This window comes from Diabrotica virgifera, chromosome 9 (genome assembly GCF_917563875.1).
Source record: "Diabrotica virgifera virgifera chromosome 9, PGI_DIABVI_V3a".
NCBI lineage: Eukaryota > Metazoa > Arthropoda > Insecta > Coleoptera > Chrysomelidae > Diabrotica > Diabrotica virgifera.
Window position 1 is genome coordinate 64159679 of NC_065451.1, and position 105269 is coordinate 64264947.

General features: G+C 34.9%; 3 protein-coding genes across 5 annotated transcripts; 1 reads left to right on the forward strand and 2 right to left on the reverse strand.

The window, feature by feature from the left end:
* Nucleotides 1–22458: 22458 nt before the first annotated feature.
* On the reverse strand, nucleotides 22459–29828 carry LOC114336194 (nucleoporin Ndc1). Its single transcript, XM_028286526.2, has one exon. It carries the CDS (start codon nucleotides 29625–29627, stop codon nucleotides 27891–27893), a length of 1737 nt encoding a protein of 578 aa, XP_028142327.1. The 5' UTR covers nucleotides 29628–29828; the 3' UTR covers nucleotides 22459–27890.
* Nucleotides 29829–30429: 601 nt separating this feature from the next.
* LOC114336193 (mitochondrial pyruvate carrier 1) lies at nucleotides 30430–49460 on the forward strand. The gene is made up of 3 exons (XM_028286525.2): nucleotides 30430–30601; nucleotides 30655–30755; nucleotides 42014–49460. Exons 1-3 carry the CDS (start codon nucleotides 30534–30536, stop codon nucleotides 42205–42207), a joined length of 363 nt encoding a protein of 120 aa, XP_028142326.1. The 5' UTR covers nucleotides 30430–30533; the 3' UTR covers nucleotides 42208–49460.
* Nucleotides 49461–74835: 25375 nt separating this feature from the next.
* Nucleotides 74836–90462, reverse strand: LOC126891913 (uncharacterized). Of its 3 annotated transcripts, none has more exons than XR_007700615.1 (3): nucleotides 86474–90462; nucleotides 86305–86421; nucleotides 74836–75294 (listed from the first exon to the last, which is right to left on the reverse strand). XR_007700615.1 is itself a non-coding variant. In XM_050661257.1 (3 exons), exons 1-3 carry the CDS (start codon nucleotides 86537–86539, stop codon nucleotides 75085–75087), a joined length of 393 nt encoding a protein of 130 aa, XP_050517214.1. In that variant the 5' UTR covers nucleotides 86540–88011; the 3' UTR covers nucleotides 74836–75084. The 3 variants fall into 3 exon arrangements, 1 of the variants encoding a protein (XP_050517214.1); XM_050661257.1 differs by having other exon boundaries at nucleotides 86474–88011; XR_007700614.1 differs by having other exon boundaries at nucleotides 86305–90462.
* Nucleotides 90463–105269: the final 14807 nt, after the last annotated feature.

A 105269-nucleotide genomic window follows, 5' to 3' on the forward strand; every position in this document is an offset into this window, starting at 1 on the left:
TGCTTGGCTTTATAAAAAGAACCACCAGAGACTTTACAAACATCTCAGCTATTAAATCCCTTTATTTCTTCCTGGTTAGATCTCATTTCGATTACTGTTCCACAATTTGGTCCCCCTATTACTTTACTCATAAACTGAAACTTGATGCTGTCCAACACAATTTTCTGAGATATACTGGCCACTAAGATGCATGTATACTACGACTATTCTGCATTAAAGCGCATACTGAACTTACCTCCTCTTGAGGTACGCAGTAAACAAAGAGACTTAATAATTTTATTTAAAATTATCAACGGGCTGTGTAATTGCCCCGAGCTTCTCTCCAAAATATCTCTATTTGTCCCCAGTCGTTCGACTAGGCAGGTGCAAACCTTTTATGTGTCTCTTTTCATAGATTCAATTATCCTTACAACACATTTATTCCTAGAACTCTTCGATTAGCTAACTCATTAAATAACCTCGAAATTTTTAATATATCAGTTTCCCGCTTTAAAAATCATATTTCTTCCCTAACTTTTTAATACTTTCGGCCAGAGCTTTTGTATTGTTAGTGTTACATGACCTGTATGTATCAGATAACTCAAAACCGTTACACCTTGGAACATTTCTGAATTGATTTAGGTGATATCTTTTGTTTGTAATTGTACTGACCTATATGTTATCTTAGACCCGTTTGCCATTATACTAATTTCAGTACTGATTTCAGTACTAAAAATATTGGTTAGTTGGTGTCGCGAAAAAAGGTCGCCAACAATTGGTCGAGCGAAAAAATGTCGCGCACATTTGAGCGCGTATCAAAAGGTCGCCGGCGAAAAAACAGCGCCGACGAAATAAGGTCGCGTGCAATTGATCGCGCGAAAAAAGATCGCGTCATGTTTTACATTATTAAAACCATTCAATTGGTTTTCAAAAAGGTTCTAAAGAAATTCTATTTGTATACTTTAACTTTATGCATTATGAGCCGATTAGTCTTGGAATTCCATCTAATTACTTTTTAATGTATTTTGGATGTATAAGAAGATGGGAAAAATAACGTATATCTAAATACTTTTTAATGTATTTTGGATGTGTAGGAAGATGGGAAATATAGGAGAATGGGAAATTATTTCATATGGTATTTTCAGGTTATTCAAGTGAATATACTTGAAAATTGAACAATTTTTAACATGAAGAAAGTATTTTTTTTGTTCTACGTGAATAATTTTAATATATGGATCTAAATTCAGAAAGGTACTTTCTAAAAGGGTACTTTTTAAAACTAAAGTCATTTAGAAGTCAATATTGGGTTGACGAAATATTTTTTACCAATAGGTTAAAATGACTAATAAGAAAATATTTAACTGTTTGGGTCATTATTTAACAGCAATCCTTTAGTTCTATTGCATCATCTAAATCTGACCTAAGCCTGGATTAAGTGTGAAGGAAAGTTAAAGTATGCAAATGAAAACATATTTTCTGACGCGATCTTTTTTCGCGCGATCAATTGCACGCGACCTTATTTCGTCGGCGCTGTTTTTTCGCCGGCGACCTTTTGATACGCGCTCAAATGTGCGCGACATTTTTTCGCTCGACCAATTGTTGGCGACCTTTTTTCGTAGATCCTGGTTAGTTGCGCGAGTCGATTTAGTATGAAAAAGTCAGTTTGTGCCAAGTTTGTGTTTGCAACTATCCGAATTGTAATCAGCATATAGGCATGCGCTCTACCTACTAAATTTACATGAGCTTTACTCAAGGTTCATAGATAGGAGCTTTACTAATTGAGATTGCAAGTTGCAAGCCATTAACTTATTAACAATAAAAGATGGGAAGAAGTATTTTTGCAAAACTGGCAAACTTGGCTTTTATTTCTGCTATTAGAGATATATCCACACCTAGTTTGGCTAATTCTGCCTTTATTTCTTCCAAAACTTTAATTCGTGCGTTCCTATTCTATAGAGAGGGTGCTTTGGCACATACAAACATTGATCATTGATTCGATTTGTAAAACTCTATTAATGTTTCAATCTGCCTTTTTCTCCACATGTTGAAAGTTGAAATCACTATTATTATGTACCTATAAAAAAAAACAAAAGTACCTAATATACAATACAACCTCACTTTTTAATATTGTGTCAATTTCAGTACAAGAAATTAGAACATGTTTTAATTTTTAGTACTAAATCGGCGCGCGCATCTAATTTGTAGATACAATATTTTTAGTACTAATTTCAGTACTAAATTTAGCATAGTGGCAAGCGGACCTTATTCTTTTTTTGTAACTGTACTACTCATAGAATTATTTTTTCTCAAACCACTTTGTTATGTTATATTATGATAATTTATGTTATATAATTGGTTAACATTAATGTTATATAATTTAGAACACTGTAACATTTATATCTGAATAGGGCTTGCCCGTGAATAAATAAATAAATAAAAATATATGTATATACAACTTGTTAACAGAATGTTTAAGCGACAGCAACGCAGACTATGGCAAAAATATTATTGTTCCTAAAAGAGCAAATACTACTTGATGGTCATGGAGGTGATACCGCAAAAGAACTAGTTAAAGGTTATAATCAGATTAAAGGAGCATTATCCAAAACTTCGCAAGACTTTGAGCAACAATTTAAAACTTGTAGCATTGCAAATGGTTTGTACCTATAATCGAATGTGTTTACTGGAAACAGAGAGGATAGTAGGGAAGACAAACAGCACAAGTCGTATTCTTCAAGATACAAATATTGACCTTAATTCAGGAGTGGCAGCACTTACATCATTTAAATAAATTATACAGTCAAGACGTGACAATTTCGAAAGATATGAGAACATCAGAGAAGTTTAAAACTCGAAAATTTTATCGCTATAATAGATCACTTCATTACCTCTTTAAGAGGGGGGTATGGTTTGAAATATTTAATTTTTTTTATTATCTCAAATAAAAGTGCATTTTTTCAAAAATACTCTTTGAAAATTTCATATTGATCGGAGTAAAATTACCCGACATACAGAGTGTTGAATATCCCTACCTTCGACCCGCTTTGCCGCGGCTTCGCGCCAGCACGCTTGAGCGTAGTGAGAAACTTTAAACAACTGTTCGCCTTCTCTTTTGTAGATTACTCCGCAATTCAAAAAACATATTCCAATGTTCATCACTTTACGATTTGGCAGACAAATAAGAAGATAAATATGCAGTTGTCAAAACTTTAAAACGCATTTTTCTCAAAACTGCTTTTTCAAATGCGGTGGACATTGTAACTGAAAAACTACTTGACGATCTACCTGAAATTTTGCATAGATTTTCTCTAGACATTTCGTGAGGTAACAACGTCGAGATATTTTTCGTTTTGTGCTTAGTTTTTGTTCAACAATGTTAAATATGTATGTTGGTTTTCACAAAATTTTTATCAAAAATTTCGTATTTTTGATTTCTGAGTGATACCAAAAATTCAAAAATCATTAAAAATAAAAAAACTCGACGTTGTTACCTCGCGAAACTCATAAGCTAATTAAATCTTTTTGAATTTTTTGTTTCGTATGATTCAGTGATGAGTTCTGATGTCCACCGCAAAATCCATTTTTTTTAGCTGCCTGCCAAAATTTGTCACCAATGGCTTATTTTTCAATATTTTGGATTGAATTTTTTCTTAAATATTCTCTGAATTGTACTTAATATGTTTATTTAATTTAAAAATAAAATAATTCTACCATAGCTTTGAAAAAAATTCACAAAAATGTGCTTGATATGTTGATTGTTGTTGATTTCAAACCATACCCCCCCCCTAGTCAGAGGCTGTCTACATATGAATCCATTCATTCCAATTTTGGATTTTTACATCATTTTGGAAAATTGGAAAATTTAACTCTCAATAAACAAGTTATACAGCTCTTGTACTTTTTATCATTTAAAAATATATTTATAAAAGTAGATCAACATTTTTTTAATGATAGGAGGTAGGGCCCCCACACCAATTCTGCCCAGGGTCCCCCACTGCCTTAAATCCGGCTCTGCTTTCATGCATCCTCCTTTTCTTTCCATGAGTGATCGCAAATAAGTGATTGATCCCAAATAAATCTCTACTTCTTCAATTTCTTTGTCTTTCATTTTTATTTTATTAATTTGCGAGTTATCATTTTTTAAGATTTTTGTCTTCTCTGTATTTATCCGGAGACCAATCATATGTCAGAGTACTGTGTTAGCTTATCGACTTTTATTTGCATGTGAGTTCTGTTAACAGGCAGACGTCAGCAAATTCAAGATCTTCAAGCTGATTAAAGAGGTTCCATCTCCCTAATAGCACACGACGTCCAATGGACGTCCAAAATAGGTCCATTTTTGGTCCTAACGTCCATGGACTATAAATGGACGTCCTTTGGACGTCCCATGTTGGACGTCCGCCTTCGGAAGGAATAAATATGGACGTCCGACGTTGGACGTCCTTCGGACGGAATAAAAATGGACGTCCTTTGGACGTCCGACGTTGGACGTCCTTCGGAAGGAATAAATATGGACGTCCGACGTTGGACGTCCTTCGGACGGAATAAAAATGGACGTCCTTTGGACGTCCGACGTTGGACGTCCTTCGGAAGGAATAAATATGGACGTCCGACGTTGGACGTCCTTCGGAAGGAATAAATATGGACGTCCGACGTTGGACATTCTTCGGACGGAATAAAAATGGACGTCCGACGTTGGACGTCCTTCGGATGGAACAAATATGGACGTATATATACTGGACGAAATACGGACAATTCCCTAATAGCACACGACGTCATTTGGACGTCCAAAATAGGTCCATTTTTGGTCCTAACGTCCATGGACTATAAACGGACGTCCTTCGGAAGGAATAAATATGGACGTCCTTCGGACGGAATAAATATGGACGTCCTTTGGACGTCCGACTTTGGACGTCCATACTGGACGAAATACGGACGTTTTATGAACGCTTATATTGGACACATTATACCAATTACGAGATCAAATAGCAAAATAATTCAATAAAATATTAACTTGCGTTAACTTTACGTTAATGAAATACAGTCAAACCTGTCACTAACGGCCACTAAAATGAAAGAACTATTGGCCGATATAGAAAAGTGGTCGTTATTGCCAGTTTTTGTAGCCTAGATATACAGTACAACCTGTGTTACTGGCCACCTGTACTAACGGCCAGTTTAAAAATTCCCCAAACCAATTATATCTAGACTACAAAAACTGGCAATACCGGTCACCTTTCTATATCGGCCAATAGCTTTTTCATTTTTAGCGGCCGTTACTGACAGGTTTTACTGTAATTAGTGTGGGGAATTTTTAAACTGGCCGTTAGTACAGGTGGCCGGTGTTGGCAGGGGGCCGGTAACACAAGTTTTACTGTAGTTTAAATCGATTAGATCGAAAGATTAAATCTTAATTCAAAATTGTATATTAAATTATTACAATTATAAAACTATATAGTTTAATATCCAAAACATGTTTTGATTTCATGTAATGTAATGAAAATCTTATTTGTAAATTATTGGTTACAATGTTTAACAACAGGAAATATTCAAGAATAAATAAAATAAAAGTTTCCCCTAACAACAAAACATTCCAGGAATTCTACTATCAAAGTTCTATTCCGTGAACATCTGATTAAATTATGGCTGGAAAGTTACCACAAGATATTCTATGAAAAGAGTACAATGTCCTCCTGGAGGGGTAAAATTTTCCATACTCTAAAGAGAGGCCATTTACTATTCAATTTGCGTTCATTTTCAAATTTGCCGCGCGAGTATCTATGTAGCGTCGCGTGGTCATTGGTCATCAAGTCATCAATTATTTCATTTTCATCATAAGATAACCTAAAAATTTAGTAAAAATTTTGATTGGAAAAAAATGCATCGATAAGGGGGTGAAAAATGGAAATTAGTGGCTTTTTTTGCTGTACTCAACTGTACTGTTTAGTATGCTAGTTTTGGCTATGGCTGGATCTCTTAAACAATTAGTAAGTATTATAAAATCCGTTTTCAATTTTCTTTATGAAACGAATCATTTATGCATGTATTACCTGTAAATATTTTGATTTTTAATTGTAAAGAATAGAAAAATTACCGTTCATTTTAATTTTTTTTAGAATCAGCTGAAAGTGGTCTACAAAAAACCAGATATAACCAAAATAAAGATATAAAAAGTGTATTGGCTAATTGGAAGAAACAACATTGTCCATGCATAATAAGTTATTACTTTATAAACAAATATTAATACCTAGGAATGGAACCTGGATATAATCATCAAGAAGATAGCAGGAATCCCGACAAACAACTTAAATAAGTACAAGAATATTGAGGAAATCCTCCTCGATACTACTGGGCAAACTAGAAGATTGAAGAGGACAAAGCCTTTTGAACTAGTTTGAGTGATAGGTGATAGTGAAAAGCAGAGCATAGTGCGTGATGTGGCTGTGTATGTTAGAATAGTGCACGATCTTGTTAGATTAGATAAGAGACGCTATCGGGTAAGCTCTTCATTTTAAGAAACATTAGTAATTTAGGTTAAATTAAAATTGCTCATTGGTCAGTTATGACCAGATTGCTTTTTTTATGTTTGGCAAAAAGGGCGTAAGTCAGAATTGCACATTGCTAATGTTTTGATGATTTCTGGACCAGCAAAAAACTGTTGTAGACGTAAACTGTATGTACCAATAAAAAGAGCCGATTTTTCTGGTCCAGAAATCATCAAAACATTATCGATGTGCATTTCTGACTTAAGCCCTTTTTCCCAAACATCAGAGAATTGTAATGTACAAATTCTCCTATCTGATTTTTCATGAATTTTGTAGGAGACGAAAAACTATTTTTAGGATCATCTCCTGCTTTCACATGTAAATTTTGACATGTCTTGTAGTAAATAGATAGTTGAATTTACTACAAAACATGTCAAAAAATATATGAAAACAGGAGGTAACCATAAAAAAGTTTTTAGTCTCTCTTACAAAACTCATGAAAAAACAAATCGGAGGTATGTCACATCAGTGACTATATCCAGGGAATGTCTAAAAAATATACTTTGATGTCCCAAGAACCAAATATAACCTTTATATATATACAGGGTGTAACAAAAATACAGGTCATAAATTTAATCACATATCCTGGGACCAAAAATAGTTTGATTGGACCTAACTTACCTTAGTACAAATGTGCACAAAAGAAAAGTTACAGCCCTTTGAAGTTATATATTAATAGCACCAAGGGCCTTAGAGGCCCATGGCTTGAAAAGTTTGTTTTTTCTTCATTTTCACGTTTCTTTATGTACTGAGATCTTCTCTGGCTTGATATGTGATTTTTCTCCATTCCTTCCTCTTATTCATTTTTCTTTTCTGACCCTGTAACACCATTATTTCCAAATCTTTTTCGACCTCTTGCTTCCATCTATTTTCCGGTCTTCCTCTTCTCTTTCTTGAAGCTATAGTGTAGTTTAGTACCCTTTTCGGAGTCCTCTTTTTGGCATCCTTTCAATGTGACCTCGTGATCTAAGTCTCTGTGCCTTTATCACTCATTTGAAGTTACAAAATGAAAAGTGATTTTTTCCAATGTATCGAAAACAATGTGCTTTTGTGCACGTTTCAATTTAATTATTATTGTAGTACCTACCATTTAAACAACGTTTTAAAAACTTTTTTGCCTCTTATTGCTTTTTCGAAAAGTCAATTTTTATCGAAATATTGTGAATATTTGTCAAATCCACCACATATTTGTATATGGTTAAGTACGATTATGGAGACTTGGTAATAATATGCAAACTTATTTATGCTTTACATTTTTAGGTATATTTTGAACCATATTAAAAAAGAAGCCAGACTCGATAAAACGTGCCTTATCGAAAAAATACAAAGAGGCAAAAAAGTTTTGAAAACACTCTGTTTAACTAATGGTACCTCAGTAATAGTTTAATTGGAACATACAACATTTGGGGGGTTTAAAGGAACAAAACCCCCATAAAATTTTTACGTGGACATATTAAAAAAGAAGTCGCAACTCGATAAAAACTGCCTTATTTGAAAAATACTAAGAAACAAAAATATTGAATTTAACTAATGGTACCACAATAATAAAATTGAATTGGAACATACACAAAAGTTTGGGAGGATTTAAGGGATCAAAACCCCCATAAAATTTTTATGGGGTGCACAAATTTCACCATAATTTTTCTTTAAGATATTCCTGCCATAATAATGTCACATGTCCATTTTCAATAAAAAATCGCTAATAGTTTTCAATATAATCGAAAAAATCCATTTTCATTTTGTAATTTCAAAGGGCTGTAACTTTTTATGTGCATATTTGTACAAGGTAAGTTAGGTTCATTTGAACTATTTTTGGTCCCAGAATAATGTGATTTAATTTATGACCTGTATTTTTGTTACACCCTGTATATACAGCCCATTACGCACCACCTTAAAAATTGGGCATTTTTGATGTCTCGAATTTCCTAAACCTGTTGTTGCATCTAGGTGATTTTTTTTATAATATTCTAGCCTAGGCCCTAGAATATGTTACCTCCTTATGCTTGTCATGCACAGGGAGCTATACTGTAATATATATTATATCACATTACTATAGAGAGCGATATGATATAATATACATATATTACAGCATGACAAGCTTAAGGAGGTAACCTATAGCCTAGGCTATAATATTATAAAAACATCACTTAGATGGGACAACAGGTTTAGGAAATACGAGACATCAAATATACCCCATATTTAAGGTGGTGCGTTAATTTCTTGGAGAAGTGTATTGTAATTTAATGTAAATACTGTAATATCCAATAATTGTAATTTGATATAAGATGAAATATAAGTTCCTTAAAAAATATATTTTTTATTTCCCACAATACATTCTCCACAGGTCTAAATATCGTCGCTAGACGTCCACCGAATGACCTTCCAGGACGTTAGATGGATGTTCAGCAGCAAGACATTGGACCAAACTGGGACATCCTATGAATGCCCAAATGACGTCCACCGAACGTCCCCTCCGACGTTAGGTGGACCTCCATTGGACGTTTAACAACTTGGCCTTTGGACCAAAATTGGACGTCCTGTTAAGGTCCAATTCACGTCCCCTAGGACGTCCGATTAAGGTCCAATTCACGTCCCCTAGGACGTCCGATTAAGGTCCAATTTACGTCCGATTAAGGTACAATTTACGTCCGCTTAAGGTCCCATTTACGTCCGATTAAAGTCCAATTTACGTCCGATTAAGGTCCAATTTACGTCCGATTAAGGTCCAATTTACGTCCGATTAAGGTCTAATTTACGTCCGATTAAGGTCAAATTTACGTCCTATTAAGGTCCAATTTATGTCCGATTAAGGTCCAATTTACGTCCGATTAAGGTCCAATTTACGTCCGATTAAGGTCCAATTTACGTCCCCTAGGACGTCCGATTAAGGTCCAATTTATGTCCGATTAAGGTCCAATTTACGTCCGATTAAGGTCCAATTTACGTCCCCTAGGACGTCCGATTAAGGTCCAATTTGCGTCCGATTAAGTTCCAATATACGTCCCCTCGGACCTTAGATGGACGTCCAATGGACGTTCGGTAGCGCGACATTTGGACCAAAATAGGACGTATAAAGGACGTTCCTCGGACGAAAACGGACGTCCAAAGGACGTCCCTAAAGTCCGTGAAGGACGTCCAATGGACGTCCATTGGACGTCCTTGTGCTATTAGGGCTAATGCCTGTCCGATCATCTGTTACTTTCCTCATAATCCAGTCTACCAAGATAAGGAACAAAGTAGGAGATAAGATAAAACCATTGATTAATAAATATAGGGGAGAAGATACGAAACTAAACGTGCGTTTATGTACGACACCAGTGGTTTTAGAAATAGATGGCGTTAGCAGCTTTCTAGGTACGAGATTGAATTTACCTGAGACGTAATCAGGTAGATTTGGTTGTCGGAATTTGCGGTCGGCCGACTGGATTATAATAGAACGTATTTATTTCTTTTCATTCATTTATATTTGAGTTATCATTCAACTGTTCAACGATAATAGTGGCATGATTATGACAATCTTTAAAATAATTATTGAAGTTAGCACCTATTTCTAAACTCGTTTTTAAATTAACAAGAATTGTAGTTGTAATTTGTCTTTTAATTTAAATTCTTGAAAGAAATCAAGTATTCCAAATAAAAAAATTATTTAACGAGATACATACTCACTGGGTGATTTTAGATATTGTACATTTATCTTTGCCTCATAATCTCGATAAAAAATTAGGTAGGTAATTTCGTTAATTACAGTCACTTGTCACTTCTGATGATTGTATATTTTGTTTGGAGATATTGCAACGGTATTTACTTAATATAAAATTGACTAAGTAACCGCTCGGCCACTTTAAACTCTTATTCTGGGCTAATTAGCAAAATTCATGGAAAAGTTATTTATAGTATTTTTACTACAAAAACGTTATTACGTAGGTCAAAATTTTTGACGTAAGAGAACTGTCAAAACATTAGAATGTGACTTTTCATTATTGCTATATTTATTATAAACACGGCAATAATGAAAAGTCACATTCTAATGTTTTGACAGTTCTCTTACGTCAAAAATTTTGACCTACGTAATAACGTTTTTGTCATGTTTTTGTAGTAAAAATAAGATCCTATATATTAATAATATAGGTATGCAAAGTCCGCAGATAGTGTGCTACTTTTTTTATAAATAAAATGGCGTCGACAAATCGTATTTTTTTCAATTATTTCTCTATAACTCCGAAGATTTTAACTTTACAACAAAAACACCCAAATAAAAATTCACCGCAATTAAATTCTGCATAGAGATATGTTCTTCACGATTTGCTCCGACGAAAATTTTCCTCGGAAAATGCGGGTTTTCCTAACAAAAACTCTAATTTTCAAATAAAGTTTTAGGTAAGTAATTATTAATCAATAATTAAATAACTTGTGACATCAAAGCTTTCTTGGTATAGATTGTAATTCCAGAAGCCGGTGAAAATTAAACGAATATTTTAGCAACAACTCAATTGTTAATTAACAATTTACGATCGCAATAATAACCAAAATAATCATGATACATTGATCAAACTTATAAAGATTATAAAGATGAGATGCTTATTTAATATTTTATCGACAAAATATAAATTTTTCTTTTTTTTGCATAATCTTTCAATTTTGAAAAAAAAATAGTTATAATACGCTGCTGGTCTAATTAGTAAAGTACAAAGAAAGGTTATTTACCAGCAATTTTATTGCTGGAATCGAATTATAAGATCCTATATATTATTAATAGTGTGTATTTGGATTCCGAGCAGTAAAGACGTACCATATCGCTCTCGAGATCCAAAAGTTTTTGTGCCGGTCTCGGCTATCGGCCGGGACTAGTTTATGGTAATTATAGTGAAATAAAAAGTAAAAAACGATTTGAGTGATTAATTCTAAATGACTATGTGATTAATTTTAAACTCAGTGGCGTACTATATTAAGGAAATGTACCACCAAAATCAAGTGCCAAATGGGGGGTTGTATAATGTGCCCCAAATATATACACAGCCTCAACAACCTCCAGTAATATCGCCCCCATTTTATGGATTCCCGAGCAGCCAACAGACAACAAACCAATATATCCCGCCTACTCCATTCCCAAACAATAATCACCAACATAACCAAAACCTCCCTGCACCTCAAATAGATCAACCAAATACATCAAATGCTTCCCAATACATCCTAAGTGGAGAGGAACTTGTCATGGAAAACTCAAGCGACGAAGACGACGAAACCATAGAAAATGTCCATGATTGGCAAACAGTCAAAAAAATTACAAAAAAAAGAAAAGCAAACCCCAAAGATGATAACACAACAACAATGCAAGTGAGTACAAACAACAGATTTGAACCATTAGAGAACCTAACTGATAATAATAACACACCAGTAACACCTAAACCTCCACCTATATTTATCTATGGGGTAAATGATATCAAAAAGATGACTGAAAACCTATCGACTGTCATTAAAGCAGAAGGCTACCAGTCAAAAGCTCTCCCAAATGACACAATAAAAATAAACACAAAAACTATTGAGTCATACAGAAAACTTATACAGCATTTAAATAGTAGCAAAATAGTTCACCACACATACCAAGCAAAACAAGATAGAGCTTATAGGGTAGTTATAAGAAATTTACACCACTCGATGCCAGTTGAAGAAATAAAAAGTGAACTAGCTAAATCAGGGCATACTATCCGTAATATCATTAACGTATTACACAGAGTCAATAAATCACCACTGTCAATGTTCTATGTGGACCTAGAACCGAAAGAAAACAACAAACACATTTATACACTGGATTCTATCGGCAATATGAAAGTCAGCTTTGAACCTTCTCACAGAAAGAAAAATATAACACAGTGTCAGCGCTGTCAACGTTATGGACACACAAAAGCGTATTGTATACAAGACCTTACGCATGCGTGAAATGTGGAGGAAGTCATCCAACGCCAGAATGTACAAAACCCAGAAATACACCAGCAAAATGTGCCCCGTGTAACGGAGAACACACTGCAAACTATAAAGACTGCGTAATTTACAAGGACTTGCAAAATGTAAGAAATAATAGACAACGCGGAAATCCGTCAACCCATAATAATCAGAACCCACATCAAAATGTTAACCCAGCACCAACTTCACAGTATCAGAGTCAACAATCACAGTACCAACAACAGAATGGAACCCAATCCTATGCCCAAGCAGTAAGAGCAGGAAATCAAGTAGCTGACATAGAGTCTCAGATGAACTTATTCTTAAACGAATTTAAAGCAATGTTCACCCAACTAATGAATCAAAACAGATGATCCTTACCACGCTAACAACATTAATTAATAAAATTCATTAGATCTGTTCGAATAGCCGAATGGAACGCAAATGGTTTAGCAAACCATAAAGCAGAAGTAATCCAATTCCTAGAGGACAACATAATAGACATCCTCTTTGTATCCGAAACGCATTTCACAGAAAGAAGCGTAATTAAAATACCTCAATACTCAGTCTACCACACGAGTCACCCAGATGGAACAGCCCATGGAGGATCTGCAATAATTATAAGGAACAATATACAACATCATCAAATACCGGAACATAAAACAGATAAGCTACAAGCAACAATACTTAATATAAATGCCAGGCCTTGGAACTTCGAAATTGCTGCAATATATAGCCCTCCTAGACATAGAATCACAACTGAAGAATACGAAGAACTATTCAACAAGCTAGGTAACAAATTCATTGCTGGAGGTGATTGGAATGCTAAGCATACGAATTTAGGTTCACGACTCATTACAACAAAAGGCAGAAGCCTAATAGATGCCATCAACAACACAAACTGCACCTACTTATCGACGGGACAACCAACGTACTGGCCGTCCGATACAAATAGACAACCAGATCTACTCGTCTTCTTCATCCTAAAAGGAATTGCAGCAAACTACACAAACGTAGAAGCAAATTGGGATCTCTCGTCTGACCACACACCAATCATAGCAACAATCAGCACCCACATAATCAAACGACCTGAAATACCCAAGTTGACTTCCTCTAAAACTAATTGGTGTAAATTCAAGTACCAGCTTGACACGAATATAAATCTTGGAATCAGACTCAAAGAAAAAGATGACATAGATAAGGCTATAAACCACTTCACCTGTCAAATTCAGCAAGCTTCATATCGAGCTACACCATCAACTCCAAAGCAAGAAAACAAAAATACCACTTCGAATTATATTAGACAACTATAATAGTCGAAAAACGAAGAGCAAGAGGTAGATGGCAAAGAAGCCGCAACATTAATAACAAACACGAATATAATCGATTAACCAGACAATTAAAAACAGCGCTAAATGAAGCACGCAATGCCACATTTGAACACTACATTAGTACCTTGTCTAAAGAAGATCACTCAATATAGAAGGCAACAAAACACTTAAAGAGACCTACAGAACACAACTCGTCAATTAAGAAAGATGATGGGTACTTGGGAAAGATCAGACGAGGAAAAAGCTTCAGCATTTGCAGAATACTTAGCTCGTATTTTTAAAGAACACCAAGTAGAGAATAATGATGATGGAAACTTAATAAGAGACTTCCTGGATAGTGCTTGCCCTATGACGCTCCCAATAACACCATTCAATACATCAGAAGTTAAACTAGAAATAGAAAAATGCAATAACCACAAAGCACCTGGATTTGACCTAATAACAGAATTAATACTGAAACATCTTCCGAGAAGAGCATTGGTCATGCTAACTACAATATACAATAGTGCACTCAGACTGACATATTTCCCAATCACATGGAAATTTGCGCAAATAATAATGATTCACAAACCGGGTAAACCTCCAAATAAAACATCATCCTATCGACCAATCAGTTTCTTGCCGATAATGTCTAAGATCTTCGAAAGACTACTACTTGGTAGACTGAAGAATGACATTAACCTAGATGTAGAAATACCCACACACCAGTTTGGTTTTAGAGAGAGACACTCCACAACACAACAGACTCACAGAATTATAACAAAAATCCTTACTGCTATTGAGGAAAAAAAATATTGCACAGCGGCATTCTTAGATGTAGAAAAGGCATTTGATAGAGATGGCATACTGGACTTTTATACAAACTCAAATGTATTCTTCCAACCCCCTACTACCTAATCATGAAATCCTACATTGAAGATCGTTACTTCCAAGTAAAATATAACACAGCAACTTCCACATATTTTCCCATTAAATCAGGTGTACCACAGGGTAGTGTCCTGGGCCCTCTCCTTTACCTATTATTTACCGCAGATATCCCAACCACTGAAACAACCCAAATCTCAACATTCGCTGATGACACCACCATAATCGCTGTCAATGAGGACCCTATTATCGCGTCTGCACAACTGCAAAACCACCTTGACCAATTGGGAACATGGCTCAACAAATGGAAGGTGAAAGTAAATGAAATGAAGTCAACCCAAGTTACATTTCCAAACCGATATGTATGTCCAATGTCTGTTGGACCATATGTCCAATAATAACACTAAATGATACACAATTACCAGTCAGCACGCAAGTCAAATATTTGGGACTAACCCTTGACAAAAGATTAACATGGAAGCCGCACATTCAAGCCAAGAAAACCCAGATCAACATCAAAATACGACAAATGAGTTGGCTTATTGGTCGAAAATCAAAACTCAATATTGAAAATAAACTGCTCCTGTATAAAACTATGATAAAACCAATTTGGACCTATGGTGTTCAACTCTGGGGTTGCTCAAAGCCATCAAATATCAAGATAATACAAAGAGTCCAATCAAAAATATTGAGGATGATATTCAACGCACCCTGGTATGTAAGCAATAAAACCCTACACGAGGACTCAGCTACACCCTTGGTAGAGGAAGAAATTCCAAGGATCACAAAGAGCTACCTTGATGGACTGAGAAGTCATCCAAATGATGAAGCAAGACTGCTGAACACTCCTCCCGAATTCGCAAGACGACTGAAGAAACTATGGCCAACAGATTTAATAAATTAAAATAAATAAAATAAATACATATTGTGATCAAATGTAAAAAATTATAATAGGAGGGTTGCCACAGGGCAGCTTCTCCCTCATGTATTTAACATTCAAACTATTTGCTTATAGCTTCGATGAAGCAGATTGTAAATTAAAATATGTAATAAAAAAAATATTATTAATATAGGTATGCAAAGTCCGCAGATAGTGTGCTACTTTTTTTATAAACAAAATGGCGCCGACAAATCGTATTTTTTTCAATTATTGCTCTATAACTCCGAAGATTTTTTCCGATTTGCTCCGACGAAAATTTTCCTCGGTAAATGTGGGTTTTCCCAACAAAATCTCGAATTTTCAAATAAATTTTTTGAGCCAATAATTATTTATCAATAATTATATAGCTTGGTGAAATAAAAGCTTTCTTGGTTTAGATTATAAATTCAGAAGCCGGTGAAAAAGAAACGAATATTTTAGCAACAATTCAATTGTTAATTAACAATTTACAGTCGCAATAACAACCAAAATAATCATGAGACATTGATCAAACTTAGAAAAATTATAAAGGTGTGATGCCTATTTAATATTTTGTCGACAAAATATAAATTTTTTATTTTTTTGCATAATCTTTAAATGTTTAAAAAAATTTGTTATAAAAAAATTAACATTTCTCAGAAATTGTTTATTATATTCTAATTTTATAAAATACTTAAAATGCGTATTTCATAGGTCTTGAAAATGAATGCTTTAAAAAAAATTTCCAACGATTTGCAAAAAAGTTATGAAACAGCAAAGTAAATATACGAATTCTCCGTTGTTTATAATTTGTTTTAATTGTTTCAAAGCTTAAAAGTGAGTCTATGGTACAATCTAATTACTCACAAAGAATGCCAAAAATTAGTGCAATGGTTATATTTTAATCGTTATATTAAAAATGGTTATATTAGATTAAAAATACTTTTTTTTGTAATTTTTAGCGCAAAAGTAGGCCTGATACAGAGTCGGAGCTAAAATGCTCACTCGAAGCGACTGACACGCAACATACATTATTTATAAAAGTGCACGTCTCGCGCGGCCGGTCGTCGCCCCGAGTGAAAATTTTAGCTACAGTGCTGTATTATTCTACTTTCGCGCGTGTAAATTACAAAAAAATATATTTATAATCTTTAATTAAAATATAACCATTAAACTGATAATCGATATTTTTTGTAAATAATTATCTTGTACTTTAAACTCACTTCTACGCTTTGAAAGAATTAAAAAAAATTATAAACACCGTAGTAATCGTATGTTTACTTTGCTGTTTCATAACTTTTTTGCAAATGGTTGCAAAAAAGTTTTAAAGCATTCATTTTCAAGATATTTGAAATGCGCATTTTAGCTATTTTTTAAAATTACAATATAATAAAAACTTTCTGAGAAACGTTAATTTGTTTATAACTATTTTTTTAAACATTTAAAGATTATGCAAAAAAATAAAAAATTTATATTTTGTCGACAAAATGTTAAATAGGCATCTCATCTTTATAAGATTTCAAAGTTTGATCAGTGTATCATAATTATTTTGGTTATTATTGCAACCGTAAATTATTAATTAACAATTGAATTGTTGCTAAAATATTCGTTTAATTTTCATCAGCTTCTGGAACTATAATCTAAACCAAGAAGGATTTTAAGTCACCAAATTATTTAAATATTGGTAGATAATTACTTATCTAAAACTTTATTTGAAAATTAAAGATTTTGTTGGGAAAACCCGCATTTTCCGAGGAAAATTTTCCCCTCTATAATTTATCAATCAACGATAAAACCTTGTAGTTGTTTAACACCGCTTTCAATATCTATTTCTTGTGATCACTCCCTCGTGTTCTAGTCTAGCTTTATACCCATCATAAAACAGTTTGATCAGGTTAATAATTTTTGTTGGTAGACCATATACTGTCTCAAAAATTTTCCACATTTGTTCCCTATTGACCGACTCGATCGAAAGCCTTTTCAAAGTCGATAAAACTTACATTTATGTCTTTCTGCCATTCATTAGCTTGTTCTAGGATAATTCTTAAGGTGCATATGTGATCTAAAGTGGAGCGTTTAGCACGAAAGCCTGCTTGGTTACTTCTCAGTTTCTTGTCCAATTGTTCTTTCATTACTTCGATCAGAATTTTTGTTAGCACCTTGGATGAGGCGCTTAATAGAGTTATTGCACGCCAATTTTTACAGTTACTCATGCAGATCTCACACACACACATTGTTTGATCTGCTTGTCTAGATAATGTTTAGAAGAAATGCGTTCAATGTGCTTCCCCGTTTAGGATTTTGTCCTCTTCAGGGTTTGAGGTGAATGTATTGTGTTGGCAGCAAAAGCAAACAGTCCGAAAAATACACTGGGGCAAGCGCCGTGTCCTGGTGTTCTTGGATCCTGGGTTATGCCGGACGGTGGTGTCCAGAAGGCTAAGAAGTCAACAGAGAAGAAAGTTTGATGGATTGTTGTTGGTTCCATAGACATTTACGTGTACTGTCCGTGCTTTGCTCTCGACCAGTCTCCCTAGAAACCATTGTACAACGACAGGCGAACCTGCGTCCCTCGTCGGCGGTCAGGAGGTGGCTTTGAGCGCAGCGTGGACAGTGTGCGTTCGAGTGGAGAAAATAGTTGCGGCTATTTTCTTGGGACGAACAGGTATAATTGTGCAATGAAGTTGGGAAACCGCAAAAAACCAACTTCTCCCTGTTCGGGGTAGGGAAGAGGAAATGTTAGAGGTGGGTACGGTAGGCTAACGGGGTAGCCTCAAGGATGTTTTCGTACTCCACCGGGAGTTCGTCAATGCATGTTTGCATTAGAGCGGACGGTACATGAATCTTTTTGCGTTTGGGCTTTCGGTGGAGTACGTGGCCGGAAGATGAACAGGAACATTTGAGAGATTCTTGTGTGTCGGAAGGGGGGCCGTTGATTACTTTGATTGTGAAGTTCCTGTTCAGAGAGTTTATTCTCTCGGTGATTTTGGGGGTGTTCGAGATGTTATGGATTTCGTTTGAGGGATATCGCCAGTGCTCATAGTTGCATCTACGCAAGATTCTACGTTCTGTTCTCAACAACCTCTCTTGTTTTTGTCTTGAACAAAGAGAGTAGATACATGATTTGTACTCCATGACGGGTCGAATAAAGGTCTTGTAAGTGTGAATGAGAGTCTTCTTGTGTGTCTTGCCAATTTTTCCCGAGAGAGCGTTGAGAAGTCTGGCCCTGTTCCTTACGCTATCTAAAGTTGCCTTTAGATCTGCGTCCCAGTTGAGAGTCCTGGTGAACAGTACTCCCAAATAGTTCGCAGTCGGGCTAACAACAAGCCTTTCTCCCAACAGTCTCACCCAGGCAACCAAACGACGTTTTTATAACGTAGATAACACGTCATAAAAATGACCAATTGACGTGTTTCTATGACGTAGTACTGACGTTGAAAATCACGTGTATTTGTCTCATCGATTTGACGTCATAATTGTGACGATTTTAAAACGTAATCGTATCTACGTTTTTTTCACATCGGTAAAACCACGTCTTTAATACTTTCAAAAAGTGACCTCTTTCAGATGTTTCAAAATAGTATAAAAAAAATAGGTACATAACATAAAACCTATAGGCCTACGTCCCATGTGTCGAAGATATAAGTACTACCACTTGTTTAAGATCGCTTGTGCGCTAGGCTTGAAGCATCATTGATTCTGCCTGATTGTACCAGCCCTCACATGGCTCACATTATAGAATTTTCACTAGTTATATACCTACTTACTGTGTCAAAACTGAAACAACATATATATGAAACTAATAAATAATTTATTAACAAATTATCCAGCATACTAATATCTTAATTTAACGCTGTCTTAATATCTTCATTTAACGCTTAATTAAAAACAAATAAACGTAACCTCAAATAGTTGTCAAGAAGAATTACTGCATTAAACTAACTCACTGAGCAAAAACATATAAAAATCTCTTAATTTACACGTTTCTTCAACTAAATATCTAAATGAAAAGTCTTATTTTATCACACAAGACACAAACCACGTAAACAATAAATGAGAAATTTCTTATGAACATTTAGCGTTATCTATACCTAAACGAAATTGTTTAGAGTCAATACAAACGAGCAAGCTCCTCCCAATTTTGTGACGTAAGACTTAGGCTGTCTGAAATTAAAACGTTTTTTAAACGTAATTTTAACGTCATTAATCTTACGTATTTAAAATCACCTACAAAAGACGTCTATATGACGTAATGTTCAAACACGTGTTATATTCAACCAAAAACTGACGTTTCCTCAACGTTATATGACGTCACTTGGTTGCCTGGGCAGTGGATATTGGTCGTCTTCATTGCGTATGATTCTATTTGACACAGAAGGGGCGCGAAACACAATTGTTGTTGTTTTGTTCGCGTTCAGCGTGACTCTCCACTTACAACACCATTCGCCGACGCCGTCCAACAGAGCCTGGGCTCTTCTGAAGAGGAGTCTAGGGTTGTATCGAGAGGTTGTTGAGAGCAGAGTCGTGTCGTCTGCATAGAGAAACAGCCGAGTACCTGGGATATTTTGGTTAGTGATGTCGCTGTTGTAGATGATGTACAACAGCGGTGCTAGGACTGAACCCTGGGGAACTCCAGCTTGTGGAGTGAAGGGGGTGGACTTTTGATCGCCTATTTTAACTCTGACAGTACGGTTGTGGAGGTAGGAGTGTACAATTTTGGTAAATTGCAATGGTAGCCCGATGTCCAGAAGTTTCCGAACAAGCCCGTCGTGCCAGACCTGGTCGAAAGCCTTCTGCACATCCAGAAATGTGGCTATGGCGAATGAACCATCGTTGATGATTTGAGTAACTTTGGTAGTGAAATCTATTAATGCATGTTTAGTAGATTTACCTGACTGGAATCCGTATTGGAATTTTGGTATGATATTGTGGTTTTCGAGAAAGTCATTGAACCTCTCTTTTAGGATTAGCTCAAGAACTTTACCCAGAGTATTGATTAATGAAATTGGTCTATAGGATTCCACGTCGGTTGGGGGTTTGCCTTTTTTCAAAAGCATGATGGTGTTGGCCACCTTCCAAGGAGTAGGAAAGTGGCTGTTTTTGAGACATGCATTGAATATTTTAGTTAGAAGAGGAATGATACTCTCTGGAAGTTTTTTGAGGCACCTTCGGTTGATGCCATCAGGTCCGGGAGCGCTGTTTTTGCCGATTTGGCAAAAGCTCTCCGTTTCCCTGTCTGTGAGGGGGTCCATGATAGGATCATAGACTGGAATGTAGTGGTTGAGAGTAACATTTACAATGTATTCTGTGTTGAATTTAAATATGCGATCAAAGTTCGGGTTATCTGGAGTTTGAAAATTGTTTTGAAGCGAATTTCTGAATGCTTCGGCTTTCCCTTCTGGGGAATTGACTATGTGATTGTTGACCAACAGATGGGATGGTTGAGATAGTTTTTGTTTTGTTAGGACTTTGAATTTTTGCCAGAATTTACCTCCGTCTCTGTAGTCCAGTTTTGAGGCAGCATCTTCCCACCGGCGAGCCGTTAGGACAGATATTTCCCTCTTTATCCTGGCACAGATCCGGTTGTACTCTGTTTTGATTAGTGGCATGCAGATCTCCCTTCTTCGGTATTTTTATTATCAGTCCCTCTTTCCATTTTTGTGGCAGTTCTTCGTTGGTTCATATTTTATTTAGAAGTTTATGTAGCATATCTATGGCTGGTTCGGTGTCTGCTTTTATCAGGTCGATAGGTACATTAACTGTTCCTGTGGATATGCCATTCTTTAATAATTTAAGCGCGTTGGCAATTTCTTCTCTTGTAATTGCCCCAGTGTTAACCTCTAATTCTTGTATTTCAATTTGGATCATCCAATTCTTGGGTTCGGTCATGTTTGGCGTATATTTCTTCAAAGTATTCTCTCCATCTTTGAATTATTTCTTTCTCAGATTTAATTAATTTTCCTTGTTTATCTTTTATTTCTCTTAAATTTTTACTCGATTGCCTGTTAGGTTTCGTATAATCGTGTATTGTGTTCGTAGATCATTATTTTGTGCTGCTTTCTCTGCCGATTTTAGCATTTCGTTTATGTAATTGCTTTTATCTTTTCTAGATGCCTTTTTCACTTCTGTGTTTTTTGCTTTGTATTTTCTTTCTAGGATCTCCTCTTCCTTCTTTTTGCAATATGCCTTTCTTGATTTTCTTTCTTTCTTCTATAACCTGTAACGTGTCTTTAGTTATCCATTTTTTATTTTCACTTTTTTTCAGCCCGATTGTTTCGTCTGCTGTCTTCATCATGACCTCTTTGAAGTTTTTTCATATTTCTTCCATATAATCTCCATTGCAGTGGTGTATATTTCGGTTTACTGTAAGTCTGTCATGTCAGTGAATATTTTACTTGTTTCTTCTTGCTTTAGGGTTTCTACATTGTATCTTTTTCTTCTTAGAATTTTTTTCCTTTCTTTCCTTAGCAATTAGAAGTGAATTAATTGTTTGTGTTTTCTCCTTGGAGAGCACCTTTTGAAATTTAGCAGAAGTATGAGTACCTACTTTCAATTGTCTCGGTGATTCATTCATGTCTCCCTTGTCCCTTATATTGCCTTCTCTTAAAGTTGTATTTCCTAGCCGTGTGTTTTTTTATTCTCCCCGCTTACTTTGGCTCTGTTGAATAGCTTTCTCGTTCTTTTCCTCAACACAAACACAGATAACAGGCTGCGGTCTACAATTGTTGTTCCTGTTTCATTTATAGCTGAGTCAATAGATCAGAACGATAGTCCTCTGCAGCATCTTATTTGATTTTATGTCTACCGTGACTTCAGACGAAATGTCCGAAACAAGTTACTGTTATGATATTATTAGGTATAGGAGCTGCGAATTAATAATTTTTTTGGCGTGAAATTAACTAAAGAAAATTAGAAAAATATTTTATTATACAAAAAACATTATTTACATTCATTACAAAAAAAAATGTAGAAACAGTCACAAATGATTTATAGGGTAACAAATATCTTAAGGTACGTATCCATACAAGGGTGATCCACGCTCGGTGTAGCTACTCAAATATATATGGCATGCGCTCTCCTACATATAAACTGCAAACCGGTTGAATCGAAGAGGGTGAACGCCGAGCGGCGATCACCAATGTATCCACTATGTGGAGCTGCTACACTAAGCGCGGATCACCCTTGTATGGATACGTACCTTTAGAGATGCATTATTATTCATCGCTGATAGTAGGATTACCATGTAATTACCCTTACAGGAATTTTATCCGGGTATCTTCTACAAAGTTTGCCCAAATGTGCATATTAGTCCAGTTCAAAACAATTCAAGATAAAAATTATGCAAAGAAAAGTGTACTTCAGTCTTCAGTTCTATTTTGCTTTTGTATACAAAAGGAAAAAATATCACGTTCATTATTAGAAGAATCGAATTCTAATTTATTTGGCTAAAATAATAACATGTAGGTACTACACTCACCGGCACAAAATTCCGCCACCCAAAATTTTTGATTACGTTTGATAATTTATAACTTTATTATTTGTATTCCGATTTTCAAGATTCTTGCACCAGTTTGTAGGTACATTGTATTGATATCGTTTGGCATTATTCCGGTAACACAAAAATTTTGCTTGCATGGCATTATACGGGGGTGAATGGAAGTGTTGTATTTCCTCCTAACTTTAAAACATTCTGTGAAAAAATGGCAACGCTGATTTTGTTTCATGGTCCTGTCATATTATCCCGGAGGCATCACTAAAATTTTGTTTTTTGAATTATCCCAATATCTCTTTTCTTGTAAGAGCTGTACCATTTTCTGTCAATAAAAACACTGATCGAGTCAAAATAGAGGTTGGATTGATAAGATTAGAATGGCCCGTATGCAGCCCAGATCTAAATCCTATTGAGTATTTATGGGATGAATTAAAAAAAGCTATTGGCCGTCTTCCTAGGCCTCCAGAAAATTTGGTATAGTTATGGCCGTGGTAGAGGAATATCGGGCTATTCCCGAGGCAAGGATAAAACATCTTTATTCGATGCCAAACAGATTACGAGCAGTCGTTGCTGCAAGAGGTGGACATACCCGCAATTGAATTGTTTTGTTGTTAATTTTGTTTTGTTAATTTTAGTGCGTTTGATATTTTTAATTAAAAATACCTTCAAAGCAGTGTCTTTATTTACAGCTCTTACAAGAGAAGAGATATTCGGATAATTCAAAAACAAAACCTTAATGATACTTCCAGAATAATACAAAAGGAGTATGAAACAGAATCAGCCCTCAAAATTTTTCCACAGAATTTTTTAAAGTTAAGAGAAAATACAACGCTTCCATTCATCCCTGTATAATGCCATTTAAACAAAAATTTTTTGTTACCAGAATAATAAAAAACGATATTAATACATGTACCTACAAACTGATGCAAGAATCTTGAAAATCGGAGTACAAATAATAAAGTTATAGTTTGTAAAACTTAATCAAAAATTTTGGCGGAATTTTGTGGCGGTGAGTGTAGATTAAAATATTTATGTTTGATACATTTATTTAATGTAAATAAACGAATCCTTCTGTAAGTTAGTCTATTGATAACCCTGCTTGGTTGATGTGCATTCTATGTTTTTAAATAAAAAAACTATTATTTTATCGGGAATTAATAATGAGTCTTAGTTTCTTGGCCTTAGTTTATGTCCTATTTACTTTATAGCTAGTACAAATTGTAAACATACTAGTTTAAAAATAGTCTTAAATAAATAAAAATGAGATAAAACAGAATTTGTTTTAAATTTGGAACTTAAAAAAATTTACCGGATATAGTTGGTTTGCTAATCTCAGACACAACTGTCTGGTGATTTTAGTACATAATTATTGTTTTGCGAAATTAGTTACATTTTGACAAACTAGAGGTGGCTGGAAATTACTGCACATCCAAACACACGTGCTCATAGCTAATAATAAGAGTTAACAAACATTAATAACAAATCTTACGCAAATCAATAATTATTATTTATTTGACCATAATAATATAATGTATTAATAAAAAATAAGAAAATTATTTATTGTACAAATTAAAAATATTTTGAGAAAATAAATTCAAAATGAATCTCAATTGAGCGAATTTACTTTAGGTATATTAAATCTTAAAACTATGACATAAACATTACTTCTTTACAAAGGTAATAGGTTTTACAAAATTTCATGAACCTTACTAACTTATTTGTTGATGTCAATATACGAATGAAACTATGAAATCCCACATTCCTGAAAACATTTAATTGTGAGTTCTGACATAGCAAGACAGAGCCAAATCAGTTTTTGTTGCAGAAACATTGTTGGGAGTATTTATTGTTTTTTGTCTAACAGTGGTTTTTAATACTTATTGAATTCCGTCTGAAGTTAAAATATGTAGTTAATGTTTTTAGGATTCATTTTTTTTTTGGTTTGCGTATTTCCAAGGTTCATGAAGTTTTGAAACATTCTTACATAATATTTGTTTCTGCAACTAGTTGATGACAGTTTACAAATTGTACTTTTTGATTTTACATGTGGATTTACTAATCTTAATAAAATAATAACTTAGATGGTTAACTGGTTTTGAACAATAGATATTTATATTAGTACCTACACACCAATTGATAAATTGAAGTGTGCAAGAGAGTAGCCCAGAAAGGTACAGCTGTAGCTGTTGAATAGTTTACACCCTTACATATCTAGTAGCAGATTTTTGAACTTTTACCTCATTTAAATGCACTTTTTGCATCAAAGCGACGTCAATTCCCTATGGCTGGGCCAGAATAGGTTGATTAAAATTTAAAAATCTAATTAAAAGGTAGATAAATATATATATAAAAAAAATCAAAATAAATGTAAAAATGAAAATGTAAACTATTCAGTGACCGCAGAATTTTTTCTGTTATAAAAAAAACCAATGAAACTAAAAATAATGTACTTGCATAAATGCTATTGAAAAAAAAGAACAATCAAGTAGTGTGTACTATTAAAACTATATTGCTTGGATGAATACATGAAATTACTGAAAATGTATACATGAAAGAGCCAAAATAAATATTCACCTAACAAAAAGACACGAAAAAGTAGTTTTCTGTTAAATAATTTTGGAGGAAAATACCCTACCAATCGTAAAATAAAACTGTTTTCTTAATATGTTACCTTCCAAATCAGAAGCCATTGTCAAAAGAAATATCAAACTTTGTTTATAATTGGAGGACAATATTGAAACCATAGAAAGTTAAGCATTAGTTAACCAATTAAGCATGGATGGAACGGAAGGACCAGAAATTCATAGAAGAATAGCAAAGGGAAAGAAAGCTATTCTCCTTTTCATGAACATTTTTCAGTGCGTCACAAATTATAGAAAAAAAGGTAAGTCCCTGATAATACACATTTATGACATTTATTCTAACGTGACATTTTAGTTAAATCTGACAGTTGTCAAATTTTATTTTCAATTTGGAATAAAACCAAATCAATTGTGTCTATTGCATTTATAAAATGGTATTTTCTTTCATTTGTATAGTCTTATAAATTGTACAGATTATATTGATAATATTATTATTTTATTTAATAAATAATTCTTTTTTGATTATGGCGCCATCTATCGACAACTAGAATAATCACCGAACTAGAATAATTACCGAAGTATTCCCAGACGTGCCTTTTTTTCTGTCACATACAATTTAATGCGTTAGAGAGAAATCGAAAAACTGTGACGCACTGAAAGATGATCATGAGAAAAAGAATAGCTTATTTTTTCTGGAAGGAACTGGAAATCTTTGAAATAAAAGTCCTAAGGAAGATGTTTAACAAAATTTGTGTAGTAAGAAGATCCATTTACAACCATGAACACTACCTGTTCAAGAAGACACCAATCTCAGAATTCATTTAACTGACAGACTTCAATGTATTGAAGAGGAGAAAGCTTGGAGGCTGAAAGATTGCTAAAAAGAGCCCTAGATACAGAGCACAAAACTAAAAGGAAGACTAAAGAAAATGTGAGAGGATGAAATAGCAGTGGATATGCAGAGTTTGCTAGATGTGAGAATCTAGAAAAGACTGGTGTGGAACCAGCAAGTTTAGAAGCCTAGTTTGGAGGAGTCCAAGGCTCGATTTGTGCATTGAATATGCTGTCAGATAAAATGACTCTCCATTTTTATGCATGCCCTTTAAGCCACTTAAGACTTTCAAATCCATTGACATAGATCCTGTGTTCACACTGTTATCAATCAGGTGCTACTGAAACAGCTACTGTGTTTCAACAATTTTCCAATAACTGTATAAATGAGCACATAAGACAAATATCTGTTATTGGCCCGACTTGAAAGTATAAGAGGTTAAGATTTGCTTACATAATCTGAAATATATAAATACAGTGGAACCCCGATAAGTCGGCCCCCGATAACCCGGAAGTCCGGCTAACCCGGACCGATTTTCATCAGATAAACATTTTGATTTTCAATATTTTGTATTTTTCAATTTAATATGTAATACTTTATTTGAAATAGGATAACCTAATATAAACATGCTAAAGTACATATAGTCAAAACAATACAAGTATTGATATAGTCCATAACATAATTTAAAAAAAAAAAATTATTAAAATTAATAAATTAAGTTATTAAATTTAATTGTGGCTTATTTCCAATCAAAATAGTTAATTATCAGACAAACCTTTCAACAATAAAAATGTATGTAATATAATATTTGAGAGATAATGTGTACCTATGTGTGTAATTTGAACGATACGATATTAAAAATGACTCAGCACACGCTGCAGAAACAACAGCCACCTGTCTGTAGTATCTATTCCTTTTTATTTCAAACTGTCAGCATTGTTTAGGAAAGACTATTTAAAAAATTCTTTTATAAACAATGGTCTTTAGTATTGTGTGTCTTGTATTGTTCGCTTCCATTTGCTTACGTTTGGGTTTGGTGTTTTTTTAGTAATTTTAATGAGTAGGTACTGTGCATATTTATAAATATATTTCATGTTATTTCAATTCTAACGGAGTTTATCTGTAAGTATACCGTATTTTATTAATTTTTACCATATTCTCCGGCTATCTCAGATTTTCGATAACCCGGATCGGTCGCGGTCCCGATTAATCCGAGTTATCGAGGTTCCACTGTACATACAGTATATAGAAATATTTTATGAATATTCTTGAAATAACACAATTGTGCTTATAATTTTCATCTGGAAGTATTTAACATTTGGATTTCATAACCCTCCCTCAATACCAAACAAAGTTTAATTATTCAGAAAAACAGTACTTTTTAATATTCAGTTAAATAATAAATTTATTATCATAAATAACCTAAGATTTCAACTTTTAATACCCTGAAGATAAATTTTAACTCCTTTACTTAACGGCAACTCATTAAGGTACTCCTTATAAGTTAAACAAATCTTAAACAAGCTCCTTTGAACAGCTGAAATTACTGCCACTTTCATTTTATAATTAAAATCGTCCTGGCCAGCAATTTTCTTGGTTAAAGCTGATATTTTACTTAATTTATCCAGATTCTGTTTCAAATCAACTAACGTAGACACTAACGCTGGGATATCCTTTTGAACAATACCATACCTGTCTTCTGTCATAGCAGCACAAGTCAATTCTGAAATGCCTTGACTGGTCCAGATTATTATAAGACCATTGGCTAGACATTTTTGAATGTTAGCTTGAGGTAGTTCTCCAAAAACGAAATCAATTCCTAATACGACTCTAGCTATAGTAATAAAACTATTGATTTTTTTATTAATTACTGCGACCACTGCTTCAGGTAGCTCAAACTTAGGACCACTTTGTTGGGTAACACTAAGAACATCTGCCAAGCAAGGATCTGATATTACTGACATATTCCTCAGGTTTCTAAATTTGTCAGGTGATAGCATAGGACTCCTACACATATTAGGCGACTGTACAGGAGTTATTACCATTGGTGGAGTTGGTGGTACTACTGCAGGTTTGCTGTCCATACTTTCCGTAGATTTATTGAGAAGAACAATGTACTCATTAAATAGTTTCAAAACATTTTCTACTAAAGCGTTCCAGTTGTATGGGTGGCCTCCTGGTTGTGACAAGGTATAAAACACTTGCCTTCTTTCTTTAGACCACTGTGCTAAGTTATATAAATCCAAACATGCTAAGTTCTGTATTATAGGAAGATCCGACATACTTAAACTGTCCTGCAGATTGAAGGATGTCTCGGATAGCTTACAAAGAGGAAATTCTATGTGTTCTGTTAAAAATAAATTAAAAAAGAACTTCATTAGGTGCATGTTAAAGTAGTAAATACCAGTGAAACACCATAGATTTAAATAAACAAAAATGCCACTCATTTTATCTACTTTGTCTAATCCGAACGAACTACTAAAACCATCACTAAAAGTACTTCCCCATAGCATATAAAAAATTATGAAAGTTGCTGTGGGCCAAATTGACAAACTGAAACTACTTTTTAGCAATGGGAAAACTTGTGTTTTAAACTGTAACCACTTTCTTTGGTGTATAACTGGAAAAGCTAAATGTTTTTCTGCCATATATACTTTTATAAAATAAAAAAATCCTGTCCATAATCCGCTTAATACTAAGAAAAAACTACCTTCGTTAAGGACATACACTTGGTTATCAGCCATACTTGTTGTAAGGTTCTGGAATTGTCCTCCTCCCAGTGACAAAAATAACCATATTAGCGCTGGCCCTGCTAAAATATGTAAAAATAGAAGCACTAAATTATGTAGTGAGAACGCGGAAATCAACTTTTGAAATCTTGTGGAGCAGTAGGTTGATTTAAACACATAGTCTTTGGCACATATAACGCTTTGAGCGAATATAATACCTAGGAATGGCACTGTGAACAACCAGGTTCTGAATGATGTAAAGGTTGTTGTAGACTCCAAAATCCATTGTATGGGATGAAACAGATTAAAAGTTGACACGAACACGTACAACTGCAGTAAAACCAGCTGAGAAAGTACACTGCAAATCACTGAGTAATACAGTTTTTTGAGCAATAAATCTTTGTGTGTAAAAGACTGTGGTGTTAGGTTAGGATTCATGGTTTTTGATGTATTTCTGATACTACAGAATTAATTACGCTAAGTTGTAAGTACGTATAAACTATTTTCACAATTAACTGATCTTGTATGTTGTTTTGTTACATGATATCTAATTTATTACCAGTTTAACTAACCGAATCTACTGTACATTGAACTTTCCGGTTTTCAAAAATAACTTCGTTCTTCTATGTTCTATGCCGTGCACTGTGCGACTGTGCACCTGCCACTAAAATTTTATTCCGAAGCGCATGGAACTATTTGTATTTCAACAGCCCGTCATATTAGATGTGGCAACATCGTCGATTTGTCAAATAGAGGGCCTATTTATAAATATAAAGAGTTTATATTTACAGTTATTTTATTTAATAAATAGACACAGTCATCATTAAACAAAATACACTATTATAAATGTGTAATAAAAATTTTGTAAAAGAAAAGGTAGGTGATCAAAATTAACCTCTCGAGTATATACTTTGTTTTATTGGGATAATTCTTAAAAATTAATAAAACAATAAATATAATATAATATTAAAAATTAGAATATAAATAATGTTAACGTTAAACATTTTATAGTTTTTTTATTCAAAATTATTATTAATTATTCAAAAGTATTATTTTTGTGTCTCTGTTCAAACTTCTGAATATTTTCATTTATTATCTTCTGTGTGTCAAACCAATATGTGTGTTTGTATCCTGTATATACTATGGCACCATAGACATAATAAGATGATCTTAATATGTCTATGAAAGAAACACAATGATGACATTCCATTTTTTAAATGGAATGGCGACATGATGGCGACTGTCAAAGTCGCGAACTTCAAATTTAAACGTCAAAAAAGAACCTTGCTGTACAGAAAGGTCGTTTAAATTAATTTTTCAAAAATCTATTAGACAACAGCAAAAATGGCTTCATTGACGAAAAAATTAGTTGAACAACTAAAATCTAAAGAATTCAGGACTTACTTAATGAGGTATGCATGTTTTATAAGTTGTAAACACCAGTTATACAATCTGTTTTTTTCAGTACACATTTTTGGGGGCCCGTAGCAAATTGGGGTATACCGATAGCAGCAATTTCAGATTTTAGAAAGGATCCTAAGTTTATAAGTCCCACAATGACAGTAGGTATGTTTTTCAGATCATATTCTGTTATAAATCCTTGTAATTACTAGATCAAGGTGAAAGGGTTCTATGAGAATGATTAAGTATAAATAAAAAAAGGTAATTTACATATCAGTACGATTTGTTCAGTGTATCAGTGTTAAAAGATTAAAAACAAAAATGCAGATATTTAATTATGTATAATATGATTGTTTATAATATTTGTAAGTGGAAAAATATAAATTAGTGATGGAATGTAGATGAATGAAGAGATAAATGAAAATGACAACCTGAATGAATGATTTATTATATTAGCAAAGGACAAAATAATAAGAAAACATTGAGGCAGAAGAAAATCTGAGAAAGAAGGAATGTTTGTGTTGGTTGCGGCAAAGGGGCTATCAACTAGAGTCTTTCTTCCATAATTACAATTGTCATTTATATTTATATGTATAAGTACGAGTTGTGAATTACATATACATACAACAAAAATTATTAGTAATAGTTAAAATGAAAATTGTGTGTGTGTGGAGAGAGAGAGAGAGAGAGAGAGAGAGAGAGAGAGAGAGATGGCATTAGACAAATATCCTTTTTGCCACAGAATTTTGTTACAAAGATGTTTAAATTTTTATCTTAGAATCGTTTATAAACTTGATAAGATATACAGTGGAACCTCGATAAGTCGGCCCCCGATAACCCGGAAGTCCGGCTAACCCGGACCGATTTTCACCAGACAAACATTTCAACAATAAAAATGTATGTATTATGTTAAAACATTTTATCTGTAGCCGCTTCTGGAATGTCTTAAAAATATCGAGTTTCATTGATAAAACTTGGCTTGGACGGTAATATAATATTTGAGAGATAATGGGTATTTGTGTAAATAATTTGAACTATACGGTAAAAATAACTCATGGCACACGGCGGCAGCGGCGGCAGAGCGACGATCTTTATCCATTATGGGGCTATCGCAAACAACAGGCACCTTTTATTCCTTTATTTATTTTCAACTGTCTTTTAAAAAATTATTTTTAGAACAATGGTCTTTTAAACTTTAAACAATGAAAGAGCCACTGTTCTTAAATAAACATTACATCGTTCCGATGGCAGATGAAATTGACACAACCGAAACTGAGTTTTTTTTACCTAGAAATGAACAATACTCTATCTATACTGTCTATACTATACTCTATACAATATACAACTATAATAGGTAAGTTAGATGTGTACTGTGCATATATATTTCATGTTATTTTAATTATAACGGACTTTATCTATAAGTATACCGTATTTTATTAAATTTTACAATGCTCTCCGGCTAACCCGGATTTTCGATAACCCGGATCGGCCGCGGTCCCGATTAATCCGAGTTATCGAGGTTCCACTGTATTGTAATATTTGTCAGAATAAGATAAAAGATTGCTGATATTAACTGGAAGGCTAATGTTGAGGTCAATTAACCCTTTGAAGCTCTCTGGTATCTGTATATACCATAAGCTATTACGGCTTATTTTGTCATCAGAGTTGCGGTGAAAACAATCTTTATAGGCGCAGTCGATACACTGAATGCTTGCTGGTAGGTGCGAATACCGAAAACCTGTATGTGGCATGGTAACGACATGCTTTTCACAAAACTGGTATGATAAGCTACCAGCGCGCCTTTCTGCACCAGTCTATGTAAAAAATCGTTCAATTTTATTTTTGTTTTTTGCACAAGTGTCATTTGGAATAAACTACTTGGACAAAAATTGAAGGTAAGTGTCAAGTGTACTTTTTTATTATTTTTAACTAGCAGATAATTCTTTAGAAGCACTGGAATAGTTATTGGAAGAATAAATATGTTTTATGAGAATTCTAACCACAAAATTCATTGTTTTTATTTATCTCGGCGTACAAACAATTTTTATTTCTTAGGTTTGAAACTTATGCCAGTTATTAAACAATATTGTGCCAACAAATTTCTATAAAAATCTTGTTGTTTGACATTAGCGATAGGAAAATATTTTTAATCATTTTGAGGATTGTACCAAATAAGACGTTATTTTTTCACATACTAAACCAACAAAATCTCTAGATCGTACTTTACACACAATACTAAATTTTTTACTGATACATTAAAACAAAGTTTAGTATTTATTTGCTAGACAAGGTTCTATAAGACTTCAAATTATTTATTAGGCCTATTTGTCATTACAATTTTTCTAGTACATTATTTAGGTTTGGTTAGATTTTTCCAGTACATTATTCCTATGTTTTTTTAGATGATTCACTTACATAAGCTGAAATCCAGTATATAGTAGACCATCTAAGTGATGAAGAGTATTGTCTTCCCGAATTTGATGGCGATGAGGATGGCGATGACAATTTTCCTGAAGCAAGCTCAATTTCCAGAACTCCGTCACAATTCTCGACTACAATAGTATCGACAGCCAGCCGACATGTTCCAGTACTTCAGTACAGCTCTTGAAAAGGGTGCGCCAATGTACTAAAGACAAAAATAATTCTAGCGGAAACGAAGATTTTGGTGATTCGGATCAAGATCCTGACTTTGATCCAGATGATGGATTTGGTTTCAAGCACAAGTTGGCTAGGTTATTTCCTAAAAACATTTTTTCTGATGAAGACGGCGAGGATGAACAACTGTTAACATTACTTCAAGCAACAAATTCCCTAACTCCTGCCGATAAAGATGAGAATGCGGAACAAGCTCCTGTTCCTTCAAATCAATCTTTTGTGTGGTCCAAGAAAAACGGGGTCTAGGACGTTTCATCGCCGCCGTTTCGATGCCGCCAGTTCGATGCCGATGCCGACCGATTCATCGCCAGTCAATTAATCGCTATCTGATATATTTCCGAATTTTCGTCAGTTACAATTATTAGTTATTTTTAGTATTAATTAGGAATTCTAGGAAATGCGAGATATGACTGCGATGAAATGGACTGGCGATGAACCGGCGACATCGAAACGGCCGGCGATGAACCGGCGGCATCGAAACGTCCCATTCCGAGAAAAACGACCCCAATCTTCTTTTCGAATCATTTGATTTTACCGAGTCTTCAAGCGTCAATGTTGACATTAATTCGAGTAAGCCAATCGCCAAAGAATCAAAACTCTACGGTACCCAGAAGAATTCAATACCACTGATGCAGAAACTACTGGAAAAGAAAACTTTTGCTTGTGGCACTGTAAGGCAAACAAAAAAATATTTTCCAAAACAAATATTAAGTGCTGATAAAGAGATTTCCCAAAATCAGTCAGATTCTGTTAGTTCTTGGGAAATATCTGTTTAAAAGTGGAAAGATTGAGGCGTAAAATGTGTTAGTGTTGTCAGCAATCTACATAATTTTCAACAAAAAACTCAGGTTTTGAGAACAAACAAAACCGGAAATAGAGATTATGTACCATGTCCTCAGGCAATAGCGGATTATAACAAATACATGGGTGGAGTAGATCTATTCGATCAATATCATACTAACTACTCCATCGCATGGAAATCAAGACGTTACTGGTGGGTAAAATATTTTACTACCTTTTAACCGCAACAATAGCAAACAGCTATATTTTATATAAGGAGACTCTGAAAAAAAAACTCAAGTGCTAAGCCTATGACTGCATTACAGTTCCTAGCATTACATTGAACTAGCTGATAATTTGATTAGCACTTTTACTTTCAGAAAAAAGTCTGGACCTCCATCAAACTCAACTTTGAATGCTGGTTCACACTTACCCACCAAAGTAACTTATAGGCGCTGTGCCCTTTGTGCTTCATCTAAAAAGAAACAAACTCACAGAAATTTGATTTGTCAAGTTTTTAACGTTGCTCTATGCAAAGACTGCTTTGCACCCTACCATAGTAGATAGAAAGTTCTTAGATAATAAATTTAAAATATTCCTTTATTTAGTTTTTTTATAGTTTCAAAATAAAGTATTTTTTTATAAATTTTTGTAATTGATTTTACCGGTCGCTATATATACCATTGCCCACTAAGTATTAGTTTTTTGTCAAAATGCACACTGGTAGCTATATATACCACCCTTTCCAGCCCTTCTGGCACAGAAAAATTTTTTTAAACATTTTTTGTGTTACTAATGATGCATAATAAACTACTTTTACTATTCAAAAGTATAGTTTTACAAAAACAATAGTTCTGCCCGTTAAAGGGTTAAACCCAAATACTTATAAGTTTTGAGTCTGATCCCTATGATTATAACAATGAACAAGAAAGAACAAAGAATTGTATTTATAAAATACCTTGTGAATGTGAACAATTTTATTTAGGTGAAACATCAATACCATTAAACGTTAGAATAAGTGAACATCAGTCTTATATTAAAAATAGAGAATTTGATGGATCTCAAATATGTCAACATACTTGGGATAATGAACATAGAGTTCAGTGGAGAGATTCAAGTATAGTCCTGAAAGAAACAGATACTAAAAAGAGAGAAATCAAAGAAGCAGCTCTAATTGAAGGGTCCAATGCATAAACCGGGCAAGTCCACTTTTTGAGCAAAATGAGTTAATCATTTATTCATGCACAGTATACAATTCTAGATCTTCCAGTGCATAAACCAGCTCGATAGAATTAAAAATATCAATAATAGAGCGTATAATGTGTTGCCTGCATTTTGATACTTTGCATAAACCGGTGGAGTCCTGGACTTGACTGGTTAATGCACAATGGAACTTGCAGTCCCTGACCTTACCAAACCATGACCATAAGTTGGACACTGAAAGGAGTAAGCTAAAATAGAACAAATTCGAGCATGTTATGTCTTTGGCAACAAATTATGTGCCACAGTGTGATCAATGGTTTTATGAAACAATCCGAAATTACCATCGAAACGTCTCACCAGACAATAAGGAAACTTCGGTATCAGAATGCAGTGAGAGCGAGTAAAGAAAAATATATCAACTCTGCACTAAAATTTAGTTGAAACTACGTTTTGGTTTATTTCATTTAATAAATTACTAAAACATATTTTTTTTAATATGAAATTCTATTTTGTTTTATTTTTCCCCACAAAAAAGATGAATTCTTTTAATAAACCAGTCAAGTCCAATTCTTTTTCCCCCATAACTTTTTTCTTTTTTAACTTACAATTTATTATTTAAAGCTTACAATTTATATTATTATTTATTAAATACAGTTAACAAGATGATCTTCAAATTACAGAAAATACAAAATGTATCAGGATTTCACAGTTTTACCTCAAAATGTTTTTTTACTTCTCCTGAACATTTTGCTTTGTGTGACTTGACCGGTTTATGCATTGGACCCTTCAATTATGCTAAATGAAACTAATTGTATCGCAAATTCCTTGGTAGAATGCAGTATTTGCGGAATTTGAAATGATATGTATACCTGTATACTACCGTCCTAAGCAAGAAGGCAGTATCTCCAATTTTTATAATTTTCGAGTTTGCTCTCTTATATGGGTTATTATACAATTATTAATATACCTAACAAAGTTAGAAAGCAGTAAGCCTTCATTTCTGGGTCTGGTAGACTATTAAAATTGCAGTAACTCAACTTCTTGTTAGGCATTACTTAGTTAAAAGGCAGTAAGTATCTTATACAAGCCTAAAAAGCTGTATCTCCTACAGAAAAAAATGGAGATACTGCTTTTTAATCTAGCAACTGCTTGACTACTTTTACTACTTTTAAGCAAGTGTGTAATAACATGCCTTGTTTAAAAGCAGTAACCGCCATTTTCATTAAAATTTATAAAAATATCTTATAAAAAATGAACTTATCCAATGATATCAAAAAGAACTACAACACAGTTAAACAATTCTGAAATCCATAAATATTTTCATGGTGGCTCAGCCTCGTTTATTAAAATCTGCATTATCTGGAAACTTACATTTGTGGAGATACTGCCTTCTTTCTTAGGACTGCAATATAACTATGGTATAATGGGAAGGTAATAGGGCCAGTGTTACACTTCAACCACCTATTATTACCCCTGGTTTTTCCAAGGTACTCCTCCCACTCCCTATGAAATACCACAGGAAGCAAGTTTGCAAGAAGAATTTGATGATCAACACAATCAAATGCTTTACTGAAATCAGTATCATATATAGCATCTACCTGTTTTTGACCCTTGATTTGCTACATAAGATTTTTTGCACAAAAACGTTTTGTGTAGTGGGCTTATGAAAAAATGGAACATTTTCAACAATAAAAATACTAAATTTTCATATTCATGCATATTTTCCATATCTGTTAGTTTCAGAGTAATTTTGAAAAAATGGAAAAATTTCATTACACTTCAAAAATTATTTATTTTATTAATACTAAATTTTTAAATATTAATATGTAATAAAAAATTACTATTAATACCAAATTGAAGTTTTTTTAATCTAGGCATTTTAAACCAGTTAAAATTTTAGATGTTAATATATACATAAATAAAGCTAATTGTATGTGGAATAAAATTAATTTGCATTTTTGTGGGAAAATAATTAATTTAATAACTTCTTTGGTATTTTTAATGAGATAATTGTTTTATTGTTTTAATAACTCAGGTATTTTCCATCCTAATCACTTTTATATTAGCTCATTTTAAATTTCTCATTAAATATTTAAAAAAACATTAAATACATACTTCTTATAAAATAATTTTTTGACAAACCCCTTCTTTTTGTGTCATTTAATGATAATAGTTTCGATTTCAGGTTAATTCAAATAAACACCATTATAAAGTTGTACTAGCCACGATACAAATTTTAAAAAAGAAACATTATTTGATTTTTGAACCAAAAGACATGAGTTTTTAGAGGGAAATCGACAATTTCAAGTATGAATAACTTGGAAAATATTAACTTATTTTTTGTTATACATTGAATTTTCCATCGATTTAGGGAGATATCTAAAGGTTAAATATTTTCATACCCGAGAAGGAATGGCATTCACTCCTGGGGTAAAAGCACACATCAGTACTATAATATAACCTTTTTCTTTGATATGTTTCCTATCTTCTTCTTTTGGCATCATAACTCTGGCTGGGTCTTTGGCTGTCTGGCTATGTCCTTCCTTTCGGATCTCTCTCTTGTGCCCTTCTTCTCCATTGTCTTATGTTCATGGTTTTAAGATCGTCTTCCAATCAGGGTTGTTTCGTTTTTAACATTTTGTTTTAAACAACTGTTTTAAACATGTTTTAAACAGTTGCTTCGTTTATATTAAGCCCCCTTTTTCGTGCTTCAAGATAAATTTCTTTGAACGCTTCCATTAGTCGTGGCTTGTTCCTACTAATGATAGCTACATCATCTGCATTTTTGCATATACCGGGTGTCCATCTATATTTTCCCCCATTTTAACTGCCTATAACTTCTAAACGGCTCAAGATAGAAATATGCGGTTTTCGCTGAAATGTTTTATTTTAGTAAAAGTTTTGTCTGAATGGACTGAATTTTTTATATCGCTTTCAAATACGAAAAAAAATGGCGGATTTTTGAAAAAAACTTTGTTGACTTTTTTTTAATGGAACACCCAGTATATTTTTTTGTAAATTGAAAGAAAGGTCATTCATCTATCCAGCGATATAAAGTTTTTCAAAATCGGTTGTCAAATGACTGAGTAATTAATTTTTAAAATGAGAGGTGCAACTCTCTAACTAAGCAAATTGATATTATGTTATGTGATTTCCACATTGCATCTCTCATTTTAAAAATTAATTGCTCAGTCATTTGACAACCGATTTTGAAAATTTTTATATCGCGAGATAGGTAAATGATCGTTTTTTCAATTTTTTAGCTAAATGGCCATTTTTCATATCGCTTTTAAATAAAAAATGGCGGATTTTTGAAAAAAAAAACGTTGTTGACTTTTTTTATTAAAACACCCAGTATATTTTTTTATAACTTGAAAAAATGGTCATTTACCTAAACAGCGATATAATTTTTTTTTTTAAATCGGTTGTCAAATGACTGAGAAATTAATTTTTAAAATGAGAGATGCAATGTGAAAATCACAACATAATATCATTTTGCTTAGTTACATGTTATTTAGGTACAGTAGAGCGTCGATAATCCGAACCCCGGTAATCCGAACGATCGCTAATCCGAACGTAAAAAAAATTATAAAATTAAAAAATATGATTACGGACCAAATTTTTGGATTTAATATGACAATATGGGCAAAATATGACAGCGGATTTTTGTTTTGTTAATGCAGAGATACATACAATTTATTATGCAGGTGTCTTATTCCTTGTAACTAAAACGTACACAGGGTGAGGCAGATAAAGGGCCTATTAGAAATATCTCGAGAACTAAAGGTAAGAAAGTCATGAAAATTGGAATACAGGGGGTTTGAGGTGTGAACTATTTAATGAAAATATTTTGATCTCTTTGATACTTCCGGTTATACCGGAAGTTGATTGTAACTTCGTTTTTTTAAATGGGACACCCTGTATATTTTTGCATTTTTAGATTCTCCTTGATTTCTTCTTTCTTAAAATATAAGGTTTTGCGATATTATACAGGGTGTTTTAAAAGATAATTACGTTTTCTTATTAATTTCGTAGCAACATTCACACCCTGTAGAATTGTTGTAGTTTGACATAATAAACTTTATTTATGTTCAAATGATTTTTAATATATTCTACTATTGTTAAGAATTATTGGTATAATTAAATTTTTCATTTTAGTATGCAGGGTTGGTCGAAACTCGGAATTAGTATTTTCTGAGTTTTCTTAAATAGAACACCCTGTATTTTAGTATTAAAATAAAATTATATTGTATGGTACTTTTTAATTTCTTAAGCATTCCCTATACCTAACTGCTTTAATTTGCTAGTTATTGGTGATTCAAGCCAAACATTAATTAAAACACAAAATACGTGAAATTTTATTAGGTTGGCCGTGAAAATATTCAATCACAAATAATTTTTCGGAAGTAAATTCATATTAATCTAGACGGATACTTAAAATTGTCAATAATGGTTGAGCTGTCAAAATACTTACGTAGTTAACATTGTTGGCGCGATTAACAATTAAGCACAAATTAAAGCAGTTAGGTATAGGGAATGCTTAAGGAATAAAAAGTACCATCAAATATCATTTCACTACAATACTAACATATAGGGTGTTCCATTTAAGAAAACTCATAAAATGCTCATTCCTAGTTTCGACCCACCCTGTATACTAAAATGAAAAATCTAGCTATACTAATAATTGTTAACAATAGTAGACTATATTAAAAATCATTTGAACATAAACAGAGGTTTTGATGTAAAACTACTACAATTCTACAGGGCGTGAAAGTTGCTACGAAATTAATAAAAAAACGTGATTATCTTTTAAACTACCCTGTATATTACAAAACCTCACATTTTAAGAAAGAAGAAATCAAGGAAAATTTAAAAATGTAAAAATATACAGGGTGTCCCATTTAAAAAAACGAAGTTATAAGCAACTTCCGGTATAACCGGAAGTACCAAATAGATGAAAATATTTTCATTAAATAGATCAGTCTTCAAAACCCCTTTATTCCAATTTTCATAATTCAGTTACCCTTAGTTCTCGAGATATTTCTAATAGCCCCTTTATCTGCCTCACCCTATATATTTACATATTATGTACTATGTTTATGAGCTTTGTATGTATTTTGAACATATGTTCAATAATCCGAACTTTTTGATAATCCGAACTACCCCTGTACCAATTAGTTCGGATTATCGACGCTCTACTGTATGTGATATCCACGCTGCACCTCTCATTTTAAAAATTAATTACTCAGTGATTTGACAACCGATTTTAAAAAACTTTATATCGCTGGATAGGTGAATGATCGTTCTTTCAATTTACAAAAAAATATACTGGGTGTTCCATTAAAAAAAAGTCAACAAAGTTTTTTTCAAAAATCCGCCATTTTTATTTTCGTAATTGAAAGCGATATAAAAAACTCAATCGATTCATACAAAACTTTTAGTAAAATCAAACATTTCAGCGAAAACCGCATGTTTCTATCTTGAGCCGTTTAGAAGTTATAGGCAGTTAAAATGGGGGAAAATATAGGACACCCGGTATTATGCAGTAATTTGTACTGTCTTGGTGTTTATATGGCCAGTTACATTCGTTTTTCTGATAACTGACTCAAGAACTAGGCTGAATAGCATGTAATGATTTATAGAGCGTCTCCCTGTCTCACTTATCCATGTTGTTGTCAAACAGGGGAGTGAGTTCTCCATCTGCTTAGATGGTAATTCTAGATTACGAAGGTATTCCAACATTTTGTCTCGTTTATTATATGTTTTCTATGCCTATTTCAAATTAGTAAGTTACTTCAAATGATTCAAATCGTATTAATCGAAGCAGTTTTTTAAACTTCTGATCAAAAACAGTGAAATAATGGGCTACTTTAAAGGAAATAATGTATGGTTAGATTGCTCCTGGAATTTGTATATAGTTGTTCCATTTTATCTTTGCCCATGCGTCATGATTCATTTTCAAATAAGTTAAATCAAAACATAAAGTGAAACTTACGTCGGTGTGTAGTATCATTGATACATACTGTCAGTGGTAATAATTAGGAAATGGCTAATATCCCGTGGACGTATTTTAAAAAGTTATTTTGTTGAAGTGTTTAATCTTTTTTCACTATTGAGGAGATTTATGGACTCAACATTAAATATCTTGAACATCATACCAACTATTACTAGTATAACGATAAATATAGAATGGTAATAAATAAATTAAAAAGAAAAACAAAAAGTTAAACAGTAATCTCGAAAATAAACTAATAAGTTTCCATTCGACAGAACTATAGCCACACTCAAAAAATATTACTTGTCACATAAAAAATAAATAGATACTTACTGGAAGTAATCAAATTAAGAGAGGACAGTAGTTAGTCGTTCTAACAATAATTATGTTTGAAAATAAAAATTACAATAACATATATAAAGTAGACTAAAAGTTAAATAATTTGAAAAACCAAATATGTAAACAATAAATTCAAATAATATCCAACAAATGCGCTAATGTCACTGTCACTTAAAATCATAAACGTCAAAATTCATAGTAAACAAGGTGTCAAAGACACCTTATTTATATTGTTTATCCTTGTTTAACTTATTGTGGTTTCTATAAACAAGCGGCTTAATTTTGCGGTACTAGTTTCTGTGAGTAAAAAGAGGCCTAATATGAAAAGTAATTCGTGAATAATTTCATGCATGGGAAAAGTTGGAATGGAAGAACTATACCACCCATTTGCTATAACTCTCATTATACTTATTCTATTACTCTATTATTCTAATATAAAAATACTTTTCAGCTTTATGTTTGTATTCAGCCATTTTCATGAGGTTCGCTTGGAAAGTTCAACCCCAAAACATGTTGCTCTTCGCCTGCCACTTTACAAACGAAGGAGCTCAACTAGTACAATTAACAAGAAGCATAAACTACAAATTAAGTGGTGCAGCTAGTGAAGAAAAAAATCAAGATAAACAAGGACCACCAAAAAAGTAGTAATATGAAAACTGATATTAGTAAATTTTATGAAAAATGTGATCTGAAATAGTGTACAATTCCTTTTAAAAAGGTAAAGTAGTTGCATATTTGAATCATATACAGTCCGTACAGTATAAATACTGTTGCATGTCATTACCTACGTTAGAGGTCTAAGTTGACTTTGTTGTCAAATTACAAAAAATTCCTGAATTCATTTTAAATCAGATATATGTAATTGCAGAAGTGGATTATACAACAAAACAAATTAGATAATATTCAATGTAAGTAAATAAAAACGTTAAAAATAGAAAACAAGAATTAAGTAATAATCTTAGATTAAATAAATAATAAAAACAATAAATGTAATAAAACAAATACTTATATTAAATAATAAAACAAATCTGAAGTGTCAACACTGCAACTGTTAAATAAGTGTTAAAAATTGATGCCAAAATATCACTTTTATTTGATCACGGTTACAGTGGTGTTCCGAACAAATGTGCTTCATAAAAAAGCTTTATAATCCATTTATACAAATTAAATGAAACTGTGTATTTCTTTAAGTTTACATAAATAGAAATATTCAAATATTATTTCTACACGTATTTAATAAAATATGTCTAGTGGCTGTAATTCAAGTGTACTCAGCTAAACAATTCTAAAAAGGAACAGACCTACCACTTAAATATTTCGTATTGGTATCATGTGCCGTCACTTGCTAGGACGCGGATGACGTGCAACAGTTAGTACTTATAATGTATGGACCATAAATGGGTTAAAAGTTAATTTAAACAAAAAAGACACATTGTAGCTTCAATTACATTGAATAAAATCTTCAAGGAACAAATGCAATAAATAGTACATTAGCTGTGTTATAGACTGACTAAAACATCTATTAGATTATAGCATATAAGTATCATGACATTGGTTGCGTGAGTCAACGATTGAGCAATTTGTATGTTTGGTAGAATATGAATCTTGCCATCCACCTTGTGATATGATGTTTTGGTTGCTCTAAATGGAAATAAACTTAACAAAATTCTAGATTTGCAAACTAAAGATGAACCAAGTTACTTTATTTTAATAAATATCTTATTTATAAAAACTCGTATTTAGTTTTTAAACAAATTTATTTATGTAAATATAACTTCTAACATAACAAGCTAGTCAATACACTTTACTGTTTTTTCCTCTTTCATCTCTACAACTTCATATACAGATTCCACATGTTGTTGAAGATTGACAAATTCATAGCTAAAATGGTTGTTAAACCTGATGTTCTAAATAGCAGTCTTGGTTAACCACCATCGATAAATAATTCAGCAGGTATATTTGTTTTTTTTTTTAGATATTTTTGCTTAAGAATATTATCATTATCAGCATCATAGTAATTAACATCATAGATGTGTTGTGGATTATCATTGAGCTTCAGCAACTTGGATTATTTGATTAATGATATTTTTCCACCGGTCGCTGGCACCTGTTACATGTCCTGCCTCAGTATACTGTTTGTTGAGAAGCTTTTTAGTAATGTCTGCCCATCGCTGTGTAGATCTCCCGCGTTGGAGTTAACTCTGAGGCCTTTCTTGGACCACCAATCGCCCCATTTTATGATCGCTTCGATAGTTATGAACAAAGAACTTTAAACGTCTACAGTAAACAGTACTAGAGACACGTTGATTGGGTTTAATTTAATTTAGAACCGAGACATTTGTGTGGCAAGTTGTCCATGGAATTCGAATCAGTCATCTCCATGTCCACATTTTTAAAGCACTATGCGTCGTCTATCTAATTCTTTGCTAATTGTAGGCGTCTTCGAATTTCTGATTCACAACTGCCTGTGTTGTTAACTAGATCTCTAAAATATATAGAAGAGACTACCTTGCACACCGCAATAGTTCGGGTTTCAGGAAAGTGTTGCTGGCGATTAATAATCTTGATTTTGTTTTTGTCATATTTAATCATCAGTCCAAACTTACCACTTTCTACCTCGATTTTTTTTTAATAAGGTAGTAATTTCTTCTGGAGTAGAGGCTAGAAGTGTAGTGTTGTGTGCGAAATGCACACAAGTTAGTTATCGTAACACCCCTAGGTTTACTCTTCTCTCCAGACATACAAAACTGCGCATTATAAGCTCTGTATAGATTTTAAATAATACGTGAGATAAACATCCTTTACAATTATCATTATAAGTAGCACAAAAACCCGTTGTGGGTCTTTGATTTGGTAGTATCCTTTTGAAGGTTGACACTACTGAAATGCCATATGGATAAATCATTAGAGTCGCCATTTCATGGTTAAGCCCGGGACTTATTGACCGGTGCGGCGTAATAGTCACGGAAAAAGTCTGGCGATGTCCTGAGAAAAACTTATATTTCCCTGGACTTATGATTTGAGTTAAGTAACTGAAAGATCATGTTCGTTATGTTAGCTGTTTGTTCCATAATTTAAAAATAAAATAGCCAACATAAAAACAGCCAGGTGAGAAAAGACAAGGCTACATCTTTAGTAATATTGCCGTGAAGCGGTTGATGGGAAAACTTTTTGAGAAGTCTCTGGTCGGTGTCTACACGTTCGTTAGAGCGGTATAAAAATAATCTGCGGTGTGCGGTGGTTTTTCACAGCCAGCGTGTACCGTGTACGATACTATTGTGAAGTTCTAGAACACTTCTTGCTTATGTTAGGCAAAAAAGACATGTTCCTTTCCCATATCTAAAGTTTCACATTGAAATATTATTTAGACCCTTACTAATCTTCTTCTTCTTTAAGTGCCATCTCCGCGGCGGAGGTCGGCAATCATCATAGCTATTCGTATTTTAGAGATGGCTGCTCTGAAAAGTTCATTTGATGTACATCCGTACCACTCTCTCAGGTTGCGCAGCCACGATATTCTGCTTCGCCCTATGCTTCTCTTTCCTTGAATCTTTCCCTGCATAATCAATTGGAGCAAGCTGTATCTCTCTCCACGTGAAATATGTCCGAGATATTCCAATTTTCTTGTTTTGATGGTATTTAGGATTTCCATTTCTTTATTCATCCTTCTCAGAACCTCTTTGTTTGTAACGTGTTCTGTCCACGATATTTTCAGAATTCTTCTGTACACCCACAGCTCGAATGATTCTAGTTTTTTCATTGATGCAGCATTCAAGGTCCAAGCTTCCATTCCATAAAACAGAGTCGAGAAAACGTAGCACCTAGCCAACCTAACTCTTAGCTCCAACTTCAAATCTCTTGTGCAGAGCACTTTCCTCATTTTGTTAAAATTTGCTCTAGGCTTTTCTATCCTGATTTTGATTTCCTGTAAGTAATCTCCTGTGGAGTTGATCATTGTTCCAAGGTATGCATATTGATCGACTCGTTCGATATTGGATCCGTTGATGACGAGATTTTCGTTATTTCTTTGAGTTTTCGATATTCTCATAAACTTTGTCTTCTTGACATTCATTGTTAGCCCATATTCTTCTCCAAACTCTGCTATTCTGGTCACCAGCCTCTGAAGATCCCCAATATTTTCAGCTAAGATGACAGTGTCATCCGCATATCTAATGTTGTTAATGGGAACTCCATTTACCTTTATTCCAGCTGTTTCAACATCCAGAGCTTTTTTCAAGATCTCTTCCGAGTAGGCATTAAAAAGAACCGGCGACAACACGCATCCCTGTCTCACTCCACGTCTGATTTCAATTTCCTCCGACAGCTGATCGTTAACACGTACTTTTGCTCGTTGCTTATAGTATAAATTCGATATAATCCTGAGGTCATTGTAGTCCAGCTTCCTTGATTCCAGAACATGCATTAATTGTTCATGTCGTACTTTGTCAAATGCTTTATTATAGTCAATAAAACACGCATATATATATATATATATATATATATATATATATATATATATATATATATATATATATATATATATATCTTGATTGACGTCCAGGCACCTTTGTATAAGTATGTTAAGTGAAAAAAGAGCTTCACGAGTTCCCAGGCCTTTACGAAACCCAAATTGCGTATTATTAATGTCTATGTCTAGTTTATGATATATTCGGTTATGGATGACTTTCAGTAGCAACTTTAGCACATGGGACATCAAACTAATGGTGCGGTAGTCGCCGCATTCTCGTGCGTTTTTCTTTTTAGGGAGGCAAATAAAGATCGACGTCAACCATTCTTTGGGTAATGTGCCTGAGCTATAAATTTTGTTCAAGAGTACCACTAAAATATCAATATGCTGCTCATCTATAATTTTTAAAAGGTCGATAGGAAGCATGTCAGGTCCTGGGCTTTTTCTGTTCTTCATTGTTTTTAACGCATGTATTATTTCTTCCGTTGTAATATATGGACCTATTTCTCCTGAAGTAAGTTCTATGTGTTCCAGGTACCCTCTTTCATCATCGAACAGTTCAGCGATGTATTCTGCCCAACGTTGTACTTTCTCATCGGTCTCTGTTATAGCGACCCCGTGTCTATCCAGAAGTGCACCAGTTAGATTTTGCTTTCTTAGTCCAGCCATTTCTTTGACTTTCTTATGTAGGTTAAATAGATCGTATCTTTTTTGGAGATCCTCGATCTCTTTGCATTTCTCTTCAAAGTGTTTTTCTTTTGCCTGCTTTATCATCTTCCTTATCTCGTGGTTAATCTCCCTGTATTTATTGTCATTTTTGTTCTTACATTGTCTCCGTTGTTCCATCATATTCAGTATCTCGTCATTCATCCATTCCTCTTTTCTCCTTGTGGAAGTCTTTAGTATATCTTTACAAGGTTCTAGTATGCAATGTTTTAGTTGCTCCCAGTTGCTACACCTTACTAATATTGAGCTACAAATTCAGATTAATGTTATTTATTGATGAATTTGTTAAACAAATTCAACAAATTTTCCTCATATATTAGTTTTTTCGCTACCGTTAAGTTTAACAGGAAAGCGCTGTTGCCAAATAAAAAACATATATGTATTTACCAAAGCAGCCACCGGCTAAACTTTTTCTCTTTGTCTTTAAATGTTCGAAACAAAAAAAACTATCTGTAATATAAATGTCAAAGCCATGTTCCCCTATAGAAGGTTATGTAAGATTTTTGTTTGTTTATTTTTTTTCCTTTTCTTTTATGGCCTTTGGGAGCTGTGCTCATTTAGCCAGTAATATTTCTTAAAATTAATTCCTAACTAAACCTACCATACAACAAGACTATTATTACGAACCTAATCGACCAATCAAGGATAGGGAAGAGAAACTGAAGTTCTCTCTGAACTAAATAAATAAAATATAATTTGAAAACAACAATTTGACAATATATTTAACCTCCAATATTATGACAGTCGTCAGTTACCATTTACCATCACACCAAATATATCTAATAATGTCTCCACTCCACTACTTCTAGCCAACGAAATGCTCGCTCTAATAGGTATGGCATGTCAAGAAAATCAGATTATTCCCTATATATTTTTTCAAATTTAAAATACGGCAACAAGGGGAAAATTGCGTGCGAGCCTATATATTTCTTAAAATTAATTCCTAACTAAACCTACCATACAACAAGACTATTATTACGAACCTAATCGACGAATCAAGGATAGGGAAGAGAAACTGAAGTTCTCTCTGAACTAAATAAATAAAATATAATTTGAAAACAACAATTTGACATTATATTTAACCTCCAATATTATGACAGTCGTCAGTTACCATTTACCATCTCACCAAATATATCTAATAATGGATTAGATATCCAAGAAAATCGGATTATTCCCTATATATTTTTTCCAATTTAAAATATGGCAACAAGGGGAAAATTGCGTGCGAGCCTTATTGTTTGACTTCGACCATACTTTAATTAAAACGCCTAAAACACAACTTTTGTGAGGACAAAATTAGCAATATTCTAGATATTAAAACTAGCTTATTTTATTCTTCGCACAAAGCTAAACAACGGTTTTATGAAAATTATGCTAGGGGACCATTTTATCCGATTTTCCCCTATCACGTGGCCGGTGCTTACTATACTATTGTGAAGTTCTAGAACAGTTCTTGCTTATGTTAGGCAAAAAAGACATGTTCCTTTCTCTTATCTAAAGTTTCACATTGAAATATTAACTATACCCTTATTAATATTGAGCTACAAATTCATATTAATGATATTTATTGACGAATATGCAGCTACTAACAAATCAAATAAACTCAGTGAATTGGCCACGTTAGTGGTGTATTATACCGCCATTTCTTATGGAGACCAAACAGCAAATTGTATATGCTCGTAAACTAAAAGTCAAACAATTAGGAATTCGCATCATAGATTTAATGACATCATAACCCCCCGGTACAAACTTGAAGACAGACAAATTCAACAATTTTTTCCTCATATATTAGTTTTTTCGCTACCGTCAAGTTTCGTCAAAGTATCCGAAGTAAGAAATTAATATTTCATTAATAGAACGTTAAAATGATTAGCAAAATCTTTAAAAAATTGATTACAATTTAATTACTTTTTTGCATTGTAAATATTAAGCGATAACAATTACATAATACATTTAAAAATTACCGGTGAAAGTTGCATTAGTAATCCGCTAGGAGCGACACCAGCGAAGCTCAGAGCGTATACTATAAATGTCAAACTGACATTGTCCTATAGAAGGTTATGTAAGATCTTTGTTTGTTTATTTTTTTCTTCTTTTATGGCCTTTGGGAGCAGTGTCCATTTAGCCAGCAACATTTCTTAAATTAACGCCTAAACTACCAGTGAAAGTGAAGTTGGTTAAAATATAAACTAAGTAAATAAAATATAATTTGAAAACAATAATTTGACATTATATTTAACATTCAATTCCAATATTAGGTATGACGGACGGCTGTTACCATTTACGATCTCACCAAATATGATATGAAATGCTCGCTGCAATAGGAATATGCCATGTAAAAAATATCTAATTATTCCCTATATATTTTTTCAAATTTAGAATATGGCAACAAGGGAAACATTACGTGCATTCCTTATTGTTTGACTTTTCTTTTAGTAGAGCTATCTTTACAAGAAGATGGCAACGCAATGTGGCCTATAGTAGTTTTTAAATTGTGACGTAGGTAAATTATGTAGTTTTTAGATATATCTACCTTTAAGGTAAACAATATATACGTAGTATTTATATTAAAAGGTAGTACACTGCCAGCTCAAATATCTGTATCTACGCCGTGCCTAAATTGACGGTAGATATAGTCATCTTCCATTTTTTGTAAATACTTTTACTGTTGATCTATTATGAAATATATTTTATTTTTATTTTAGTTGTTTGTTTTTTTTTAAATTTTCACTCGTTCTTACAAAACTAGTTAGACCATTTGATATCCATATACGATATAATGTTTATAATAAAAAATACTAGATATTACTGCTGTAGTTTGTTTTTATCCAAATTCTGTATGTAAAGTGAACCAAAAATGGATGGTTCGAATTTTACAAAAACCAGGATACGCCTATTCTGCAATATGGAGATTTCAAATTTGATACTTGCAATGTTGCCAAATTTACCATTTTTCATTAGCCTCTATGGTTTTTTTAATACAACAATCTGTATATTGTATTATTATTGAAACCCTCACTTCAATATGAGTTCAACCATATATAACACTTGGTATTTTATCAAGTCATGAAGGTCTTCGTTTATTAAATCTTGCCCAAGTACACTTTCGTTCCTAGAGTATCATCAGGGGCGGTTCGTCAAATCAGGAAGGTATCCTATTAGAATGTGACATTTAATTGATGGGAGTGATTTAACAAAATTTAGCAAATTTAACAAATAATATTTAACACACACTGAACAAAGGTCCAGTCCATCCAAAAACTTATTTGTCATACAGAATAAAAAAGTCAGTATTTATGATTATATATGAACGAGATTTTAAAATACACAGTTTGTCTACATGTAACAGCTGTTTTAATAATTATGATTTTTAATAAGACATTGTACACATTCAGCTCTGTGATGTATCACCAAAGTTATTGTTAACGTTCTGCGTTAAGTTAAAATAACTGGCAGATAACTGTCTCGATAACTTTTAACGTAAATTCCGTGTGATGTAATCGCTCAAGTTAAAAAGGAAGTAAGTATTGTTTTGTTAATAGTATTTAGTTTTAGTGTTAATAGTAGGTACAAGTTGGAGCGAGAAAGAGAATGATGAGAAAATATACCCCAACGTATACCATGAAAGTTTGTTAGGTAGAACAATGTTTATAAATTTAAAAACATCTTTATTCTTGTATCTCTTGATATGTCTATTGTATAATTTTTGAAGTTGTAGGTACTTCTTTAGGCGCGATTGAGAGTAAAATTTCATAATACTGCGCGCATGCGCAAACAGACAGTATGGCGTTTAGTTGCTGAATCTTTCAAGTTATGTATAAATATATCAGTGCAAGAAAAGGTGTGAAAACAATATATTATTAGTGTTTTTAGTAAATATATTTATTATAATTTTTGTGTCTTTGGATTTGTCTTCCTAAGGAGTAAGATGAGTATTATTAAAACATTGTATTGTATATTTATTATACTTTCCTTGTCTGTTTGTTACCGTGAATTGTCATTAGGTACGTCCGAACCGATACAGACACAGTCGTCGTAGCGTATTTGGTATAGCATTCAGTCAGAGATCGAGATGTCTTTGGTTCGAGTCCGGAGCAATCCTATACTTTTTTTTTATTTTTTGAAAGCGATAAGCACAAAATTAGTATGGTGTTTAAAAAAATTAAAAGAAACTGTTTAAAGTATATTTATTTCGTTGAAATCATATAATAGAAGTATAACTTCTTACGTGCGTACAAAGTACACAAACATTCTTTTTTTTTTTATTTTTAAACGTATCTTACCATTCTATTTTTAAATTCGTTCTTTTGAAGGTAATTTTTTATAAAAACGACAGTATGAAAGTACGCGCACATCGACAGTCTGAAGTTAGTTGCTAAATCTTTCAAGTTACGTATGTATCGGTGCAAATAAAGTGTGAAAAAATATATTGGTGTTTTTAGTAAATATATTTATTATAATTTTTTGTCTATGGATTTGTCTTCGTCGAGAATAGGATAATAAAGTATTAAAATCTGATGAAATCAAGATTAAAAAGGAACCTTAATCTTATTTGTACAAGCTACCAAAATAATTCATATCTATTAAGCATTATCGAGCGCGATTATTCTTTAAATGGGTGACCATTTGAGAACACATCATGTCGTTGCGTTGCCTTACTGTCTTTTTAATTTGTAAAAAGTTATTTTTAGAAAAATTTTTGGATAATATTTTTTGTATTAAAATTAGTTTAATATTTAAATAAAATACAAATAAACTGTTTAAAATATATTTATTTCGTTGAAATCATTCATACTTCTTCTTACGTGCATACAAAGTACAGCATATACAAAATATCGCAGCAATTGTCTATATTATATACCAGTCCTCTGGTGACAAAATATGAAGAGGAGGAATATATAAAATATCCATGGTACAGTGGAACCCCGATAAGTCGGCCCCCGATAACCCGGAAGTCCGGCTAACCCGGACCGATTTTCATCAGATAAACATTTTGATTTTCAATATTTTGTATTTTTCAATTTAATTGTGGCTTATTTCCCATCAAAATAGTTAATTATCAGACAAACCTTTCAACAATAAAAATGTATGTAATATAATATTTGAGAGATAATGTGTATGTGTGTAATTTGAACTATACGATATTAAAAATGACTCATAGCACACGCCGCAGAAACAACTGTCTGTAGTATCTATTCCTTTTTATTTCAAACTGTCAGCATTGTTTAGGAAAGACTATTTAAAAAATTATTTTATAAACAATGGTCTTTATTTCACTGTTCTTAAATAATAACATTACATCATTGTGACTGTATTGTGTGTCTTGTATTGTTCGCTTCCATTTGCTTACGTTTGTGTTTGGTGTTTTTTTTTAGTAATTTTAATGAGTAGGTACTGTGCATATTTATAAATATATTTCATGTTATTTCAATTCTAACGGAGTTTATCTGTAAGTATACCGTATTTTATTAATTTTTACCATATTCTCCGGCTATCTCGGATTTTCGATAACCCGGATCGGTCGCGGTCCCGATTAATCCGAGTTATCGAGGTTCCACTGTACTTTGTAAAAGTTCGTTATTTTGAAAAAAAAAACCTGCGTAACATCAAATGTTTAATTCCATCAAGTTGGCCAATCTTGTATTAGTTTGAGGACTTCAATTCCCACGGACTTTTGATTAACTTGTAACTTCTTCTTCATCGCCGAAGAACTCCTTTTCGCAAGCTGCACTGATTTTACCATATTCGCAGCGTTATGTGTTACACATGCCACTAGTTTATTGTCAACCTGTCATTATGATGTTTTCGTAATTTGTTCTCCTAAAATAATAAAAACAAAATATCTAAAGCAAATCTCGTTTTTACAATGAGTGTACAAAATAGACAGCTATGGAAGCATTCAGGGTTCAAATATCTGGGATATTGAAAAAATTACTCTTAAAATAAGCTTAGAATCAGTGGATTATATTATACGTAATTAATAGAAGTTGGAGGGAAACATTGAAATCTGCTTTAAAATACCAACCAACCAATAGAAGTTAAAACACTTTTTTTCAGAGGTGCAAGCATGGCCTTGGGTGGTGCTCATTTTGCAGCAAACATCTTAGGCCATAGGTTTCTTGGAAGACGTTTAAACAATCTAAAAATGTAAAAACCTACCAGTTTATTAGTGAGATAAATCCACTATTTTTGCAATTTGTGATTGTATTAAGAAAGCAGTCGAAACCATTTCCAAACTATGTAATGTTAATAGTGAACATTTTCGAAAAACAATACCATTGGTTTGGTGGAAATCTTTAAGTATAAATGAGAATAACTGGCCTTCAGGAAAACAAAAATGTGTCGAGTTATGTGAGCAATTGTTAACAGATATTTGTCATCTTTTGGATTAGTTCAGTCCATATTTTTTGGATTAGTTTGTAACGGTATGAAAATCATTAACATTTTCGCTTCACCCTGTATTCTAAATTCGTTAAAATCATGTTTGTGTTCCAGAGGAGAATTGTTGAATTCTCACAAATCCAACGCTTCAGAGATGTAATGTGTATTACGCAATAAATTGAGTGACGCGGTTTTACTTCAAAGAGCTACTCCTGAGAAGGTGCCTGGATGTCGCAAGCTTTGTTTATGTTATGCATTCTTTTGCAGGGATAAAGGTTCTGAGTTGAATAACAAGTCCAGATGTTGGTTGAGCGAATTAGCATTTTCATGGGAGAGTTTTATCCAAGGTGACGCAAAACCCATGATGTTGGTAAATCTTTAATTCTCTGAAAATATCGATGGCGTTGAAGGGGGTTTGACCCAGAATTAGGGATTGCAATCCGGTCCGGCGGATCCGGTATTTTTTCACCACTACCGGATCCGGCAAATTTTGCCGGATCCGGTTCGGTAACTACGGAAAGAGTTATTTTCACACGCTGGAACAGCCTTCTGGCTATGGTCGAAAGATTTTATAAGCTTAAACAGTGTATCGAAAAATCTTTAATTGACATAAAATCCAGTATCAAATTTACGGACCATGAATGGTCATCAATTAAAGGTTTAATTGACAGTCTGCAGCCATGTAAACTGGCTGTAGAAGCATTAAGCAGACGAGAGTCTACCCTTCTGACTGCAGGTACAACCTTAAAATTTATTTTAGAACAATTAAACAAACAAGGCACGACCTTCAGTGGCGAATTAGCAGACACATTACGTGAAAAAATAAAACAACGCCGGACTTTTATGACCGGTATATTAATTTATTTACAAAATCCAGCAAAGTATAATGAATATTCAAAACAATCTGATGATACATTTTTCATTCCAAAGAAAACTTTGATGCGACATAAAATGACAGAAATTTTAAAGAGACTTGCAACAAATGATGAGGAAAATGTAAAAACTTCGGAAGAAGAAGATGGCAGCTCTGATTCAGATTCCGAATTGGTGAAAACTAATTTAACATTAAAAGAAGAATTAGAAAATCAAATCAATCACGAAATGAAAGATTACAAATACGGTAAGCAAACAAATTACAAAACAGCCCTCGATTTTGAAAAAATATTACAAAGGGAAATGACATGTTACGAATTAGATGGAATAAAAGGAACGTATTTAACCCTTCTATATAACTATTTATTGACCATTAAGCCAACTAGTGTTGAGGCAGAAAGGGCCTTCTCGGCTGCAGGATATATTTGTACTTCTTTAAGAAGTAGGTTAGGAGACGACACAATTAATACAATATATGTTTCCTTCGTTCATATTTTCAAATGCAAAAATCAAATTGACTTTTTTAATTATGTGTTTGTTTTTGTTTATTAATTATAGTTAAAGTATAAAAAGTTTATGTTCTTATGCAAAAATTAATGTTTTATTTATGTTTTTATATTTTAAATCATATATAATACTTGAGCAGCACAAGGCCACGAAGCAGTGAACATTCACAATATAAAACATTATGTATCAAAAACCCCCTTGCCAATGTTTTTCATTGATATCGTATCGAAGGAAAACAACAAAGAGGTTTATAAAATAGAAAAATTAGGAAACAATATCATCAAATGCGAACCTCCTCGTACGAAAAGAACAATCCCCCAGTGTACAAGATGCCAAGACTACGGACACACCAAAACATACTGCCGCAAAGTACACAGATGCGTAAAATGTACAGGCAATCACGAAACAAAAGATTGTCCTCGGAAATCACGTGATGACAAAGTAAAATGTGTCAATTGTAACGGTGACCACCCGGCTAACTATAGAGGATGCCAAGTTCACATTCAACTACAGCAGAAGCTATATCCTACACTAAGAGAGAAAAGAATCATGCAACCGCATATCCAAACAAATAATACTCAACAAATAAAACCTGATTTAACCTATGCTCAAATAGTCAACAAAAATCAACCACAGTGTAGCTATAACAACCAAACAATACCAGGACCTAACCAACCTAATAACAACTTAGCCAAGCTGGAAGAAATGATGCAAAAACTCATGGAGCAAATGGGCACAATGCTCAATTTGCTTACTACTGTCATCAATAAGATTGCTTAATGGCTTCACAACTTAAATATAAAATAGTAGTCTGGAACGCAAATGGCCTTTATCAACGGGCTAAAGAACTCAAAACATTCATACTTAATCAAAATATTGATATATTATTAATTTCTGAGACACACTTTACAGAAAAACACTACATGCGGATTCCCAACTACAAGTTGTATTATACAAATCACCCAGACGGTAGAGCTCACGGTGGAAGCGCCATGATTATACGTGATTCTATTAAACACTCCGAAATAGAAAAATATAACAAAGACTACCTGCAAGCAACCAGCTTAACAATTGAGGAAGCACACGGCCCAATAACAATATCTGCCTTATACTGCCCACCTAAACATGTCGTTAAAAAAGAACATTTCCTAAAATATTTTAACACTCTAGGGAACAAATTCATTGCAGGTGGAGATTATAATTCAAAACATCCGATGTGGGGTTCTAGACTAACAACTCCAAGAGGCAGAGAATTAGCTAAAGCAATGGTAGAAAATAACCTGCAACAAATTTCTACTGGCGAACCAACTTATTGGCCGTCTGATTTAAACAAAATACCTGATGTCGTTGACTTCTGCATCACAAAAGGCATCGATACCAAAAAATGTAAAGCTGAATCATGCTTTGATTTATCATCAGACCACTCACCCTTTATAATAACAATCTCCGAAAAAATCTTAAACAAAGAACATCAACCAACTTTGCATAACCCCAAGACTAACTGGTCCCAATTTAGAGAAAAACTAGACAGCCTGATCTCACTAAATCTGTCCTTGAAAAATGAACTCGAACTTGAATCAGCTGTAGATAAACTAACAGAAAGCATACAAATTGCTGCATGGTACGCGACTCCCTGCTACGAACCATCTCAAAACAGAAATAATGTGTCTCCCACAATTAAACAAAAAATTTTAGAAAAACGACAATTACGTAAAAATTGGCAACAGTCAAGAACGGCAGAAAATAAGAAAAAACTTAACAAAGCAACAAAGGAATTAAAGGAATTAATCCATGAAGAAGAAAACCATGGAATACAAGAATATTTAGAAAATTTAACACCAACTGAAGCTACAGATTATTCACTCTGGAAAGCCACGAAAAAGCTCAAACGGCCCCAACAGCATAACCCACCAATCAAAGATGAGCCAAACACCTGGGCTAGGAACGACAAAGAAAAAGCTGATCTTTTTGGCAAGCACCTTCAAAAAGTATTTACGCCATACCCTTCTACAGTATCTACAGAGGAAGAAACAGAACTAACCAGATTCCTAACAGCACCGTTTCAAATGGATCTGCCCCACACGAAATTTACAGTCAACCAAGTAAAACAAACAATAATAGATGAAATCAACATCAAAAAAGCCCCTGGATTTGACCTAATCTCTGGCAAGATTCTAAAAGAAGTCTCGGATAAGTGCATAAAACTAATCACCTTTATATTTAATGCAATTCTGCGCCTAAAGTACTTCCCTAGTTCATGGAAAGTGGCACAAATCCTAATGATCCTTAAACCAGGAAAAAGACCGGAAAATGCATCTTCATACCGGCCTATAAGCCTTTTGCCTATGATTAGCAAAGTCTTTGAAAAAATGTACGTAAAAAGGTTGAAAACGATAATAGACGAAAATAAAATAATTTCAGAACACCAATTCGGTTTCCGAGACAAACACGGAACCATAGAACAAGTGCATAGGCTAGTCAACCAAATAAACAAGGATTTTAACTCCAAAAGATACTGTTCTGCTGCTTTCCTTGACATATCTCAGGCTTTTGACAAGGTATGGCACATAGGGCTACAAATAAAATTAAAGAAGCTCCTACCCTATCCTCACTTCCAGCTCTTAAAATCCTACATAGAAAATAGACACTTCCTTGTGAAGCACGGTACCGAGCACACCAAGATATATCCCATTCACTCAGGCATCCCACAAGGCAGCGTTCTCGGCCCAATTCTGTATCTTTTATACACAGCGGACATTCCAACATCTAGTACAACTACAGTTGCAACGTATGCAGACGACACTGCTATCCTGGCATCCCACACAGATCCAACAACAGCATCAAGGAATCTTCAATCAAACCTAAATAGAATTCAGCAATGGATGAAAGTATGGCGCATCAAATCTAATGGAACTAAATCATTACATGTAACATTCACGCTACGCAGAGAAACATGCCCCCCTGTATATATTGATAATTGTCTAATTCCTCAATCCGAGGACGCCAAATATCTTGGCATGCACTTGGACCGCCGCCTTACTTGGAAAAAACATATTTTTACAAAACGAAAACAGCTTGGACTTAAATTGAGAAATATGTATTGGCTCATTGGACGCAATTCCAAACTATCTCTGGATAACAAAATTTTACTCTACAAGTCCATCCTCAAGCCCATATGGACTTATGGGATTCAGCTATGGGGCACTGCTAGCGTCTCCAATACAAACATCTTACAGAGATTTCAAAACAAGGTGCTGCGTTCCATAGTCAATGCGCCATACTATGTATCCAACGAGGTGATTCAACACGACATCCCCCTAGAATCCGTGAAAGAAGCCATACAACGTTTTAGTGTTAAATACTTTGAACGAGTGTTAGTGCATCCTAATGCGTTTGCCAGACAATTAAATGTGCGGGACGTCTTTGAAGTGCGTAGACTAAAACGGCAACTGCCGTCCGACTTAACCAACTGAACGTAATCAAAAGTGTATTCAGACTGATAAAATTTTAGTTTTAAAATTGTAAAGAGGTTACTCACTGGAGTAACTCTCTACATGTCTATATTTTTTACCATAACAAATGCTTAATGCCCAATGGGCAGATTGTTGTACTCAATGGAGTTAATAAAAAAAAAAAAAATATAATACTTTCCTTAGTGTATCTTGCCAGTGCCAATGGCAATACCGCAAATTGCAAATATAATCAGGTATACTGCCAATCCGGTCGGATCCGGCCGGATTATCGTAAATCCGACCGGATTCGAAACCATACCGGATTGCAATCCCTACCCAGAATGCAGTTTGTTTTTTGATTGGTCGATGAAAAAAGGAAGGATTAAACTTTTCTGTAATTACGAAATGAGTGAAAATAATTTCGACCACGAGTTAGTAATCTGTTAACCGAGATACAGTAGTACCAGTAGTACCAAGCGGCGCCGCTAGGAGAACACTCCAATAATGCGTCGCAGATTACTTTAATGAAACGTGGTCATTTGTACTCTAAAAACCGAGTCAGGTATAACAAAAAACAAAATAATCGTTTCGTTTTGATTCAATTCGAGTCTCTTGCCATCCCCTGACACCTGGTGTTTCGGAATCTATCCCTTGTCAAAGAGGCTTTACAAGAAGACTGAATTGCACCACAACGAAACGAAAAATAACTGCAGATATTAAAATATTTGCAGCGGAGTGTGGTTAGACTGTCCTCTAACGGGGAATGACTAAATGAGTGAAAATAATTTCGACCACGAGTCAGTAATCTGTTAACCGAGATACAGTAGTACCAAGCGGCGCCGCTAGGAGAACACTCCAATAATGCGTCGCAGATTACTTTAATGAAACGTGGAGTTTCATTACGGGACAAGCCTGTGCAGGCCGGAGGACGACTGCGGACTGAGATGTCGAGCAAGCAAGCAAGCAATTTGATTCAACCCGACCTGTGGGAGATGTCCACCCTATCGAAAAAGTACATTCGGGTGTAACAATTCATTGGGGCGAGGTGTTTTGACCCGAGTACAAACAGGGATCACCCCACCTCGCTCCAATGCCCCAGGCCATCCCTTTCCCCCCCCCATAGCACGCTGATGCGCGATGGGGGCACAACTATCGTAGCCAAATGCTCTTCACAATGGAATCCTGGGTAATAAGATTCCTTGTGGTACCCTAATCGAATGCAAAAAACTAGGCCAGCGTGAAGCGCTCTATGCCTTTATCTTCTTAATTACTTATCCGCGGAACTAAAATTGCTTGCTTGGGCCCCAAGTCATTGTACCGAGCCCCATTGAGCTCTGTCCAATGACTTGTTGCTCGAGTTGTTTTGGGTGTTTTTTTGGTTTTTTTTATATTTATTTGAGGGCTTACGCCTTTTTTGTATTTTATATATTTTTTTGGGGGCTTACGCCCTTCTGTATTTTTCTATATCTGACTTACCTTAAAGGTGATCGTGGTATTGGACCTACGTGTGTTACGTTTTCTTCGGCACTTGTTTTCGAGCTACGAACCGTTCACTGTTTACACTATTTTATTTATTTATCCCACTCTACAATATTTGTTGCTTTGGACGTTTGTGCTTCCACCGGTGGAGAGCGTCGTACCTTAGCATCTCTCGCAGTATTGGGCTTGGATGGTGTTCCAGTTCTGCAAATTTTACCCTGGCCTTGTCTGTCATCATCTCCGTGACTCTTACTTGCTGTAGTTCTCTGAAGAGGAATCGCTCGGCAACGTATTTTGGGACTTTGGCTGCTTCTCTTAGGCTGTTGTTGTGGACCGCCTGTATCTTCTTTTTTGTTGTGTAACACACGTGTCCCCATGCGAGAGATGCGTACTTTAATATCGGAAGTACTATGCTATTTATAAGCCTTATTTTAGTCTTCAATCTTAGTTTACTTCTCTTTCCTGTTAGTCCTCTGAGTGTTGCTCTTATTATGTTGGTTTTTTGGACTGTGGCTTCTACGTATTTCTTGAAGGTTAATCCTTTGTCCATGATGACTCCTAGATATTTGGCTTCGTCTTTCCACTCGATGGGGGTGTTTTGCACCGTCAATTGTTCTTCTGGCTGTTGTCTTCCATAGTACCGCTTGCGTTTTCTCCGAGTTGATGGCTATCTTCCACTTTATGCTCCATTCTTCTATGTCTTCTAATGCTGTTTGCAGGTTGGTCACTGCTACATCTACATTTCTATGTTTGGCCGCTATCGCTGTGTCGTCTGCGTAGAGGCTCATAATGGTACCCGGAGTTCTAGGTACGTCTGCGGTATATATTGTGTACAGTAGGGGTGACAGGACTGCTCCCTGCGGTATTCCAGCTTCTGGGCTCCCGAGCTCGGACAGGACTTGTCCTATCCGAACCCTGAAGCTCCGGTCGCCCAAGTACGAAGAGATCAGCCTCGTCATCGCCCCACTGTACCCATAGCCTCGCATTTTATATATGAGTCCCTTATGCCACTCTGTCGAAAGCCTTGCTTACGTCCAGGAATGCTGCTCCAGTGTACTGCTTATCGTTGAAACCAGCTGCTATGTACTCAGTTAGTCTGAGTACTTGTAGCTCACTGGAGTGCTATCCAAATTGAGCTTCTGGGATTATCTCTAGTCTGTTTGTTTCCGCTTGCAGTCTTCTGAGGATGATTCTTTCCACTATTTTGCTGATCGCTGGGAGTAAGCTGATTGACCTGTAGTTCTGCGGGAACGTGTGGTTTTTGCCAGGTTTTGGGATCATGATGACATGGGCCTTCCAGACGTTTTTCATGTTTGGGTCTGATTCTTCCATCTCTTGTACGAAGTTGTCCCATTTTTCGCTGCGGTGTAGTCGAAGAGCCGTCTTCACCTCTCTGTTTAGTGTATTTGCCCAGGTTTTATCTACTCTATTTCTCGTTCTTCTGGCTATTTGCTTCGCTCTGTTCTTTTCCCTTATAAGATCTTTTACTTCTTGTGGTATGTCTTTGAACCTTTCCATATGGATCTCGACTTCTTCTACCGTTGTGCTGTTTCTAATCGCTTCTTGTATGATGTTTTCTAGCTCTAAGACTTTTTCTTCTATTTGAACTGGATCGTTTATAGTTGGCACTATGTTTATTCCTTCACTAACTAATCTTTTATAATTTGTCCACTTTATTTTCTTTTTAGTTCTCTTCGGTTGATTTGTTTCTTCCCATGTTCCTAGTTCTAGTAGAATGGGGTTGTGGTCTGTGTTCCCTTCGTCTAGTATGGTTAGTTCTGCTTGAAGTCCTAGGTTTTTTGCAACAACGATGTCTATATGTGTCGGTAGTCCATTTCCTGGGAAGTGTGTTGGATCTTCTGGGCCCATTGCCATTGTATCTTCGTTATTTTCTATGTAGCTGTTTAATAATCTTCCGTTTCGGTTCGTAGCTCTATCATTCCAGTTGGGGATCTCGCATTTAGGTCTCCTATTATTAGTGTTGATTCGGCGATGTTTAGGAACGCGTCGAGGTCTTCATCCATTAATGGGTCTTGCGGTCTTACGTAGGCTGATGTTATTCTGACTGCGCCTTGCCTCATTTTGCCTCCATGTTTACTAGTGGTGGAGTCGCGAAACTTGTGTGTTTGATTCCCTTCTTGACTAGGATGGCTGTTCCTCCTGATCTTCTTGTGTGGTCGTTCCTATATACATCGTATCCAGGAAACTTTAGATTAAAGTTGTTGGTAAGTTTGGTTTCCTGTATGGCTACGATGTCCATCTCGTATCTGTTGGCGATTTTGTCTAAGATGTTCTGGTTTGCTGTTATGCCGCCCGGATTCCAGGAGCCTATCCTCAAGTATCCCCTTTCTGTCAGCATTACTTCTGTGCCTCCCTGGTGCCCAATATCACTTCTTTGACTACCTTAGTCACTATGTTGGTGACCATTCTGACTAGGTAGTCTTCGTCTGGGATCGCTGTGTTGTTCTGCGCGTTTTGTGTGGCCTGGGCGTAGGAAACCCCGGTTGCTTGCGGTCGTCTTTGTTGTTGTGGCCTCCTTGGTGGTGGTCTACCCCATGTTGGGCACCTAGGGCATCCTCGGTAGCTGGCTGCCTTTGCAGTTAGCGCAGGTTGCTCTAACTTCTCTGTCACGTTTGCACTGTTTCGTTTGGTGGTCTTCACCGCACTTTACACACTTTGGATCTTTATGGCACGCGTTTTGGGCGTGGTGGAAGCCCTGGCAGTTAAAGCACTGCGTTGGTCCGTTAGCCTTTCGTAGGTCCTCTACCACGACCTTCATGTGGCACAGGTTTGTGATTCGCTTGGCATCCTCGACGTCCTCATGGTCCAGAGTCAGGACGAACATTGGAAGCTGTCTCTTTGGGCCGGCTCTGGTGGACATGTTTTTCGCTGAATGGCAGACAATATTATATTGTGCTGCCATTTCGTCTTTTATTACTTCTTCTGTGGTATTTGTTGGTAACCCTCTTATAACCACTCTGGGTTTTCTATCCTCGTCTAACGGGAAGGCTATCCATTGTAGCCTTTTGGTTTTGTCCTTGGCTTCATATGTTTAGCATAATCTTCCACTATCCTAACCATGTTCCTGTAATCTTCGGGGCTTTTGGTTTGTATTAGGGTTTCCCTACCGCTCTTGGAGATCTTGTTGATCGTTATGATCTTTTGCTTTTGGGCAATGCTGAGGATGGCCCCTGTCTCGTTCACGCTCTGTAATTTTATTACAGGCGGTTTTCGTTGTTTTGTTACCTGTTGTTCAGGCAACGCGGTATCTTCTTCGTCTTGGTTTGTCACCATTCGGTCTGACTCCGAAACACTGGGGCGCCGCGCGGCAAGCGTATCTCCACCTGTGCTTGTAGCTGGATGGATTGGTGGGACTGGTCCTCGGGGCAGGTTGAAGGTGTCTTGTATTGGGGGAGAAGTGGCCCTCATAGCGTTGCCTGCTTGGAGTTCCCATGCCGTCGCCTCTTCTTTTGAAATCGGTGATTTCAGTGTTGGGAAATCTTCTTTGTTTTTCGGTTCGAATCTTTTTCAGTCTCTCTTCAGCGGTTGGTTTTGGCTTTTTGGCTTCAGGGGCTGGCTGTGGCTTCTTGGCTTCAGAGGCTGGCTGTGGCTTTGGTTTAGTCTGCATTTCCTGTTGTTGATTCTTTTCAATGAGTTTTCTGGTCTCTTTCAGTTCTGTCAACAGGTCGTCCAACCGGTTTGACATCTTCTTGATTTCGGCCCTTAGTCGCTCGTTTTCCTCCTCTTTCTTTGCCATTTCATCTTCGGCAATTTGAAACCTGGCACTCATCGTTTTTATCACTTCTTTCAGGGTTGCTACTTCTTCATTCGGATCCTCTTCGCTCTCGGATTTGGCTGTCCGTGCTCTTTTGGTGGTACCTCTGCATGTCTCGTCGGGAACGTCTTCCTCCATGGCCTCTACTTTTGGGTTGTTTGTGTCTGTTTGGGTTGTTGGTGTCTTTCTTCGTTTCCTCTGTTTTATTTTTCTCGTCGCTCTCTTTTTTTTTTTCCTCTCTCTTCTTTATGGACTTTTCCTTCTTCTTCTCGCTCCTAGGGAGTTTAAAACCATCGTTTTTCGCGCTTCTGTCGTCCATGGACGAGTATCCGTCAGTTTCATCTGAGCTTAATTCCTGAAACAGGTTAGGACCCACTTTGCGTGTTTTTTCTTTTTTCTGCCGACTGGCCCGACGCCAGCTCGGTTTCAGGGTTGGCTCCCTGCACCAAGCGCGGTTGTTCACGTACCCAGACAGAGCTAGGTACGGGATCCTCTTGACTTTCTCGTTCTACTGACCTAGGGGCCAAGGCTGCCCGATGTAGATTCCAAAGAACCTTGCCTTCTGCCCTTACGGAGGCAGAGTAGACATCCCGTAGCGGGCTCACGTCGAGCCCGCTTTACTTTTTCTGCTAACCGATCTCTAGCTGTGGCGTCTCAGAGAATTCAATAAAATCAAACTCAAAGTTTCACCACATCCAGTCGATCAGCCTTTGCCTCTCCTTCTCGCCTCAGAGAGTGAGTATCGCTCAACTGTTGTTGCGCTTACATTCGCAACTGAACTAAAAAGTTCACAGTTGGGCTACCCCCACCTCGTTAGGCTGCTCTCGCTGTTGCTCCGCTCCGCTCGTACGTGTAGCTCCTCCGGTCACTCCGGTGTCTGATTTAGTCTGACACCGGACCTGAGATGTCGAGGATTGGAACCGCCAGCTTTTATAGAAACGTCGACTGTGACGTGTGCGACAGCTGGGAATTCCAAAGCCTCGACGGGCGGAGCTTCTGACTCGCGTCAGAAGAGAGAAGGCGGGGCGATGCACATCGAGAGCATAGGCCTCGATGACACTACATGGGTTTTGTGATGCCAGTACTCAGACATATGGCTGTTGCATATATTTAAGGGCAGAATACTCTGATTTATCGGTATCATCTACACTTATTGCTGCTAAATCGCGTGTAGATCCATCGAATAAACCTTTCACTACACCGAAACTAGAATTATGTGCAATGGTTCTCTTAACCAGTCTCTATGCGATACTATCGCGTTCTCTCATCATTTCTGACAGTATCTTGTGGTCAGATTCTATGGTAGCTCTCTCTTGGGCCCACTCACCTCCCAAAAAATGGGCTAACTTTGTGGCAAACAGGGTGGAAATAATCCAAAACGCTAGCCCTCGCCCAAAGTGGAAGTATATAAAGTCTGAACTCAACCCCGCAGACCTCTTATCTCGGGGCAAACTTTCAGATCAAGCCAGATCCTTCTGGGCATCTGGACCGTTATTTCTATTAGATCGATCCAGCGATTGGTCTAAACATACCTCATTTGAGCCTATTGTCAATTTGCCTGAAGAAAAGAAAATAGTTAATGTATGTACCAAAACTCAGAAAAATTGTTGGATCGAATTTATAAACCGGTTCTCATCATTCACTAAACCTATAAAATCCATGGCGTACATACATCGATTTGTGAACAATACTCGACATAAAGACCGCTTGTCTGGTCATCTGTCTCCTAAGGAATTGCAAGACTCCAGACTATTCCTAATAGGTCAAGTTCAGGCCGTTTTCTTTAAATCTGAAATATTATCTCTGACGCAAGGTCGATTGTTACTCAACATGCAAATTGCTTCACTAAATCCCTTCATTGACAGGTCCAAATTACTTAGAGTAGCTGGTCGACTCAAGTATTCGGATGTACCGTTTGATCAAAAGCACCCCTTATTGCTCCCTGCACGTAATCACTTCACCACATTATGGCTCACCTCAGAGCACCAGCGTCTGGGACATGCAGGATCAAAAACCACCTTGACTAATGTCCGTTTAAGATATTGCGGAAGTCCTTTTTGCGTAAAGTTCTCTTCATTGAGAAGAGCCCCTATATCCAAAGGTTACATAGCATTGTTTGTATGCTTAGCTACCAAAGCAGTCCATTTAGAAGCAGTGTCTGACCTCACGACAGACGCCTTCCTGGCTTGTCTTAAAAGATTCATAGCTAGACGTGGTATCCTATCCATTATCTACAGTGACAATGGAACTAATTTTGTGGGTGCTAATAATCATCTCACTCTTCTTAGAAAGCATTTTTCAACACAGCATCATGTGTTTCACGAGTTCTTTTCTTCCCAAAACATAACTTGGAAATTTATTCCTCCCAGATCCCCACACTGGGGTGGATTATGGGAAATCTCAATTAAAAGTGCTAAGTCACTTTTGATTAAAATCACCGGCAACTCGGTATATACTTTTGAACAATTCTGCACTATTCTTACTCAAGTGGAGGCCGTTCTTAACTCTCGCCCTCTATTTCCATTGTCTACTGACCCATTAGACCTACAGCCTCTTACTCCAGGACACTTCTTAATAGGTGCCCCTTTGTTATCCTATCCAGAAGTCGATATTTCTTGCACTCCGGATAATCGGCTAAAGCGCTGGCAGCAGTGCACTCGAGTTCAGCAACTCTTTTGGAAGCGCTGGACCTCGGACTACCTAAATCGGCTCCAAAACTGACCCAAATGGATCCTTTCATCTCCTAATATTAAGGTAGGCGATGTAGTATTGGTCAAAAACCTTGACTCTCCTCCTTTACACTGCCCACTTGCTCGGGTGACCGAAGTATATGAAGGAAAAGACCACAACGTCCGAGCAGTCCAAATTCGCACGAAAAGTGGAACCTTCGCCGCCAACAACATATGTTCTTGACCCTTCTTCCTCATTGTAGTAAAATTAAAACTACAAGATACTAGATATTTCTCTCGGGCGGGGGGCAGTATGGTTGAAAACTGATTTGTTTTCAACCCTGTAAATTTCAAAGTGTTCGTGCAATAAAATCTTTCTTCGCGTTTTATATATTTTATTGTGTGACGCGAATTTATTAACGTCACAGATCGAGTTCTGCGTTGCTAATGAGTTTATTTATTAACAAAAAAAAATAAGAAAAAGTCTGTCATTAGAAAAGTCACTGAAAAATCTCCTCTCCCTATGAATCTCAAATATCAACTTAGAAGAACCAGAATTTGTCACAGCGATTGCGAAAATAACTCAAAATTAGTGTATCAACATATTCGATATTGTCACCCATACCTGTTCCTGTTACCCATAGTGCGTAAAGAAATAAAAGTTTGTATTGTGTTACTCTTATCTTTACGTACTAAGAGAAACTCCCAATAATACAGTCCATTCAACAACTCCAGAAAGTCCCTTCAACAACCCCAGAGAAGACAAGGTGGTTGAAGAACGAAATAAAACAATTCAATCTCAAGCCGCCTGTCTTTTCTCCAACTCATATAGAGTAACTAGGTCCATTTTCCGTTGGAACTTTACCAAGCTGCAGACGGGAGTTGTGAATTGCATAGTGTAGAATTCCTTCCCTTTTGTCTTCACTGCAGCATCCATTTGGATTGCATATTGTAGAAGCCTTGGAGGTGTCACCAGGGCAATGGACCAATAAGTTTTCAATTTAAAAATCTTTTAGTAATATTTTTAATATTTTCAATATTATAAATGTTGCTATTAGGATTGAAAACTTTACCTTTCAATTGCCAGATGAGGCTAGTCACCTAATCCATTCACGTCAGTTGCAGTCTGGGGATAAACTTTCATGGTTGATCACTTCGAGTATGGAGCAGCAGGCCTACGTCTCTCCGATGAGACTCCAATAAGAGTCGAAAATCGTCGATTCAGACTGCTGAACTGCGCTCCGTATTCTAAATGAAAAATAAGATTGTTTTGCCTTCGCATTGCAACTGAATAAAAACGGTATACATTTTTATTTTATATTAGTATTACTCCTATAGAGTAACTAAGTCCATTTTCCGTTGGAACTTTACCAAGCTGCAGACGGGGGTTGTGAATTGCATAGTGTAGAATTCCTTCCCTTTTGTCTTCATTGCAGCGTCCATTTGGCTTGCATATTGTAGAAGCCTTGGAGGTGTCACCAGGGCAATGGACCAATAAGTTTTCAATTTAAAAATCTTTTAGTAATATTTTTAATATTATAAATGTTGCTATTAGGATTGAAAACTTTACCTTTCAATTGCCAGATGACGCTAGTCACCTAATCCATTCACGTCAGTTGCAGTGTGGGGATAAACTTTCATGGTTGATCACTTCGAGTATGGAGCAGCAGACCTACGTCTCTCCGATGAGACTCCAATAAGAGTCGAAAATCGTCGATTCAGAGTGATGGACTGCGCTCCGTATTCTAAGTGAAAAATAAGATTGTTTTGTCTTCGCATTGCAACTGAATAAAAATGGTATACATTTTTATTTTATATTAGTATTACTCCTATAGAGTAACTAGGTCCATTTTCCGTTGTAACTTTACCAAGCTGCAGACGGGGGTTGTGAATTGCATAGTGTATAATTCCTTCCCTTTTGTCTTCACTGCTGCATCCATTTGGCTTGCATATTGTAGAAGCCTTGGAGGTGTCACCAGGGCAATGGACCAATAAGTTTTCAATTTAAAAATCTTTTAGTAATATTTTGAATATTTTCCAATATTATAAATGTTGCTATTAGGGTTGAAAACTTTACCTTCCACTTTATTTCTTTTTATTTGATTATCTATTTGATTTTTCTATTTCTAAGAGAATATCAGTAACACCCCGGTAAGACGCCCCTATATCTCTTCCGTACTGAGCGACCGTGGCATTGTTCTTCAAATTTTGTAACACGTTATCACCCCCTTCCATATCCCCCAACATCTTGTCAATTCTATTTACATTATTCCTACAGGGTGAAATTCGTCGTTACAAGTTCAGTACAAACTTCGACATAGGTTGAGGTCAAAGAACAGCTAAGCTGTTTTGCTAATGGTAGGGGAGCAAAGTATGCTAAATTTGCAGTCACTCGAGCGTTATGGGGACCTATTGGGTTTGATTATTAGGTCCTAAAACCAAAAAAGTTAAGTACAGTTTTCCGATTATAGCGCCATTTATGTATAATTCGAAAAAATGTCTCGAATAAAAGTTGCTTATTTTTACGTAAATAATCCAAATCTGCAATAAAAGTTTGGGGCTTCTATTTAAGATTTTAAAGTAACTCCCCACCCCACCTCCATGGGGGGTGATGTTTGGTAACATTCGATAGATTTTTCAATAATACTCAATAAGTGTATTTTGCAGTTTTTCGATCTGATGTTCATTTCGCGAAATATCGCGGGGTTCGTATTTAAAACTTTAAATTTACCCCCCACCCCTCTCCGTGAGAGGTCGTGTTTGGTATCATTCGATAAATTTTTGAAAAATATTCAAAACGTATTTTTTAGTTTTTCGATCTGACGTTCATTTCCCGAAATATTCGCTTTTTTTTTGTGAAACTTTTTGACTCGAACATTTCCTTAGGCCCCGCTCAAATCGTCAGGTTTTTGAAATATACACTCTTTTGCATGTACTTAACTTACCTTATCTTAATCTGACAATTTCGAGTTTTTCAGGATAGATTTTTTTTCGGACCCTCCTTAACGAACTCCCTGTATGGTAGAGGTACATCTGCAGGGTACCAGGTTTCTCCCAATATGATAATCTGACGCGCTCGAGTAACTGCAAAAATCCCCACTTGAGCTGCTTTATTATAAGGTAAGCTGTTTGTTTTGATATTCAAATCCCTCAATCAAGTGACGACACCAATATCCTACGTTCGACTGGATCTGGGAGATGTCACTTTTACCAGAGACCCCAGTTGATTTACCCAGTTTTTATGATGAACAATTAATCAGTTTTAAAAGATAAGTTTGTTTTCTTGATTGTCTGGTTTTAGAATTAATTTTTGTTTTTTGGTTAATTAAAGCATATTTTTTTACTTCTTTAATAAAATTATTAATTAAAAGTTCTTTTTATTATTCATTACATAGGTATTGGAAAACTCTTTGTTTCGCAGACGACCAAATACTAATAGCACAAGACTGCGATGATATCTGTTAAGTACATGGCAAGAAAGCTAACAGGCGAATACAGGAAATTGGGACTAGAAATCAACATAGGAAAACCCAAATATATGAATATCGGTGGAACGCAGTAGGAGCTGATACTAGAAGTAGGAGAAACAATCAGTAAATGTAACGAATATAAATACCTGGGTATGAAAATCCTGGGTATCCTATAAATACCTGGTAATAGTGGCAACACGCGTGCGTGGCAATGCGTAAACCAGATGCCATTGTTTGTCACTGCTGCCCAGCCTAGCTTGTAACTCGTGTGCATATTATTTTGTATTCTTGGCTGTTTGGAGTTACCTATAATAAACTTTGAGTTTCCATTGCTCTCTAGTGATATTCTGACAGTACTATACTATTATTTGTAAATTTAGTAAACATTGCACGTTCGTTAGTCTAGTGGTACCAGAACATCATGGGAAAAGCCAAAGACATCTAACCAAGGAAAATAGCAGAAATAAAGACTCTATTATTCAACACTAACCACTCAAACAGAAACATAGCATCCATTTCTAAACTTTCAAAGGCAACTGTGTACCGTATAAAGAAAAAACTTCTTCTTCTTAAGGTGCCTATCCGTTCCGGATGTTGGCGATCAGCATGGCTATCCTAACTTTGCTTGCTGCTATTCCGAATAGTCCGGTTGTCGATGTATTAAACCACTTTCTCAGGTTTTGAAGCCAAGATATTCTTCTTCTCCCTGGTCCTCTCTTTCCAAATACCCTGCCTTGAAGAATGAGTTGCAACAAGCCATATCTCTGTTCATTCCTCATAACATAACCAAGATATTCTAGTTTGCGCTCTTGGATTTTATTAATAATCTCGCATTCCTTGCGCCTATTCTACGTAGAACCTCAACATTAGTCACACGATCCACCCACGAAATTCTCAAAATGCGCCTGTAACATCACATCTCGAATGCCTCGAGTTTTCTCAAAGAAGCCTCGGAAAGTGTCCAGGCCTCTACTCCGTATAATAACGTAGAAAATACATAGCATCTGATGATAGAGATTTTGGTAGCAAGACGTAAATCGTGGCTTCTAAAGAGAGACTTCATCATTATGAACGCTGATCTCGCTTTTCCTATGCGTTGTTTTATTTCAATTGAGTGGTCCCACTGGCTGTTTATGTTGGTACCAAGGTATGTGTAGCTGTCGACCCTGTCAATGAGTTGTTGGTTAACTAAAAGCTGTGTATTTAATATTTCGCGCTTACTGACTACCATGTACTTTGTTTTTTTTTCGTATTGAGATCAAGTCCGTATTCTCTACTTATATCTTAATGTTGTTCTGAAGCTATTTTCTTGTGGCATTTTTATAATAAATTATTTTTAATGGGAAATAATCGACAATTTTTCCAAAAAAATGATTTTATTAATGTTTCGAAGCCCAAATCGGGTTTCGTTGTCAAAATACAAAATACTACAGTAGTATTTTACTTCCCATTTTTATTTCCCATTAAAACTAATTTACTACTTATATCTGATATGCGCAACATTATTCTTTGCAAACCATTTAGACTGTCTGCAAAAACTACAGCGTCGTTGACATATCTAATGTTGTTCAAACGCACTCCGTTGACTAATACGCCTTCCTGTAGTTCTCCTAGCGCTTGGTCGAAGATACATTCAGAGTATATATTAAACAGCACCGGGGACAGGATGCATCCTTGCCTCACTCCTCTATCTATGGAGACTGCCTCTGTCAATTGGTCATCCACTTTAATATTGGCAGTTTGGTTGTAATACAAATTATATAAGATTCTCAAGTCTCTATCATCTACTCCCGCTTCTTTCAAGATGTTTAAGAGTTTATCATGTTTTACTCTATAAAACCCTTTTTGTAGTCGATAAAACAAATATACACGTCACAGTCAACATCCCTGCATATTTGTCTAAGCACTTGGACAGCGAATAGAGCCTCTCGGGTGCCTAAGGCATCGCGGAATCCAAACTGCGTCCATGATATCTGTTTTTCGCATTTTTTATATATTCTGATTCTGCCGTGTATCACTTTCAGAAACGTTTTGAGTAAGTGGCTCATTAGGCTAATTGTTCTGTAGTCTTCACATGTTTTGGCATTTACTTTTTTGGGTAAAGTTACGAAGGTCGACTTTAACCAGCTTTGGGGTATTTTTCCAGTAACGTATATTTTGTTGAATACAGTTGTTATCCATTTTATTCCTTGTTCATCCATAAGTTTTAGGAATTCTACATAAAACTGGTCAGGCCCTACAGTCTACAGCTTTACCATCTTTAGTTGTTTTAATAGCTGACGTGACTTCTTCAATGGTAATCGAGTGTCCTATTTGGCATTCAGAGTCTTCAATGGTATTCTGCCTTTCATCTGCAAAAAATACTTCCACATATTTTTTCCTCACTTAACAGTGGTTTGCCTTGGTTATCTGTCAAACACCCAACTCTTCTAGGTTTGTATAAGCCTGCAGCTTCTTCAACTTTTTTGTGCATATTGAATGAATCGTGTTTATGTTGCAATTACTGAATTTCCGCACACTGTTCTCTTAGTCGTGTATCCTTAGCTATTCTGATTGCTTTTTTGATCTCTTTATCTATTCTTTTGTATAATGGCATGTCCTGATCTTTGGACTTTCGCCTCTCTTCCATCATATCTAAAATCTCGTTTGTCATCCACGATTTCTTCTTTATTTTTGGTGTTTTGAGGAATTTCTCACGTATGTCTTGTGAAACTGTATGCAACTTTTCTATCTCCTGGTCCATTACATCCGATTGAATAACGGTATTCAAGTTGTTCTGTAAGTAGATATTCTATACCAATCCTGGAGCACAGTAGGGTGGGGGAAACCGGTTATTCGAGGTCACGTACCTGTTAGACCGGTTCCTGTCAAGGTCGGACAAGTTTAAGGTCACAGAAAGGTGACCTGTGATGCAAATAGGATCAAAAACCGGTTAGACCGGTTCCAGACAAGGTCGGACAAGTTGAAGATTACGGAAAGTTATCTGAAGGTCACAGTAAGATCACCTGAACGTCACAATAAGGTCACCTGAAGGTTGAGTTCAAGGTAACTTTAAACTTACAGATGTTTCAGTTAGAAAAGTTACACATGTTGTGAGTTTAATTTAGTAACTAGGTTTGTGACAACCTCATTTTTACCTGTATAATCTGAAAATAGACAAATTATTCCTCAAATATATTTCAATTTAACCCATCAGAAATATTTTTAAATAACGTGTTTATAACTGCAAATTTTAATAGCACCGCTGTGTGTGTGTGTGTGTGTGTGTGCATGACAAGTACATTATAATATCTGTTTGAATTCAAAATGAATCTTGTTACAAAGTGCAATCATATGTGAGAATGATCTATACCTCAAACATTTATTAATTTAATTCCAATGTTGAATGGGTTGCATGTGAGAGTTCATTTTAAATGAAGTAAAAGACAGACGTACTCTCAATCATTTAATTGTGTACTTCCGACGACCGGTTTCGCTCTCTATAGGTTGCAGAGCATCATCAGGTCAACGGTTACAAGTCACTAAATGCTACAAATAAAACCAGAGTTAGAACAATGTCTGGTTATAAAAGATGCTAAAGATCCATAAGATCAAGCCAATGTTGAACAACATACATAAAATAGTAAAAACAGCAGACAAATACATATGCATGTAAAAAGGGGGGCAGTAACAAACGTCCCCAAGCTTACAAACACATGCAGATGTATACTGTCAACAATCATGCAATTATAACGTGTCGTACTTACATTCAGATACAAGGAGCTCATTATTCCATAACATGATGTTTCTGCTTAAGTTATGCTAACGGGATATGGTGGAACAGACGGAGAATGTTACAAAGGTAAACAAGTTTATGGTATTTGGGATTTCTTGAGGGTGAAGAGATAGTTGTTGAGAGACAACCAACAAATCTGTGTCTATTCTTGTGTTTGTGAAGTAAAGTAGTGGATGTCATATATACAATTTTTTTAAAATGTTTACTGTTTACAAAAAATTTTTTGGAGGTTTTATTGGTTTTAAAGATTTATATTTTTACTTATTAAAGAATTTGTTTTTATTATTTTATTTATATTTATTAACAGAATTCTATTTATTAATGTGTGTGTTAGTGCAAGATTGACAACGTTTGGATACAGACGGGTAGAATGTGTTTCCACATCTAACATACATAATACACATTCTACCCGTCTGTATTCAAACGTTGTCAATCTTGCACTAACACACACATTAATAAATAGAATTCTGTTAATAAATATAAATAAAATAATAAAAACAAATTCTTTAATAAGTAAAAATATAAATCTTTAAAACCAATAAAACCTCCAAAAAATTTTTTGTAAACAGTAAACATTTTAAAAAAATTGTATATATGACATCCACTACTTTACTTCACAAACACAAGAATAGACACAGATTTGTTGGTTGTCTCTCAACAACTATCTCTTCACCCTCAAGAAATCCCAAATACAATAAACTTGTTTACCTTTGTAACATTCTCCGTCTGTTCCACCACATCCCGTTAGCATAACTTACGCAGAAACATCATGTTATGGAATAATGAGGTTATAGCTCCTTGTATCCGAATGTAAGTACGACACGTTATAATTGCATGATTGTTGACAGTATACATCTGCATGTGTTTGTAAGCTTGGGGACGTTTGTTACTGCCCCCCTTTTTACATGCATATGTATTTGTCTGCTGTTTTTACTATTTTATGTATGTTGTTCAACATTGGCTTGATCTTATGGATCTTTAGCATCTTTTATAACCAGACATTGTTCTAACTCTGGTTTTATTTGTAGCATTAAGTGACTTGTAACCGTTGACCTAATGATGTTCTGCAACCTATAGAGAGCGAAACCGGTCGTCGGAAGTACACTTAAATGATTGAGAGTACGTCTGTCTTTTACTTCATTTAATTTAATTCCTTTTAAAGTTTAAATAACGTAACTACAAATTTTAATTTAAATACAACTATTTCACCTTGTATTATCTGAAAAGATACAAATCTCAAACATTTCTTCAATTTAATTTCTTTTGATTTTTTTTTAGATAACGCCGCTACTGGCAACTGATTTATTTTATAATACTTGTTTCACTGAATAAATCTTTACATTCCAGATATAGTCGGTTCGCTAAACTCAGACGCAACTGGCTAGATATTTTAGTCGATAATTTTTTTGTTTTTTGCCAATTTTGCAAAAATTGGCAAAATTACTAACTATTTAGTGATTATTAACTATTTAGTAATTATTTTTTGCCAATTTTACTAAAATTGGCAAAATTACCGACTAAAATATCTAGAAAGTTGCGTCTGAGTTTAGCGAACAGACTATATTATGCGATCTTGTGTAATATTTGGAATGCAGTCAATATTATTTCTTTACAAAGTGCATTCCAGATATTATACGATGTTGAACAATATGTGGAATGCATCAAGAGAAATACTTCTTAATTAATAAAACAAAATAATATATAACATAAATTTATTTAAAATAAAAATTAATATTTAACAAATTTTTGTGAACTAAATTAAATATTTTTTCGAAATTTTGTTGTTCTTGGTTTAACGTTATTGGCTCTTGCTCCAGCTCCTTTGGAACTTTAATTATTTCCCTTATTCTGATTTCTCTCTCAATTCTTTCATCCTCCATTTTTTTCAGTTTGTCAAATTGGAGACCCCAATCCTGAAAATTGGAGTAGGTCTCTTGGTATTTCACATTAATTTGTTGGTCGGTAATTTCCATGTTTTTTATAATTGAAACAGACCGAGGTTTCTGAATTTGGAGTTGCTGAGGCTCTAGTTGCTGCGGCTGGAGTTGCTGAGGCTCTAGTTGCCGTGGCTGGAATTGGTGAAGTGGAGGAGGATGCTTCCACGTCAAACAGTCCAAAAAGGTCCAGCAGATCCTGGTTTTCCAGAGTCAGGTCAACCTAAAACAAAATTACAGTATAAGAATTTATATTTCAAAATAGTAAGATATATGAGACCATGAGAGTCCTGATATGTATATTACTTGACATAATCCAGCGGTTCTCAATCTTTTTGTGTCATGTACCACCAAATACTTTTTATTATTTTTGGTACCACCTAACTGAAATACATATGTAACTAGGTGATCTAATTAACTATAATAGTGGTGCTGATTTTGGCTGTTTTTGGGTTTTGTGTACCACCTCAAAAAATGAAATGTACCACCAGTGGTACATGTACCACAGATTGAGAACCGCTGACATAATCAAAGAGAATTATCAGAACAATATCCGATTGTTTTAGTTATTCTAATCATTTTCTTTGATTATATCAAGTAATGTAAATATCAGGTCACTCTAGCCTCATATAGAATATAAAAATGTGAAACAGGTTTAAATGAAATGGTTAGAAAACAAAGAAATTAAATACTACAAATACTGCAATAAAATAAAAACAAATTCTACAATGTTCTGGAACTGTTTTCATGTGATATGTTTAATTTTAGTACAATATTTATATGAAATTAAGTCACAATTGTTGGTGAAAAATCCAATCAGTAAGTAATTAAGAAAGGTATAAACTAAAACGGGAAGTTCCCCTTAAAAAAATGTATGTTTTTCACCAACAATTGTGACTGAAATCCATGCCAACAAAATACTAAAATAATTTAATAAAGTTCCTAAATAATTAGTAAAAACAATATAGTGTAGGAAACAGAGGTTGAACCTTGCAAAATGGACACAAGTCCGGTTTTATTTTTTTTTCTGTTATATCAAGAAGTGCTTATTATAACACTAACTTTTTCTGAAAAAACTTCGCCCCGGAACCCCCTCTTCACCCCTTTAAAGGGGGTAATTTGTGGTTTTTGCGGAACGTAGCCCTTCCTGTACCTTTTACAAAATTTTTTTTTATAGAAATATGAAGAGGACTATATTTTCTACGATTTATTTCCCGACAGCATATGTCTATCATCCACCGTTTAGCGGGGGTGGCGCCCCAAAGTTGACAAGTTTTTTAAAAAGATGTTTTTAAAAAATATACAGGGTGTCCCGAAAAGATTGGTCATAAATTATACCACAGATTCTGGGGTCAAAAATAGGTTGATTGAACATCACTTACCTATATACAATAGTGCACACAAAAAAAGTTACAGCCCTTTGAAGTTACAAACTGAAAATCGATTTTTTTTCATATATCGAAAACTGCAAAAGATTTTTTATTTAAAATTGACATGCGGCATTCTTATAATAGCAACATCTTAAAAAAAAATTAAAGTGAAATTTGTGCACTCCACAAAAATTCTATGGGGTTTTTCTTCCCTTAAACCCCCCCAAACTTTTGTGTACGTTCCAATTAAATTATTATTGTTACACTATTAGGTAAACACAATGTTTCTAAAACTTTTTTGCTTCTTAGTACTTTTTCGATAAGCCAGTGTTTATCGAGATATGTTGAATATTTATGGAATCCACCACATATTTGTATATGGTTAAGTACGATTATAGAGAGCTGTTAGTAACCTGAAAATTTATTTATAATTTACATTATTAGGTATATTTTGAAAAAGAAGCCACATCTCGATAAAAGGTGAATTATCAAAAAAAGACTAAGAGACAAAAAAGTTGTAAAAACACTGTGTTTACCTAACGGTACCACAATAATAGTTTAATTGGAACGTACATAAACATTTGGGGGGTTTTTTTTTTTTTTTTCGTGGAATTTATGGCTTTGGTGAGGACCAATTAGCCAGACTATGTTAGATTGTATAAATAGTTTGTGTAAATTGTTTCATAGTATCAAACTTGAGCATGATGTATTCATTTGTTTTGTTAGTAATATGTAGCATTAGTAAAGTGTAAGGTGTTTAATTTTTTTTCCTTCCGCGCTAGAGCATCAACCCGGTTCAACGCCGCGGAGGTTTTAGCCCTCTTTGTGTGTATGTTTTTTTTTTTTTTGTTTTCTTTTTTTTTTGTTTTTTTTTTTTTTTTTTTTTTTTTTTTGTTTTTTTTTTTTTTTTTTTTTGTTTTTTTTTTTTTTTTTTTTTTTTTTTTGGTTTTTTTTTTAATTGGTTCATTTTTTTTACTTGGTTTATTTTTTTTATTATTTTTTTTTTATTTTTTTTGTATTCACCTTTTTTTTTTCCTTTAATGCTTTACATTTAGTTTGTTTTGCAGAATTGCTTACAAAATTGGTTAGTAATTTTACAATTTTAGTTTACAGTTTATGATGTGTTGATGAAGTACATAAAGTATATTATTATTTCCTGAAAAAATAATACAATTTAGGTCTATTGGAAGGTTTATCTTGTAGTGAATTAAGTTTTTATATAGATTATTAATGTTTACAATATTTATTGGACATTCAAGTAAAACATGTACCAATGTACCCATTTTACCACAACTACACAGTGGATCGTCTGTAATTTTTATTTTGTGCTTATAATAAGGTGTTAGTGCATGGTTTGCACGTATTCGATTTATTGTGGCGACAAAGTTTCTGTTTGGTATTTTGTGAAACCATGGTTTTCTGGGGATCCTTGGCTGGTGTTTACAAAAGTTTGTTCCAGTTGTTGATGCACTGTATAGGTTTTGCCACATCTCATTTATTTTGTTCCTTTGATTTAAGAATAAATCGGACGGGGGTAGTTTAAGATTTAGTTCTTCTCCTGATGTTGGAGCTGTTTTTGCTAAGACATCCACCATTTCATTACCTGTTATGCCTGCGTGTCCCTTTACCCATAGATATATGACGACTTTATTCTTGATGTGTATCTCATTATGTAAATACAAGATTTTTGCTTCAATATGATTAACTGATCTATTTATTTTAACATTTTTAAGTTTATCTACTGCACTTTTGCTGTCCGTACATATTATAAATTTGTCGTGGTTAGAGCCGAGTACGTATTTCATAGCTTGCACTATTGCTGTTAGTTCTGCAGTGTATATGGAAGCTTCCTTTGGTAAAATAAATTTTTTGTCAGTATTTTCCTCAAAATGGTAAAAGGCACAACTGGTATATTCTTTTGACTTTGATCCATCAGTGAATATAGAATCATAGTTTGGCCAGTATTTGTTTTTTGTTTCGTTGAACTTTGTTTGATTGATACTTGCTACTTCTTCACTTTCAAAATAGTAGGTTCTAATTTCACGTGAAAAAATTTGTTCAGGTGAGTAAATTAAAACTGGAGGGAGTTGGTTGGAATAGAGTATATCTGTAATGTCAGCTATTTCTGAGAAAGATTCTACTATGAGGGGGGTTTTCTTGAAGTGCCAGTATCTATGGGTCAAAACTTGAACTGTTAGTGACTGTACACTATTGAGGTAAGAAGTTTTTTTTGAAATGGTTTTTATCATGAATTTTCTGCTCAATAGTTGTCTTCTTAGTTTAAGAGGAGGTTCCACGGCTTCAGCTTGTATAATGTTTATGGGCGTTGACTTAAGATATCCCAGGCAAACTCTTAAGCATTTATTTTGTTGTATCTCGATTTTATTTAGATGTGTATCTGCTGCTGTTCCATAGAGTTGACTTCCATAATCCATTATTGATCGTACCATTGTTTTGTAGAATAGTAAAGCCGTATTTGGGTCTGCTCCCCACTTTGCTCTACAAAACGCTCTTAGGATATTTATAGAATTACTTGTTTTTTTGATAATTTGGTGGATACAGTCCTTCCATAATAGTTTTCTATCTAGATGCAGACCAAGATATTTTACAGAGTTACTAATACAGAGTTTATATTTTCCTATTGTTAATTGTCTTTGATAGTTGTTTCTGTTTCTAGAGAAAATACATATATTGGTTTTGGACTCGGATATGGAAAGTCCCATGTTGTCTAGGTATTTTTGGATTTTTATAAATTCAGTGTTGATATTTTCTATACATTTGTCCTCTGATTTGCTACTGGTGTAAATAACAACATCATCAGCGTATTGAATAATTTTAGACTTTTGTGATATAACATTTTCTATATCCATTGTGTACAGGCTGTAGAGGATTGGGCTCAGGATACTACCTTGTGGTAATCCAGATCTACATATTCTTGATTCCGAAATTTCTTGATTTATCTTTAAGGAAACTGATCGATTAGAGTAAGCTGATTTTATGAAGTTGGCAAAGGAGGTTGGTAGACCAATATTGATGAGCTTCTCTTCTAGTATATTTATTTGAACATTATCATATGCTGAAGTTATATCCAAAAATGTGGCCAAAGTGCTGTATTTGTGTGTGAATCCTAGATAGATGTCATTTACTAGTATCGTTAGGGGTTCCAAGGAAGATCTTCCCTTTCTAAAAGCATATTGTGAGTCAGGTAATATTTTTTCATTTTCTAGCCAATATTCAAGCCTGTTCTTTATCATTCTTTCCATGGTTTTAAATATACACGATGATAAAGCTATGGGTCTATATGAATCTGCATTTCCATTCTGTTTTCCAGGTTTTTTGATAGGTACTATGATGTATTCTTTCCACATCGGTGGAAAAGGAATCCTATTTATCCAAATCGAATTGAACAATTCCAACAGGGCTTTCTTATGGTCTAAGGGCATTTTATGCAACATATTATATGAAATGTTATCCGCCCCGGGAGATTTATTATTTGTTGATTTAATGCAATGATCGAGTTCCCATAATTGAAATAACGATTGTAGGAAAGAAGTGTTCCTATTTACAGTAGCTATTTGTTGAGTAATGTTGTTTTCGACCCATGGAGGTGAGATTTTTGTGTGGAATTCGCTTATCCAGTCTTCTTTGGGGTCCATTAGGGGTTTATTCGCTTGTTTTCGGTTTTTATATCGGTTTACTTTGTTCCACACTTCTTTAATTGGTGTATTTTGATTTAGATTTTGGCAGTAATTTATCCAACTTTTTTTCTTAGTTTCTTTAAAAGTTTTTTTAGCTACTGCATCAAGTCTTTTATATTCTGTTAGATTATTAAGATTTGGAGCCTGTGTGTAGGTTAAGAAAGCTTGTTTTCTTGCTTTAGCAGCTATGTTACAGGTTTCGTTCCACCAGTCCTTTGAGCAATGATTTCTATTTTGTGCGTTTGATTTTCGTAACGGAATTGCTTTGTCGGCAGCTTTGTTAATATTGTCGATAATGCCCATTAGTGATGATTTTGGTTCTGTTGCTTCAAGGGTAGCGGTGTATACATCCCAATTAGCAGCCTTGAGTCTCCATATATTATGTTTTGTCTGTTTAATTTGCGCAGGTGGGATATTCCTTCCAAATTGTATGTGTATTGGTAAGTGATTAGAGCCATAAGGTTCTTCTAAAGTACACCACGTAATTAGTTGTGTCAGATCCTGTGTACAGAGGGTCAAGTCTACAGCTGACTTCTTATTGTTTGCTAATGTAGGTGATCCGTCGTTTATAATTACTAGGTTGCATTGTTCGATAGCTTCCAAAAGAATTTTGCCATAGATATCGTCATATCCATCGTTCCATGCCAAACTATGTGCGTTAAAGTCGCCCCCCATTATGAATGGTTTTGGAATTTGTTCCAAAAAGTTAATCCACTGTTGTAATGATATTCTAGTTCTCGGTTTAAGGTATACTGAAACAAAGTAAATTTTTTTATGTATATATGGAAAATTTACCGAGATACAAGTATGTTCAAAGTTGATTGTAGTTGGAATTGAGACTTCTTGGTATATTAAGTCTGATTTTAATAAAATGGCAGAGCCGCCGTACCCGTCGTCCCGGTCACAGCGAATATTGTTGAAGCCTTTAAAATTATAGTATTTTTCTGCTTTAAACCATGTTTCCGATAGAAGTGCAACGGAGTAGTTGCCCCTATCTAGTAGATATTCTAAGTTATTTTTATTAGAAACTGCCGAGCGGCAGTTCCATTGAAGGATATTTATTGCATGGTTGTGGTCTGAGAATGTGATGACGTGTTTCCATTTATAGTTAATTTGACTAAGTTTTCGAGTTCTTCCTTATTTATGTTTATACTTTTTGTTACTAAAACTTTTGTGACAATTTCTATAACTAATTCTAATATTGAATTTATCATGCTCAAGTCTGAAGGAGATGCAACTGGATTATTATTAATATTTCCCTTATAGTTAATGCTGTCTAATATTCCTCCCGTAGGTAATTGAGATCTAGGGGAAGATATAATTTCATTATGCAAAATTAATGTTGGATCTGGACTATTTGGTCTCTGTCTTTTGAATGTTCGAGAATTTGTACTATTTGAATTATTATTGTAGAATATATTATTAGTTGACATTTTGTTAATTGGATTTGATGGGAATTGGGTGGGTGTATAATTATTGGGATTTAATGGAGGGAAAGTTTTGAGGCAGGAGAGGTTTGTAGTTTGTTCCGTATTTATGGATGTTACTTTTGCATAGGAGTTTCTGGGGAACTGTTTGTTTGCGTCTTGATAACTAATATTATTGGAAGACATAGCGTCTTTAATAAGTTTTTGACGCTGAAATTCTTGACACGCGCTTAAATTTGTAGTAAAATGATCCCCCGAACAGTTAAAACATTTTGGAGTGAGATCGGTCTTTTTACAATCTTTTGAGTTGTGGGATTCTTGACATTTATCGCACCTAGCCTTGCTCTTACACTGCCCACCTGTATGTCCAAATCGAAGACAATTAAAGCATAATAGCACCTTTTGTTTGTATGGTTCGACTTCCTTTAGTACCTTGTTGATTGTTATATATTTTGGTAGTACTTGTGACTTAAAACTAACTACGCATGTTTTTGTTGGAATGTATTGAGTACCGTTTTCATCTACTTGTCTTCGATTTAATCTTGTGACTTGAAGGACTTCAAATTTACAGTGTAAATCGTACATTTTTATTCTGTTTTTAACATACTCTACTGAAAATTCTGTGGAAATATCTTTTATTACGCCCTGTCTAACTAAAAGAAACTTAGGAATGTATATGTCTAGATTATTTTTTATAAATATTGCTTCATTTTTTTTAGATATGATATAGTTAGCCGATTTATAATCTTTAAATTTTATACGTATTTTATTTCTTCCTACTGCATCAATGCTTACAATTTTTTCATCAATTTCTTTAAAATTTGTGATAATAATGTCACCTATCCTTAACGCGTTTAATCTGCCTTTAAAATCGGGTGAATTATTTTCTAAATACGCGTAAAAAGGTCCTAGGTCGTTTTGTCGGTAAAGAAATTCCTCCCTTTTTATTCCTACTTCTTTGTTAATGTTATTTGTTATTGAAGTGTGTACATTAGCAAAGTCATTATCGATAATGGGTTTATTATTAACAAGTTTTGTGGTACTTATCTGTGTAACTGGAACAAGATTTTGGAATCCTAATAGCTCCTCCTTTGAAGATGTTGCATGTTCTGTATCCATTTGTGTTTCTAAAACATTTTTATCGGGGGCGTCGCCCCCGCTAACTGCACTCATAACTTTTTAATGTTTTTATTCCGATTTCGCTTTTTTATTTGGTGTAATTAATTTACTTTTAAAGTTCACAAAATATTTATTTAAATATCTAATTTATAGACACCGGTTTTAAAAAACAAGCTTCTTTCCTACGCACGTCTGACTACCACGACGAATGGAAGCTAAGTGCATTTGGGGGGTTTAAAGGAACAAAACCCCCATAAAATTTTTATGTAAACATATTAAAAAAGAAGCCGCATCCCGATAAAAACTGGCTTATCTAAAAAATAACAAGAGGCAAAAAAGTTTTAAAAACGTTGTGTTTAACTAATGGTACCACAATAATGAATTAATTGGAACGTACACAAAAGTTTGGGGGGGTTTAAGGGAACAAAACCCCCATAAAATTTTTATGGGGTGGACAAATTTCACTATAATTTTGTTTTAAGATGTTCCTGCCATAAGCATGCCCCATGTCCATTTTCAATAAAAAATCTCTAATAGTTTTCGATATATTGAAAAAAATCGATTTTCATTTTGTAACTTCAAAGGGCTGTAACTTTTTTTATGAGCACATTTGTACTAAGGTAAGTTAGGTTCAATCGAACTATTTTAGACCCCAGAATGTGAGGTATAATTTATGACCAATCTTTTCGGGACACCCTGTATATTTTTCCCTAAAGCGGTGCAGACAACCTCCGATCGTAACACTGCGATGAATGACATCATAAAAAACTGTACCATGCAAAATAATAGCGTTGGTTTCCAAGGATGCGTTGGAAGCCACCGCTTGCTGAGCTTGCACATTCCATTGCCCCAGTGAAGAACCTTGAATTTTTCACCGTAATCTGACGTAATTCATCGCAGTGCTACGGTCGCTGTTTGTCAGTGCCGCTTTCGAGGAAACCCAGGCTTAACTGTAACGGAAATTAAGGAGAAATCCTGCGGCAATTATTCACAAATAAGTGACTGATTTTTTGGTATAGGTTTCACTTAAGGATAATTGCCCTATTTTTAATTACAGGGTGTTACATTTTAAAAGCCCCTTTTTATACCATCTGAACCGTTAATGCTAGAGTAAAAAGACTTTTAGCGATTACCCATGTACTGGTGCTATTTACAAATTTGTATAATTCACCCCCATTTTTCCCCGGAACCACCCCAAAAAAAGAAGAATTAATAAATAAAGTGATTTTCTTGGAATCCTTCACACACAATGCCCTTTATTAATATGCTTCATATATAATTTTGTGCACGTTATTATTACCCATGCATGGACACTAAAAGCGATTTCCTAGCGCAACCCCTATAGCCAAGAAAAAAATAAATAAAATGGGGGGTTGAAATTTTTTTTGTTTTTTGCTTTTTGATCCATATGGGCATATGCTTCATCAATAGTGCTTCTCAAAAATATATATGGTTATTGCAACATCCCTGCGGAAACCACCCCTATCCTTGAAAATATACTGCAGAAACTACCCCTATCCCTTGGCGAGGATGTTTTTACGTTTTTCTCATTACCTATGCATTATTTTTAAACAAAACTTATACAAGGTTAAAGACCACTATTTACTCTAAAAATTAGGTCTTATTCATTTTTTTCGTATAAGCAACCGTTACGGCACAGTGGAGCCGTAAACCTCATATATGCTTTGGCGGGCTCCAGTTTTTGTTTTTTTTCGTCATCTGTTCGTTTTATTGATAAAGTACTTATGTAAAATAAAAGAACACAGTGTAATCTACAAATTATGACCTATGCACATTTTACAAACTTTGCGCCTCAAAGCCACAGTGGTGGCCCAAAATAAATTTTTGCATATTTTCGCCACCTACACGCATTTTATTGCAATAATGCTACATTAATAGCACAATATTTACCTTTAAGTGGTCGCTAAGCAGTGGCGGATCCAGGGAGGGGTGATGGGGGTGATCACCTCCCCCCTCTCAAACCAAGTGATATTATATTCAAAGATTATAAAAATATTCATTTATTTTTATAGAAATTTAGCCAATTGGCACCCCCCTCTTAACTATGCTGGATCCGTCACTGTCGCTAAAGCATAAAAAGTACGCTATTCTTATAAAAATAATAATATAATATGTATAAGTATTTCTATAAAAATAAATGAATATTTTTATAATCTTTAAATATAATATCACTTGGTTTGAAAGGGGGGGTGACCGCCCCATCAGCCCTTCCTGAATCCGCCACTGCTTAGCGACCACCTAAGGGTAAATATTGTGCTATTAAGGTAGCATTAATGCAATAAAATGCGTGTAGGTTGCGAAAATATGCAAAAATTGATTTTGGGCCACCACTGTGGCTTTGGGGCGCAAAGCTTGTAAAATGTGCATAAGTCATAATTTGTAGGTTACACTGTGTTGTTTTATTTTACATAAGTACTTTATCAATAAAACGAACAGATGACGAAAAAAAAAAAACAAAATCTGGAGCCCAGCAAAGCATATATGAGGTTTACGGCGCCACTGTGCCGTAACGGTTGCTTATACGAAAAAAATGAATAAGACCTAATTTTAGAGTAAATAATGGTCTTTAACCTTGTATAAGTTTTGTTTTAAAATAATGCATAGGTAATGAGAAAATCGTAAAAACATGCTCGCCAAGGGATAGGGGTAGTTTTTGCAGTATATTTTTAAGGATAGGGGTGGTTTCCGCAGGGATGTTGCAATAACCATATATATTTTTGAAAAGCACTATTGATGAAGCATATGGCCATATGGATCAAAAAGCAAAAAAACAAAAAAAAAAAATTTCAACCCCCCATTTTATTTATTATTTTGGCTACATGGGTTGCACTAGGAAATCGCTTTTGGTGTCCATGCATGGGTAATAATAACGTGCACAAAAGGATATATGAAGCATATTAATAAAGGGCATTGTGTGTGAAGGATTCCAAGAAAATCACTTTATTTATTAATTCTTCTTTTTTTTTGGGGTGGTTCCGGGGAAAAAATGGGGGTGCATTATACAAATTTGTAAATAGCACCAGTACATGGGTAATCGCTGAAAGTATTTTTACTCTAGCATAAACGGTCCAGATGGTATAAAAAGGGGTTTTTTAAAATGTAACACCCTGTAATTAAAAAAAGGGCAATTACCCTTAAGTGAAACCTATACCAAAAAATCAATCAATTATTTGTGAATAATTGCCGCAGGATTTCTTCTTAATTTCCGTTAGTTAGGGAAAAATATATATTTTTTAAAAACATCTTTTTTAAAAACTTGTCAACTTTGGGGCGCCACCCCCGCTAAACGGTGGATGATAGACAGATGCTGTCGGGAAATGAATCGTAGAAAATATAGTCCTCTTCATATTTCTATAAAAGAAATTTTTTGTAAAAGGTAGAGGAAGGGCTACGTTCCGCAAAAACCACAAATTAACCCCTTTAAAGGCGTGAAAACGGGGGTTCCGGGGCGAAATTTTTTCAAAAAAAGTTAGTCTTATAATAAGCACCCCTTGATATACCAGAAAAAAAAATAAAACCGGACTTGTGTCCATTTTGCAAGGTTCAACCTTTGTTTCAACACTAATAAATCTTACATAATTTAAAAATTAATACTTACAGCTTGTGGTTTATTCAACAGTTGCTCCAGCACCGAAACTTTTTCTACTTTTTGTTTTTTCGCTTTTATGTTTTGTACTCCGTTACGTTTTGGCATCTTGCTAATAATGTAGAAGAACTGATGCTAAAAATTATTAAATGCTGAATTTATATAGAAGATACCTACTTACACGCTGTAAAGTCATTCCTTCGCTAAGGAACGATGAACCCTGTGTGTAAAAATGCCGGCCGACCATCGTTCCCGCATAAGCATAACCTGTGTTATAAAATCACATTATTGGCCATTCGCTTTCGCTTTCGTTCGCATGAGGTAAAAGGCAGTTAACCTTGAAACCTAAATTGTCGATACAAATGCAATTATTATACACTGCGCGTCACGAAAAAGAGGCCACCTAGAATTTTGTAAGAATTTTTCAATAACTTTAAGTTTATACAATTTATTCTATTGTAACTAAATTTCCACAATGCAGAAACACTTTTAGCGTCTTTTAGGTACCGACAAACGGTGCCGACAGGTCAATTAAGGGTAATAAGTTTGCAAAATTGATATCAGTTTTACGACTTCGGATAATGCATGTGTTGTTTGTACCTTATTTTTCTTGAAATATGGCTATTTTGTTTTTCACAAACCTTTCACTAGAGTACAGTTGTTGTAAGAGTAAACTTGTGCAATTTTTAAATTTAAAACTATGGCTGAGAAATTTGCTAGAGCTGTTCAAATTGTTACTTTAATTGGTAATGGAATAAGCCAAAGAGAAGTGGCCAGACAGCTTGGAGTTAGTTGTTGTATGGTCCAAAAAACTTACCAACGATTCGTAGAGACTGGATCTCACGAATGACGACCAGGATCAGGCCTGAGAAGAATCACGACGGCCAGAGAAGACCGTTCTTTACAACGCACTTCTTTGCAAAATCAGTTCTTTACGGCTAGAGTAATCGAAAAAAGTTTTCAAAATGCTCACGGATGGACATTACGCACTTCTACCGTGAGAAGAACGTTGAGGGAATTTGGTCTAAGGGCTCGCTGTCCAGCAACAGGACCTTTGTTAACAGCAGCACATCGACAACGCCGACTACAGTTTGCTAGAGACCACGAGCATTGGACGATAGAATATTGGAAAAATGTTTTGTTTAGTGATGAGTCTAGGATGGTTCTTTATGGCTCAGATGGTCGTATCAAAACATACAGAAGACGTGGGGAACGATATGCTGCTTGTGTTCGACGAGTACGTGTTGCTTTTGGAGGAGGTTCGGTAATGTTTTGGGCAGGCATTTCATTCGAAGGCCGTACTGATCTCGTATTTATTGATAGAGGAGCGTTGAATGCTCACCGATACATTACCGAAATTTTAGATGAGCATGTAATGCCTTTTGCTGGGTTTGTCGGCGAAAAGTTTATTTTTATGCAAGACAACGCGCGGCCACACGTAGCCAGGATGGTATCGCAATACCTGGAAACTGTGGGTGTGCCAAAAATGAACTTTCCGGCTCAAATTCCAGATTTGAACCCGATTGAACATGTTTCTGACCAACTCAAACGAAGGGTAAGAAACAGAATACCTGCTCCAATAAATCGTGAGCAGCTTCGGTTGGCGCTCATGGAAGAATGGGAAGCTTTTCCTCAAAACGACATCCAGAATTTGATTAATTCAATGCCAAATCGAATGAGGAGTGTAATTCACAATAGAGGTGGTAATACACAGTATTAATAATCACGAGTTAATTGTAATTTTTATAAATAAAACAGAAAAAATGTACAATGTTAATTTCTTTTATTTTTCAATAAAATCATTCTTTTGGAAAAAGTTACTTTTTTTGACATTTTTTATTTAAAAAATGATTGCATACTGCTTTAGAACATATTCTTAAATATTACACAAACATCTAATGACAATCACTTTCTGGTATGATTTGTAAAAATTAAAAAATGCCAAAAATTTTAGGTGGCCTCTTTTTAATGACGCGCAGTGTACTTATACCTTTATCGTCGGCCTAAGTTTCCAAAATATTTTATTTTGTTTAATGCTACAACATAGAAAATACTTGCTCTTGTCAAAAATAGGCTTTATTCTTGAAAAATTGGGAGTTAGGTAATATGCGTTCCCTGAGCATGGGTTGGCATCAGGAGATAGGCAATAATCTAATTAATTGTGCAACTTAAGTATAAAAAAAATTTAAAGACGGCAACACAAGACAAAAGACAAAAAGAAAGAGGCATTTTACAAATGTGGTAAGTTATCATAAAAAAAATGAAAGTCCTTAGGAATTGACGATTTAAGGTCCATTAAGTGTTGAAATTTTTCCGATTTAATTGGTATTGGAGTCGGATACATTAACGGCAACTCTTCTAAATTCCAGATTTTTTTATCTTTTTTCGTGATTCTGTAAGGCAAAGGCATCCATTCTTCTGTATGCCTGATTTTAAAGAGAATTCCGTGTTCATTATACTGAAGTGCTCTAATGTTTGTTACAGTAGGATCACCTGACGATCTACCAGGACGGATGGAACTAATGTATTGAACTTCTTGAAAGTTTTTGAAATATGTATGATCCAAGTACTCCACCACGTAGGGTTTCGGATTTATACGAGCAGTTTGACAAATATTGACATAGTCTGCTGGGACATTTATGACTCGGTTTTTTAGTTTTCGCTCGATTGTGGAGTGCATTGAATCGCACTCCATTTGCGTATGCCCTTTTTCTAAAAATTTTTGCTCAATTGTAATCCCATGCTTTTGTGCAAAGTTGAAAAGTGCATTGGCAAGAATTGCATTTCTGTTTTGTCCAGTGCAGCCATCACTGTACAAAATGACTTTACTAGTAGAGTTTTTTTGGGGTATAATATTAGTCTCTAAAAACTTGTAAATGATGGTAGCAAATGTGTTGGCAGTTAGTCCAGCATGACCCTCATGCCAGAGGAAACAATATCCATCCAAGGATTTAATGTCCATAATTGTAAAATTATGGACTATTAATTTTGTTTTATAATATAGAGCGCTGACATTAGATTTTGGACTCAGTAGAACTGATTGCAAATCCATTGAAAAAACTTTTACATCTTCTTTTGTTTTGTCAACCTCTTTTTCCTTTCGTGCCTCCTCCTTTTTCTTCTGATGTTCTTGATAGGTAGCTTCGTCAATATTACCAGTCTTGTAACCCACACACGTATCACATTCGTCCTTTTTAGGTGAAAAAAGTGCTAAATTAAAATCGTCGAAACTGTTATTAAATGCTGCAATAGATAGCGGTTGTGAATCGTTTTTTGTACACCAGTCATTCTTATAAAACCGGTATAATTCCATTTTTGTTTGCCAAGATCTTTCAAGGTATAATTTCTTTGTGCTCTTTCGACAATAATGTGACTCTAGTTTTGGAAGAACTGTAAAGAAATTGCAAAAATTTTCTTTTTGTTTGTCGATTTTCGCTTTTCTAGGAATAACTATTTGGGAGGAATTATTATCACGCGTATCATTAAGGTCATAATCCACCAAATCATTTGCAGTGTGTTGTGATTTATTTTTTTCAATCAACCAATGTGCAACAGTTCTTGGTGCAACTGAAAGAGTATTGCAAAACATTGTTTTGCACACTCTTATCTTGGATGTTGTTTGAAGAAAATATATATAGGAAAATTCCCTTCTTGACTCGTTCTCTATTTTTCGATCCCTAGCTCTTGAAGTACTTTTCTTTTCAACCAGCGTCCTTAGAAACAATTGTTTTTCGTTCCACAAAAAATTCCAAAATCTTGTAAAAATTTCTGTTCTTTGATCTTCTGTTATCTCATTGCACTTCATTACTGATTTCCCATTATTCATTACTGATTTACCACTGCATTTTCATCTCGGTCCTATAGCTTTTGCTTTTTTTTAAATATCATAATTCCATTTTTCTTCTTGCTTTTGTTTTCCAAAATATTCCTTTCCTTCTTGTCTCAAAATCTTATTTCTATTTTTCTTCCATTCCTTTTGATCTACATGACGTCTCTTTCTGCGTATCCGTGAAGGGGTTTGCATTGGAGTGTTATTTTGTAGCTCTTCTACTACTTCATTTTCATTTTCACTTGAACTTGTTTCATTTTCACTGGGTTCATAAGATTTATCTGAACGACTAGAAGAAGCTTCAATAACTTCTTCTTCCAAAATGGAGGTTGGCACTTCTTCACCATTTCATCTTCAGGAAAATTTGAGGAGATAAAATTCAGGTTAGCAACTTTTTCTTCAGCTAGGGTGAGTAAATCATCATCAGTAATTAAATTTTCGTCAGCTAATAAGTGGTGATTAGATGCTGAGGAGCTTGCTAGATTAGTACTATCAGTTAAGAGTGTAGATAAATCCTTATCTTGATCAAAAGTATCACAAAATGTTAACAAATCTCTTGTTACATCGCTTTCGGCATCGCTTTGTCTGTTGGGCTTTTCCTGGATGTTTTGCTTAGCCAATAAAAGCATTTTCATCGCACGGGATTGCGGATTCATTCTGAAATATACAGCGTTAATTAGAAAGTATACTTTTATGTACCTAGCTAAGCAAAAATTCAGAATGTTATTATAGGGAAAAAAATATTAAAGGTAGGTACCTATGTGGTTTATCATCGAAACTATAATGGCCTATCTCCTATCCAAACTAAGTAAATATAAAATGAAAATTGCCTAACTCCAACACGATATTTTAACATCAGATTTACCCAAAAACGCACAAAAATTAAATACTAAATTTATATTCTCTAGATAATTTGAACGTCAAAGGTAATTAAAGCATTAAAAAATTATTGATACTTACCTCAGATATTGTTTTATGCACATAAAATTAAGAACAACGTTTCACCTGTTATTACCATTACACACTGGGAGTTAGGCCAACTGCGTATTGTTGAAAATCAAGCCGGAGATAGGCGAGTTTCGACTGGTATTTTGTCGCGGCATTTTTGACATTTCGGTTGTTAGGCGTATTTAAGTCGACGCGGTTAATTTTTATGAACCCAACCAACCTAAAATGTTAATTTGAGCTAAAAGTGGAGTTAGGCCATTTGCATCTTAAGCCGACGTTATAGTCATTCCTTTGTGTCCGTAAAACGAGTTCATCTGAAAACCGTTCATCACCATGAAAATATCTTGCCGGGACACATACATACTCTCCGCCAAAAGATTCTATCACGAAGCAATTTACAAAACGCGATCAAGTATATAGTCCACGCGGTGAGACAGCTCCCGTCTGAAAAAAAATTTCTGATTCGGTTTCTTTGTGGATTCCTATTCAAAAATGTCACCTTTAACCAAATCTGAAGGGTGCCGGGCGGAATTTTTGGGCAAAAATTGTTTAAACAATCTTTTTAAACAAATACAAAAGATCATGTTTTTTTGCTCTGAAACATAAATTTTTAGTTTTTTTGGGCCAATCTAAACAAGAAAGGTATCTTGTAATTTTTCTCAGAAGTTGATAGTTTTTGAGTTATAGGCGATTTAAAATCTGAAAAATGCGAAAATACGCATTTTCGAGGCTTAAAAACATATTTAAATTAGTATTTTTGAGGTTGCCAGATACTTAGATTGAAGACTGAACATTCAGCTTCAAGATTCTGAAGAGTGATCGCGTCTGACTTTATTTATACCGTTGTTTTTTAATTGTTAAATATGAGTGTTTATCCGATCTTTTTGCCGGTGCGGCGCGCTCCATTTCAAAAATCTCCTATTTCATCTAAAAAAATATTTTTTTCTAGATTCTTTGTGATATTCTAAATAAAATAAGTTTCTTGCCATTTTTCTCAAATGTTAACAGTTATTAAGTTATAAACGATTTAAAATCCGAAAAATGACAAAAAAACCTAGAAAAGAACCTAGAAGGAGAATCTAGAAAAAATATTTTTCGGAGAAAAATAGGAGATTTTTGAAAAAGAGCGCGCCGCACCGGCATAAAAATCGGATAAACACTCATATTTAACAATTAAAAAACAACAGTATAAATTAAAGTTAGACGCGATCACTCTTCAGAATCTTGAAGCAGAATATTTAATCTTCAATTTAAGTATCTCGCAACCTCAAAAATACTAATTTGAATAAGAGTTTTTAAGCCTCGAAAATGCGTATTTTCGCATTTTTCAGATTTTAAATCGCTATAACTCGAAAACTATCAATTTCTGAGAAAATTTACAAGATACCTTTCTTGTTCAAAATGACCCACGAAACTCAAAAATATTTGTTACGGAGCAAAAAAACGTGATCTTTTGTATTTGTTTAAAAAAATTGTTCAAACAAATTCTGCCCAAAAATTCCGCCCGGCACCCTTCAGATTTGTTTAAAGGGGACGTTTTTGAATAGGAATCCACAAAGAAACCTAATCAGAAATTTTTCCAGACGGGAGCGGTCTCACCACATGGACTAATACGAGAATTTTTATTTCAGAATTAATAAGTGATTTTATTGATATACTGAATTATTATTCTAAATATAAGGTGATTCAAATAATTAAAAATGATAAAATTTATATCAATAATAAATAAATTAGAGGGATTATGATCCAACCTTAAAAGTCCACTGCTGAACATAGACCTCCTGTTTCCAAGCCCGTTTATTCTGCACAACTTTCTAGATTCTAGACTATGGAGTTGGTTTAAGTTCTTGTTTATCTCTTCTGTGTGGAATTATTATGTCGATTAAATATAGGGTGATTCAAATTTAGGAGATGATTTATAACAATTATAAAAAATAGATAACAGGGTTCCTGATCCAACCTCAAATGTCCACTGCTGAACGTAAGCCTCTTCCTACTCACATATTCCGATTGTAGTTATTTCATTAGCCTCTTGTGCTCCATTCCATGTGACCAAACCAGCTCAAAAGGTTCTAATCTATATATTTATATGGAGTTGTCTTACACAAAATTAAGATCTCTTCTTCTGTTTCACAGTATTGTGATGAAATCTTCTTTCTCTCTTAGTACTGTCTAGCGCGTCTGATTCCGCCACTTCTTCTTCTTCTTATAATATCTTTGTTTTATCTTTTCTCCCAAAAGGTATAACTAACATAATCTACTCCGTTATTCTTCTTTGTGTAACTTTCAGTGTAAATGTTGAATAGTAAAAGGTTAAGGTTAAAGTTATCCACTGCTGAACATAGACCTCCTCGTGTTTCTAAACCCGTTTATTCTGCACCGCTTTCTAGACTATGGAGTTGGTTTAAGTACTTGTTTATCTCTTCTATGTCGAATTATTATGTCGATTAAATATAGGGTGATTCAAATTTAGGAGATGATTTATACCAATTATGTATATAGATTTTAATCTTTAGACTATCCACTACTTATTCTCAAATTTTTAAGCAAATCGATCCATTCTGTAAAAATTGCGAGGTGAAAAGCTTCGGTTCCTGGACTAATAGTTTAGATGAAAGTGAATCCCAAAAAGGTAATTTTTTGTCGGTTGATCTTTTACTATATCTAAATATTATGATCCTGTTTTAGCTAAATTAATCGATAAAAACAATAACTTAAACAAATTACTTGGGCCAACAAATACAAAACGTATTCATAAATTTGCTGGCTCAAGAAACTGAAAACAAATTTATTAATTTAATTAAAAAAACTTGTTTTTATTCAATAATTATTGATACCACTCAAGATATTTCAAAACACGATCAGCTTAGTTTTATTTTCCGGTATGTAAAAATAAATTGCGATGAAAATAATTGACCTTCCAAAGCAGAAGTAGTTGAAAGTTTTTGGGATTTATTTGCATATTAGACCAAAGTGCAGAAGGTCCTGTAAATGAAATTTTAAAATGTATACAATCAAAGCACCTTTCCGTACACAACTGCAGAGGAAAGGGGTATGATGGGGCAAGCGTTATGAGTGGTGTATATTCAGGCGTACAAAGGCGCATAACTGACATTGAAAAAACAGTTTCCTATCTTCATGTGCATCCCATGATCTGAACCTAGTGTTGAATGATGCCGTTGCTGGTGTACAGGAGTTGGTTTTTTACGACATAATTAAGAGATTATATGTTTTATTTACTAATAATTATTAATAATTATTAATAATTATACTAATACACCGTTGATTGAAATATTATGACCAGTCATAATATTTCAATCAACGCTAATACTAATAGCAGAAACTATTACAGATCTACAAAGAATTTTAGATAAGGTTGTTGCAACGAGTGAAGAATTTGGTCTGTCACAAAACATAAAAATTCAGAATTATAACTATTTAGGGACAAACATTAGTGAAACAAACGATTATACCAAAGAAATCCGAATTAGAATAGAAAAGGCTAGAAGTGCATTCACTAATATGAAACAAATATTATGTAGTAAAGACCTCAGCCTAAATCTTAGAAAGCGAGTACTAAAATGTTATGTATTTTCTGTTTTTTTTGTATGGTGTGGACATGGACTCTCAATAAACAATGCCTCAATAGATTGGAAGCATTTGAGATGTGGACGTATCAAAGAATGCTGAGAATCTCCTGGACAGAGAGAATAACCAATGAGGAAGTACTAAGGAGAATACAGAACAGCAGGGAGATACTGGATTCCATCAAAATAAGAAAACTTCAATACTTGGGTCATATAAACGTGGTGACAGATATGAACTCCTAAAATTAATTATGCAGGGAAAGATTCAAGGAAGGCGCAGCATAGTTAGGAGAAAAATGTCCTGGCTGAGAAATCTCAGTGAATGGTTTGGATGCAGCTCAACTGAACTCTTTCGGGATGTAGTGTCAAAAGTGAGAATAGCAGTGATGATTGCCAACCTTCGTTGCGGAGATGGCACGTAAAGAAGAAGATGTTTTTTTTAGTGCAAGTATTAAAAGATGGAATGTACTACATGTTTTTCAACTTTTTTAAAAAACTCGTGATAATCTTCGAGAAATGAGAAATTCGTTATCCGAAATTTTAGCAGAGGCAGCAGGAATAGCAGAATAGTGGAGATTAAACCGGAATTTAAAAATAAAAGGAAAAAACGTATAACAAAATTTACGATGAGCTTAGCTGCGACAAAAAAATAGCTAAATAAAGTAGCAAAAAAAGTTTTGAAGTTAATGTTTTCAATGTTTTAGATATAATATTGCAACAACTTACTAATAGGTTTAGGTTTGTCGGATTAAGAGACATGAAGGTATAATAGGTTTTCATGTCTATTCCCAAAAAATCTATTAACACGAACCGACAAGGCTTTTAAATAAAGGCCAAATATTGTCATTTACACATATTTTAGTAAATGTTTATAATACGGGGCCCACAAAAATTGTCGCGGGGGCCCCCAATCTTCAGCTACGCCACTGTAGTGTGAGCGTATCTACCAAGAGAGTAATGGAACGACACAGACACAGAGGCGGCGGCCATCATATGCTAGAGAGAGAAAGCTAAGCGCCGGTAGAGAGAGATAGATAGACCACCGACCCGAACTGCTCCGTGTTACGCTATTTTTCGGACCTGGCCTAATCTATGTGTTATTATATCTATGCTACGAACACAATAATTGGTTTACAATGAACACAGGTAACACACTATACATCGAGCAACGAGAGAGTCGACCAGAGGCATGTTAACAATAGACCAGGCTAGGGAAATGCCACTCAATGCATCGGGGTGTAACGCCAATATCAAGTACGGTGGTCTAGCTATCTTTGTCTGTCGTACGAGTGTGAGCGTATCTACCAAGAGGTGGGAGTAATGGAACGACACAGACACAGAGGCGGCGGCCATTATATGCTAGAGAGAGAAAGCTAAGCGCCGGTATAGAGAGATAGATATACCACCGACCCGAACTGCTCCGCGTTACGCTATTTTTCGGACCTGGGCCTCGATTTTTGACCCTTCGCTTCGTTATCGAACGTATTCGTTACGTATACTAAACAGATACGAAGCGAATACGTTCGATAACGAAGCGAAGGGTCAAAAATCGAGGCCCTGGCCTAATCTACTTGTTATTATATCTATCATATACATAGGTACGAAGGTGAAACATTGAAATAGGTGCGAAGTAACAGTTTTGCTTGTGTAGAAGTGCAAGCGTGTTGTGTAGTTTTGGAGTGCAGCCCAGGGCGGATCTAGACTTTGCCTTAGGGAGGAACTTTCAATGAAACACTAACCAAAAGATATATGTAAAAAAGATAAACCCAAACTACATAAATAGTAACTTTTATGCATTAAGTTCCCTTAATTTTCCTACTACGTGTTTAGTGTGTTTATTGGGTTGAATTTGTCTATCTGTGGTTAAAGTTTTATGTCAGCTAATATAATTATATGTTTCAAAATTTTTTTCTTTAATTGTGGACCTTATTAGGGGGGAAATTTCCCCCTATTCCCTCCCCGTAGAGCCACCAAGGGCGCAACCTAGTCTGATCGTGAGCAAAATACAGCAATTTTAGTGATGGCGAGTGCAATTTTACTCATGGCTATTTTGTTGAATAAGATGAAGAAAAAAGAACGACGGTGTTGGCACCATAGGCATGATAAGAATAGACAAGACACACCGAGCAAAATAGCGTAACGCACGGGCAGTCGATCGGTGGTCTACATATCGCTGTTTATCAAGCGATCCCACGCATGTGACAGACAAAGACGGCTAGACCACTCAAAGTGAATATTGACCAATGATGTCCTTGATATTAGCGTTACACCTCGATGCACAGAGTGGCCCATACCTTGCCTAGTCTATCTTTATTATGTCTATGGTTGGCACACCCAGGTACCGCACACAAGTTGGAGATGAAGTCTGAAGAAATAAGTGGTCAATACAAAAATTTCACTCGAATGTCAACTTCCGATTTTGAAAATTTACTGCAAAGAATTGGACCACACGTTTTTGCGCTGAAATCTCCATTCAAGACAGGGAAAATCTAGAATCCCATTCATTAGTGTCGTATATGGAATGGTGGATGGAATGTCTGGCATTATTATCATTTCAGATTGGCAGTAACGGTTAGATTTCTAGCAACTGGAGACACGAGCTTGCAGTATCTATTTAGAATTTCAAAGTAAACCATAGGGTAACAGGTGGGATGAAAAGTTCGTAGGCTGACACATAGATGGCACTACTAGTATTAAATCCATATGATTTTTAGTCAGCCCTAACCTTCAAAAGATGCGTGTATAAATTTGACAGCTGTCAACTATTAGTTTATGAGATATAGCATTTTGAGTGAAGCAAATTGTGTTGTTTTAAAAAAATGGATAAAAAGGAATTTCGTGTCTTAAAGCATTGCTTTTTGGCGAAAAAAAATACACATTATTCGGACACTGCTCCAGAAAAATCAACCGTTGAAAAGTGGTTTGCTAAGTTTAAACGAGGTGAAGTGAGCCCCGATGACGATGCACGCTCCAAAAAAGCTGTTACCCACGGAAATATAAAAAAAGTCCAAAAAATAATTTTGGATAACCGTAAAGAGAAGTTGTTCGAGATAGCTGAGAATGAGACATTGATAACTGATATCAACGGAACGTGTTGGATATATTGTGCATGAATATTTGGGTATGCAAAAGCTCTGTGCAAAGTAAGTGCCGCGAGAGGTCACAATCAATAAAAAACAACAACGAATTGATGATTCTGAGAAGTGTTTGAAGCTAAAAAAAAAACAAAAAAAAAACTTAAGGTTGGCGAACAGCTGGTTGTCGCTGGAAGCCATATCTGGTGAATTCCGTGGCCACGGAAGCAATTTTGCTATCGGTTTCATTGATTTGATTTATTTGTGACACGACGCGTTGTCTTGATGAAATAGCACTTGCTTCTTCTTCAAATGGAGTCGTTTTTGGCTATTTCGTCCTTCAAACGGTCCAGTAACGCAATGTACTCGTAATAGTCTTAATGGTTTTTCCCTTTTCAAGATAGTCGATGAATATTATACCATGCGCATCTCAAAATACCCTGATGACAATAACCTTACCAGCTGACTGTTAGATCTTTCCACGCTTTAAAGTCGGTTCATCACGTGCAGTCCACTCGGCTGACTGTCGATTGGACTCAGTTGTGAAACGATGTAGCCATGTTTCATCCATAGTAACATATCGACGCAAAAATTATGCAGGGAGAGACCGGTTGGAATGCCAAGAAAGCGCTGGGAAGACACAGTAAACAGCGACGCACAAGCCCTTTCAGGACTCCGTGTATGGAGAAGAGCAGCCACAGACAAGCAAGGGTGGAGGCAAAAAATGAAAGAGACCAAGGCTCAATTTGGGCTGTAGTGCTGTAGAAGACGCAAATATTCGGTTTTATTACGATTTAACAGCTTCAAACAAATCCACAAGAAAAAATTTTTCCTGTAGTTGGCTGTATACCATGTAATACAAAAAACAGTAAAATCCTTTATCTAGTTTTCGACTGGTTTACCAGTCATCATCAGTGGTTACGTGAAATGTACATGCTAACCACCAAGATATAATTTAACAAAAATATGAGTGTCAAAGCCCTGTAAAAGTAGCCCGTCAAGGAAACATCGGTTAAAAATGCTACATTAAGCATGGATGTTTAAAGTATTTTACTAATATGCCCCAGGTAACATCTAAGCTGTGGATTTGACTTGTTCACATGGTGAAAGTATGGCAGCAAGTAATTACTTTCACCATGTGAACAAGTCAAATCCACAGCTCAGATGTTACCTGGGGCATATTAGTAAAATACTTTAAACACCCATGCTTAATGTAGCATTTTTAACTGATGTTTCCTTGACGGATTATTTTTACAGGGCTTTGACCCACATATTTTTGTTAAATTATATCTTGGTGGTTAGCATGTACATTTCACGTAACCACTGATGATGACTGGTAAACCAGTCGAAAACTAGTTATGTGATTGTGATGTAGCACTTTTTAGGGATTTTAAATATACCTTTTATAAAGGATTTTACTGTTTTTTGTATTACATGGTATACAGCCAACTACAGGAAAACTTTTTCCTTGTGGATTTGTTTGAAGCTGTTAAATCGTAATAAAACCGAATTTTTGCGTCTTCTTCTACGGCACTACAGCCCAAATTGAGCCTTGGTCTCCTTCATTTTTTGCCTCCACCCTTGATTGTCTGTGGCTGCTCTTCTCCATGCACGGACTCCTAAAAGGGCTTGTGCGTCGCTGTTTACTGTGTCTTCCCAGCGCTTTCTTGGCATTCCAACCGGTCTCTTTCCCTGTATAATGGCTCCATCGATTCACACCTGAGTCCAATCGACAGTCAGCCGAGTGGATTGCACGTGATGAACCGACTCCAAAGCGTAGGAAGATGCAACAGTCAGCTGGTAAGGTTATGGTATCAGTATTTTGCGATGCGCGTTGTATAATAAATATTCATCGACTATCTTAAAAAGGGAAAAACCATTAACAGCGACTATTACGAGTATATTGCGTTACTGGACCGTTTGAAGGACTTCTTCTTCTTCTTATGCAATCCACTAATGGATGTTCGCGATCACGTTTGACCATTTTTCTCTATCCCTTGCAGTATGTATCAGGTCTCCTATGTTTTTTAATCCTGTCCATTGTTTGACATTACGGAGCCATGACATTTTCTTCCTGCCCACTCCCCTTCTTCCTTCGATCTTTCCTTCAATTAAGGTTTGCAGAAACTGATATCTTTCATTTCTAATTATGTGTCCCAGGTATGCCGTTTTTCTCTGTTTAATTGTGCACATCAGTTGTCGTTCTGTACCAATTCTTCTCAGGATTTCTTCATTTGTTATACTTGCGGTCCAGGGAACTTTAAGGATTCGTCGATAGATCCACATCTCAAATGCCTCTAGCTTATTCATTGTGTTTATTTTTAAAGTCCATCCTTCCATGCCATATAGGAGCACCGACCATATATAGCATTTTGTGAATCTTAGTCTTAGGTTTAGGTCAAAGTCAGAGTTCGTAAAGACGTTTCTGAATTTCATGAATGCACTTCTGGCTCTTTCTATCCGACATTTAATTTCCATATCCGACATCCAGTCTTCACATAGCCAGGTTCCCAGGTACTTAAACTTTCTTACGCGCTCTACATCTTGGTTGTTATATGCTAGTCTTGCATTTTGATGTTGACATAATTGACGGCTGATTATAAGGAACTTCGTCTTTTTTATGTTGATGCTAAGTCCCATGTTCTCGCTATGCTCTCCAATTTTATTAAGAAGGTTTTGGAGGTCTTCTATATTGTCTGCTATTAAGACCGAGTCATCCGCATATCGTATATTATTGACCCAGGTACCATTTACTTTGATGCAGCTTTTGCATTCCTCAAGAGCTTCCTGGAAGATACTTTCTGAATATAGATTGAACAGTAGTGGGGAGAGAATGCATCCCTATCTTACACCTCTGAGAATTTTTTGAGCTTGCGTTGTTTCATTATCCACCTTGACGACAGCTGTTTGATTCCAGTAAAGAGCCTCTATGCAACGAATGTCTTTTTGATCTATGTCGAGTTGTTTTAGTATATGTACGAGTTTATGATGTTGTACTCGATCGAAGGCTTTTTCATAATCTATAAAGCACATCATTACATCTTTCCTTTGATCGTAGCAGTTCTGAGCTAGCACTTGGGCTGCAACTAGTGCTTCCCTGGTACCGAGGCCTTTTCAAAATCCAAATTGTGAGCAACCAATAACCTTATCGCATTTTGTGGAGATTCTGTAGTGAAAAACTTTGAGGAATATTTTTAAAGAATGGCTCATCAGACTTATCAGTCGGTGCTCTTGACACTTTGTTGCGTTGTTCTTTTTTGGCAAAGGGATAAAGGTAGATACAAGCCATTGGACAGGGAATTTTCCTTTTTTATAGATTTTTATAGATATAGAATCTCTATAAACGGAAGAATAGTAAATAACATAAGATTCGCTGATGACACCGTTATAATGGCAGACACCCTGGAGTCGCTACAAGAATTGGTAAATAGAATTAACGATTATTGCATTCGATACGGACTAAAAATAAACAAGAAAAAAACTAAATTTATGATTGTCTCAAAAACACAACATGGAAATGAAAGGTTAATGATAGAGCAAACCCAAATAGAAAAAGTAAAGACATACAAATATCTGGGAACCTGGGTTGATGACAAAAATGACCAAAGCAAAGAAATTAAAGTCCGAATTGAAACTGCAAGGCAAGCATTTATAAAAATGAAGACACTGCTTACAAACAAAGACCTTCAGTTGCCTCTCAGATTGAGGTCTTTAAGGTGCTACATATTTTCTATATTACTATACGAAATGGAAGCTTGGACATCGAAGAGACAACACATAAGAAAAATAGAAGCTTTCGAAATCTGGTGTTACAGAAGAATATTGAAAATTCAGTGGGTTCAAAGGATTACCAATGTTGAAGTGCTACGATGTTTAAATAAGGAGTTAGAAATTATGAATAGTATAAAAACTAGAAAACTGGAATATTTGGGTCACATTACCAGAGGAGAAAAATATGAGTTGCTGAGAATTATTATGCAAGGAAGGATCCAAGAAAGAAGAAGCATAGGAAGAATGACGCATCTCCTGTTAGAGAATGGTTTAGCTGTAGTTCATTACAACTGTTCAGAGCAGCAGCCAACAAAGTGACCATAGCCATTATGATATCTAACCTCCGATAGGAGAGGGAACTTTAAGAAGAAGAATGACCGCTATAATTCTTGTATCGCCCTCAAAGGTAACTATATTGAATAATAAAATCAAATTTTATACAAAAAAAAAAAATTAAAGGCACTCGCGGGAGTGCCGACAAAAGTGAAAACTTCTTACGAAGCAAGCCCCTTCGGGTACACACTCTATCCCTCCTCCAACCAGTATAAGTTCGTTCGAACTTATACGTGATTCAACCTATAATATATAAATTAATAATATCTGCTGTGTCGATAACGATCGCGAGTTCAATGCTTCTTCCCCATCCAAAGAGAAGTGATATATCTACATTATATACCCATTGGGTGCATCCTATACTATTTATACATACCTACACATAATACATAAACGTACATAATTTATTTCGGCGAAGCGATGACGGTCACGAATTGAATGCTTTTTCCCATCCAGAAAGTGTATAAAATCGCTACAGAAGTTTTCACTTCAAAAATACTTTAAACACTAATCACTTATAATGATTGGAGTAGAGACCGTGTGGCCCCTTATGCGCTTGCTTCGCAAGCTCCTTCGGGTACACACTCTATTCCTCCTCCAACCATTATAACTTCGTTCGAACTTATAGGTAGGTTCCAAACAACAGTCAAACTAGTCAGAAATCGTCAGCAAAGAGTTGGCCAGTGCGAGAACATAATACAGTCATCAGTGCATAGTTTCTGACTGGTTTGACCGCTAGTTGGAACAAAACTTATATACATATATGCAATTCAACCTATAGTATATAAATTACTAATCTCTCGCCGTAGCGATGACGGTTGCGAATTCAATGCTTTTTCTCAATCCAAAAATAAGTTCTATACCTATATTATACACGCGTTGCGTGTATCCTATACTATTTATATATACATACACCTAATATGTAAGTAACACAAACGCAAAAATTTCAAACCAATAAGCCTGTTGCCACATCCGTACAGAATGCTTACCAAAATAATTACTAACAGGCTTTCAAATAAATTCGATAGTTACCAGACTGTTGACATAGCACCATAGAACACCTACAGACAATAAGGACACTTATAGAAAAGTGCAACGAATACAATTAACCTCGTCATTTGGCATTTGTGGATTACAATAAGGCATTCGATTCCATGGAACTCTGAGCCGTATTAGAAGAAACGAATAACGCAAGGATTGATTCTAGATATAGAATACTCCTCAAATACATATACGACAATGCAACTATGCAAATAAATGTATCAGAAGGTCTAAAAAAAGCAAAATAAGAACGGAGAGAGAAGTTAGATAGAGGACAAAAACAAATAAAACAAAAGTGAAGATTATTATTATACGTACATTATAATAATATACGTACAAAATTTATTTCGTCGAAGGGGTGACGGTCGCCAAAAAATCCTTTTTCCCCATCCAAAAACAGGTTTTACATTTATTTTAAATTTAAATACCTCTATACAATTTATATTATATACATACACATAATATACATACGTACAAAATTTATTTCGCCGAAGAAATGACGGTCGCGATGACGGTCGCCAAATAAATCCTTTTTCCCCATCTTAAAATAGGTTTTACATTTATTTAAATTTAAATATTTCTACACAATTTATATGTACGTACACATAATATATATCTACGTACAAAATTTATTTTGCGGAAGAGATGACGGTCGCGAAATAAATCCTTTTTCCCTATCTTAAAATATGTTTTACATTTATTTTACATTTAAATACCTCTACACAATGTATACATACATATGCATAATATATAGCATAAGCGATGACGGTCGCGATGAGGGTCGCTAATTCAATACTTTTTCCCCTATCAAAAAATCGCACAACGTCCCTAAAGAAGTTTTCACTTCAAAAACTTTTTTCTATGTTAGCCTACGAACTTTTTAGCCCAACTAGTACACAGTATTACCAGAACATTGTGCTGCACTTGTGCATGAATTAAACGGATACATAAACGTAATTATTTATTTCAGAAAATTATAAGTAAACAAAAATACTTTCCACATAATTGTGACTACGTTGCTCCACAATACACTCTAAACAAGGGCGCCCATATAAAAATTTTTAGGAGGGGGCCAAACGTGAAGATGTTGCACATTACATTTTGTATATTTCGATGACAATATATATACAGTAGACTCTCTCTATAACGAACACGGATATAACGAGGTTTAGCTTATAATGAGGTACATTAGGTGTCCCATGAAATTCCTATTGAACTATAACGCTCTATAACGAGGCATATTTGGTTACAACGAGGAAAATTGAAATCGAAGAATACGTGTCTTTACCTGTTTTTAGCGGTGTAATGGTCATAAATAAATAAATGCCCCAACTGCCTGTACATAGAAATTCCCAACATCTGTCTTATTATCGAGGCCAGAGCTGTAATAAACTCGGCCACCTGTAATAAACTTCTGCCTGTTTATCGACCGATATTGAATATTATAGGAAATTTACAATTTATGACGGCGAAATCTCATTGTTCACTGTTCAGGTTGACCATCGACACCTAATAAACTTAAGAGGCATCAAAACATTTCAATATTATTGTTGTTTGATATAACGAGATCAGCTTATAACGAGATAATTAGTCCACCATTTCAGTTCTCGTTATTGAGGGAGTCTAGTGTAGTTTAAACTACCTAAAAAACCTAGTTTGAACCCTGTTGTGAGAAATTATTCATACATTTAAATACTAGACTAAGTTTTTAAATGGAAATGTCATGGGTACCACAAAAGTTGCGCCGCTCTTTAAAACCCGTTTGAAAAGAATACAATGCTTGCAAAGCCCTGCCTTCAACTTTGGCGAGTAGACTAACCATGAGTATGTGTTGAACCAAGTTTTTACTTTAAAATCTTAAAAAGGAGCCCCCTTTATTTTTGCAGATTTAGAATCCTTATGAAAAATAAGTCACATATATTCCAAACATTTTTAGAATCAAAATCCACAAGGAAAAGAAAATGTTTTCCTGTAGTTGGCTGTATACCATCAATCACAAAATTGGAAAAAAATCCTGTGTAAAAGGTATAAAATTTTATTAAAATCCCTTAGAAGGGCTACATCACAACAAAACGTTTTCGATTTTTATATAAAAATCATCATCAGTGTTCGATAAACTGGATGCTAGCTGAGCCACAAAAGAAAAATATCTGGGTAAAAACCCTTTACATATCATATAGATGCCTTAAAAGTGCATACTTCAATAAAAAGCCCTGTGATGGTCACATGGCAACCAGGATAATGCCCTAAGGTAATGTATACAGATTTCCCAACACGTGGGATCCAAATTGAGTCGAGGCAACAAGTTGCCATTAAGTCATTGAAATGTAATCAACTCAATTTGGATCCCACGTGTCGGGAAATCTGTATACATTACCTTAGGGCATTATCCTG

Excerpts from the sequence above, each read along its gene's own strand:
- LOC114336194 (XM_028286526.2), bottom strand. The coding sequence starts at position 29,627 with ATGAATCCTAACCTAACACCACAGTCTTTTACACACAAAGATTTATTG.
- LOC114336193 (XM_028286525.2), top strand. The coding sequence starts at position 30,534 with ATGGCTTCATTGACGAAAAAATTAGTTGAACAACTAAAATCTAAAGAA. Across the intron at positions 30,602-30,654 it reads TTCAGGACTTACTTAATGAG|TACACATTTTTGGGGGCCCG; the intron begins GTATGCATGTTT and ends TGTTTTTTTCAG. Across the intron at positions 30,756-42,013 it reads AAGTCCCACAATGACAGTAG|CTTTATGTTTGTATTCAGCC; the intron begins GTATGTTTTTCA and ends AATACTTTTCAG.
- LOC126891913 (XM_050661257.1), bottom strand. The coding sequence starts at position 86,539 with ATGGTCGGCCGGCATTTTTACACACAGGGTTCATCGTTCCTTAGCGAA. Across the intron at positions 86,422-86,473 it reads AAGGAATGACTTTACAGCGT|TTCTTCTACATTATTAGCAA; the intron begins GTAAGTAGGTAT and ends TTTTAGCATCAG. Across the intron at positions 75,295-86,304 it reads TGTTGAATAAACCACAAGCT|GTTGACCTGACTCTGGAAAA; the intron begins GTAAGTATTAAT and ends ATTTTGTTTTAG.